This window comes from Choloepus didactylus, chromosome 6 (genome assembly GCF_015220235.1).
Source record: "Choloepus didactylus isolate mChoDid1 chromosome 6, mChoDid1.pri, whole genome shotgun sequence".
Classification (NCBI taxonomy): domain Eukaryota; kingdom Metazoa; phylum Chordata; class Mammalia; order Pilosa; family Megalonychidae; genus Choloepus; species Choloepus didactylus.
The window spans coordinates 123,456,278-123,584,442 of NC_051312.1; the positions used below are offsets into that span (position 1 = coordinate 123,456,278).

The 128,165-nt window shown below is 37.8% G+C and overlaps 2 protein-coding genes across 3 annotated transcripts; both read left to right on the forward strand.

Annotated features, from left to right (window-relative positions):
- Positions 1 to 258: 258 nt before the first annotated feature.
- ELMOD1 (ELMO domain containing 1) lies at positions 259 to 83,454 on the forward strand. 2 transcript variants are annotated; one of them, XM_037841322.1, is made up of 11 exons: positions 259 to 613; positions 27,754 to 27,856; positions 44,131 to 44,276; positions 44,414 to 44,442; positions 45,281 to 45,378; positions 58,013 to 58,142; positions 62,530 to 62,663; positions 66,327 to 66,395; positions 71,522 to 71,572; positions 72,725 to 72,858; positions 82,054 to 83,454. In XM_037841322.1, exons 2-11 carry the CDS (start codon positions 27,840 to 27,842, stop codon positions 82,224 to 82,226), a joined length of 981 nt encoding a protein of 326 aa, XP_037697250.1. In that variant the 5' UTR covers positions 259 to 613; positions 27,754 to 27,839; the 3' UTR covers positions 82,227 to 83,454. The 2 variants fall into 2 exon arrangements, with proteins under 2 accessions (XP_037697250.1, XP_037697251.1); XM_037841323.1 differs by lacking the exon at positions 259 to 613 and having other exon boundaries at positions 44,093 to 44,276.
- A 25,604-nt stretch (positions 83,455 to 109,058) lies between these two features.
- LOC119537814 (40S ribosomal protein S24-like) lies at positions 109,059 to 109,522 on the forward strand. The gene has a single exon (XM_037840388.1). The coding sequence runs from the start codon at positions 109,062 to 109,064 to the stop codon at positions 109,455 to 109,457; it is 396 nt and encodes a 131-aa protein (XP_037696316.1). The 5' UTR covers positions 109,059 to 109,061; the 3' UTR covers positions 109,458 to 109,522.
- Positions 109,523 to 128,165: the final 18,643 nt, after the last annotated feature.

A 128,165-nucleotide genomic window follows, 5' to 3' on the forward strand; every position in this document is an offset into this window, starting at 1 on the left:
CGGACAATTCTCTGAGGAGAGGGCAGGGGGAAAACGGCGTCCCCTCATTCCAAGAGTCTATAGAAATCCCTTTGACAGGTCTTCCCAAATTCATCATCCTGGAGTGCGGGACGCCACTAGGGGTCCTTCAGGGGCACAATTACACTGGGCCCCAGCAGCCAACTCCCGCCCTCTCCCCACCTCAGGCGGGTCCGCAGATTTAACCCTTTCGCCTAAACTCCAGCGCTGGGGGAGGAGTTCTCTCCTCCAGCACCGCGCCCGCAACCCCGGATCTGGGACTGGGCATGCTCAGTCGCCGCCCGCGTCGCGCTCCGCGGGAAACCACTGCACGCCCTTCTTGGGGTGCTCTCGGTAGCCTCTTCGCAGCTGGCCGGCCGCATTGCATCCTCTCTTGCTTCGCTCCCTGCGACCCAGATTCCTGCCCCGCCCCCGCTCCTCCTGCGCCCACAGCCAGTGCGGCAGCAGTGGCCTCCCTTGTTCAGCCTCGGTGCGGGAGACGGTCGGCGTCGTTCGCCGCCGCGGAGCGCGCAGCCGGGGCGGCCTGGGGAAGGCGGGGATGGAGAGCCGGCTGCCGCGCGCCGGAACCTGCTGAGCCGCCGCCGCTGGGGTCCAGGTGAGTAGCCGCGCCTGGGGCCGACCCCAGGGGAGCCGAGGGGCGAAGGGCAGATGCCCTTGGAGGGGAAAGAGGTGGTGGCACCGTGCGAGCTGCACTGAGTCTGGGGCGCAGCAGAAATGCTAAGGGTTGGGGGCAGAAAAGGGGTATGGAGGAGTGCACATTACTGCGGCGTAGGGGCTGTAAGGTCCCCTGGGACCGTAATCCTCTTCCCACTCCCCCCACTCCTGCCTTCAAAATTAAAGCCTTCGGGGCTGCAGGTGGGCGCGAGAGGCTGTTTGCATCTCGGCCCGGGCGCGGGTCGCCTAGCGACTGAACGCCGAGAGCTCTGGGGGAGGAAACCCTGGTTAAAGCCAAAATGGGAGGCGAAGAAAGGCGGTCTTGTTGGGACGAGTGGCTGATCCGGGTCCCCGGGGACCCCTTACCCCACCGGCTTCGGCTCTTAGGAGGATGCAGGGCAGCGGGTTGGCTGGGCCCCTGGAGGTTATCCGCGACGCGAGCCCAGAGGAACTATCTTGGGGGTTAGTGTGCGGCGCTGCCTCCAAGTGCTGGAAAACTCCTCACTTATTAGAGCGTCACACTTTCCTGGACAAGTAGAATTATAGAGGCTGGTGGGGTGCGACAGACGACAGAAAAAAGAAGAATGGTGGAATGTGGTGGCGGGGTGTGCTGTTGTGGGTATCTTTTTACTTAGTGTGGGTGCGGGCTGCGCCTACGTAAGGTGTTCCTGCTCAACCTCTTAAGCGGCGAGTCCGGTAACACACTTTATGAATATTTCAGGAACGACCTCTCAGGCTCGCTTGCTTCAGATCAAGTTTAATGAATGTGTTTGTCAGCCTTTCTGCTCTGCACAGGCAGGTGGAAGCCACTACCAGTGTCTTGAGCTTTTCAAATTTCAGCCCTTCCTGGTACCAGCTAAGAAAAAGACGCTGCTAACCCCAGCGAGCTTTAGATGGGTACCATAAATTGAGTCTGTTACTTGGAGAGCCCAGTTTTGGGCAGACATCCAGGCATTTTCTGCACCTCTGCAGTGTGCGAGTGTTCTGGTAGCTTGACAACCGTCCTTAACTGGAGCTGCCAATATGGTGGAAAGCAGGTAGTGTGGTTGTGTTGGGATAAACATCTTAATTCATTATCATCTTATGACCCCATATGGTTACTTCAGACTTAGTCATTCTCTGTCTAGAAGTTTTCTCTGAGGTTAGTCTATTTGAAATTTTGGTGTAGGTTCACCCCTCTATCCCTCTGCACTGCACTCCTTTATCTCTTTCATTAGAATAAGCAACAGACATCTTCTCTGGAATCACTGTCATGAATACAAAGATGAACCCATTAATGTAGGGAACTTTCAGGATTGGTACAGGCTGGAAGGTATCCTTCTTTATACTTTGTGTTAAAACTTCCATCACCATTAACCAGTGAACTGGCAAACACAACAGTTAGTGCTCTAAAATGGTACTCTTTTGCAGAGAAAGCCTGCTTTCCCTTCCTTTAGTGAGACAATATGTACTCTTCTAAATGACCTGTGAGGAATTCCTCTGTTGAGCAAAATTTTAAGCCTCCAGTACACAAAGCTAAAAGAGCCAACTTTTTTTCTCTTGTCAGCCCCTACACAGTTAAGCTGAGTGTTTTAATTTACAGATGTTTCACATTTAAGGAAGATTCTTCCAACAAAGACCCACTGCAGTTACATCACAAGCTCCTCCTCCGCCTGCTAAGCTGCTTCTCCCCAGCCTGTTAGGGAGGACAGTATGTACCATTGTGCTTGATTAATGAAATAAAAAAAATGAAAGATTTATTTTCCTTACTGTGTTTTGCTGGTTTAATTGAAAATATGAAAATTTGACAAATGTTTATTTAGCCAAGACTTAGCTTAAGCATATTAATAACTTTATGAATATCAATTTTCAAAACATTTTGAGCAACATGACAGTATTCCTTGTGCTAAAATTCTTGATAGATCAACATTAGAAGGGAATTCTATGAAATTAGCAAATAAGTGAAAATATTTATACAATAAACAGAATTTCCCAAAGCATGTTAACTGATCTCAGAGATTCTCAGAAGGAAACCCAGCTGCATTAACAGATATAAAATCTGGCTAATTGGGAAATATGCAGAGTTCGCATACAAACTGCCAGGTGACCTAAAGAAGCATTTATTGGGTACTCTTAGAATCTTTCAAGACTCACTGATAGGGTTGCCAGATTTAGCGGATAAAATATAGGGCATGTGATTAAATATGGATTTTTAAAATTTGAAAGATTTAAAAATGATTTTTTAGTATACTTATATCCCATGCAATATTTGGAACACACTTATACCAGAAAATTATTTTTTGTTTCTCTAATATTCAGTTTTAACTGGGCGGCCTGTATTTTATCTGACAACCCTAGTCACTGCAAATGTCTCATTCCTTTTTTTTTTTTTTTTTTAAGATTGCTATGGGTTGAAAAAAAATAAAGTAGAGCAGAAATCATGTGCTTTTCTGCAGACAATCTGGGACAAGCTCAGTTCTGGTTTTAGCTATTAAAAATAACTCATGCTTAAAAGTAAGTTGTTTCTGTTCAACATTCATTGAATAACTTCTGCTTGCTAGTCTTAGTTGTAGGTGCCAAGGATGGAAGGATGAGTTGAGGCATTAGAGGGCCTGGGGAACTACATCAGAAGATACAGGACTTGTTTGGTCAGAAGTGTGTGGGTCCATTGTAGGAGCCTGGGAAAGACACCAAACTCTGCTGGGTGGTTACAGTCAGGGAGTGAGATCACCAACAGTTATAATGGGACTGGCGTTGATAAGAGGTCAGGAGAAAGAAACCCATGGGTTTCTAGGTAGTTGAGTGGAGCTGGAAGTTGAAGGATTTGTAACAATTGAACTCAGCTAGAGGGCAGAGTTACCTGCTGAGGGAAATGAGAAGGGGGTTCTAGAAGAAAGATTTTAAATATTGCTGATGGGAATGGAAGAAGGATCTGAAAAGGGACAAGTGCAGGGATTAACAAATGATACTTGGGTGAATGCATCTTGTTGCATTTAAAAAAGCAGTTGGTCTGCCCTTTGACTAATACCCTAAATGTTCCTTCGCCATTCCACTACCATCCCATTCTCCTGAGGTAAAAAGTCATCGTCAGTAATACTGGAGTATATTGTTTAAAAGTTGTATTTCTTTTACATAAAAGTATTTATTTAAATACAATATTTGAGGTGCTGATGAGTATTTGGAACTTCTGGCACACATTCCTGAAATAAGTAGATATTTGGTTTTCACAGAATATATTGCTTCAAGTAGGAAAAAGATACCTTCCAAGCTGTACCAATTCTGGGTTCTTTTTTCTACTCATGACAGCAATTCCAGAGAAGATGTCTATTTCTTATTCTAATGAATGAGGTAAAGGAGTGCAGTGCAGAGGTATGGAGGGGTGAACCTTCACCAAAATTGCAATCATTTTCTGGCTTTACTCCACTATCTTTAAGGAAGCAAATTCTGATGATGGAAAGAATGTTGATTTTACAGAATTCACACTATGTGAAAATGACTATATGCTTTTGTTAACAGAGAGTGCTTGGAATGTTATAAGTGCAATTAATTCCAAAAGCTATCATACCATGTACATTTGTGTCTTTGAAAACCTAGTGTGTACTTTCACTCTTGATCAGCATGGGAAGTTTCCAGTGAAGTTAAAGATTAAACCAATGCAGTCCACAAAGAAAAGAGTTACTCATTTCTTAGAGATTCCAATTTGCAAAAAAATCAAGCAAATAGCAATACAATGACATTTTAGATTATACTTCTATCAGCAAATCTAGTAATCAGTCTTAGGGACTGTAGCGGTCTGAAGCTGTATGTACCCCAGAAAAACATATTCTTAAACCTAATCCATTCCTGTGGGTGTAAACCCATTTTAAGTAGGATCTTTTGACGAGGTTACTTCAGTTAAGATGTGACCCACCTCATTCAGGATGGGACTTAATCTTATTACTGGAGTCCTTTATAATCAGAATGAATATAGAAAGAGAGAGAAAGCCACAGAAGCAAGAAGCTGAAAGTGCAAACCAGGAATAGAAGGAAGAGACCAACAGACACCGCCATGTGCCTTGCCATGTGGCAGAGGGGCCAAGGATCACTAGCAGCCATTCTTCAGGAGGAAAGCATCACCTTGATGTGGCCTTGATTTGGACATTTTCCTTGCCTCAAACTACAAACTAATAAATTCCCATTGTTTAAGCCAGCCCATTTCATGGTATCTGCTTTGAGCCACCTAGGAAACTAGCACAGAGACCATACTTCAGAAGAGCCTAATATGTTTGAATGTGTATATTTGTGGTTAAATTTCCACTCCATAGTTTAAATCTTAGTTTGCTAGGGCTGCCTTAACAAAGTACCACAAACTGCATGGCTTAAAAATTAGAAATTTATTGTCTCACAGTTCTGGAGGCTGGAAGTCCAATAGCACAATATCAATCAGTAGGGCCATGCTTCCTTTGAAGTTTGTGGGGAAGAATCTGTACCATATCTCTCTCCTGGCTTCTGCTGGTGGTTTGCTGGCAGTCCATGAGGCATTTTCTGCCTCCGTTGTCATATGGCATTCTCCCCTGTCTGTCTGTCTGTGTCCAAATGCCTTCTTCCTATAAGGACATCAGTCACATTGGATTAATGTGGCCCTCTTTATTCCAGTATGACCTCATTTTAAGTTGCCTAATTCTGTCTGTAATGCCCCTAATTCCAAATAAGGTCACATTCTGAGGTACTGGAGATTAGAATCCCAACATCTCTTTTTGGGAGATACAATTCAATCCATTATGGTTTACAATAAGGTCTTAAAATTATATAAAATTACCCTATACTGAAAGGTATAATGAGGTAGGTAGTTAGGATCTTTCTTATCAAATGATTGTCCTTTAAAATAGAGCTGAAAATACTCCTATTTCAGGTACTTGTCCTTCCCCTCTGCAGTGCTTGCCAAATATGTCCTGCTCTAGAATTCTGAAAGTTAAAAAAAAAAAAATTAAGGACATATTGAAGTAGCTAAAATTTTAAGGCAATTAGACCATAGATTTTATTTTCAGTGAGGTTTACATGGACACGGCTTGTTAAAGAAAGGCTTACTGCAGTGATCTCTAATGACAGCTTATGTGGACTATCACCAGAGAGAGTGTTAACTGAAATATTGTGTACTCAATTCACATGCTAAGTCCTCAGTAAATACTCTGAATTTAAAGATTCTGAAGACAGTCTGTTCTTGCATCCCAAGAGGTCTTAACCTTACAGTTCACTTATGCTGACCATGGGAAAATTGTTTATTTTACACCAGTTTCTGTACTGTGAAATGGAAGATAACAGGCATTTTTTTTTTTAAAGAATGTAGAACCCTCCCCATTCCCCTACCTCTGTAAAGTAATCATTGACTGTTGCTATAGTTCAAAAAGATGAATATCTTAATTCTCAATATAATTAGAAAATTTATACAATGTCTGAACCTATATGATTCTACAAATGCCCTCAAAATAAGTCACAATTTATGTTTGCTTTTTTTTTTTTCTTGGTGCAAAGCAAGATGATTTTGCTAAATGCCTGAGGGCTTATTAAGACCTTTAAAAAAATCAGTTTCAAACAAGTTAATGGCTGTGTAGATTCAGAGGTCTGTATATAGCCTTTAAATGTAGTTTCCATTTTAATTATTGGGATTAGGACTTGGTTAATTAGAAGTGCTTGGTATAAGCCCTTGTTTCAGCTGCTGTAACTCCCTTCCTGTTTCCCTTATGCAAGTGGTTGGTGAGGAGCAGCTATGTTTTGAAGGTTTCATTCATTTTGAAACTGATTATTTATCCCGCATCTGTTATTTGGTTTAACAAGTATCATTAATGACATCATGAATCCTGTTCCCTAAATCTTTCTTGAATCACCATTTGGCATTATAAATATTTAAAGTCCTTGCCTTCCTTTTTTCTTCAGAGAAAGAATAAGAGTATTCTCCTCTTCAAAATTTGGAAGGCAGATTTTCTCAAGATTCCATATTGCAGTAGAACATGACATTTTGATTTTGGATTTTCTTTGGTCTTAGAATCCATGTAAATTAGCAGAAAACTTGAAACATTTTTTTAGTTGAAAAGTTTAATTGTACAATCTCTTAACATGGTAAACAGTTACCAAAGCTGTTTTAATTCAAATGCATATTATGCATGTCATTAGTCATAATTCTAAAAGCCTTTATTAAATACCTAACATAGAATTTTGACTTGTATTCTGCCTCATGTGTAATGTGTATTTAGCCCAATAAGTGAACCCAATATATGAAAATCAAGACTTACAAAACAGGTGACTTGGGTTATAGTTTTTGTTTCACTAAAGAATTCTGTGCTGTTCCAAAAATTTCCTCTACTACTCGTTTATTGTATGTAACCTGGGGTATTTAAAATAGAGCTAGATTCATCAAAGTTTTATATACACACAGTCCTTCTGGAACGTATCTATCAACTAGGCTCTTGAGTAATCTTTGTGGGTGAGATGCAGAAATGAGGTCTAGGATGTGGTCTCATAGATGGGTTGATCAGCTGTACCCACAGAATGTTCTTAAGTGTGGAAGCCAACAAAAAAGGTGGTTTCTGTTGATCTGCTTTAGAGCTTGTCACTTGATCCTAATGTTCCTATAATTTTCCAGTGACTCAGATATATGTAGATCATAAATATAGCAGATTTGTTGATGATGCACAAAGCGGTAGTTAATTTGGTTGACAATCAGGATTAATCTTGATATCCCTTAGCCTAGAGCAAGAAATCTACAAAACTAAGTAGATTATACTTTAGAAGGATGGATGTGAAGTTCTTTCAGGTTCCACGATCAGATGCCCAAGTACAGGCTGTGGAAGTCCTAGTTTAACAACAGTTTGGGCTATAAAAAATAATTTTAGTTCATTTGAGTATTAGTCAACAGGGAACAAGAAATGAATGCTAATTTTGGCTGAATAGAATCCAGATCAAAGAAGGTTAGAAACAAACAGGGTGTACTTTTTGGGCCATCTGTCAGGAATGTAATAGGACAGAATGCCTTTATTGGATACGGTGTTAAATCAGATGACTTAAAGTACCTCCTAAATCTGATCATGCAGTTTAAATTGAGCTCCCTTGCACACATAAGCAAATCTGCCAATATTAAATTCAACTTAGTAATGTTTGTGTAACATATAATGTTTTTACATCCTTTCCTTTATTTTTTAATGAATGTTTAGCTTTATTCTTTTCTACTCAACAATAATTATTCCCTAGGTAATTAATCATTCAGCGCTTAAATGCGTCCACTCCATGACCACCACTAGGTTAAAGAGGCTATTCCCAGGTATTTCTTAATTATCTAAGATCGTATTGAAATTATTAGTTCAAAATGAGTATAACATTTTGAGTAGCCATAACATAGGCCTGTGCCCAGGTTCTAAAACAAAATTTCATAGTACACCTAATCAAATAAGATGAAGACGGAATGTGAGCATGTTTTTACTCTGAGTGTACTCTATGCATATTCTGTTATTACTCTGAATTGGGTTTTGCTTTTCCAGATTATTTGTTTATAGCATAGAGTGGACACTTGTCATTCTTTTGAACACTGGCCTCTGAACGCCTTTCCCATGTTGGGAATTTTCCCACACTGTGAGGCAGAGCCCCCTCCCCACTGGAGGAGCTGAAAGTGCTTGCTTTCCCAGACATCTTGCAGCATAAGCTGCGCCCATGACCCAGACTGTTTCTTCATGGCAGATGGTCCATTCGGCAATGCCCCTTGACCAGTGCTGGAGGGTCAGTGATGCCAGCTTCAGAGTCTGTTCCTGGTGGCAGAAGTAGAGTTATCTTTACTGGACAGGTTCTCTGCCATCATTTTAAGCATTCTTTTTGGCAACATAGCCGCCACACCCAGTTCTTGGGCCTTCCTGGAGATTCTGCAAGTTACCTTCAGAACAAATTCCTTTTCTGCTTAAATGGGCAGAAGTAGTTTCTGTTGCTTGTAATAATAACTCTGATGGTACAGGGGCAAGTCCATGTTAATGCTGGTGTATTAGTCACTAGAACCCATTGAGCACAGAGCACTCTGAAAGGCACAAAAGGAAATGTTTATTCATTCTATGAGTGTTTATGGAACAGGGTGACTTGCTTGGCATTGGACAAAGGAGAGGCATAGAAAGCTGGTATTTTCAAACTATGAGGAGGAAGAGGTACCCCTGGCAAACTAAAGTAGAGACAGATGCAATTCTTATGGATCTGCTGATTTTAAAGATTGATTTGGTGTGGGGATGATGAGTTCATTCAAGAAGGGATGCTTATTTGGGAAAATAAGTGCTGGGTTTTGTCAAATCCAAGAGGCATTTTTCCCCTCATTTTAACATTTCTGAAAATAGGATGTGTTGTGAGAGTGTGTCATGTTTTAATTGCTACTTTTCCCTCCTCAAACCATCTACCATATTTCACCAAGTCTAAGATGTCATTGATATACACCATTAATTTTTGTACCACTAAAAGAAAAAGTTCTTTTACTAAAACATGGCCCTGTGCCTGATACCATACTGGGGGCTCTAGACTGCAGGATTCAAAAAGACCTTAAGAACAACAAGTCAGTCAAGAAAATGACATGGTTAAATACCAAATTCCTTTTTATTGTTGTCTCCCAAAGCTATTAAAGAGAAATAGATTTACCTCTAATTTCTATTATAAACAGAATTTAGGTGCTAATCATCATAGGCTTGCTTGGCAACAAAAAAATGGCCTAGTAGGCTTGTGCATGTGTGTTCTCCCCCCACCCTTTCTTTTTTAAAATAACGTTTTATGTGGAAAATTTCACATATATATGAAAGTTGACAGAAGACATAATGAACCCCAGTATTAAACTATCATAAATTCGTGGCCAATCCTGTTTGATCTGTAACCCTACTCTCTATACACTCCTTTTTATTTTGAAGATACTTCATTTGTAAATATTTCAGTATGTATAACTAAAAGATAAGGACTTTAAAAAATACCTAACCACAATAACGTTATTACATCTCTGAAAAAAATTATAAGTTGTGGTACCTTTTATAATTAATTTTTGTTTCTTTCAAAGTAATACTTGCATATTATTTAAAATCAAGCATACAAGATTCATTTAAGAACAGCTATCCTTGTACCCTAATCCCTCCCCATTCCAGATTTCTGATTCTTGGAAACACCCACTTTAATTATTTTAGCTGTTCGTTCTGCTGTGTTCCACCTTACTTCTAAATAATCTGCTATACTGATTTTTTTTAAGTATCAGAACCACTGATTTTCTACCATAGAAATAAAGATTTAACTTTTGTACTTAACTTCTCTCCCTATAGACATACATTTCTTTTACTTCTCCCAGTATCACCATTTTTGGTTAAATCAATATTCAGTGTTTATTTTGACAAAGTAAAATTTATTTACAGTGGGTTAGATTTTCTTTTTATCAATGTTTTTGCTTTCCCAAGGACTAGGCACTGATATCTCTCTTTCTCTCTCTCTTTTTGCTTATTTTTCTCTGTTACGTATCACAAATTTGTCCCCAAACCAACAAAACTATAATGTATTTTTTTTTTATTTTCCATACATTCATACCTATGAAATAATTTGTCAGTTCTAGTTTCTTTCATGGAGATGTCCTTTTTTGATCTGTCTTGGACTCTGGTCTGGCTACAGCTGTTGTTAGGGGACTTTGCTCCCCATCATTCTGGGAATTTCTTTCATCTTTCTCATATTAGGATCTCCTAATTCCTGGGTCCTATGTCTTTCCAATTCTCCACCTTCATTTGGTGGATTGCATCCTCCAGAAGCTTCCTATGAAGATATGCTGGGAGGGAGGTAAGTGGAAGGTCTTGTATGTCTAAAATTATCTTCGTTCTCTCCTCACACAATATTTTGCCTGGGTATAGAACTCTATATTGAAATAATTTTTTTCTCAGAGTTTTTCTTCTTGCTTCCATGCTCCTATTAACAAATCCGATGCTTCTGATTCTGTCTTTTGTATGTGAGTTGTTTATTTTTATTCCCTCTCTGGACGCTTTTATGTTATGGCATTTCATAATGGTATCCTTTGGTTATTAAAGGGGCTGGGAACACTGTGGGCCTCTTTGAACTAGAGACTCATATTCTTCAGTTCTTGAGAGAGTTTCTTATATTATTTTTTTGATAATTCCTTCACCTACATTTTCACTTTTCTTAGTGGAATATCTGTTATTTGGATGTTGAACCTTTTTTCTTACCATTTACTCCCATTTTCCATCTTTTTGTGAATTTCTTAGGCAGATTTTCTCAATTTTGGGAGATTTCCTCAATTTTATCTTCCAAGTCTGTCATCTTTTTAAAAAATTTCCAAGAACATTTTCTTCTTCTCTAAAGGTTCCTTTTTGTTGTTTTCTGTTCCTGTTTCATGGATATAATATTTTTCCTCATATCTCAGAAATTAATTATTATTTTGGGGGTAGGTTTCTTCTCTTTGTATTGCCTGTGTTTCTTTAAAATCCCCCCCCCCCCCTTTGTTTTGGGTCTCTCTAATTCATATTAGAAGCTTTCCTTAATTATCTGATCATCCCTAGCTGTATGTTCATATTTATGTTTGGATGCTTTCTATGCACAGATGAGGCTTGCTGACCATTTGGCTTCATAGAAGTCTAATTCATAGAAGTACACCACTGGGAGAGAGCCACATGTGTCTTGTCTTAAGTTGGTTAGTTTTCTGAAGGATAAATCCTCTAATTTCCTGCCTGGGAAGTAGCATTCTGGCTGACTATGTTCTGGGAACTGAGTGGGAGGATAAGCCTGAAGGGTATCTCACATTTACCATGCAAATTTTCACTTAACCTCCCTGTATTCAGTATGGCATTTCAGTCTCATTTTCCTGTGTCCCCAAGTTCAGAGCCTCTCAGGCTCCATGTCTTCAAAAGTAAATCTCACCTCTTCTGATAGAATGGAGAGCCCTGCTTTCAAAGGATGGGGAAGGAGATCTAGACCAACTATAACTATATAGTTACTGTAACTGCTCCTTACAAAACCTTTCAACCACCCTCCTGTTTTGCTTCATCCTGCAACCCCACTTTTAGAGGAATTGTTTGCCCCCAACTCCTGAACGTGTCTGAGATTCTGTTCTTTGCACTGACTTTTCTCTGGGTTACTTCCTCTACTCAAAATTTTGCTGTCTTGTGTACTCTCCTGTTTCCTTTAGCCTTGTGGATTTACTGTCATTTTAATGGAATTTCATGTGTTTTATTTGTCATGTTTAAATGGAAGTCCATGCCATACATTTTATAGGCACAGTTAAAAGGAGTTAAACATATAATATAGTGTTAAATACATCAACAATAATTGTACTGAGAGAATTACTACTTAGTAGGTGTCTTGCATTGTCTATGTAAACTTTGACAATTATCATACTTGTTTTGCTTATGCCTCTTATCTCCTAACCAACAGTAATTGTAACACTTTTAACTTTTGCAAAGTGTTCCACTTAACATATGTTACTGTAGTATGTATTCCTGGTTGTAAAAAAAATGTATTTTACACAATCAAAAATCAGAATTTTGAAACATTTCTGTGAAAAGTCCATAGAACTGTGGTAAGGTGGTTAGGAATCCTTGCCTTAGAGTATAGTCCAGTTGAGTCTGACTTGCCTGAAAAGGGTGTATTTTCATTTGAGGCAATGCAGAGCTTCTATATTAGTTTCTGGAAAGAACATTGGATTCTATGTGTGATATCTGTTAGATTTCCCAGTCCTTGAGGGCAAACTATATCTTACTTATTTTGTGTCTCTGATGCCTGAAAGAATTGATGCATAATACTCAATAAATGTTAACTAGAATTAAGAGCTGGGGTCTTTTCCTGCAACTGGCTGGCTGACCTTGAGAAGTCCTTTGCTGAATTTTGATGGAGACCTTGAGGGAGAAAGTCACTTAGGAGAGGTGCTGGGGAAAGAAAGGACCAAGAATGGGACATTGGGGAACATGGATGCTTATATAGGGAGGCAGAGGAAGAGTTTATGAGCTAGATGGGAAACCAGGAAACATGGGGTCATGGAAGTCAAAGAAGGGCCTTTCATAGATCAGCATCCCTTTTTAGAGGTCGAATAAGATAAGGATAGGAAAACGGAGCTTGGGCTGAACCATGCTCTGCCTTCAACCAAGGATTTATTCACACACCCATCCTTGTAGTAGATAAGGGTTCTCCTCACTCCTCAGATGTTTATGGTCAGAGATGCCTTTATGGTATAAAGAAGTTGGATTGCGGCCTGTGTAAGTGTTTGTGTGTGTGTGTGTAAATGTTCATGCATGTGTGAATACTGGGGGAATGAGGAGAGGGGAAAGGACCCCAGCCCAGAGGCTATGGAATAAGGGGTTGGGAAGCTCTCCAGTGAGGCTAAGACCTGAGTTGCTTGTATGTAACCAACTGTAACATATTACAGAATTACTTAACTTGGTTTAACCTAAATAAAAATCCTTGAGTCAGAGAATAAGAAACCTGTAGTGTGATTTGCTGCATGCAGTTAGCACTCTGTCACCAACCAGCAGATTCACCTGCAGAACCATCATAGCCTGGAATTGGAAAATAGGTAGGTTTCTGATTCAAAGATAGGTGTTCCCCCACACCTTGAAATCGGGATGCAACATACTTTAGTTCGCAGTTTTTTTTCTTTCTTAATAGCACATGAAATAATGGTGCATTTTAATGGCACTAATGAATTACCATTGAAAAGAATAAAATAATATTCACTCAGCAAACATTTGTCAGGCCATGCATAGTTATAGCTCTAAAGTGAGTTAACATTTTGTTTGTTTGTTTTACATTATGAGTTGTTGCAGAAATCCCAACCTAAATGATCTGAAATGGTTCACTTCTCGGGAGTGGATGTTTTTACCTCATCTTTGAGGTCAGGGTCAACGGTTGCCCGAAGAGCAGGTTACCCTGTTTGTCTCTAGGCCTCTGGAAATGCCCCTGTTTGTTTGGACTTTACCTTCCTGTATAATTGTTTCTAGATAGATGCCTTCACTATGTTCTGATTATATGAAAACAGACATTTTGCAAAATTGCATTAGTTTAGATTAACAAAGCAAAATCCATTTAATTTTTATGCAAAAAATAAGTTTACCATTCTTTTACTGTGGTTTTATGTAGAGATTTAATTTTTAAAATTAAAATGTATAATTGAGACTGTACAAAAGCTGGACTGAATATTTTTGTGGGAAAAAAGGGATTACTATTTGAATTTTGAATTTTCCTCATTCTTTTGTAGATTATTTTACAGATAAATTTCATCAGTCCTGCTCTTCCTCTCTGTCTCCCTTCATGAAAACAGTATATAAGATGTAGGCGACTGCAGTGAAAGCCAGGAAAATCACTGTACCTTTGAAGCAGATCATAAATCTATTTGCAGGCAGCCCTGAATTCTACGGCTGGCATGGACCTCCATTGCTATAAATCACAAAAATAGGCTCTGGATGAATGTTTTATTCCTGAAGAAGGCAAAAAACCTCCTTAGTTGTCATTTTAGTGAGTGTCAGCAGAGTATTTTTCAAGCTAATCACCAGAGGAGGAAAGGAAAGTGCTGGAATGTGACCTCAGGAAGATCCTATGTATGATTATTTTACTTCTCATATAAGATGCTGGGTAGTACATGTGAAACGTAAATGCATAATTTGAAGTTTTTTTTCATTTTTCTGTGATAGTAATTTTTCATATTGCTTGCTTTCCTCATGTATACACCTACATAAAATAAAAAATTGTGTTTTATACATGATTTAAGTGTTCATAGATAGCATTAGAAATTTTTCTTTTTCTTTTCTTTCTTTCCCTTCTCTTTTCTTCCCTTCCTTTCCATTCTCTTTCTTTCCTTTCCCTTCTTTTCCCTTTCCTTCTCCTCCTCCTTTTTTCAAGTCGTAAGTCTTATTGCATTATATTCTTTGAAGACTGGGTCCCTCATCTGTCTAGGTCTCCCTTGCACAGAAACAGTGCCTCTTATGACTTGACAAAATACGAAGCATGATACGAACTTAGCCGTTACCTGAATTTGGTAATTCAGGCCTATTCATTTGCATAACTGAATTGGCCCATCTGATTTCAGAAGACTGATCTCCTTGTGTTGGTTTGTGGGCCAGCTCTGCCAGAGCAGAATCCCTCACAGGCTGGTGGCTTACCAGCCACCCCTTATCCACAGACCATCTGTCCCTCACCCGGTGTTCCCACAGAGTCGTGCTTCCTGATGGGTGGTCAGACTTATTTGGGGGAACTTTCTTTAATTTTTCGAAAACCATTCACAAGCATACATACATAAATACAGAGCATAATAGAGAACTAATGGGGTCTGAGAGCTGAATTAATCACATTTTAAAACCACCTTGATTTCAGTTATCTGCAAGTTTTGGTCTTTATCAAATAGTTGCCCTTCTCCCCTGTTTGATGTTCTCCACATAGACATAGCCGTTGCTGAAGAAAGATCGGAAAAGAGAGAGGCCTATGTCTGTATCTACTGAATTGCCAAATCTCTACCTGACTGATTGTGAGATGTCACATTATGATTTCATTAGACCCCAGGAAGGTGCAAGTACATATTGTTAGACCATTCAAGAGGGAAGCTGAAGTTTTCAAATGGGTAAGAGAATTTAATTGGGGCCTATTTTTGCCATCAGGAAATGTTTTCCAATTATATGGTAATAAAGACACAAGATAATGGAATTGAACCAAACTAGCCACAGGCTTTCTTCTGATACGCAAAGCAGATTTTGACTCATCTTGTCTTTAGGAGAGAAAACTATAAAAGCTATTATTTATGGATCTTATGATTCAACATGTTGTTGTTTTATTTCTTCTTTCATTTGAAATGGGAAGAACAGCCCAAAGTGAGAAAATTAAATCAATGGCAAATAATTTAGATGTTGCTGATTTTTAATTTATCATCTGCAGAGTAAGCTTGTGTGTGTGTCTTCCCCCATTGCTAAATAGAATAGTTTTTTCGTTTGTTTGTTTGTTTTGTTTGTTTTTAACTACTGCTAAAATGTTTGCCCCAAATTTCTTTCTTTAATCTAGATTCAGGGGAAGGGGAGCAAAAACATATTTTCATCTCCCAGTTATTGACAATTATAGTAAATTGTATCTTGAGGGTGTCCTTTCATACCCATTTGAATGATATTTTTTTCTCCTAGCAGTGTTTGTAGCATGAAAAGAAAATAAGAAGCAGTTAGGGAAATCTAGAGGAGAATGGAACTTGTTTTGCTTTCCAATAAAGTAAAAATAACTAATTTAAGTTATTATATATTTGCTAGGTAGTTTGGAATATTTTACCAGCAGTAAGATATATTTTATGTTTATTTGTTTATTACCAGCTGTTAGATATATTTTATGTTTACTTTTAAAAGTAAACAAATATTTTCATCTGAAAAGAAAAGATGTGTTATAAAGACAAAACATGGAGGTAGACTGAAAGGCAAATAAGAGAAAATACTGATTTGAAGACCCTGTCACACTGACCAGTGCCTCTCGAAGGAGTAGTTTAGGAGAATGAAATCACTCAAATAGCAGTGTGAACCAGAAGCTTGAATTTTGTTGCATTTTCTAAACCTAAGGTAGCATTAGATTTACATTTTGGAGGGATATTTTTATTTTTAGTTATTTCAGAATTACACTGAAAAAGATTCTTATCTCCTTGGAAATGTGACCTCAGTAAAGGATAATATAAAATCTTATTTTAGACTCTTTTATAATTTTTCCCGTAGCATTCTTTTTTAGAAACTTCTAGATCTATAGCACATTTACTTTGGGAAAGGGAAGAAGTTAATTATCGGTGGCATAGGAACTTGTTATTCAAGAGTCCCTGGGTAGGTCCCAGATGATCACTGCTGAGTTTTGAGGTACAGGTTTCTATCCAGGCCTTGCTTATTCCCTTCTCTGCAGTTTAGTTTGAATTGAATATATTATGCATTCTCTTCACTCTTATGTCAGTCCAAAATTTCACCTCAGTAGTTTCTAGAGGCAGCACAGGAGGATGATAGAGGCACTGCCTCAGGACCCAGGCTTGAGGGTTTGAATCCCAGTTCTGGTCTGTATTAGCTGTGTGATCTTGAAAGGTTCCTTAACCACTCTGTGCCTCAATTTCTTCAGCTGTAAATTGGAGATAGTAATTATTACTCACATCATAGGATGACTAAGGTTGAGTGAGTTCATAAAAATAGAGCCATAGAAAATTGCCTGGCGCATAATGAGCATTTTTAAAATATTAGCTGTTATTATTACTAGTTTCATAAGACCTTACACTGAGGCTTTTAATTTTTAAAATTAAATTTTATTTTTAAATGTGCTCTTTACAAAATTTAAAAAATAAGCCTTGATAACCCTCAAATTAGGTAATGAATTGTCTTAATTATTTATGTATAAATTGAACCCACAGCATTTTGGTCATTACAGGATATAGAGTCAGTTAAAATTTGAAGGGCTTTACATAGAAAGCAGCTTTTTTCATCTCACATAGGGATTAAGATTTTAAAGAAAGGAGTTCTGTTCCCTCTAGTTCAGTTTCTAATTCATTCCCTAGGATGCTCAATAGACAGATTTCTAAGAGCAGGGTTACCTCATGTACTTTACAAAGACCCTCAGGGGGCTGCTCCCTCAAAGCAGGCGTGCAAGTTCCTTGATACCAGTCGAAAGGATGAGTTTTCAGAAGTGGCAGACCACTCACTGTGCCCCTTTTCTTCCTGGCTGAAAAGAAAAGGTACAAGGGGCAGATAATCCCATAGTGTAGACTGTAGTGTCAGTTGATCTCTGGGGGTGTTTGATCCAGCAAGCACAATCATTTGATCCTTCCCTTTGGATGTGTTCAGGTTATTGTACCTGGAGAAACACATGGAGAAAATTTGGCACAGGTAAGCTGAAAAGGTTAGAAAATCCAGGATTATAATCATATTCTTTATGTTGGTTAAGAAAAAAAAATCTACATTTTTTTCTTCCAGTTGGGAGAGTTTTAGTTTGTTTTATAGTGCTGTAATTTAATAACCCTGTTAAAGAAGTGCATTTTTCTAAAAGAGTGCAAAGTTCATTTTTAAAAATGTGTGTTGAGTGCACGGTATACCAGGCAATGTGTCAGGCTTGGGGGCTTCCCTGATGCCCTGGAGGAGCATATAGTTCAGAGGGTGAAGAAACGTGAAAACAGATCATTTCAGAGTAAATATGAGAAATTTAAAATAGAGCCAGTAATTCTGATGTCCACCCTGGGTTAAAAATCCCTGTAGAGAGGAAGTCATAGAGAAGGGACTAGAGACAAAGCAGTTTTCATAATCTCCTCGCCGCCTGTGAAACAGGTGGCATTAAAGTTAGTGTCTGCTTTTAAAAAGAAGCTCCATACCCTTTATTAGGACGATAGGACCGGTTTTACATACTCTGCACAGAAACCCAGCCCAGTTTTGGCTGAGAAATATGGACAACCCAACTGCCAAAGCAGGGCTCTAAAACAAACCCAGGTCTTGCTGACCCGCAGAAAACAGAGCACCACTAGAAGCCAGCAGATCTATATTACCACACACAGTGACCTTATTGGGGTTCCCAGTGCCTTCCTCCGATCCCTGTGGAAGGCCACATTGGGTGCCTAATTTGGAGGGAAGACTGGGCGACAGAGCCAGTCTGACAACTGGCCAGCAAGACACACAAAGAAATATAGAGAGCAAAGAAAACCAACAAGAAACCAAAGGCAAAAGAGAGAAAACAACCTCCAGAATAAACTAATCAAGAAAATCAGATGCCTAGATAGCAAAAAATCATGAGCCATACCAGGAAACATGAAGATATGGCTCAGTCAAAGGAAAAAATTAACACCTCAACTGAGATTCAAGGGTTAAAACAACTAATTAAACGTGTTCAAACAAATCTTCCAAATCAAATCAATGAATTAAAACAAAATGTGACAAAAGAGGTGAAAGATATAAAGAAGACACTGGGTAACCATAAGGAAGAATCTGTAAGCTTTAAAAAACAAATAGCAGAACTTATGGGAATGAAAGGCACAACAGAATAGATGAAAAACACAATGGGGACATACAACAGCAGACTTGGAGAGGCAGAAGAAAGGATTACTGAACTAGAGTACAAGACATCTGAAATCCTACACACAAAAGAACAGATAGGGAAAAGAATGGAAAAATATGAGCAGGGGCTCAGGGACCTGAATTACAGCATGAAGCGCACAAATATATTTGTTACAGGTGTCCCAGAAGGAGAAGGGAAAAGGGGCAGAAAGAATAATAGAAGAAATAATCAATGAAAATTTCCCAACTCTTATGCAAGATATAAAATTACAGGTCCAAGAAGCACAGTTTACCCCAAACAAAACTGATCCAAATAGACCTACTTCAAGACACTTTCCACTCAGATTTTCAAATGTCAAAGACAAAGAATTCTGAAAGCAGGAAGAAAAAAGCAATCCATCACATACAAAGGAAGCTCAATAAGACTAAGTGCAGATTTCTCAGTAAAAACCATTGAGTAGAGAAGGCAGTGGTATGATATATTCAAGATACTGAAAGAGAAAAACTGTCAACCAAGAATGCTATATTTGGCAAAACTGTCCTTCAAAAATGAGGGAGAGTTTAAAATATTTACAGATAGACACTGAGAGAGTTTGTGAACAAGAAACGTCCTCTACAAGAAATACTAAAGGCAGTGCTACAGACAGAGAGGAAAAGACAGGAGAGAGAGGTTTGAAGAAGAGTGTAGAAATGAAGATACCAAGAGACAGAAAGAGGGTAGAGAGCAGACATTTGATGCTGAAGGAGTACAGAATGTTCAACAGGATTGACTGTATAGTTCCAGAAATGGGTAGCACAATACTGGGTGATGGTAGCACAATAATGTAAGTACACTGAACAAAGATGACTGTGAGTAAGGTTGAAAGAAGAAGGTTGGGGCATGTAGGACACTAGAAGGAAAGATAGAAGATAAAGACTTGGATGGTATAACTTAGTGAAACCTAGAGTGGTCAATGATTGAGATTAAGTGTACAAATATATAAGAATGTTTTTACATGAGGGAGAACAAATGAATGTCAACTTTGCAAAGTGTTGAAAAAGGGATAGTATTGGGGAAAAATACAATCAATGCAAACTAAGGTATATAGTTAACAGTGATAGTGTAATATGCTTCCATTAATTGTAACAAAGGCAAAATGCCAAAGCTAAATGTCTGTAAGCGGGAGATATAAGGGAGGGGTATGGGATTCTTCGTGTTGGTGGTGTTGTCTGACCTTTTTATTGTATTTTATTTTAATTTTATTTTTTTTCTTTTGTTGCTTTTAGTTGTCATTTTTTCTTTCTTTTTCTTTTTTCTTTTTTCCCCATGTATTGCATGATTCCATTTATATGAGATATCAAGATAAGTCAAATCCATAGAGACACACAGGAGATTAATTGTTGCCAGGGGCTGACATAGAGGGAAATGGGGAATGGCTGATTAAAGGATATGGGGTTTCATTTTGGAGTAATGAAAATGTTTGGATCTAGATAGTGGTGATGGTTATACAACATTTGAATATACTAAATCTTTTTTTTTTCACCTCTTCCTCTTTCTTTATGGAAGAAATGGAAATGTCCTCATATAGATATTGGTAGTGAATGTAGAACTATGTGGTTATACAGGGAACCATTGATTTTTACTTAGGAGGGAATGTATGGTGTGTGAATAAAACTGTCTAAAAAATAAACAGAGGGATACAAGTGATGGAGAAAATGTGGAAGAGGGATGTACCTAATCACTGTTGGTGGGGAAGAAGAATGGTGTAGGCCATCTGGAGAGCAGTGTGGTGGTTCCACAGGAAGCTAAGCATGAGGTTGCCGTATGGTCCTGCAACCCTTTTATTGGGTATATACTTGGAAGAACTGAAAAGAGGGACACAAATGGACATTTGCACAGTGGGGTTTATGGTGGCAGTATTCACAGTTCGCAGTTGATGGAGGTGGCCTAAGGGTACATTGACTGATGAATGGAATGGTGAACTGTGGTGTATACATACAACGGAATATTGAGCTGCTACAAGAAGGAATGAAGTTGTGAGGTATGCAACTAGATGAGTGGATACTGAGGATAATGAGTGAAATAAACCATAAATGAAAAGACAAACATTATAATGCCTCACTAATATGGACTAACTATAACATGCAAACTCTGAGAATTGAATCCAAGAGCTTGGGTTATCAGGGGAAGGCTTGTTGTCAGTGTTCCTAGATTGTAAGCTCTTAGAGCAGTTACATCTATTCCTGAGTTATAATGGCTATCTCTAAATTCTGAGGTGCTGAGCTGTTTGTGTATAACCTGGTCCGTCCCTGGAACTTTGGGTATCTGTGTGACACCTGAGACTCAAGAGCTAGAGTCCGGAAGCTATGAATGTCAGCATTACCCCATACAGCAAATGTTAAAGAGTCTGAAAGAGAGATCAGACTTCAATTAAAGATATGAACAAAATGGACTTGGTTAGAACTAATGTAAATCAGACTAAAGGGTAAAGGATGATATTGACGGTGTTTTAAAATTTCAACTTCTGTGTGAGACCAAAGGAAGAGATGTTTATTTGGTGCAAAATCTATGTTTTTTGTAGCATACTATATAATTTAACTTATATGGTCAGTTTATTCAAACATCATAATTACATGGAATTTTGAATAGGGAGTGAAATCTGGTTGATTTGTACAGGTTAGTGTGAGGCTACGATACATCCTAGGGTAATTTGGGCAGAGAATAAAAATGTATTTGCAAAGACCCCTTGAGGGACTGGGGGGAAATGGGGAAATATTAAACTTCCTACCTGGGGAATTACTGATACTCTCACAAGCATTGGGGACTACCAATTTGACTACCAATTTAGAAGGCCAAGCCCTTGATCTTGGGGCTTGCCTTTATGAAGTTTGTTACTGCAAAGGAGAGGCTAAGCCTACTTAAAATTGTGCCTGAGTCACCCTCCGAGAACCTCTTTTGTTGCTCAGATGTGGCCTGCCTCTCTAAGCCAACTCTGCAGGTAAACTCTCTGCCCTCCCCTCTATATGAGATGTGATTCCCAGGGGTGTAAATCTCCCTGGCAGTGTGGGATATGACTCATGGGGATGAACTTGGCCCTGGCATCATGGGATTCAGAGAGCCTTCTTGGACCAAAAGGGGGAAGAGAAATGAAAAAAAAATAAAGTTTTAGTGGCTAAGAGATTTCAAATAGAGTCAAGAGGTCATTCTGAAGGTTATTCTTATGCATTATATAGATATCCCTTTTTAGTTTTTAGTGTATTGGAATAGCTAGAAGGAAATAGCTGAAACTGTTGAACTGCAACCCAGTAGCCTTGATTCTTGAAGATGATTGTATAACTATATAGCTTACATTGTGTGGACATTTGATTGTGAAAACCATGTGGGCTCACACTCCCTTTATCCAGTATATGTACAGATGAGTAGAAAAATGAGGACAAAAAGTAAATGAATAATAGGGATGGATCGGGGGGTATAGGACGTTTTGGGTGTTCTTTTTTACTTTAATTTTTATTCTTACTCTTTTTGTGTGTGTGTGGTAATGAAAATGTTCAAAAATTTATTGTGATGAATGCACAACTATATAATGGTACTATGAACAATTGATTGTACACTGTGAATGAGTGTATGGTTTGTGAATACATCTCAATAAAATGGAATTAAAAAAGTGACTGTAAGAGAATGAATTTTACTGTATATAAGTATATCAATAACCTGAACTAGACAAAAAATTAATATCTGTATTTTTCAATTACTAAAACATATAAATGAGGCAAGCAACTTAGTCAAGTTTAAGTCAACAGGCTGGTGAATAAAAATACTCACAGAAGTCTGTCATGGTTATCATTTTGGCAAAGCGCTGTGCATATAAGCAGCAAACTTAAATTCTCCAGTCCTTAGGCTGTTATATCCCAGGCCCTGCTCAGCCACTTCAGAAATGCTCCATTGGCTAAGAGGAGGTCTCATGAGAAACAGATTAACTCAGCACCGCCTAGTTAGAAGTAGATTAACTCAGCACCACCCATGGCAAACAACTCAAAGGACCTTTCTTACTAATAGTGGCTCAGAAGTACCATGTGTTGCACACTATGATTTGTTACATGTTCCTGCTTTTTGCACCGATTGTCTAGTTAACATACATAGGGCAGGAGTGTGCCTCCTTTAAAACAAAGCTATGTTTAAATAACAAAGTAAGCAGCTGTTCTATTTGTTTTTCTAAATAAAATATTTAGAGACATTTTTAAATGAATGCTCAGCATTAGCACAGGCTTTCTTCTACTATCCAATGCCATTTTTAGTGTTTCCTGTTTGGGAGACAGATGATTAGAACTAATTGTTATCTTTGCTTCCCGTGTGAGGTTCAGATAATTAGAACAAATTGTTATTTTCCTTCCTTCCCTTTCCCAGTCCAATCAGTAAGTCCAAATGATTCTACCTTCTAAGTATTTTTTTTTTGTCTCTATTCACGTTTCTCCACCACCACTGTCATTGTCCTAACTCAGATCATGTCAACGTGCCAGAATTTAACAGCCTTCTAGGTCATTCTTCACTTGACAAAATGATCTTTTAATTTGGAGGAGGATGCGATAACAACAAAAACAAAAATAATACTAATAATGACTTCCACTCATTGAATGCATATTACATACAAGGAACCATGCTAAGCCCCTTATGAGCTTTAGTTCATTTAATCCTTAGAACAACCCTAGAAGGTTGGTATAATTGCTCTCCCGTTTTACAGGGAGGAAACTGAACCCTAGAGAGCTGAAGCAGCTGACCACTTGCTTGGCTGGTCGTAGAACCCAGGCATGAACTCTGTCTCTAAAACTTGTGTTCCTAATCACTTGTACACAATCCCTGCTGAGTTCTCCCTTAAATAGAAAGTATAAAAGTAGTAAAATATGTTGCATTACCCAGCACAATGTACATAAGTGTTCGGCAAGTTATTTTTAATGGGTGGATTCAGGAACGTGTGTATAGGGCAGGAAGTTAAAGTATTATATTCCTTCACTTATCCCACATCAAATGAAATGAAATTTTCTAGGTAAACCAGTTTTCTAGCTAGCTAGAATTAAACCTTTTAAGGGTAAAGTTTTTTTAAAAAACTTTTGATAACATCCTTCTAAAACATCCCATTCTTTACTCCTCAGTGTTATGAGAATTCTAATTTATTCTTAATCCAAAAGACAAGAACTATTCTTATGAACAAATATGGTATTTGCTACTTCTTTAGTTAATTTTTTGGGGGCTGTGGATTTAATTACTGAGAAAGCCCAAATCTTTGTCTCCAAACTGATTGCCCTCCAGAACTTCAGATCTGTGTATTTCCACATCGTCACTTTGTCCTTCAAATTCAAAATGTCCCAAACATCTCGTACACCCTGAGTCTCCCAATTCTGCCTCTCCAGAATTCCGTATCTTAATGAACGATTCCACTGTCTCCCCACTTGCCAGTCGGAAACCTGGGCATAATTTTGACCCCTCCTTTTTCCTCACCAAACCCCCAGTCAACTAATCAAGAAAAGTTCTATTGATTCTACTTTCTAGATATTTCTTAAATCCATCACACTTCTGACTCTGCCTGTTGCCTTATCCTGTCATTATTATCTTTGCCTGAATTATTGTTACAGCATTGTCGGTGTTGTCCCTACCAATAGTTTCACCACAGTCCAAGTCCAATTTGTTCTCCATAGTACATTCACAACATACTTTTAAAACTAGAAATCTGATCTTGTCACATGTCAGTTTGAAAACTTTCCTCATAGCTCATGAGATAAGTTTCAAACTTCTTTAACATTGCTTATAAAAGCTTCCATGATTTGACCTGTGCTTGCTTTTCCAGATTTGTGTCTTGCCATCCTGTTTTTACCTGCCCCTCTCAATGAGAACTACTTTAAGTCATTTTGAACATTTCCCCCTATGCACATTGTACTTTCTCTCACATCTAGGACTTTGCATGTGCTCTTCTGGAGACTCCCTGACCCCTAAGTCTAGGACAGGTATCTCTGATACTCTTCCAGCACCCATCTTCCATGTATAATAGTGTGGTCAAGTGCTCATTTGTTTCTCTGCATCATTGTTTCTCCTCTCCTGTCTCAAGACTGTTAGGCCTGGGAGGGTGGGATGTGCCCTTCTTGTTCACCCTGTATCCTAGTGTCTAACTCTGGGTCTAGAGCATGGTACGTACTCATGTATTTTAATAGCCATTTCTATTTTGGAATAATTTTAGAGTTAAAGAAAAGTTAAAAAGATAGTACAGAGAGTCCCCATATACTGGCACCCAGTTTCCCCTATTGTGATCATATTACACAAATATGCATTTTTCACAACTAGTCAACCAATATTGATACATTGTTGTTAACGGAAGTCCATACTTTACTCAGATTTCCTTAGTTTTTGCCTGATGTCCTATTTCTGTTCCAGGATTCCATTCATTACATTTAGTAGTCATGTCTCCCTGGGTACCTCTAGGCTGTGATGGTTTTCAGACTTCCCTTGTTTTTTCTTGTTTTACTTAACCTTGACGGTCTTGGGGAGTGCTGGTCAGGTATCTTGTAGAGTGTCCCTCAATGTGGGTTTGTCAGATGTTTTTCTCATGATTAAACTAGGGCTATGGGTTTATTAGGAGTGCCATTTTCATCACCTTGCATCAAGGTTACATGCTATCACCATGACTTATCAGTGATGATATCAACGTTGGTCACCTTGCTGAGGTAGTGTGTCAGGTTTCCCTGCTGTAAAATTACTCTCCCTCCCCCTTTCCAAACTGTACTCTCTAGAAACAGGTCACGATGCACAGCCTTGCGGAGAGTTAAGCTTCACCTCCTTGAAGGCAGAGTATCCACATAAAATATTTGGAATTCTTCTGCAAGGGAGAGTTATATATTCAACCCCATTTATGTGTTTATTCAGTCATTTATATCAGTATGGACTCATGGATATTTGTTTTATACTTTGGGTTATAATCTAATACTGTTGTTTATTTTCTGCTAAAATTGTTCCAGCTTTAGCCATTGGGAGCTCTTTTAGTTTGCTCCTGTGACCTTTAGACCATTTGTGTTTTGAGCACCTCCTTACTTTCTGTCACTTAATGCTCTAGGCTTATCCTGTATCTTCCTTGCCCCAACTCTGGAATCAGCCATTTTTCTGGGGAACTCTGGTTCTTTCTACTGGAGAATGGGATTAGAAACCAAGATCTGGGTGCTGAGTGGGCACTAACGCTTTCAAATTAAAATGTGGATTCATTTTTGAAAGCCACAAAAGGACAAAGAATAATATATCTCTGTACCACCCCAAAATGAATAAATGTTGACATTTCTTCCTTTATTTTTGCTTCAGATATATTTAAGAATGAAATGGGGAAAGCCATTTTCCCCTTCTCTGAAGCAACCACAATCTTAAGTTTGGTGTGTGGACGTTTATTTCAAGCATTAATGAAACATGGAAGACCACAGACATAGGGGACTGGTGGTTTGATGGGTTGAGCCCTCTACCACAGGTTTTGCCCTTGGGAAGACAGTTGCTGCAAAGGAGAGGCTAGGCCTCCCTATGGTTGTGCCTAAGAGCCTCCTCCCGAATGCCTCTTTGTTGCTCAGATGTGGCCCTGTCTCTCTAGCTAAGCCAACTTGAAAGGTGAAATCACTGCCCTCCCCCCTATGTGGGATCAGACACCCAGGGGAGTGAATCTCCCTGGCAACGTGGAATATGACTCCCGGGGAGGAATGTAGACCTGGCATCGTGGGACGGAGAACATCTTCTTGACCAAAAGGGGGATGTGAAAGGAAATGAAATAAGCTTCAGTGGCAGAGAGATTCCAAAAGGAGCCGAGAGGTCACTCTGGTGGGCACTCTTATGCACACTTTAGACAACCCTTTTTAGGTTCTAAAGAATTGGGGTAGCTGGTGGTGGATACCTGAAACTATCAAACTACAACCCAGAACCCATGAATCTCGAAGACAGTTGTATAAAAATGTAGCTTATGAGGGGTGACAATGGGATTGGGAAAGCCGTAAGGACCACACTCCACTTTGTCTAGTTTATGGATGGATGAGTAGAAAAATAGGGGAAGGAAACAAACAGACAAAGGTACCCAGTGTTCTTTTTTACTTCAATTGCTCTTTTTCACTCTAATTATTATTCTTGTTATTTTTGTGTGTGTGCTAATGAAGGTGTCAGGGATTGATTTGGGTGATGAATGTACCACTATGTAATGGTACTGTAAACAATCGAAAGGACGATTTGTTTTGTATGACTGCGTGGTATGTGAATATATCTCAATAAAATGAAGATTAAAAAAAAAAAATGAAACATGGAAGCTTTACGAAAACATTTATGTATGAAATAAGTGACCAGCTTCTATTTGGGCCAAGTTCCCCACACTCCTGAGCTGTTCCATTGGTATTTGTGTCTCCTTCCTGCACTGCTGTTGTAGCTGGTGTTACATTTATCTCTTCTGTTGTGAGGTAACTAACTTCTTCTGCTGTTGCTTCCAGCTACTCTTTCTTCTCTAGTCCGTTTCATCCCATCTCGTCCCAACTTGTTGTTGTAGACAGCCCCTGGTGTCCTCCTTATTGTAAGGAGGAAAACCAGTAACCAGATATTGTAGGCTTTGTGAAAGCAAATTGTAAACTGAAAAGTGCTGATAAAATTTAAAGTCTTGCTGTTCTGTTCACAGTGCCAGCCAAAACGAAAATGAGGTTGAGGCCCATTGTGCATTTGTTTGGGATGCTTGGCTTGTGAACAGTTATTGTTGAGCTTGAAGACATTATTAGTTGCTTCTAATTAATTTTGAGCCTGGACAACTCCTGGAAGTTTGAGACTGTTAGATTTCAGACCACCATATATCTGGAAATGAGGATAACTAGATTAAAAAATAGAGCATTCTTTAAAGGGAATATTCATGAAACTAATAATTTCTCCAGCAACTGACTTAAAATGAAAGGCTAATCACATAATTAGAAAGTGAAAAGCTATGGCTGTAATCTCTCGCCATGGAATTGCGTTGCTATGTGGGCAGTTCAGTTGATAATGTTCTGGGTGCATAGAATGTTGTCCCCTCAGTAAGCAGAAACATTTAGTTTGAGTTTTCCAGCCCTCTTATTAGTAAATATATCTAATTTCTTCCCTCAGCTTACACTTACTTGGACAAAAACAAATTTGGAAGCAATTACTTGAGGATTGTTCTGCATAGCATCTGGATAGTCAAAGCAGGCACAATGAAGCACTTCCTGAGGTAAGTGTGTCCATTTCACTAAATGAGCCCTCTACAATGGAGAAACTTCCTTGCCAATTAGGATACTATCTCTGTTCACAGATTGTGATCCTGCAACCAGGTGTTTTAGGATTGCATAAATTCACATTGTGTTTGGCTAAGAATATTTTGATCACGAGAGTTCTCTGCTACCTCTATGTACATGTTGGTGCTGAGAGAGAGCACTTGCAGGTGACAAGAGAGCTTGGGCACGAAAGCAGGAGGCAGGGAGTACCTCATGTTACCTTGATGCCATGTGTCTTTAAGTAATCATATGCTGCTGACCTGAAGGTTGAGGGTTAAAGAATTAGCAGTCAAGGAATCAATCCATTTTGTGTAGAATCATAATCCTGAAATAAGTCATTTAAAATTGTCCCTTAATTTTAGATTTTAATTTTTTGGCTAATCCATACAAGCACTTTTTTAAAATATTCCTTTTTGGTCAAAGTATATGTCCTAAGCTTCTGCTCTTCCTGCCTCAGTGTTGTCCCTGAAATCTGCATTCATTGTTGGTTCTCTGAGACTAAGCTGCACAGAGTATATAGAACATGTCAGTGTTTTTTGGGTGATTCTATTTTGGGGTGAAGGCCATTTGACTGGAGCTGTGGTTCCAATTATTTTCAAGAGTACTGACTGCCATTCACTCTTCTATTAGTGAAAGTCTCAGAGAAATTTTATATCCTATTAAAATATAAAATAAAGTTAGTCTGGTCCTGAAATGTTAGAAAATAAAGCAGACTTTCCAGAAGATTGGGCTTCTTTTCCTCAAGATGGTGGCCTATCTTTATTATGCATTCTTGCACCTTGCTCTGGCTTCTTTTCTCTAAGCAAATAATTAACGGACTTGCTTCTTTCAGGAAACGATTTGATTCTTTCAATGGCTGCAATTTTACGATTTCTTTTCCCTACTAGTTTCAGTTCCATCCTTGTTTCTGGAACACCTTGGTCAGTTTGGGTGGATTTCATTCTGTTTGGGGGCCATTACTGGTGTTTATCTTAGGTTTTTGAAAACCTCTCAGGAGGTCACTATTAAACAGTTTATAAGAATTGGCATTTGCATTATTGTACAGAATGTTCTTCAGTCTGTTTATCACATCTGTGTAAAAAGATAGTATTTGAAAAATTACTAGCACATTTGCCAGCAAAGCATTTGACCTGATATATTTTTGGTTGCTATGGTAATTAACCCATCTGTTTACACATTCATGAAAAATGGTTATTTATGAATCTCTCCTGAATGTAAAAGTGAAAGAATCATGTTAACAGAAAGCTTAAATGTTAGATGGAGCCCAGAAGTTGGGAGGTCCCTTTGTAAAATGGGGAATGGTGGTGGGCAGATGTCTGTCAAACCTTGCACTACTTAATTCCTCCTTCAGTGTTTTGTTTTAGAAAAACTTGAGCAGCCTCAAAACCAGCCATTTTAGGAGAAAGTAGCATTTGTTTCTGTTATTTTATTGTTTAATTGAATCAGTGCAGCACTGTGTTTGGTGGCGATTATAATATTTTTAAAATCAATTCATATATGATGATTTAGAACTGTTGCAGTGAATATCAACCACTCTAATTTCGCATAGACTCGCACCAAGGATGATGGAACCAGCACATTGCTCTAAGTTAGGTGTTCTGGTATAAATTTTTTACTTGGCATATATATTTTATAACTATTACTTGACATGGGTATTTATGGGAGACAGGCTAGGATAATAGATTATACATCAATAAATAAAATTGAGGATTTCATTGGTAATTGATTTTGAAATAATAAAAAGGAAACTCAATCATTGCCTCTTCTTAGTTTATCATTGCTTTTGGCTTAAGTTTTACTTTTAATGTTTTTAAATTAAGTTATAATATATGTGTATATACTATATATTAATGTTCATGGGATTTGGAAGGATGAGAAGAGCAAGAAGAAATAACCCTGCATTATCAGCTCTCTGTCAAAAAATTTAGATTACTTTTTTTTTTTTTTTTTTTTTTTACAAAACAAATTGTACTTTCGATTGTTTACAGTACCATTACATAGTTGTACATTCATCACCTAAATCAATCCCTGACACCTTCATTAGCACACACACAAAAATAACAAGAATAATAATTAGAGTGAAAAAGAGCAATTGAAGTAAAAAAGAACACTGGGTACCTTTGTCTGTTTGTTTCCTTCCCCTACTTTTCTACACATCCATCCATAAACTAGACAAAGTGGAGTTTGGTCCTTATGGCATTCCCAATCCCATTGTCACCCCTCATAAGCTACATTTTTATACAACTGTCTTCGAGATTCATGGGTTCTGGGTTGTAGTTTAATAGTTTCAGGTATCCACCACCAGCTACCCCAATTCTTTAGAACCTAAAAAAGGTTGTCTAAAGTGTGCGTAAGAGTGCCCGCCAGAGTGATCTCTCGGCTCGTTTTGGAATCTCTCTGCCACTGAAGCTTATTTCATTTCCTTTCACATCCCCCTTTTGGTCAAGAAGATGTTCTCCATCCCACGATGCCGGGTCTACATTCCTCCCCGGGAGTCATATTCCACGTTGCCAGGGAGATTCACTTCCCTGGGTGTCTGATCCCACGTAGGGGGGAGGGCAGTGATTTCACCTTTCAAGTTGGCTTAGCCAGAGAGAGAGGGCCACATCTGAGCAACAAAGAGGCATTCAGGAGGAGACTCTTAGGCACAAATACAGGGAGGCCTAGCCTCTCCTTTGCAGCAACCGTCTTCCCAAGGGTAAAACTTATGGTAGAGGGCTCAACCCATCAAACCACCAGTCCCCTATGTCTGTGGTCATGTTAGCAACCATGGAGGTGGGGTAGGCGAATACCCCTGCATTCTCCACAGGCTCCTCAAGGGGGCACTACATCTTTTTTTTTCCTTGTTTTTTTTTTTTTTTTAACTTTCCCTTCTTTTTTAAATCAACTGTATGAAAAAAAAGTTAAAAAGAAAACAAACATACAATAAAAGAACATTTCAAAGAGACCATAACAAGGGAGTAAGAAAAAGACAACTAACCTAAGATAACTGCTTAACTTCCACCATGTTCCTACTTTACCCCAAGAAAGTTACATAATATAGCAACATTTCAGTGAACTTGTTCCTACTACATCCATCAGAAATTAACAGACCATAGTCATTTCTGGGCATCCCCAGAACGTTAAATAGCTTATCTGTTCTTCTTGGATTATTGTTCCCCCTTCCTTAATTGCTCTCTACTGCTAGTTCCCCTACATTCTACATTATAAACCATTTGTTTTACATTTTTCAAAGTTTACATTAGTGGTAGCATATAATATTTCTCTTTTTGTGCCTGGCTTATTTCACTCAGCATTATGTCTTCAAGGTTCATCCATGTTGTCATATGTTTCACCAGATCGTTCCTTCTTACTGCCGCGTAGTATTCCATCGTGTGTATATACCACATTTTATTTATCCACTCATCTGTTGAAGGACATTTGGGTTGTTTCCATCTCTTGGCAATTGTGAATAATGCTGCTATGAACATTGGCGTGCAGAGATCTGTTCGTGTCACTGCTTTCCGATCTTCCGGGTATATACCGAGAAGTGCAATCGCTGGATCGAATGGTAGCTCTATATCTAGTTTTCTAAGGAACCGCCAGGCTGACTTCCAGAGTGGCTGAACCATTATACAGTCCCACCAACAATGAATAAGAGTTCCAATTTCTCCACATCCCCTCCAGCATTTGTAGTTTCCTGTTTGTTTAATGGCAGCCATTCTAACCGGTGTTAGATGGTATCTCATTGTGGTCTTAATTTGCATCTCTCTAATAGCTAGTGAAGCTGAACATTTTTTCATGTGTTTCTTGGCCATTTGTATTTCCTCTTCAGAGAACTGTCTTTTCATATCTTTTGCCCATTTTATAATTGGGCTGTCTGTACTATTGTCATTGAGTTGTAGGATTTCTTTGTATATGCAAGATATCAGTCTTTTGTCAGATACATGGTTTCCAAAAATTTTTTCCCATTGAGTTGGCTGCCTCTTTACCTTTTTGAGAAATTCCTTTGAGGTGCAGAAACTTCTAAGCTTGAGGAGTTCCCATTTATCTATTTTCTCTTTTGTTGCTTGTGCTTTGGGTGTAAAGTCTAGGAAGTGGCCGCCTAATACAAGGTCTTGAAGATGTTTTCCTACATTATCTTCTAGAAGTTTTATGGTACTTTCTTTTATATTGAGATCTTTGGTCCATTTTGAGTTAATTTTTGTGTAGGGGGTGAGGTAGGGGTCCTCTTTCATTCTTTTGGATATGGATATCCAACTCTCCCAGCCCCATTTGTTGAAAAGACCATTATGGCTCAGTTCGGTGACTTTGGGGGCCTTATCAAAGATCAGTCGGCCATAGATCTGAGGGTCTATCTCTGAATTCTCAATTCGATTCCATTGATCTATATGTCTATCTTTGTGCCAGTACCATGCTGTTTTGGCAACTGTGGCTTTATAATAAGCTTCAAAGTCAGGGAGTGTAAGTCCTCCCACTTCGTTTTTCTTTTTTAGAGTGTCTTTAGCAATTCGAGGCATCTTCCCTTTCCAAATAAATTTGATAACTAGCTTTTCCAAGTCTGCAAAGTAGGTTGTTGGAATTTTGATTGGGATTGCATTGAATCTGTAGATGAGTTTGGGTAGAATTGACATCTTAATGACATTTAGCCTTCCTATCCATGAACATGGAATATTTTTCCATCTTTTAAGGTCCCCTTCTATTTCTTTTAGTAGAGTTATGTAGTTTTCTTTGTATAGGTCTTTTACATCTTTGGTTAAGTTGATTCCTAGGTACTTGATTTTTTTAGTTGCTATTGAAAATGGTATCTTTTTCTTGAGTGTCTCTTCAGTTTGTTCATTTCTAGCATATAGAAACATTACTGACTTATGTGCATTAATCTTGTATCCCGCTACTTTGCTAAATTTGTTTATTAGCTCTAGTAGGTGTATCGTTGATTTCTCAGGGTTTTCTAGATATAAGATCATATCATCTGCAAACAATGACAGTTTTACTTCTTCTTTTCCAATTTGGATGCCTTTTATTTCTTTGTCTTGCCGGATTGCCCTGGCTAGCACTTCCAGCACAATGTTGAATAACAGTGGTGACAGCGGGCATCCTTGTCTTGTTCCTGATCTTAGAGGGAAGGCTTTCAGTCTCTCACCATTGAGTACTATGCTGGCTGTGGGTTTTTCATATATGCTCTTTATCATGTTGAGGAAGTTTCCTTCAATTCCTACCTTTTGAAGTGTTTTTATCAAAAAGGGATGTTGGATTTTGTCAAATGCTTTTTCAGCATCTATTGAGATGATCAATTGATTTTTCCCTTTCGAGTTTTTAATGTGTTGTAATACATTGATTGTTTTTCTTATATTGAACCATCCTTGCATGCCTGGAATGAACCCCACTTGGTCATGGTGTATGATTTTTTTAATGTGTCTTTGGATTCGATTTGCAAGTATTTTGTTGAGGATTTTTGCATCTATATTCATTAGGGAGATTGGCCGGTAGTTTTCCTTTTTTGTAGCATCTTTGCCTGGTTTTGGTATTAGATTGATGTTAGCTTCATAAAATGAGTTAGGTAGTGTTCCATTTTTTTCAATGTTTTGAAAGAGTTTGAGTAAGATTGGTGTCAGTTCTTTCTGGAAAGTTTGGTAGAATTCACCTGTGAAGCCATCTGGCCCTGGGCATTTATTTGTGGGAAGATTTTTGATGACTGATTGGATCTCTTTGCTTGTGATGGGTTGGTTGAGGTCTTCTGTTTCTTCTCTGGTCAGTCTAGGTTGTTCATATGTTTCCAGGAAATTGTCCATTTCTTCTACATTATCCAGTTTGTTGCCATACAGTTGTTCATAATATCCTCTTATAATTTTTTTAATTTCTTCAGGATCTGCAGTTATGTCACCTTTTTCATTCATTATTTTGTTTATATGGGTCTTCTCTCTTTTTGATTTTGTCAGTCTAGCTAGGGGCTTGTCAATCTTGTTGATCTTCTGAAAGAACCAACTTTTGGTGATATTTATCCTCTCTATTGTTTTTTTGTTCTCTATGTCATTTATTTCTGCTTTAATCCTTGTTATTTCTTTTCTTCTACTTGGTTTAGGATTGGTTTGCTGTTCATTTTCTAGCTTCTTCAGTTGATCCATTAGTTCTTTGATTTTGGCTCTTTCTTCCTTTTTAATATATGCGTTTAGTGCTATAAATTTCCCCCTTAGCACTGCTTTTGCTGCATCCCATAGGTTTTGGTATGTTGTGTTCTCATTTTCATTCGTCTCTATATATTTAGCAATTTCTCTTGCTATTTCTTCTTTAACCCACTGATTGTTTAGGAGTGTGTTGTTTAACCTCCAGGTATTTGTGAATTTTCTAAGTCTCTGATGGTTATTGACTTCTAATTGTATTCCATTGTGGTCAGAGAATGTGCTTTGAATAATTTCAATCTTTTTAAATTTATTGAGGCTTGTTTTATGTCCCAGCATATGATCTATTCTGGAGAAAGTTCCGTGAGCACTAGAAAAGTATGTGTATCCTGGTGATTTGGGATGTAATGTCCTGTATATGTCTGTTAAATCTAATTCATTTATCAGATTGTTTAGGTTTTCAATTTCCTTACTGGTCTTCTGTCTGGTTGATCTATTAGATTACTTTTTATACCCTGTAGACCTTCCCACAGATGGTGGACAATGTAGGCAGTTTTTGAATTGAACCAAGGAGAAGGTCATGTAAGCATAGCTTAAGTAAATCAGGTGGTAATTCCTGAGTTCAGCAAATATATTATGAAGAATTAGGCATTGACTTTCACCAAGAACAATTCCAGCATTATTCAGAAGCCCACGGAGTGATTAATCCATCAACTTCTGAGATGCTCTACAATGAAATTCCCAGAAGAAATTAGATTAATCTTAAATGAGCCAGGTTGCAGGAAAAAATGGATTTTTAATCCACATTTAAGGTGCTGATGCCCATACTCTGCTCCCTCCAGCTCATTCTTTGCTACAACCAGGTATATTAATGGCACAACTATTCAAAGCATAAAGGGAGTGGAGAAAATATTTTGCTTGTTTAAAAAAAATCACATGAGGTATTAGAAATAAATGCCATAGGATTGGATACCCAGCCACATGATGTGTTTTAGATTGCTAGTAGGTATGGGTTATTAGATAAGTACCCCATAGTGTCTGGCTTTAGCTGTGGTCTGCATTAAAATTACACAAGGGTTGTGGATAAGAAAGTGTGTCTATGTGTGATAAGAAAAGGAGGGGCCCCTTTTTGAGTCCCAAACAGAACCGAGGCTTTGAAGCAGTTAAGGGATTTTTAAAATTTTTTTTTAATATTAACGATTAGGTAAATATAGGCTTTCAGTGGTCAAGAGCATGTTGAGTGCCAAGTGTTTTATGTTGTTTTTATTTTCTTTTCGTAACAATCATAATTATGTTGGAATTAATGTCCCCATTTTACAGAAGAGGACAGTGAGGCTTAGTGAAATTAAATGGCTTATCCAAGGTCACATATGTAAGTGAAGGCAGGCTTGTCTGACTCCAGAGCTGTTTCTCAGGATTTCTGTGTCATATATACTTTTGCTGTGTGCCTACCATTGAGGCGTGTGAGTGAGACAAAAATGAATTCGATATGGTCTCTGCCCCAAGGTAGCATAAAAAGAAATATGATCAGTGGGCAACAGGGATTTTGTGAAAGGAATATTCAGGGAAGGCTCCACTGAGGTGATGACAAGGGAAAGGGAGGAGTAGGATTTTAATATTTTCAAATAAGAATAGAGGGTATGGGATGTGGAGAAGACACTGTGAAAAGAGGCTGAGAAATACAACCAGTTACCACCAACAGCAGGGGGTCCAAGTTTGTTGGATGTCAACCCCATTTAGAGAGAGTAGAAGACAAAGTTGGAGACAGTTCTTGGATACCTTGCAAGCCCAATACAGAACAGTCCGGAGCATGGTTACATTTTCACCCAGATTTAAAGTGGACCTCAAAGAGAAGAGTCGGTCAGAAGATTCTTTTTTCCCTTTTAACACATCTAGTCTTCTCTTACAGCTAGAAATCTAGTCATTCTCTTCACCTTATAAAAGAGATCCAGCAAAGCAAAGTGACTTGCCCAAAGTCACACAGCTCAGTGTGGCAAATTGAGACTAGACTTAAGTCAGACATCCACACACCTCCTTTTCAAAAAGATTTTTCCATTCAGCACTGAGAAATTTCCACTACGTTTGAAGGGCAGAAGATACAGGGACACTGAGTTGTTCCAGAAACTGATTAGCACTGTTTGAGGCATTTATTAAGCTTATGAGATAAAGAACCAAGTCCTGAAAAGGGGAAGGTTTATGGCCTGCACATCCAAATACCTCTCTTGCTGTAGACCTGTAGTCTGGTACTTTTAGTCATAGTCTTCTCTTTTTTTAGCATACAAACAAATACACAGACACCTCGCACATATATGTATATGCATATACACACACACATACACACAGACTCAAATACACATATATCTATACACATATATTTTAAATTATTTTGTTTCCTACATTCAAACATACAAAAATTCTTTCTACACTTTTGCTGAAGTAGTGTCACCTAAATACTTTTCTAGGCAATTTCCCACAGGTGACTCACTAGAGCCTGCCCATTGCCTTCAGGCTGGAGTCAGGGATCCGTTTAGAGCTCAGCCATCTACGTTCCAGCTCTCCTGTCACTTTGCCTTGCTATCAGCTTTTCAGGCTACTCTCTGGCTACTTCTGTTTAGTAAACCCCTGCAACACGGCGTGAACAAGGTTTATGAAAGCCATGGCAACTCAGTAAATGTTGGTTTGAATTTTATTTGCTTAACGAATTTATTTTTCCCTTTTTTTTTCCTGAATTGAGTAAGTCATGCTAATTTTCCATAAACAAGAGTTGGTATTACTGCCCGATCTCAGATGAAGGTGTTTTCTATCTTCTGCTTCTGGGCATTTTTCTTTTACTGAATTATCACACAGCTGTGTTTTTTGTTGTTGCTGTTTTGTTTTGTTTTTAAATTTCTGTTGTGTGATTGCTATATAAAACACAAAATTTGCCATTTTAACCATTTTTATGTGTACAATTCTGTGGCATTAATTACATCCACAACATTGTGCACCATCATCACCAACCATTACCAAAACTTTTTCATCACCCCACACAGAAACTCTTTACCCTTTAAGCAAAACCTCCCCAATCACCCTCCCCTAGTACCTGGTAACCTCTTACCTACTTTCTGTCTCTATGAATTTGCTTATTCTAGGAATCTTATGTAAGCGGAATCATACAGCATTTGTCCTTTTGTGTCTGGCTTATTTCACCTAGCCTAAGGTTCATCCGTGTTGTACCATATATCAGAACCTCATTCCTTTTTAGAGCTGAATAATATTCCATTATATGTATATAACACATTTTGTTTATTCATCTGTTGATGGACTCACACCTATTTTTTAACTTTTTTTTGTTTTTATTGTTTCCTTTACTAAACTGTAAGTTCCTCCTGGGTAGGATGTTGTATGGTTTGCAGTGAAATTAAGTTCTTGACTTGGTTCACTTTTTTCTCTGCCACAATGCTCACTTTTTTTTTCTTCTGTCCTACATAGCCAGTCTTTTGCATTTTAGACTTGTTCAGTTCAATGAAGGAATAAGTAAACTACTTTATTAGTTTCCCAGCTGCTAAAACAAATGCCTGAACAACGGGAATTTTTTGGCTTAACAGTTTCAGAGGCTAGAAGGCTTGCTTCCTCCTGGGGCCGGTATCTTCCGTCTGGCTGGCAGTCTTTGGGTTCCTTGGCCTTTCCATCACATGGCACTGCACATGGCAGCATCTTCTCTTTTCTCTTCAGGGTTCCATTGACTTCTAGCTTCTGGCTGCTCCCATAGCTTCCCTTCTGTGTCCAATTTGCTTTGCTTATAAGGACTTACATTGGTGTAGGGCGCACCCTCTTTCAGTTTGGGTGCAGCTTAACTAATAACATTTTCAAAGGTCCTATTCACCAATGGGTTCACACCCACAGGACCAGGGGTTGGGACCTGAACATGCCTTTAACGGGGAGCATGAGTCAATCCCCAATGACTACCTTTTTTTTAAATCATATTTTTTATTGCAGAATATAACACACAAACATAGAAATGATAACTTTTCAAATGCAATTTAAGAAGTAGTTAGCAAATTTCAAAGAATATTATAGGTTACAGTTCCACAATTTCAGTTATTTCCTTATTGTGAAATATGTATATACAAAAAAGTAATATCTTTCAAAGTATGATTTAACAAGTAGTTATATAGGAAATTTCCAGAGTTCTTAATGGGTTACAGTACCGTAGTTTCAGTTATTTCCTTATTGTGAACTATAACGTATATACAAAAAGGTGATAGCTTTCAACTTACAATTTAACAAGTAGCTATAGAACAAATTTCAAAGGTGCTACGGGTTATAGTTCCACCATTTCAGTTCTTTCCTTCTAGCTATTCTAATACCCTAGAAACTAAGAAAAAGAAAATTATATAGAGATTCATTATTCATAATCCTTTGTTAAATTCCATCTTATCAGCCCAACGACTACCTTTTAATTATCATTTTAAAATTGTTTTCTGATACATTTCAGATCTCTTTCCTTCGGATACTCTAAATCTTGAACTCAAAAGAAATTAATTTATTCATAATACTGAGAATATCCTCTAACCTAGTGGTTTTTAAATTTTTAAAAAATTATATCATCTAGAAATGTTTCTTTAATAGTAATAGGCCCACTTCTCATCCCCTACAGAAAATTTTGAAGCCTAAAATGGATGATACAGCATTAATAATATCCCTTGATGACTTTCTTTTATTTATTTGTTTAATTTTGGTCCTTTTAAAAATGTTTTATTTACCAAAGAAAGTTTTAATTGAGATAATTTTTAAATGCTGTTCTGTCAGAGTATAATGTGTCAGCTGCTTCCTCCTTATTAATAAGTCAAAAAAGTGTCATCCAAATAGTGCAAAAAAAAAAAAAAATCAGACCTTTAAAACTAAATTTTGTGAAATCAGATTTTCAACTGAATAATGACGTCAATTATAAATTAAGACAAAACTGCCCCTTTTTCCTTTAAAGGAAAGGAAAAAACTATTTGTGATTTTAATTATTTTACAATCAGTTCTTGCTCTCTAAGCCCTCAGATAAAATTTCCCTATAATATAAAAACAGTGTCCGTTGCTATAGCAACAGCAATATAGAACTTGGAATAATATAGAGCCACGATAGATTTATCCCCACTAGCCCCTTTATTTTTACTTTTCAGAAGGCAGCATGGCCTCTGGGCTCCACCTGAGCACAGGGTCTTGGGGCCTCTCTCCTGCTGTGTCAGGGGGAAGATACGCTTATTTTTCTTGAGGCCCACAGATGGTTTCTTTGTGCAATGTCCCATTTCCAGTTCAAGTTATCACGTTCTCTCCACCCTCACTTCCTCGGAGGAAGAACTCATTATAAAGAGGGTCCTATTTACTAGGCTAATCGCCTGCTGACAAGTTAATTTCTAACTGACTGCCAATGCCCCCTAATTGGAACTTCACTGCAGCAACTAAAATAAAAAAATGTCATTTCAGAAAATGTGTGAAATACTGGAAACATTGAACAGCTTGCTCTTCTCTATGGCTATCTAAGATGAAAATTATTTCATTTGGGGATTTGTGGTTTGAACAAGTACCGTGATCATTTCTATACATCTCCTTCCTCACCAACAGTATACTTCTTATTTATTACAGGATTTCTTCAAGCAAGAATTAATTTTCTTTAGCACATTCATTGAAACCATTCAAAATAAGCTACTTTTCTCTTACTGTTCCAAAGGAAGACGTCAGAGTCACAAATTTAAGATGATGGAGTAGTGTTGCATGACAGGTACCCATACCCCTTGCTCTGCAGCTCAGAAGCTACCTGGTCCTGGGTGCATCTCCTGCTTCACATGCCCCACCTTGCTGATTGGATTCCTCTAACCACACGTAGTGAAGATGGGATCCATCTTGAATAATTTACATTGGGTGGCTATTCCGGTTCAAGCTGGAGAATGAGTGTTAAATTATAAAAGTGATTATAATGCTTTAGGGAAGAACACTGCTGTGAACGCCATTCACACAGCCATATGCTTTGTTCTGCAGCATATTAATAAATGGCAGCAACAGAAATATTGGAAATAGAACACTCATAGTAGCTCTTATTGTTGAATCCAGTTCTCCCTATGTTAAGCAAGTCATTCATTTTAGGAAGCTACAGCAACTCCTTTTGGAACACTGTCAAAAAGCTGTGAATAAAAAGCAGAAACAAATACAAAAAACCTGCTGCTTGTGCATGTAATTATTGAGCATAGGAGATGGTAATCAGGTTTTTCTTCTGGCAGTCTTGAGAATTTAATTTTTGTTCCTACAAAATGTAACAGATCTTTTCAGGAGTGAGTTGAGACTCTTCCAACAGAACTAAGAAAATGAAGCCTAGTGTTAGGAAGAAAAAAATCAAAATATTCCCCCAATTAAAACTAAGCTTATTGATTTGCTGATTCAGGCCAGGAGGCAAAAAGGAGCAGAGCTATGAACCTCCTGAGCGCAGGGTTCAGTTGGTAGAGGAAGTCTGGCTGAGATTCTTATTCTAAGAGCAAGAACAAAAGGATGGGATTAGTACCTGTGCAGAAGAAAGCAAGTAGGATCTGTCCACAGGTACACTTGAGATGCTCCTCTCTGGGCATGCAGTCAGAAACATAAGGAGGTGAGACAGAGGAAAATAAAAGATGGAAAGGATATCACTGAATTTAGGTAAGAAATAGGGAAAACTCGTCTGTCTGTGTCTTTGTCTCTCCCACTCCCCCTTTCTTTTTCTTTCTTTTTAAACCAACCATTGATTAGCTTAAGAGCATTTAAAGATCTATTTCTTAATTTCTTCCTTTTCAGAGTAAACCTGCCAAACCAATTTGACATTTTCCCCAAATTTCTAATCATTTTTATTGTTTTGTTTGGGCCTTCAGAGGTTTTTCCATAAACTTTACAATTGAAGGATTTAAATAGGTAAAATAATTTAAGAAGTAAGTCCCTGGCGGCATCTGATGGGGGAGAAAGCCATCCTTAGATTCTCAGATGGAAGTTTTGCCAATCTGGTCCTTTCATGATTTGGTCCTTTCATGAGGAAGCATAGGCATTGTTTCTGTCATCAAAATAAGGCTTCCGAAGTGAGGGGTAGCTAGTGTTTCCATCTCTCACCATGACTTACCTGGACTGGGTTTATGGACTAAATGCAGATTAAATTATATCTGCCAAAACATTGTTTGATCTGGTGATCTGACTTGAAAAAAATATGGTATCTAGCATAACAAGTTGGCCTTTTAGTGAAATATTGGTGGGCAATATTGACCCACTAGAAGAGCAAGAAAAAAATTAAAATACATCCTGGATAATAAATAGCATCATTGGGACTATTGGCCTAGAAATTACAAAAGAGTTAGCAGTGTATAAATGTCACTTCATAATTCAAATGGGAATTTCTCTTTCATGATTTGTGATATTGTTTGTGCGATTATGTGAGAGGAATGGGACACACCTCACAGGTGGTGAGCCCTAAGAAATGGTACTTCATCCCTAACCCCTTGCTGTGTAAACATCCTCAGGGGAGAAAAAAATAGGATAAAAGCAAACAGAGCATGATATCTTTTCTCTCCTTTTAAGTAAGGCCATCTCAATGCAAAGCAGTTCCAAGAATATGTTCTCCTCACAAGCAAGGAGGCCAGTTACTGGGAGAAATTACAGTAGAGCTGCAAGCCACTCTACATCTGGACACTTGCTCACACTTAGGATGACAGCTCCAGGTCTCAGGCTACATCTTTGTATAGACCTGTTGAAGAGGTTGCATGGGAAAAACTTTCTGTAACTTAATATAAGCTGTAGTATGGCCTGTTGACTTGTACCCTAAATAGGGTGAGTACCAAGAGACTTCATAAACAATGATCAGAATCCTTTTCTCTAGGAAGGTTTAGAACCACAGGGACCTGAGTATCACGTGGTTTCACTTCTGCTGAAGTCCTCCTGCAGATTTGGAAGAGGCTTTGTTTGAGGAGCCACATGTGAGGCAGACTTTTTTGAAAACTGCACGGGTATCATTAGGACAGATACCATGGAAGCTTTTATCCTTGACTTAATAATAGGAATAATGCCTACCAGTAATTAATCTCATTGCCTTTATAAATGTTGACCAGTTAACAACGATACTGCACAATCCTTTTTTCTGGCAGAGCTATCCATTAGTTGGAAAAATGGAAAAATGGAAAACTAAGTAGAGGTTTTATAAAATTTCTCATTTGTCTAATATTCCACTAAATTTATTTTTAGGGTTACATTTTTTAGGGTGGTACAAAGCTGCTAACCTAAATGCTGACAGTTCTTAGAACATATTTGACTGTAAGAACAATTGAATATTCTTTCAAGAAGAAGACTTCATATTAACTGATTTTACATAGAAATCTTATATGTACCTTTGAATTGGTTTTTGGTGATAATTTTATACATTTTCATTTTTTTATATAAAATAATACGTATTCAAAGTGGAAAAATGAAAATATACTTAATCAAAAAAGAAAACGAATATTACTTATTCCATTTATCAGAGATACCGCTGTTGATGTTTTTGGTGTGTATCTTGACAGTCTTTTTTTTTTTTCCTGTTTATGCATCACCATTAAAATTTTTACTTTATTTTTGAAAGGAAAGATATATCATTCTATACATATTCCTTTGTAACTTTTTCCTACTTGATAAAAGATCATGATTTTCTTATTGATATTCTAAGACATAATTTTATTGCTTGCAACATATTCTGTTTTTTAATTTACTGTATTGGCTAGGTTGCTTGTACTGTTCCCTTCCATTCCCTTTGCATTTATAAGAAATACACCCACTGCCTTTGTACGAGTCAGACTGTTAGAATTTTTATTTTTAACTCAAGGCTGTTGAAGCCATTGGAACCAGAGGATTCTGAGCAAACGAACACGACTGAGGTTTTGATTCCTTTTCAGGGATGGGTCATATCATTGAGGCTATTTGTTAACTCCTCATCTAAAAGGCCCTAGACCACCTTATTTTAGAGCTGGAAGGAATTAGTGAACTTTTGAGTAACAGTGTTTTCTAGAGATCTTTTAGAAAGGAGGTAATGCAAATTACTTTTCCTAATTACTTTTAGGAAATAAAATAAATAATTCTGCCTCCTAGGAATACATAATATGAAGAGAAAATGGTTGAACACAACTAAAATGTTAGCTCCTAGATGATAGACAGACCCTTTTTCCCTCAATAGCTTGACTTTTTGAGACTGAACAGTGCCATGAGATGGGAGGTACTCACATATTTTTATTTAAAAATCAGCATAAAACACAAATTTGCATCTGCCAGAGAAAATCAGCATAAAACACAAATTTGCATTTGCCAGAGACATATGAATAAGTGCAAAATTGGTGATTCTATATGTTGAGATATGATTAGAGAAAGGTAGGGTGTGCAATAAAGAAACCCTTCTTTAGGAGGAGCCAAGACTTCTCAAAAGAGGCAGAGGTTTTGAAAAGTTTAAATCAAAGAATGTCTGACAAAAAGTCAACAGTGCTTGTTCAGGGAAGTGATGAGGAGGCCTTCCAGCAAGTTTAAGGGGTGCTAGATAGGTCAGCAGAAAATACAGGTGGCTACAGAAATTTGTCCTCAAGAAGGAGGAAATGCCTACAGGGAAAGCAGAGGGAGGGAGGGAAGGATGGGAACAAGGGAGGAAATAAAATAGTGCAAAAAACAAAAGGCCATGGAGAGGGGATAGAAATGAGCCAGGGCAAGCTGAAAGGTGCCCATGCATCAGAAAGGAAAGTAGCCATAGCACTCCTTCCCCATGTTTTAAGCAGTCACAGGCAGTGTTTAAGGATTCTGTTTCAAGGTACTGCTTTATTTCCAAAACATTTTTAGGCAAAGGTAAGAAAATAAAGGATTCTAGTGCTTCAGCCTCAGTTTGTTGGAATATCAAATTTATTAGCATTCTGGAGCTGTTTGCAGTCATAGTAAGTGTGTCCAAACAGACCTCGGGCTTCCCAATGATAAGTTTTGTAGCCACCTCAAGTAAAGTAACATGGTGTTAGAAAAATAAAATATGCTTGCAAACCGAGAAGTCTAATGGCTGATTTTCTTCTGGGCTTCTTTTCTTGCTGGTGGTGGTTGCTTTCTTTTCTCTTCCAGAGTTCTGTTGGAAGGGTGCTGTCTTTTGTTTTTGACAGAATGTTGATCCAGGTGTGCCTGTACTTTTACTGTAAGTTTCTGTGGCGCTGTCTGAAATTTGTGATGAGGAAGCTGACAGGACGATGTGAACTGCAGCGGATCTGTTACAATACCAAGCCTGGAGCTTCTAGAACCATGAAAATTGGTAAGCCTAAAATAAAGAAATAAGCAAAATGTAGTGTTGGTGGCATTGAGGGTACCATGTTATACTGCAGAATAGTAATTTTAAACCATTTGTGAAGGATAACTTTTGAATAACTATTTTTGTTATCGCTTTAACAGAAACATCCCTGAGGGATTCAAAAAGTAAGGTAAGAAAATTGTTTCTATATTTTTCAACAACTTTACACGTAAAAAAAAAATTTAGGAACCAAAAGACATACCATTGGCTAAGAATATTAATGCAAACAGAGAAGAAAGAGTTGTTTGCCTGTTACAAACTACTGTACTTTTCAAGTGAGAGAAACCACTGTATGCAAATTTTAGGCAGATTTGTGAAGTACTTATTATTTCATTATTGAATTAATCATTCTTTATACCTCTCTTCAAGTCATAAAATAAATATCCTTTGAAAATAGGAAAAGTATTAACTCTCTGCTATTTATTCAATATCCAAAACATTTAACTTTATTCTCAGTATTTTCTAATAGAATCAAACAAGTCACTATGCTAGCATTTATAGCACATAGTTGAGCATTCACAGACAGGGCTAAAGTCTATTTTCTTTTTCACGATTCTTGATAATTTCATCTTGTTATTTCATTTAGGCATCCTTATGACAATTTCCCTCATGTACCTCACTCTTTATCATAGACATAATGCCCATTAACAATAGCACCATGTTGAGTGAGAAAAGTAAAATATAATATTTCAGCATAAGTAGCTTGAAATAGATGAAAATGGTAAACACACACACACACAACCTTATTTATTTCTGTCTTATGTTAATTACCCTCATCAGGAAATGGCATTACTCCTGTTGTGAAAATGTCAAATTTATTAGAACTCAAGTACACAAGATCAATTTTTGCTTTTAGTTTTCATCCTCATATAGAAGCTTAAGACAAATACTTGAAGCCCCTATCCAGATAGACTCTGCTTTAGTCACTGCTGTCATGACAAGGGAACTGATTCAAATATGTTTTCCAGCTGTTGCAGACTTCTGTGAGCGTTCACCCTGATGCTATTGAAAAGACTATAGACGACATCATGGAATTGAAAAAAATTAATCCTGACATAAATCCACAGTAAGAATATGTTTATTATGTTTAAAATATAGGATACAAGTCACATGGACAACTTCAGTGTTTCTGTAGCAATCTTGCTTCACTTGCTCTTTTGGCCTAAAATAATCATCAAAGTGTTTTGACTTTCAGATGAAGAATAAAGGAAAAAAGAGTGCTTTTCCATGTATGTAAATGGCAGCAACTTTATACTTTTGTTTTGATTTATGTTTATACTTTGAGATGTAATGCGTGTAAGAAATTTTATGGATACCCCTGATATCAGGAGATGTGATAAAAGGAGCCCATTCATCAACAGTGGCTCAACGTGATGCCTCTGTTTTACATTAACAGTAAATGTTCAAATTGTAAATGAACCTAGGCTGATTCTGCTCCATCAGAAATATTCCTTCCTTTCATGACAGGCCAGTCATCTTGGAGACAGTTCCTACCTGTTTGTCAAGAAGACAGATGTGTGGGAGGGAGAGATGGTTTTATATGAAGACTTTAGAACTTAATAATTTAGTCTTCTCAGCTTGGAAGTATTAAAATGCATTTGACAGTGTACATATCATTTAAAATTAGGTCGATGTTTTCTGTTGGGTATAGGAATATTTCACTAAAAGCTTGGGCCAAGCACATTGGGTGGAATAAATTCTGAATTCAGATATATTTAGAGATGGTTTAGGTGGGTAGCAATCAAACTGTCTTTTAGATGTGCATGCACATCTTTTACACATCTTCACATTACTGCTGAGGGAGATTTTTAATTGCCAAAGACAAAGAGTGTAGTTCAGGGGAATTTCAAGTGCACTTTTAAAAGTCTGTTTCAAGGAGGGATTCTACATGCTAGTTATCCAGGGACTCATCACAAAACGCCGCTTACCCCAGTTTCCACAGTGTTTTTCTGCAGCCACTTCAGCTGATTAGCTGCATGTTCCTTTTTCAGCCTTTAAAGGTTGATTTAATTGTGTAGTGAATGTCTTTTTGAAACCTTCTGACATATTTTATTCCCGTGGGAAGGTGATAAGAAGGCAATTCATTTTAAATTAGGTTAAACCAAAAAATTTAAGATTATGACTGGGAATGAAGGGATATAGTCTAATAATCATATTTAGAAATTAGACTAAATTTAATAGCAAATCTCTTCTTTTCTGGTCTGTGAAAGTTATATAAGTTTCTTTCAGAAGCACTTCCTTGCCATCTATTCTTTGTTTTCCTTTACAAAAAAAGTCTTTATAGGTAGTAATTTTATTTTTACACCTCAGTATGGATTCTATTACCATTTTTCCTAATTGATATTGACAAAATCTGAATTTAAAAAATTAGTTTTCTGAGAAAACGAAGAAATAGAAAGGAATGATGTGGGAAACATTTTATAATTTATTAACGTATTCCTACTACTAACCACTTTGTTTTCTGTTTTGGGTTTTTTGTTTTGTTTTGTTTGATAGACATAAATAGTTTATCAACTATATTTCTTCATGCTCTGGATGTTTATACCATAAAGACTTCCTCTTTCCTTTGATTAATTTCTTTAACATTTTATTGTGGTAACATATATAACATAAAATTTGCCATTTTAGTCATTTGAAGCATACAATTCAATGGCATTAATTGCATTTACAATGTTGTGCTACCATCACCACCAACCATTACTAAAACTTTTCCTCACCCCAAACAGAAACTGTGAACCTATTAAGCGATGCTCCTTATTCTCCCTCCCCTAGGACCCTGGTAACTTCTAATCTACTTTCTGTCTCTGAAATTGCTTCTTCTACAAACATCATATAAGTGGAATCATATAACATTTGTCATCTCTGGCCTCTTTCATTTAGCATAATGTTTTCATGGTTCATCCATGTTGCAGCATAATCAGAATTTCATTCCTTTTTACAGCTGAATAATAATCCATTGTGTATGTGTATATGTATATATGCACCACATTTTGTTTATCCATTCATCTGTTGATGGATATTTGGGTTGTTCCCACCTTTGGACCACGGAGAATAATGCTGCTATGATCATTGGTGTACAAGTATCTGGGTCTCTGTTTTCAATTCTTTCAATTCTTTGGGTTATATATCTAACAGTAAAATTTCCCAGTCATATGATAATTCTAAATATAACATTTTGAGGAATTGCCAAACTGTTTTCCACATCAGCTGCACCATTTTACATTCCCATTACAATATGTGAGAGTTGCAATTTCTCTACATCCTTCCCAACATGTATTATTTTCCATTTTAAAAATAATGGCCATCCAAGTGGGTGTGAAGTGGTATCTCATTATGATTTTGATTTGTAGTTCCCTAATGGCTAATGATGTTGAGCATCTTTATTATATGCTTTTTGGCTATTTGCATATCTTCTTTGGAGAAATATCTATTCAAGTCTTTTGCACATTTTTTAAATTAGATTGTTTTTTGTTGTTGTTGAGTTGTAGGAGTTCTTTATTCTGAGTGTTAACTAGTATCAGATAGATTTGCAACTATTTTCTCCCATTCTGTAGGTTGTCTTTTCACTTTTTTGATAATGTCCTTTGATGCACAAAAGTTTTTGATTTTGATGAAATCTACTTTATCTATTTTTTCTTTTGTTACTTTTGGTTTTGGTATAAAGTCTGAAAAACCATTGTCAAATCAAAGGTCATGATGGTTTTCCCCTCTGTTTTCTTCTAAGAGTTTTATGGTTTTAGCTTTTATATGTAGGTGGCTGATCCATTTTGAGGTATTTTTGAATACGGTGTGAGGTAGGCGTTTACCTTCATTCTTTTGTATATCTTACCCAGTTTTCCCAACAGCATTTGCTGAAGAGATTATTCTTCCCCATCTTTCTCAAAAATCAATTGGCCAAAGATGTTTATTTCTGAAATCTCAATTCAAATCTGTTGGTTTATATGTCTGTTCTATGCCAGTCCCATGCTGTTTTTATTCCTTTAGCTTTGTAGTGTTTTTAAATCAGTTAAGTGTGAGTCCTTCGACTTTGTTCTTCTTTTCAAGATTAGTTTGGCTATTCAGGGCCCCTTATCCTTCCATATAAATTTGATGATTGATTTTTCCATTTCTGCAAAGATGGCTGTTGGATTTTGATTGGGATTGCATTGAATATGTAAATTGCTTTGGGTAGACTTGACATCTTAACAATATTTAGTCTTCCAGTCCATAAACACAGAATGTCCTTCCATTTATTTAGGTCTTCTGTGATTTCTTTTAGCAATGTTTTGTAGTTTTCTGTGTCTAAATCCTTTATATCCTTGGTTAAATTTTTTTCCTAGATATTTGATTTTCTTAGTTGCTATTGTAAATGGAATTTTTTTCTTGATTTCCTCCTCATATTGCTCATTACTACTGTATAGAAACATTATGATTTTTGTGTGTTAATCTTGTACCCCACCACTTTACTGAATTTGTATAGTAGCTCTAGTAGCTTTGTTGTAGATTTTTATAAGACTTTCTGTATAGGATCATGTCATTTGCAAATAATGAAAGTTTTAATTCTTCCTTTCCAATTTGGATGCCTTGTATTTCTCTTTGTTGCCTAACTGCTCTGGCTACAACTTCCAGTACATTGTTGAATAATAGTGATGACAGTGGGCATCCTTGTCTTGTTCCAGATCTTAGAGGGAAAGCTTTCAGTCTTTCACCATTTTATATGTTAGCTATGGGTTTTTCATATATGCCCTTATTATGTGAGGAAGTTTCCTTCTATTGCTATCTTTAGAAGTGTTTTTATCAAGAAAGAATGCTGTATTTTGTCAAATTCCTTTTCTGTGTCAAGTGAAATGATAATGTAGAGTTTTTTCCCTTAGTTTTGTTAACATGATGTACTGCACTAATTGATTTTCTCACGGTGAACCACCCTTACATACTTGGGAAAGAACTCACTTGTTCATGGTGTATAATTCTTTTAATGTGTTATTGGATTTGATTTGAAAGTACTTTTTGAGGATTTTTGCATTTTTATTTATTAGAGAGATTGGTCTGTAGTTTTCTTTCCTTGATGTATTTTTATCTGGCTTTGATTTTAGGATGATGTTGGCTTCATAGAATGAGTTAGGTAGTGTTCCCTTCTCTTCAGTCTTTTGGAAGAGTTTGAGCAGGATTGGTATTCATTCTTGGAATGGTTGGTAGAATTTACCTATGAAGCTGTCTGGTCCTGGGCTTTACTTTGTTGTTATGTTTTTTATGACTGATTCAATTTCTTTACTTGTAATTGGCCTGTTGAGATCTTCTATTTATTCTAGAGTCGGTGTAGGTTGTTTCTATAAATTTGTCCATCTCATCTAGGTCGTCTAATATGTTGGCATACAGTTGTTCATAGTATCCTCTTATGATCCTTTCTATTTCTAAGGCATCAATAGTAATGTCCCCCCTCTCATTTCTGATTTTATTTGAGTAAATCTTTTTTCTCTCTTTTTTCTTTGTCAGTCTAGCTAAGGGGTTGTCAAATTTATTGTTCTTTTCAAAGAAACAACTTTTGGTTTTGTTAATGCTGTCTATTGTTTTTTAATCTCTGTTTCATTTATTTCTGCTCTAATCTTTGTTTTCTTCTGCTTGCTTTGGGTTTAGTTTGCTGTTCTTTTTCTAGTTCTGGATGTGCAGTTAGGGCTTGATTTTAGCTCCTTCTTCTTCTTTTTTTTTTTTAATGTAAGCATTTGTGGGTATAAATATCCCTCCCAGCACTGCCCTTGCTGCATCTCATAGGTTTTGATATGTTGTGTTCTTGTTTTCATCGTCTCAAGATATTTACTGATTTGCTTTGCAATGTCTTCTTTGACCCACTGGTTGTTTAAGAGTGTAATTTAACTTCCATATATTTGTGGATTTTCTAGTTCTCTGCCTGTTATTGATTTCCAGCTTCATTCCATTATGGTCAAAGAAGTTGCTTTATATAAATTCAGTCTTTTTACATTTACTAAGACTTGTTTTGTGACCCAAGATATGGTCTGTCCTGAAGAATGATCCATGTGTACTTGAGAAGAATGTATATCCTGCTGATGGGGGTTAAATATTCTGTATGTGTCTGTTAGGTCTACTTCATTTATCATATTACTCAAGTTTTCTGTTTCCTTATTGCTCTTCTGTCTAGATGTTCTATCTATTGATGAAAGTGATGTATAGAAGTCTCCAACTATTGTTGTAGGGATGTCTATTTCTCCCCTCAGTTTTGCCAGGGTTTGCCTCATGTATTTTGGTGCACCGTGTTTACATACATAAATATTTAAGATTGTTATTTTTTTCTTTGGGGATTGCCCTTTTTATTAATATATAATTCCTTCTTTGTCTCTTACAACAGCTTTTAACTTAAAGTCTGTTTTGTCTGATATTAGTATAGCTATCCAAGCTCTTTTTTGGTTACTATTTGCATAGAATATCTTTTTCCATCCTTTCAGTTTGAACCAATTTGTCTTTGAGTCTAAGGTAAGTCTCTTGTATATAAAATGTGATTGGATCATGCTTTGTTTATCCATTCTTCCAACCTGTATATTTTCATTGAGGAGTTTAATCCATTAATATTCAGTATGATTACTGTAAAGGCAGTACTTACTTCAGCCATTTTGTCTTTTGAGTTTTTATATGTCATCTATTTTTGCCCCTCTTTTCCTTTATTGCAACCTCCTTTTCTGTATGGTCGATCCTTTGTGATATATCTGATTGATCCCCTTCTCATTTCTGTTTCTGTATATTTTTTAAGTACTTTCTTTGTGGTTACCCTAGTGTTTTATGTTACACAACTACATCTATAACTTACTGATTTGATAAGATACCAACTTAGCTTCAATATCATATACATTGTCTGCTCCCATATATCTGTTTCCCCTCTTCATGTTGTTTTTTTCCACTTTACCTCTTTATATTTTGCATGTCCATTATCAGCAAGTATGCCTTTTTCTTGTTATTTGTATTCTGACTCTTATAGGAATTAAAGAGTCAACTTGTATATTGGGTTTTACATTTACTCTTTAAGTTAACCTTACTGAAGATCTTCATTTTTCACACTACTCCAAATCACTCTCTCCTGTCTTTTCCATTCAACCTGCAGAACTCCCTTTAGTTATTCAAGTGAGGCTGGTCTTTTGTTGATGAACTCTCTCAGTTTCTGTTTATCTGTGAATCTTTTAAACTCTCCCTCATTTTTTAAAAATTCAGTTTTATTGAGATATATTCACATACCATACAGTCATCTATGGTATGCAATCAGCTGTTCACAGTACCTTCATACAGTTGTGCATTCATCACGCCAATCTATTTTTGAACATTTTCCTTATACCAGAAAGAATGAGAATAAGAATAAAAAAAAAAAATAATATAGAACACCCAAATCATCCCCCCCCCCATCCCACCCTACTTTTCATTTAGTTAGGTCCCTGTTTTTCTACTCATCCATCCATACACTGGATAAAGGGAGTGCAATCCACAAGGTTTTCACAGTCACACTGTCAACCCTTGTAATCTCCGTTGTTATACAATCATCTTCAAGAGTCAAGGCTACTGGGTTGGGTTTGGTAGTTTCAGTTATTTACTTCTAGCTATTCTAACGCATTAAAACCTAAAAAGTGTTATCTATATAGTGCATAAGAATGTCCACCATAGTGACCTCTCGACTCCATTTGAAATCTCTCAGCCACTGCAGCTTTATTTCATTTCATTTCACATCCCCCTTTTGGTCAAGAAGATATTCTCAATCCCGTGATTCTGGGTCCAGATTCATCCCTGGGAGTCATATCCTGCGTTGCCAGGGAGATTTACATACCTGGGAGTCAGATCCCACATAGGGGGGAAGGCACTGAGTTCACCTGCTGAGGTGGCTCAGTTAGAGAGAGAGGGCCACATCTGAGCAACAAAGAGGCACTCAGGGGGAGACTCTTAGGCACAATTATAAGCAGGTTTAGCCTCTCCTTTGCAGTAACAAGCTTCATAAGAGCAAGCCCCAAGCCAGAGGGCTCAGCATATCAAGCCGTCAGTCCCCAATGTTTGTGAGAATATCAGCTACAATCCAGGTGAGGAAGCCCAACACCTCTGCATCCTCCCCCAGCTCTTCAGGGGGGCCCCAAGTAAATATTTTTATTCTCCACCCAAATTACTTTTCTCCCTCATTTTTGAAGGACAGTTTTGCCAGATAAAGAATTTGGGGCTGGCAGTTTTTCTCTTTCCAGACCTTAAATATATCACACCACTTCCTTCTTGCCTCCGTGGTTTCTGCTGAGAGATCCGCACATAGTCTTGTTAAGCTTCTTTTGTATGTGATGGATCGCTTTTCTCTTGCTGCTTTCCAGATTCTCTCTGTCTTTGACATTTGATAATCTGATTATTAAGTGTCTTGGCGTAGGCCTATTCAGATCTATTCTGTTTGGAGTATGCTGAGCTTCTTGGATCTGTAATTTTATGTCTTGCTTAAGAGATGGGAAATTTTCATTAATTATTTCCTCTATTATTGCTTCTGCCCCTTTTCCCTTCTCTTCTTCTGCGACACCAATGATACATACATTCTTGTACTTTGTTTCATCTTTAAGTTCCCAGAGACGTTGCTCATATTTTTTCATTCTTTTCTCCATCTGCTCCTTTGCGTGTAGGCTTTCAGGTGTTTTGTTCTCCAGTTCCTGAGTGTTTTCTTCTGCCTCTTGAGATCCGCTGTTGTATGTTTCCATTGTGTCTTTCGTCTCTTGTGTTGTGCCTTTCATTTCCATAGATTCTACTAGTTGTTTTTTTGAACTCTTGATTTCTGGCTTATGTATGCCCAGTGTTTTCTTTACAGCCTCTATCTTTTTTGCGATATCTTCTCTAAACTTTTTCAATTGATTTAGCATTAGTTGTTGAAATTCCTATATCTCAGTTGAAGTGTACGTTTGTTCCTTTGGGCCATAGCTTCGTTTTTCTTAGTGTAGACTGTAATTTTCTGTTGTCTAGGCATGGTTTCCTTGGTTACCCCAATCAGGTTTTCCCAGACCAGAACAGGCTCAGGTCCCAGAGGGAAGAAATATTCAGTATCTGGTATCCCTGAGGATGTCTCTTAGAAAATTGGTTCCTGTGATGCCTCAGGTCACTGTGCTTTTCTGCCTAGCAGGTGGTGCCTGTTAGCCTATAATTCTTGACTAGTGTGAGGAGGTATGGCCGTGTTCCCCCAGGCTCTGGGGTCTGGTTCTGAATGGAAAGGGCCCCACCCCTTTCCTCTTAGAGAAGATAGACCCCCTAGGGGGAAGTCATTAGCATTTCAATGGTCTCGCTCTCTCTGCTTGTGCTGTCTCCACCCTTCTCTGAGTCACAGCACTGGGAACTGTGATGGCTGGGGCTTTCTCCACTGAGCCAAAAAAGAAACAGATAGTCCCCTTCAGACCTAGTCCAAGGTGACCCTCCGACTCTCCAAAGTCAGTCGTCACCCAAAGCCTCCTGTTTTTGGGGGATTCGTACCTGTAGTGAGCAGTTCACACTCACTACTTAAAACCCCAGTTGAAGCTCATCTGAACTATATTTGCTTGCTGGGAGAGAGCTTCTCTCTGGCACCGCAAGACTTTGCAGCTTGGGCTATGGGGGAGGGGGTCTCAGGACTTGGATCAGCAGGTTTTACTTACAGATTTTATGCTGTGTTCTCGGGCATTCCTCCCAATTCAGGTTGGTGTATGATGAGTGGATGGTCTCATTTGTCCCCCCGCAGTTATTCTGGATTATTTACTAGTTGTTTTTGGTTTTTTTTAGTTGTTCAAGGGGGACTACTTAGCTTCCACTCCTCTCTATGCTGCCATCTTCCCCGTCCTCTAATGTATTTTTAAACTCCATTATTGTGCTGTTCTTCCCCATAATTTGTTTTTTTTTTATGCTTTATAATTCTTCCTTATGCTAACACATTGTCTTCTTTATATCCTGTAGCTTATCTCCTTATTTTCCTTCATATCCTTGAATTGATTTAGGAGATGTATTTGAACTTCTTTGATTAAGTTGTTCTGAATTCTGTGTCTCCTATGAAGTTTTAATTTGTTCCCTTGATTGGACCTTATCTTTCTTAGTATGGTTGTAATTTTTTACTGATGTCTGGGCATCTGATTATCTTGATGAGTTAACTCTGAAGGTCAGTTTCTCCCTCTTGTCTAGGATTTTATTGTTGATTGGCTTTGTGTGAAGACTCTTCTTTGATGTGTAACTTATTCTGGACCTTTAGAGTAGCCTGTGTTTAGCTGTTCAGATTATCTCAGCTCTTCTTCCTCTGAATCTTGCTCTGGATATGGGGTACAGTTTATAAGATTGCACTTTTTGTGTAATTGATTCACCTACAGGAATAAGTTTCCTTTCCTCTGTTCCATCTCCAGAAATCTTGATCTGTTCTATTTTGTGTGTGTGCAGAATTTTCTCTCCAGCTCCTATGATTTGCTTATTCTCCCCCTTATTTTGTGTCCCCTTTTCCTTACACTGCTCAGTCTGGGACCCATCCTGTTTTACATAGTTCAGTGTCCATTCCCCCCCCCCTTTTTTTTTGGTCTATGAGGCTTTTCTGCCTCCACTTTCTTCCCCCTTAGGGTATCCTGCTCTGGAGAGCCAGATGTGGTCAATCCAGAAAGGTGGGTCAATCCAGAAAAATGTGTTGTGCATTTAGGTAGTCCAGCCAGAAGAAACAGGATTGAGTGTGTGCACCTTGCCGACAGTTTTGCTGCAGTCTCTCTCTTCCTCCTCCTACTTGAGGCCTTTTAGTATGCAGCATGACACAACAGCTTGTGTATCACCCTGGGTCTTTGCAGATTTGGGTCCTGATACCTGGATGTACATGGGATTCTAAGTTGCTGCTGTGAGTGGCTCTATCATCTGCATCAGTGGCAGGAGGGACCTGGTCCTTGCTGTCTCTGCATAACTCACAAGTTGCATGGGACCGAGTGAGGGTAAGGGGTCCAGACTGGTGGGTCTGGGATGGAAAAATTTCCTAACTGATCTTGGATATTATTTTTCTTTTTCTTAAATTAAGCATTGAGTCCTTCTCCAGTCTCTGTCATCCTCCAGAGTTCTGAGCAAGTGGGATTTGACCTTTTATTAACTGATTCTGAGGGGAGACTTTTCCAGGGGATTTCTTACATCACCACATTCATGACACTGCTCTCCCCCTACTTACGTTTCTTAATTTAATGTGAATATCTTGTAAACAACATATAGTTAGGTTGTGATTTTTAATCCATTCAGCCAATCTCTTCATTTTAGCTGGAGAGTTTAATCTATTTACATCTATAGTAACTATTGACAATGAAGCACTTTCTTCTACCATTTTGCTATTTGGTCTCCATAGATCTTATATCATTTTTGTCCCTCAGTTCTTCCAATTGTGCCTACTTTCAAGTTTATTTGATTTTTTTGTAGTGTGCCACCTTCAGTCCCTGCATATTTCCTTCTGTATATATTTTCTGTTTTTATTTTCTTTGTGGCTACCATGGGACTTAAATTTGACATCCTAAATGTATAACAATCATGTTTGATTTGATACCATCTTAACTTCAATAACATACACAAACACTATCCCTGTACCCCTCTGTTCCCCTGCTTTTTTGTTGTACTTGTTACAAATTACATATTTATACATTGTGTGTCCATAACCATAGATTTATCATAACTTTTTATGCATTTGCATTTTAGAACCTTTACCAGAGATCTTTATTTCTTTGTGCTGCTTCAGTTTTCTGTCTTGTGTCCTTTTCTTTCAGCTCAAAGAACTCCTTTTAGCATTGCATTAGAGCAGGTCTGATGGTGACATACCCTCTCAGTTTTTGTTTATTTGGGAATGTCTAATCTTTCCCTCATTTTTGAAAGACACTGTTACCAAATATAAAATTCTTATTTGGTACTTGTTTTCTTTCTGCATATGAATATTTCATCCCCTTCTTGCTTCCGTAGTTTCTGATGAGAAATTGAAACTTAATCTTTTTGGTACTTTTGTATATAGCATGTATGTAACATGTTGTTTTTCTCTTGTAACATCCAGAACTCTCTCTTTGTCTTTGGCACTGGACAGTTTGACTACTGTTTGTCTGGGTGTAATTCTCTTTGAGTTTATCCTGTTTGCAGATTGTTCAGCTTCTTGAAGTGTATTATCATGTCTTTCATTAAATTTGGGAAGTTTTTTGCTAATATTTCTTCAAATATGCCTTCTGCCCCTTTATCTCTTTCTTGTCCTTCTGGGACTCCCATAATATGATATTGGCAGGCTTGATGGTGTTCAACAGGTCTCTTAGGCTCTGCTCACTTTTTTTCCATCTTTTTTCTTTTTCTTCCTCAGCCTGAATTGTTTCAATTGTCTTGTCTTTGAGTTCACTGATTCTTTCTTCTGCCAGCTCCAATCTGCTGTTGAAATCCTCTAGGGACTTTTCATTTATGTTATTGTGTTCTTCAACTCTAGTCTTTCTGTTTGGTCCCTTTTCAAAATGTATACCTCTTTATTGAGAGTCTCATGTTATTCATTCATCATTTTTCTGATATTCTTTAATTTTTTCTTCATGTTTTCCTTTATCTCCTTGAGCTTATTAAAGATCAATTTTTTAAAATTTGTCCGGTATATCTATAGTCTTGTCTCCTTGATTGATTGTTTCTGAATTTTTATCTTGTTCCTTTGGATTGGCCATGATTTTCTGTTTCTTTCTTTGTCTTGTAATCATTTTTTTGTACATGGTACATTGAAATATTTTAAAGTGTTAACTCTGGGATTTTATCTGTAAGCTTAGGTTTCGACCCAGTTAGTGACATGCAAACCTTTCACAGTCTTTGCAAATTGTTTTTTTTTTTTTTTTTTTTGGTTGGTGTTTTCCTTCAAAAGCCTTCTTATCAAGATCAGCCCAAGGGGAAAGTGAGGTACTGGGTCCTCTCAGTCTTTTCTGAGCCTGTATTTTTCAGGGCTTGGGCACCCTATGGCCATAGGAATTCAGTTTTACAGGAATCTGAATGTCCCCTCTACTCGCTATAAATGGACTTTCCCCTCCTCCAGGTGCTCTATTATATGTCTTAGAGCAGGTAATCTATTGCCCCAGGCCTCTTGGACTTAACTGTTATACTGTTTAGCTGTCTGCAAGCTACTTCTGCCTGCAGAGAAAGTTATGGGAGGGTGAGCCAGAGACAGATGACCACCTAATAGATTGGCACCAATCTAAAGGCACCCCAGTATGTGCCTAGGGGTTCCTCTGCTCCTTCAGGAACAGGACCAAGGACCCACAATGGTAGCACAGGCTGGCTCTACACCGCGCCAGGGAGTAGTTGGTGATGGGGCCAGCCAGGGCGCTTTGAATTTTTCCTACCATTTTTAAAGCTGTGCTTTCTTGATTTCACCCAGTTACTGAAACCCTTTAATTGTTTTCTGGAGTTTTGATGAAGATGACTCTGTCATCTAGTTGTTCAAAGATTCTTTGGAGGAATGGCACCCTGGAGCATCTTACACTGCCATCTCGGTTCCTTCCCTTATTTTCTTAAGCCATAGCCTTGCAGTTTTGCTTAAGTGAAGCACAAGGTAAATGCAGCCAATTTCGACAGCTCTCCTGGTGGAGCTTCAGGAAGAACTGTGCTTCTATTACAAAGATGCTATTTAACTAATTTACCCTACATTATATAAATACGAACAGTTCTGTTGAACATATATCAAGTGAATAAATGCCAAACAAGTTTCTCATGTGTGTTTCTTCTGTTTTTGAACATCTTAGGTTGGGCATCTCTCTTCAGGCTTGCCTTCTGCAAATTGTTGGGTACAGAAATCTTATTGCAGATGTTGAAAAACTGCGTAGAGAACCCTATGATTCCGATAATCCCCAACATGAAGAAATGCTTTTGAAGGTTAGTCCTTGCCTACACCAAAGTGATTTGGTTAGATCACTTGATTTAGGTCAGCTAACGTTTGCTGAACATCTGCTATGTGCTCTGTTCTGGGTTGGACTTTGGGGTACAAAGATAAACAAGATACAGGCATGGTAACTGGGTATTAAGACCTAGTTTTCTTGCTTGTTCAAATGATGGAGGTAAATATTTCATTAGAAAATTCATGCAGGGAATTAAGTTTAAGGGCAGTTTTCTTCTGTAGTCTGAGAAAGCATCAGAAGTGATTTCTGTGCGCTCTCACATTTGGCTCAAGTTTAGATTGTTTAACATGTAAAAAACCAATAAGAGAAATAGCATTTGTCGAATAGTGACCTGGGATTTTCATTTTTGACTTTTAATACACATCAAAGAAGATGAAGTTGGTATCTGCTTCAGTAATATCTCTCTTGGGAAATTACCCAAGATCTTAATGGTGATTATTTATTCATGTAACTTGGAGAGTATCAGAAGAGGAGGTAAAGGTTTATATCTAGAGAAATAGAAATGTTCAAAAAATAATAGGAAATTACAGGTACTCCTCCTGGCTGTCAAAGCAAAATGTTAAAAGTCTTATATGATCTGATGGTGTATTATGCAACATCAATAAAACTTTGCCTCAAGATATTGAATTTTGAATTAAAAAAAAGACCAACCTTTAGAACTACTCATCTGAAATGTTTTAAAATTTCACTTCTGAAAATAGATGCTTTTTAGTATGAAAAAGCTTTTTCCTAAAAGTCCAAATGACAGTAACAAAACAGAAAGAAAACATTTGTTTAGCTGCCTGACAATTATTTTATGGAAAAAATGTCTACAGAAGCTATAATTTAAAAAAAAAATCTTGTGTTTTTCTGTGGTGTGTGTGTTTTTGTGTATGTTAAGTACTTAAGCAGATGACTCATTTGTCTCTGCTAATTAGTGCTGGATCTGATGTTTATCATTAAAAATTAAAAAAACCTCATCTTGGCAATTTTATTTCTTTTTCCCTTTCTTCCCTGCTTAATTTTTAGCTTACATACTGGCTGAGTTTCTTCTTCTTTTATTGTCTTTTTTTCCCTCACCATTTTGTGACAGAGGTAGTCAAGTTCAACGAAGTGTCCTAAAGGTGAGAAATAAGAGGATGTACAATTAGCAGACTGGCTGCCAGCCCCTGAGCAATTCATTAGAATAGCTGAGATGCCCTCAGAATCAATCATTGACATTTGGGTGTCTGCTAAGCATCATCGTTAGCTGACCTATTATGTGTGTCTGGCACATAGTAGGTTTTCAGCAAATGTGGGCATGAATTAATGAAGTTCAGTGGATCCATGTTGAGAACTTTTATCATGCAACTTTTATCTGTGGTCATTAAATATGTATGTGTTACCACTTTTGATTGTTGCAGCTCTGAGCTAAAAAGGGTGATGATTGTTATCTGCATTTTAAAAGTAGAGCAAACTTACAAGCACTTTAGTTCAGATTCTGACTCATGCAACTAATAATCCTAGAGCAAGGACTATCCACTAATATGTTAGGCACTTTTGGGGAAAGCCATGGTTTCTGCAATCTAATTGAAGAGATTCTCAGCATCTACAAAAATCCCTATATTTTATCCATTACTACTTAGACTCCTAAAGTATTAAAAAAATTGAAGTTTTTGATCATTTGAAATGGGCTGGGATGAAATTAATAATATCACTTTATATGCATGTAGCACTGTTCCTGATTTATTCAAATTGACATTTCCCGTAAAAGTTTTCTAACCAAATGTAAAATAAAGACAAAATTTTAGATGAATTCCTACAGTTAATAATATAAGCTTTTTTTCCCATCTATACCGAAAAATTAGCATTTTCCCATTAAAAAATAATAACCCCAAATTAAAAGCTTGGCCCTGGGGAGACACCGTCCCCTGGTGGCCGAGGTGACCTTACCCTTTCTTCTCGGGAGCAGACCCGAGTCAAGGTTGGAGTGCTCAAATAAGCCTGCAGTAGAGGCTCAGTGCAAAGACAAAAGAGTTGAACAAAAGAGAACCAGGCTCGACTATGGTGAGAGTCTGACTCAAAACGCAGCTTCCACTTCTGTAGCTTGTCATCTGTCATGAGAATCACTCTTCCCAGCTGCATCTCCTCTTGGCAGCTGGCTTTGTAATAGCTCCTCCCAGGAGCACAGTTTTAGATGTTGGACTCCTCAGAGCCTCCCACCTCCTTTGTTCAGGTTTCCAGGTGGCTTCTAGGGTGCAAGTAATGACCTCACCCTTGAGGCAGACTCTGCCTCCTGCCTCACCTTTTCAGGGAAAAGCCTGTCCATCAGAAGGGAATCCTGCAACTGAAACATCTTGCAAGGAATATGTACATGGTTGTACTTCATTGTAAGTACTTTAGCATAATTGACTTTCATTTTCCAAGAAAGTGACCCTTATTAAAGCAGACAGGATTAAGAACATTTTTTAGCCGTTAGTCTAGTCTGTCAGGATACATGAAATCATTAAAATGGAGTTCCTTTTAAAGCGTTTATTATTCCAAGTTCTTACTTTCTCCAACCTTTGTATTGGCCTGGTGAATGAGGTTTATAACTACCCACAGAAATGAAATGCTTGCTTTTGCCATTTTACTACAGTTATTCTTTGGAAGCCAGTATTTTTAAAACTGTGTAAGGCCCTAAGGTTACTTCAAATCATTATTCAAATGAATGTGATAATGTTTACCTTTTGTTTCCTTTTGTTGTTGTTTTTCAGTGTAGCAGTAACCAAATCAGTTCCTAAAGGAATTTTAAAAAGAGACCTTTCTCCAGTGATGATGAACTGGTCTCTTATTATTTAGTATTCTTCTGATGAACTCAGAAATATTTTGTTTTGATGAATGTTGAGCACTGGCAAAATCTTATATGGATAATATAAAAGATATCTTTTATGCCTATGTTTGATATTTTGCTTCCAAGCATGATAGATTTACTTTCTTTCCTCTGAAGGTTTTCTCTCATCTTCTAGATAAATTGAATTTACCATTCATTCCACTAAGATAAAATATTGTATCATAAGAATAATAAGTAATTTTGGATTAGTCCAAGAATAACAGGGATGAATTTCACCATTTTTGAGTTTGTATTTTCTGTCATTGAATATTACGTCTAAGTGTTAGACATGTGACAATTCACTATAAAGCATGGTGTTTATGTGCTGCTGTTCTGTTTTAGCTTTAAAATCCATATAACAGAATGCACAACTATCTAATGGTACTGTGAACAATTGAATGTATGCTATGTTTTGTATGACTGCATGGTATGTGAATATATCTCAATAAAATGAATGAAAAAAATCCATATAACAGAGAATAGGAAATTTAGAAGTTGAATTGTTTCTGAAATAGTAAAAAGAAAATTTTACATTTGTATTTGTGCCCTGTCTCTATGAAGTTACAATAGAAAATACTATTAATAGTCTAAAAGGTTAATCTGCTCATTAGAAAGAATGAATATTTAGAGCATCACATATTTATATCACTGAGATATCAATCTCTTTCTCACCAAAGTGATGATATGTGCTAAATCTGAAGTTAATCTTTCTATAGAAGACTTAGAAGAATAAAACCTGTTCATTAGGCAGAGAAGAGCACACTGTTCCGAATTTATATTTGTTCATTATTATATAGATTGTAATTGGGATTCTTTACCTCTTAAAGATATGTTTTGAGATTCATTCACAAACATTGGTGGTCTTCCTTTATCCAGTTACATGTTAATGTTTGCTCTCCTATTATAGATGAGACCTAAGTAATGAAATTGAAGACAGCCCACTTTTATTTTTAACACCTCTGCTAAAAGTTCGATGTGACGTTAGATAAGCATTTTCCAAGGATTTGAATGATGAATGGCCTCAAAACTTTTCTGGCTCTCCCTTTCCCTTTAAACAAGTAAATATTTTTGAGGGCTCCCAAGAGCTTTTGTGAGGAATACACACACACACACACACACACACACACTATAGAAATTAAAACAAAAATTTTTAACTCTAAAATACACAAGTAGATGTTCCATTGCTTTCAGAGCATTGATGTCATCATGTTTCATACAGCCTCTGGAAAATTCCTCTGTACATTCACTCATGAGAGAATGAGAGTGAAAAAGGCAAATATTGTCTTAGTTTTATTATGAAATAGTTTTTATCTTCCAGACCCCCTGAAAAGGTCTTAGGAATCTCCAAGGGGTTCTTGAGAAATGCAGTCAAAGATAAATTGAAAGATGACCAACCCTTTATTTCTAATTTATTTGCATATATTCAGCTTTGCAGAGCTCCTCCTAATAATGTAGTTTACAAAATCTGGACCAAAAAAATAAAAGGGTATCTGTGTGTATGTATCAACAGGGTAATTCTCTCTTTTGTCTCTAGTTATGGAAATTCTTGAAGCCCAGTACTCCACTAGAATCTCGGATCTCTAAGCAATGGTGTGAAATTGGTTTCCAAGGCGATGATCCTAAAACAGATTTTCGAGGAATGGGACTTCTGGGATTGTACAATTTACAGTAAGTATAATGAAGAGTAGTTGAATATAAACATGATATTCTGATCTCATATTGACAGCAAAGTTGAGTTATTAGTTCCAGGAGTCACTTCCCAGAAGATTCCATGCAAACATTCAGGTTCTCTTAAGAGTTAACTCGGGTTCATAAAAATTTAAAAACGACTACTATCTTACTATTATTTCTGAAGACTTCATGGATTTTTTTAAGCAAATCTCATGTGTACTTATTTTTAATTTTTTATTATGAAAAAGTTCAAGCATATTAGAAAGCAGAGCGACCTTCCTTATACTGATCACCCAGATTCAATAATTATTAAGGTTTGGCCATACTACAACACTTTTTTTTTAGTAGAATTATGTTACTGGAAATCCTAAACAGTTTGTCCCATTTCACCCTCATATTTCAATATGCATTTCTAAAACATAAGAACATTTCCTTATATTAGCCACAATGCCATTATCACACTTAACAAAATTAACAATAATTTCTTGGTATCATCTATATCCAGTCCATATTCAAATTTCCCAATTCTCTCAAAAATGTCTTTTTTACAGCTGATTTGTCAGATCCAAAAGATTGCATTTGGTTTTTATGTCTCGGGTATCTTTTAATTAGAGTCGTCTCTTCTCCCCCTCTGCACTTCTGCCCTGCTGTCCACCTCCATGCCATTAATTTGTGGGAAATTTCAGGTCAGTTGTCTGGTAAAATGTCCTACAGTCTGGATTTGTCTGTTTGTACTTGTAACCGGCCTCCATATTTCCTGAAAATTGGAGGTATTTGCACAGGCTTGAATAAATTCAGGTTCATATCACATCACATTTATTTTCCCCTTCAAATAACTTTATTCACACTAGCATCCCTTAATTTCCAAAGCCTCAGTCATTCATACACAATAAGGGGACCCAGAGTGTTCAAGGAACTTAAATATAATGTATCATACCAACCCAAGTAAACCAGCTACAAAAAATATTAATATAAAGTTGTTCACACATAGGTCCTAGATTAGCCAAAAAAGAAAATTAAGAAAAAAAATAGATTTAACTAGTATTTGAAACTAACTTTGTGCCTGCATTAAAACTTCACTCATACCTAACTCTGTCCTCTGTAAATGGTAAATCATTGAAATACACTCTGCTGCTCTAACAGAAAGAGGACACTAGGCACAAAAGACTTCTTTAATGTCCCTAAATCAATCAAACTCCCTTCCTCTTGTGGCCTGTCATGGAAAAAGATGTGGCAGCTGCCCTTCTGTTACCCCTGCACTCTTAGGGGGCCTTGGGTGACTGGTAGCCACGTCAGTGCTCAGGGGTTGCTTCTGCCAGGTGCTAGGTGGGGCAATGGCAGTGGAGTCATCTCTTGATAACGGCTGTGGGTACTTGAAGTTGGCCAACTCTTATGTCACACCTCCTGGTTACTCTTTGGAGGAGGCATCTCTGCAGACATGAGCCCCTTGCCCTGTCCCCACTCTCAGCTCTCAAGGCCTTGGTGGGGCAGGATCAGAGATAGACATGTGTAGTCCTGAAGGCTGTGCTACAGCTCAGTGTGGGAGTCTGGCAGAGGAACATCTCTAGGTCTTGTTTTCCGCAAACCCACTGGCCTGAGGAGTTGAACAATGCAAGCTTGCCTGCTCTGAGGTTGCCAGATCCTAGGAGACTCCCAGTAGCTATGTCTGTCTGGGGGCTGCCAGATAGGCCTAGGACAGGGAAACAAGTCAAGGGGAGCCCCCTGTGCCCCCAGATGGGGGAGGAGGAGGGATGTATGAGCAGGAATCAGTACAGTGCTGAGATGCATCAGAGGACTCCCCTGTAATGTCCTCATCAATCTTTAGTATAACAGTTACCTCCTTCAGTGAGCTTCATTGAATCAATTAACTAATTGTGCAGAGTGCTTTTGTAATTTGGTTATTGTTCCACAATTAGTTATAATTCTGTAAAGACTAAGTTTCCTTTATAAATTAAGGTTGCTTGGTTTAGGATAGATGCTTGGTTTTTCCCTTTAGTTACCAGTTTTCACAGTAAGAATTCAGTGTGCTAGTTCCTTTCATTGGTGATCACTAAATAATTTGGTTTTTGTTTTATCTCTCTATTTCTTAATATTATTTTGAGCTCTTGCATTTTTATATATTTAATGTAATTTAAACAATTGCAATCATTATTTTTTGAATGATGCTTAAATTCAGTCATTTGCAGTCATTATTTTTCAAGCCAAAGAGAGCCCTTTCAGGTTGCTTCTTGTGTCCTTTTGACACTACCCTGTTAGTGAGGATAATGATACATTTTTAAAAGAAATTTAGCCTTTTGTTTGATGGCACTTCATTTTTCCCCTAGATTTTTCCCTTTATTTTAAATTTAGGATGTTTAAAACCACCCTTTATGAATTGTTTTAAATGCTGCAATTAGAATATAATATGAATGAATAGAAAGTAAGTTTTATTGACAGATGGCATTACAAATAAGTGGGTAAAAGATGAGCTTTTGAGCAAGTGGAGCTGGGACAGTTAGCCTTCCAATTAGAAAAAATTACATCTCTGTTTCCCCTCAATTCATAAATTGAATATGAAAAACAAGTCTTTATAATTTCTTGTGAGAAAATCTTTAAAATATTTGAGGAAAGAGGGATCTCTTAAAGATAAGAAAAAAGGGGGCATAAATCATAAAGGAAAGAAATCGGTAAATTTCACACATTAAAATTGAAACTTTCAGTTTGAAAAGTCTCCATAAATAAAGTAAAAAGACAAGCTAAGACTGATACTGTTGACACTTAATGATAAAGACTCTGTATCCGGTGGGTTCTCTGTAGGGTTATTTGTCTTATTTATTCAAGGACATTTTTAGATATTCTAGACCAAGAAATATGAATAGACAAGACATAGAAGAGGAAACCGAGATGCCCAACAAAAGTGCAAAAAGAGACTCAGTTTCATTAATACTCTTGGACAAAATTGCTGAATTGGTTTGAAACTTTCTGAGAGAAAATTCAAGAGTTTTAGTCTTTAGATTTATGCAGAAAAAAATATATACATCCAATTCAATAATATATGCTATAGTTTTATAATTGTCTTTATGAAGCACTTTTTATGAAATATTTTAAGGATATACAAAGTTTATATTAGGAAACTTCATTGCCCCTGCTCCCCAGAACAAAATTTTGTGTTTAACATCTCTAAGCTTCATAAGATATTTTCCATTTGTTCAGAATTCAAGTACCCAGTGAATAATCTTCCAGAAAAAAAAAGAAAAATGCATTTGAAATGTGTCTTCTCCTACCTCCTCATTCTCCCTCTCTCTGCCCTTTGGTTGTCACAGCCCAGTGCTGTGGCCCTTCACTCGGGCCTCTGCTACCTGAGGGGCCACAAATGCCAAGTTGTCCCATCCCCCACTATGACCCGCCTTAATAAGAATCCCCTTGGTTCTCTGGGGAATGGCAGTGTTCATAATTAAAATTTCAAACCTACTAGACACCTTTCTAAATCTATGTGGATTTCACAGCTGTGCCATTATATTTGGAAAATCCTATACTGGAAAGCGTCTCATTCTCTGAGAGAGCTTGAGACAAGTGGTAATCTTATGCCAGCGTCCATCTCTGACTTCAAAAGGGGCTCTAATGCAGTTAAATTGAATGTATTCAAGGGCATGGAGTTATGGTCTTTTCCTCCAACTATAGGTATTTTGCGGAAAGGGATGCTACAGCAGCTCAGCAGGTCCTTTCTGACTCTCTTCATCCAAAATGCAGGTAATTATTCAATAAAAGAGGGATAAGGCTTTGTCCCTCTTCTGTCATTTTTTTTTCATAGAACAATGTTATTTGTAAAGGTGTTCATGTTTACCTAAAATATTCGGTGGACATTTGACAAGATGAAAATGCACATTTTGCTGGAGAGCAAGGGAAAACCATGTGGACATCTCAGCTACTTGGTTCATCTCCCTGCAGAGCTAGTGTGGTGAGGAGTGATTGGAAAGTGCTTTCAGATCCGCTGAAGTTTTACATGGTTCTCTCATTGATCAGACCCCTAATGGGAAGAGAAGGAAGAAAGTTGTTTTTCTCTTTATACCCTGTTTCTCTAAGAGAGACCAGCATGTGACTTAGTTCTGGATTCCACAAAATAGAAAGACATTCCTACTCCAGGGATCTGTTTTTCTCTAGGCCCCAAAGGTGTGGATATGAAATGCAGAGAACTTCAGAAGTCTGCCCCAGTCTTAGTGCCTCAAAGGAGGTGTACTTGGAGGCTTTGGAGTTTCTGAGTCAGTCTACAATTTGTGCTTTAAGTTTGAAGGGCATGGATTCAATCAAACCTCCTTCTCTCAGCCTTGGCATTCAACAGGCCTGCTAAGGATCCTTCTAACAAGGTTCCAGTCATATTCTAACCTTTTTCCTTTGACTCAGTCCCAGGGTCAATGGGATGTATCAGTCTTCAGGGATGGGGACAGGCGCCTTGAAGCCCAAATGCTTAAGTGGCCTGGGAATGGGTTTCCAGATTACTTTCCTTGTCTTCTCCTCGTTAATTCTCATTGTACCCAAATGCTGCCTAAAGTTCTTTTACTGTTTTATGCTTTCTTTCTTAAAAATTATGTAAATTCTCTGCTTTCAAATTGCTGTCTCAGTAAACAAGGAAATAGGGATAATGTGTTGGGCGTGGGTAAAGTTGACAGAATTAATTTCATCTCCTGTGTGGATCAGTTGATGAGATCCTCAGGGTAGTGAGCCTACCAGAAGTGAGACTTTAAACTGTTTCAGACAAGCTCCTAGACAAGTGCAGAATAGGAGGGTTAACATTTAAGACTTTATGGTGGGATTTAGGATGTAGAGGGGCACAGTTCAAGCAAGATAGGTATTTTAAAAAGGGACTGATACATGACACAACGTGATGAAACTTGAAGACATCATGGTGAGTGAAATAAGCCAGGCACAAAAAGACAACTGGTATGTGATCTTGCTTATACGAAAGACCAAGAATAAGCAAATTCATAGAGAGGTAGTAGATTACTGGTTACCTGGGGCTGGAGTTGGATGTGTGTGTGAGGGATATGGGGAGTTATTGCCTAATGGGCACAGTTTCTATTTGAGGTGATGGAAAAGTTGAGTAATGTATGTTAGTGATATTTGCACAATATTGTGAATGTAGTTAATATCACTAAATTGTGTACTTGAAAGTGGTTAAAATGGAAAATTTTGAGTTGCATATATGTTATTACAATAAAACATATTTTAAAAAAGAAGAAGAAGAAGAAACCTAAGAAAAGTGCGTGTATGTGTGGTGGGGGTGGGGGGTGGGACTGATAATGTCACTGGTGTCCAGGAAGACTGAGGAGGTAGGAGTGGAAGAGAAGAGAGAGAGTTGGAGAAAGTGTTCAGATGCAAGGCAGCATGATGGGGAAATGTAAGGGTTAAAGGAAGTCATGAAATCAAGGACCAACTGAGACAGTGGAATTGCTGAGGCTTTTTTTGGTTGTGATTCTGTAAAATTCTAGATTCTAAATTATTTGCATTTTCATTTATCTTTCTAAATTTTTTTTCTCTAACTGATTACATGAAGAGATATCACTAAAGAGGAGATAAGGTATTTTTTCTTTGCTTTTGTGTTCGGTTGCTTTAGTTTATTTTAGAATAAGTTTGGGTAAGATTTTTTAAAGAAATCTAAATTCATGAAAAATTTTCAAAAGGCAGACATTTCCCAACTTTTGATTGAATATAGTTAATTATATTTGGGCTTTGTTTCAGCAAACTAAAAACCAAACTATACGAACCTGATAGAAAATGTCCAAGTGCCTTTCTACAGCCATGACTGTACCTGAGGAGAAAGAAACATTTAAAACACCTCATCTACAGGCTGAATGCTTCACCACATGTGCTCTGACCCCACCAACTTCCTAGAAAGGGACACTTTATTTGGGAGTTTTGTTACATGGAGAAAAATTTGCTTAGTGTATTTGTAATTTGATTAGTTATAAATAGCATATAATATACTCTATATATACATGTTTTAATACTATAAACTTGTTAGGTTCATGTTTGCTAAATAAATCCAAATTTTATTATAACGTTCTCAAAATTCAGGAATAGGTTGATTTGTTCCTTACGCACATCCCACCCTCACCTTACTATTATACTGATTCCAGCTTCATTTGGCTAAGATTCATTAAATTGTGTTAAACTTCCAAAATATAAAAGATTAAAAATTCATGGTCTTTTATGTGCTTTAGGAAAAACTCTAAAATCATTTAACTCTTTCTTCATATATTACATGGTTAAAATCAAGCTATTTTAATTTTTAACTGTTTTCTAAATAGCATCTTTCTGTAAAGTCAAGACCCTGAACTCACTTAATTAAGTGAGGAATCGTGTGTGCTGCCAGGTTGGCTATTCTGGAAGAATATCAGCCAGAATGCATCCTCCATGGTCCTTGGGAAGTGACCATAAGCCCCAAATTTCTTTGATCAACCATTAGAGATTTGTGTATGAACCATTTTCAAGAAAGGCTTTATGTTTTATCACTTGTGTCCAAGCCATCAGATAGGGATTATTAACTAAAATTGAGGGTTGTGTGACTACTCTTCTTTAAGAAGAGGACTAGCCATGTTTGTGTGCATTGCGAGTATAGACGTGTGTATAGGCATGTAGAGAAAACTACATTTCATCCCCCCAAGGTACAATAAAATGAGTGATGAAGTCCACAGATAATTACTTCAAATGGTGGTACATGTCACTGCATACAAAATCCAAGTGTTTGGGAGTGCTATTGTCCTTCACCCATGTCTAAAGGATATATATATTGATCAGTTACAGTATCAGCATAGATTCCATCAGGCCCTGAACATTTCGGGTGTTGAAGAGGGAGAAGAAAATTTACACTGAGGAGAGCTCTTTGCTGCCTGTCCTTCAGTCAGCAAGCATTATACATCCCTGGGCCAGTGGACTTCCATCTGTTGATTCCAGAAGTAACTTGAGGGATGAAAGTTGATTCAAGTTTAAAAAAGAATTTTGACTGTTAGGTTTTTTTTTTTTTGCTTTGTTTCTTTCTGAAGAGAGGGATCCATTCTGTTTGAGACAGGATATCCTAAAAGTGATCAAGTGAGTGGAGGGTGTTTGACCTTTTCTTGTATTTCCAATGCAGGAAAATGGATAGAGATTTAGTTTAACAAGTATAGAGACATTGGGTATTTACAAAGTTTTCTTGAAGAGAAATAGATGCTTCTAATTTGTATATATAAAACTGCTTACCTTTCATATACATTTTAGTTTTGGATAGGTGTCTTTTAAGGTCAAAATACTTTGCTTCTTTTTGGATAATTGGTTGATTTATTGGTTGTCCATTACACTTTTAAAAGAGGTGACATGTTGTAACATGAGTTAAAGGCAGTTTACTTTGGATTATAGCCAGTCATTTATAGAGTAGAAATCACACGTATAAAATCAATTCGCATAATGTTGTTGTGGCTATGTTTGTGTGTATTGTGTGTGTGTGTCTTTTAATGAAGTATTTGCAGTGCGTTCTAGAAAACTCTCCTTTCTCCTACTTAGATGGAAGCTACATGTTCATAATAACTCTAGTTTTAAATTTTTATTTAGTTGAAATGCTACTCTTTTTAGTGTAAGACACTGAATAAAGATTACATCAGTCACAAAGAAGACAGGAGCATGTCTCTGTCCACAGGACATTGGCAGTATGAAGAGCAATGGAATGGGGAGTGTCGGTCTGGGCTCTCAAGAAAAACAGAACCAACATGCATGTAAATATATTTAAATATTAAGGAACTTATTATAGGAATTGGCTCATACAGCTGTGGAGAGTGCCCAAATCCTGTAGGGCAGGCCGCAAATTGAAACTCTGATGAAGGTTTCAGTGAGTTCCCTAGGAGAAACTGGTTGACTGAAGTAGAGATGGAAATTCTTCTTTTTGACTGCTGAAATCCCCTGTCCTCCCTTTAATGCCTTCAGCTGATTGGATGAAACTTCTCTCTTTGTTGATGGCACTCTCCTTTGTTGACTGTAGATGTAATCAGCCATAGGTACAATTAACTAATTATTTAAATCCTCGAAATATTCTCACAGTAACAATCAGGTCAGTGTTTGCTTGACCAAACAACTGGACACCATAGCCTAGCCAAGGTGACAATGAACTTAACCAAGTACACAAAATATTGTAATGTAAGGTAGTATTTTCAAATTGCTTCAGCATTAGAACTCTTTCTTCAAACACTCTTATTCAGAAGCTCAAATTGTTAAGCAAATTAAAATAGAACTGCTGTGGCTTAGTTGACTTAACTTAGCCTGAGGAAATGCCCCAGAACTTGCTGGAACAGAATTTTTAAACTCTTTCTTTCTTTGTCTCTCTCTCTCTTTCTCTCCCCACCCCCCTCTTTCTTTCTTTCTTTCTCTCTTTCTTTCAGTAACTCAATCATTTGTTCAATAAGCTTTTATTTGACATCTACTGTTTATCAGGCATCACAAATAAGGCTGAGCAAAGAAAATCCTATGAGATAAAACCAATCAAAATATGGTGGGGGAGATATGAGAGGATGAGGTAACATCTAGTTGGAGAAAAGAAAGATACTGGTCAAGGTTTCATGAAGATACTGTTTGGTAATTAATGATATTGTAAAAGAATATCTTAATGTTTGGCCTTTAGTGCTGTCTCTCTATGCTGTACTAAAGTGAATAGTGGGTTAGTAGCATGGCTCTAAATAATTGTTTCTGAACTTTATATAAATTTTATTGTGACTTTTCAATTGCTAAGATTTAAATTGATCACTGTGTGAAAACTGAATTACAGATATCTCTATCTAGTTAACAGTTCCAACATTAAAAGGGAGCAAGTATCAATTAGGAATTCAATATTATTTATTTATTCATTCATTTAGCAAATTCAGCAAAGCAGAATGGGAAAAGAAAAGAATGGATAAAGCAATTGGGTGAGTGTATGATTTCATATATAAAGATTGTCAGTCTGAACATGAATCAGAAATTAGTAAACAAAAATGTCCTCAGAGCATGTGAAAGAAGACAAGGATGAAAATCCAATTGTCCTTTTGGAAATATGTAATCCAGTTGAATTTTACAAAGGATTCATTTGTATATTTTTGGATTTTATTTGTAGGAGTATATGACATTACTTTCCCCGTGACCAACTGACAAGATATAGAAAGTTATAATTATGTGGAAATAATTTTCAAGAATCATCATATAAAATTGTATTTGGTAGTTTTCTTTTAAGGTTTTCTATTATGTCTCAAGCTATCAGATAAAAATTTAGTTTAGAAATTTTTTTTATAACACCCTGTTTCATCTAAAAATATTTCTAAACAGAGAACTCCTTTTTGCTGAGCCGAACTTATATTAGCAAAGAGGATTTAAGGACCGAGTTCCTTTTGATTTTTGCTAGATAAGTAGAAAAGGGACTAGAAATATACACTGTGTGTTAAGATAGCTATTTAAAATTTTCTCATTTTAAAAGTAATATACAATTCATTATGGCAAATTTAGAAAATATTGGAAAATAAACAAAAATTCACCTCAGTCGTATTACTCTAGCACATCCATCTTTAATGCTTTGTGGTATTTTATTCTAGCCTCTTCTATGCACATATGTGTGTATAAAATACAACTTGGATTTTTCTGTATATAATGTTTTATATATCCTGCCTAAATAGTCTTTAAAAATATAGTTTTTATTAGCTGTAATATGCCTTCATATGGAATTACCATAATTTATTTCACCAGTTATTGTTTTTAGAATGAATTGTTTCCGCTTTTTTACTATTATAAATTATGCTGTAATGAATATCCTTGTTATGAAACTGTCTGCATATTTCTATTTATTATAATATTTTTTGAAATGGAATCACCAAGTCAAAGCATATGATCTCTCAGTTCTTCTCTTGGTAAATATTATTAAGATTTTCTGTTAAGTTACAAAATTCAGAGTTTTAATAGGTAGAGAGGGAAGGGAAACCTAGTGCCCAGACAAATAATTTAATAGTAATTTAAACAATCATATTATCATTTTAAAAAATGCTTATTTCTCATATGTGACATGCAGTTTTTTTGTGATTTATACTTTATAGGTACTCATTTGCAATTGTGGGCATCAACATAACAGATCTGGCATATAATCTACTGATCAGTGGAGCTCTAAAAACCCACTTCTACAACATCGCCCCAGAAGCTCCAACATTGTCCCACTTCCAGCAGACGTTCTGTAAGTGTCCCATTGCTTAATTATCAATATAGTTTCTACAGAACATTCCAGACATGGGTGAAAGCTGCTATATCTTTGTGATCTGGCTGCTTTAGGGCCTTTGAACTTCCTTTGGTTTTGATTTTTTTCCTCATTCAAAACCTACACTTATATGTTGAATCACTGTGGATTTTTCTCTTTCCAAGCTCTTGCATAATATCCAATGTATCAGTTGCTGGTCTAACTTAAAGACGTCATGGGTCTTTCTCTCTGTCTCTCTGATCCAGCACAGCCTAGTGCTTAAGAGAACAGGCTCTGAAGACAAAGAACCTAAGTTGTCTCCCAGATCTACATTTACTAATCTATCTAAGCTTGTGTTATTTCATCTATAAAATGAGTCCTTCCTTCATAGAGTTGTTATGAAGATAAAATGAGGTAATGGATAAAATGTTCTTATTAGTTAGTTCTCAGTAATTATTAGAAAGAGGAGGTGTTGGTTTCATGGGTAATGTTGACAGTGGTGATGTTACCATTGGAATTGTTTTTGCTGCTACCACTACTACTGCTACAGAGGGTGGCATTTTAAATATTCCCCTGTAAAAATAGGTAGTAGTAGAGGGAAGTATTGGTGACCCTGAATCAGAGCCCTGTATTGTCCTTGACGGAGAAGTATCCTTCCATGTTGCAGTTGTGCTGAGGTTTCTGAAAGTAAAGACTGAATCATATGGTAGAGTTCTAGGATATTATTCTCCCTTCTTGGAGGCAGAATTGTAAAATCCAGCTGTTTGTCATTATGAACCTTGGAGACCAGAAACAAACTGTTTTGGAGAAACCTGGAAAGACAGATCATCAAGTGATCAAGCCACCTAGGGAATTTAAAGGAGAAACACCATTTAAACCATGCTCACTGCACTGACACCTCCTGGCAGAAAATTGCAGTTTTTCTTCCTTATATTCCTTTCATCTTTCTCCTGCTGGTAATTTGCTAAATAGGTGTGCCACTCTTTCTAAGTATAGGTAAGACACAGTCGTTTGAGTCCAGATTCAACACAGGAGGGTGGTATTCCTCAGTACATTTGTAAAATGTGACGAAGTCCCACGTTAACAGCAATTTATTTTGTCTAAACTCCTAGATGAATAATGATTATAATATCTAGAATTTTGTCTTTTATATCTGCTTAATCGAGACCTCAGGTTAAAGATGGCATACATTATGCTGTCTTCCCTTCTCAAATGCCACTAAAGTAAATACAAAGCTGTTTCAAAAAAAAAGAAAGCACAAACCCAAGGAAAACTTGGAGACAAGGCAAGAACAATCTCATTTTGGACGCTGGAAAATATATCAAATAATAAACTGATTTAGTAATCCTGAGAAGGCAAAATCCCAAGCAGGTACTGTGGAAAGTTGAGAAGCAACCTAATTTATTCCAGAGAATCCCTGAAAGGTTCAGGAATTGACAGCATCAGGTGTCTCTGGAAATGAGGGTGAAGGTAGAACCAGGAAAAAAAAAAAAAGATTGGTTAAAAGACTGTTAAAAAGCTCTTTGGGACCCAAATCCCCTTTTCCCAGTGGCTGTCCCTGCCCTAACCCCCACCCAACACAAGGCTGGTGGATTATTCTACAGAGAGGGCAAAATAAAGGGTCTTGGACTAATGGGAACCAGGCACACTGATAGCACAGTTGATGGCGAACCATACTAGAAATGTCCATGATGAAAATTGAGACACCCAAGCTCTTCCCCTACTCTGTTCCTAGAACTTTGACATTCAGTGAAGAGACTGAAAGGGTCTTCTCTGGGGAATCTGAACAGCCCAAGAGAAAAGACCTAAAGATGCTGACCTTTGGAGCTCCCTAGTGAAACATCCTGCCCATATCACTCCACAGTGATGCTCAAGCACTACCTATGTGCTGAGAGCTTCCAATCAGCTTTTAGTCCAGTCGGCTTTTTTATTTAGTCAGAAACATTCACACACAACCAAGGGTTATCAGATATCTGAGTGTGTGGTTTACAAATATGTCAGTAAATTCTTTGACACTCCTCCCTTTAGGAGTTGGGGTTTATGTGTACCATTCCCCCCACCTCACCCCTTGAACCTGGGCTGAATAGAGTAGGGCAGAATTGGCACTCTGACTTCCAAAGAGAGGTTAGAAAAGCTTTGCCTGGTTCTCTTGTGACCTGAGCTGCCCTTGGCACCCTGAGCTGCCATGCAGGGGATCTGATTCCTCTGGGTTGTGAGGAAGTCCAGGCCACATGGAGAGGCCAGATGCAGGTGATGGGACTACAGCTCCTGATGAGGCCCCAGTGGAAGCCAGCATCTACCACCAGACACATGGGCAAAAAATATGCCTCCAAATGACTCCTGCCACCAGGTGTCAACTCGCCCCCAACCTTTAGGTCTTCACAGTTGAGACCCAGACATTGTGGAATCATCCATGCAATGCCCTTTCTGGATTTCTAACCCACTGATTTCATGAGTACATGAAAGTTGTTTTTTAAAGCCCCATACTATGGGGATGATTTGGTAAGCAGCAATAGATAACCAGAACATAGAGGAAAGCCTCAAGCTTGAGAGCAAGTCTAAACAAACAGAAGGAAAAAAAAAAAGCTGCTTAGAGGAAACAGAAACTACACGGAAGAAAACTTCAAAATGTATGTCAATATATCCAAGGAGGTAAGAGAATAAATTAAATCTATGAAACAGGAACAAAAAGGTATAGGTAAAAAGTAGAAATTAAGGAAGCATTCCAGAAAGTCTAATATCTGAATAATACAGGAGTGTCAGAAATTGAACAGTGAAAACTAAGGGGAGGGAATAAAAAAATAAGTCAAGAAAAATTTTCAACACTGAAAGATGAGTTTTCATATTGAAATCAGTAAGTGCTAGCATAATAGATTAAATTAGACCCACACCAAGGTCCATATCATTGTGAAATTTTATGATGCTGGAAACAAAAGATCCTAAAAATTTCCAAAGTCATCACATAAAGAATTGGAAATCAATTGACATTGCACTACTCAGCGGCAGCATTATAGTCTAAAGACAATAGAATAATGTCTACGAAAATTGGAAAGTATAAAAAAGTAAGGGAATATGATTTCCAATTTGGAATTCTATATCCAATCTATCTTAACAATTAAGTATGGTAGTGGAATAAAGACATTTCTTTTAAAGTAAGGCCTCAAACATTTTACCTCCCCTGCACCTTTCTCAGGAAGCTCCTGCAGGATATGTTCCCCTCAAATACTAGAGTAATCCAAAAAGAAATAAATGGGAGCCAGAAAGCAGGAAATGTATCACAGGAGAGAAGTGAAGAGAATCTTCAGGATGAAAGTAAAGAGAAAGCCCAAGGTAACATCTATGCAATTGGCTGAGAATAAAAAAATCCAGATTTTAGCAGTTCAGAAGGTTCTGGGAGAGCCTCTTTGAAGAAGATGAAATTGGTAGAACATCTGTTGTATTTGAACACGTTTGTTGTTAACAACAAATGCCGTAGTTTGCTAGGGCTGTTATGGCAAATACCACACAGTGATTGACTTATCAACAAGAATTTATCAGCTTGCATTTTTTGGCCAGCTCAACAAGCCTTGCTTTGTCCCTTAAGTCTGCAGCATTCTGGTGCTGGCTTGCCGTAATCCTCGGGGTTCCTTGGCTAGCGTCTCTGCCTCTGTCACATGGCCATCTCTCTCCTTGGCTGCTCCTGTGGCTTTCTGTGACTTCTGGCTTCTAGGACTTACTGCATCCAAATTTCCTCTGCTTATAAGAGCTCCAGTAATAGGACTTATGGCCCACTCTTATTCACTTTGACCTCATCTAACACAAGTGAATCCACACATTATCTGATAATAACTTCTTCAAGGGTCCTATTTACAAATGGGTTCATCCCCAGAGGAACGCAGATTAAGACTTGAACATGTCTTTTGTGGGACACATGATTCATTCCCCAACAACATTTAAAGGGGATAGTCTGGGGTTAAATTAAGTAAGTGGAAAACTAAGCAAATGAACAAAGAAGGCAGTTTTTAAAACCAGGGAAAGAAAATTGTGAGAAAGTAAGTGATCATATGGTTCAGATGGGTGACAGGGAATTAAATCATCTTCTGTTGAGGGACATCAAAAAAACTAACCAATGGAAGCATGCTGTTTAGAACTGTGGAGGTCAGTAATCAAAAGAATCAGCTAGAAGAGTTGAAATGTTACTTTAGGAAAGTAGGAATTAGGACAGGGGGTGCTGCTGGTTTTTCATAATAAGACTTGCTAAACTGTGTATGTATAACTTAAATAAAAATAAAACACATACTCTATGATACTCTATGACTTTTAATGGACAATGTAAGTTCCTTATATATGTTTTTATAGCACCTACTATGACAGTTGGTTAATTGCATTCACTTTTGCTTAAAATACAGAAAGTAAAGAGAAAAGCAAAGATCTGACCATCTCCAACAAATATTAATGAGGTCCTACTAAAATCAGGTTTTGTGCTGAGAAAGACAGGCGTCTAAAACAAATAATTAAAAATAATGTGAAGAATTTTATGATAGGGTAAGTAAAGATACTATTTTTAAAAATTGCAAAGGCCTTGCAGAGATTATTCACTCTGGAAGTCTGGGAAAGCCTCCCAGAGCAAGTGCCCACTTCAGATGAGATGTGAAGGATGAGTGTCAGGAAATAAAGCAATGGTAGCTGAGTGGTCCAGCCAGAGGAAGCAGCACAGACAAAGGATATGAGACGAGAGAGTGTGGTGGCTTCAATTAATAGCATAGAGTTTGCAATACAGGGTGGCTCAAGATGAGACCAGAAAGGTGAGAGCAGGGATGTGAGGGCAGACCTTATAGAGCTTTGCAAGCTGTGTTAAAAAGCATAAATATGTAGATAAATAAGATCCCTGACCATGTTTCCCAAGCTTCTTGTGCTTATCCTATTCTATATTTAACATACTCCTTAGGAAACCAGGGAAGCAGTTTCAGTGGAAAATAGAATGAGTTTAGTTTTAGGCATACCGAGGGCAAGTTCCTCTTGGAGCTGCTTAGTGGGCAGTCTAATGGGAGTCTGTGGCTTTCTAGAGAGTTTGAAGGGCTCATGCTCTAGATTTGGGATTCATCAACATGAAGGTGAAAATCAAAGCAACAGAGTGGAGGAGCTCTCCCAGGGAATGAAAAATAGGAAAGTATCATAAGGAATTGACATTTAAGGGCAGGAATGTTTGTTTTTCCCTGCTGTATCCTCAGCATAGAGCCTGGTCCAGGGTAGGAACTCAGTAACTCTTTGTTGGATGGATGGATGGATGGATGGATGGATGGATGGATATGAGGCTAAAGATGGATGGTGTCCTTTATTGGAGAAAGGGGTTTGGAAGAAAGAAAGTCTAGTTTCTCTGGAAATATTTAGCTTTGGCCGGGGTCTGTATGCTTCCAAGAGAATCCTAGCCCAGGTAAACAAGCAGGCAACAGGATTACTGATCTCCCAAGACACTCACAAGGTTTTGGGAAAAGCAGCAATTCCCTATGGCTTAGGGTATAGGCAGAGAGACAGCCCTCTCCAGAGGAGAGTACGGGAAGCCAACTGTTCCTGGATTCATCGGTCATGATCGGGTTTGTGCACCTCTTCTGTACGCTCTAGCAGTTACCCGTGTCCTTGCGTATACCTCTGCTCTGCACTAATTGAATGCAGTGAAGCAAAGCCAGTGCATTCAAGCAGTAGCAGATAAGCTATAGGCTTGAGTTGGAAAGTCAAATTAGTATTCAAAACAAACATTTTATCTAGGTGAAAGACTGTAAGAATATAATAGCTCTATCATTCTGACTTTACAGAATTATTCAGTGAACACTGTAATGCCAAGGCAGTATGTTACAAAATTACATTCAATCTGGAGCTCCAGTGAACATTCAGCCCCATTTAAATGGTGAGGTTGGGTGTAGTGAACAGAAGGAAATACAATGACCAGAAGAGGAAAAGAAGTTTCCTTTTCTTTGACTTTCAAAAGAAGGAACTATTCAGTAGGAATACAGACAAGAGTATTGTCTAAGTCCAATGTCTTTCCCTATAAAATGGAGATATAGTATCTGCATTATCTACCTCACAAAGCTGTTGAAAGAATTAAATGAGAAACAGTGAGCCTGGCCTTGGTTTCCTCCCTGTACTTTACACGCCACTTCGTTAGCTTTCTTAGCACTTAATTATTTTGTTCTGAAAGCATCTACCTGTATCCCTCTCTCCAAGAGACTGAGAATTGGGGACCTACAAAATCTCCCTCTTCTTGCCTCCTCAATACCTAATACTACACTTATTACATATTTGCTTATTGGCAATTCAATTGACTAACTGAACTTTTTTTTTTTTTTTTGAGAGGTTGTGTGTTTACAGAATAATCATACATAAAATACAGTATTCCCATACATCACCCCACCACCAACACCTTGCATTGGTGTGGAACATTTGTTACAATTGATGATAGCATATTTTTATAATTGTATTATTAAAGTCAATTGACCGAATGAATTCTAGACACTCCATAATGTTATATAGAAGGGTGAAATTTCATGTTTATAATATGTGTCTTGGAAGTCATGCCACCATTTCTGTATTTTGATTAAAATCATGTTATATAGTTTCTCATTATTTTCCTGATGGGATGAAGAAAGTCAGAATCAGGCTGCAAGCGTCACAGCTTCACTTTTGCAGGCTTAAGAGGAGTGGTCCTGAGAATGGCATCATGTTATGAACCATCCCCTTCTCTACTCTTAAACTGGCTCGTTTTTTAAGCCTTTCAAATTCCTTTCCTGTAGTTATGTTTAAGGTAGAGAAATGAAGAAACCAAATGAATCTACATCCTTCTGGGACTCTTTACCACACTACTTTGTATTTAGAGTGAGTTACCAATAGCCTACATGTTGTAGAAAGGTGAAAATTTTTATGCATGTTACATAAAAGTATTCTTCATCAAAATACGCTTATTCTTAGTGCCTATTTATCAATGTCACTGAGTGAAGACCTTTTTGCTCTTGAGTTACTATAGAGAAGCAGCATGGATGATTTTAATTCATTGTATCAGAAACCTGATTATACATTAAAAATAGCTCAGGTTTGTTTATTGGAGCACAGAAGCCAAGTCAGGAAATTTATGTGTGTATTTTATATAATGAGGGAAGAAGAAATTAAAAATTATCAGATTTCTTTTTAGAACCATAAAAATTGTGATATTTGAAAGGAAGCCAAAAGAGAAGTCTCCTAGACCTTACTCAATTGCACTGTCTGGTTGAATCTAGGAGGATCTGCTTTTCTAAAACAGGCACCCCAGGCCACTCTTTTACAGGTGGATTTGCGGAGCAAACATTAGGAAACATATGACCTGGGGATACTTTAGGACTTGGCCCAGTCTCTGCGAAGGGCAGATTGATTATTGAACTCTCTTAGTTGAATAAGATACTGAAACCAGAGGAAACAGTGTGCTCTAAAGCTGCCAGGGTGATCAACAGACTCCAAATCATGTCACATGAGAAATGATGAGGAGAAATAGGGATGTTCTACTGGAAAAGAGATAAGTTGGGGGCATAAATAGCACTTCTTGGCTTTGGAGAAGGATTGAATTTGTTCTGTGTGATACATGTTCTTCACTTGTGGAACCGTCACTGTTGCCAGAGAACTTCGAGCCAGGATGCGGAATCTGACCGTCCATGGGGCAGAGAAAGATGAGATGGCAGCTGGGGGAGCTGACGCCTCTGATTTAGGGCTCCTCTGGTGTGTTCAGGTTCTCGTGGTGGTAGTGGACTGTGGCTTGCATAGCTCCCAGGCCAGTTGGGTAAGAGTTAGAGTGAATCCCCATCAAGGGTGTTAGAAGCAGTCATGTCAGTTAATGGTGTAGAGGACCCGAAGACAAGTCTAGTCTCCAAATAAATGAAACAGTCAACCCCAAAAAATGTGTAATAAATTATGTTCCATACTACCCTTCTTTTTTTGGTAGAGAGCATGTGTTTAATGATGTACAGGCATCTGTGAAATAAGATGAGTAATCGGAGGTGAGCCTGTAGAAGGAACCAGTATCAGCAGTGGGTGGGGAGACATCACTTCTAATTTTGCATTACAGTGAAATGTGAGAAAGATTTTTAAACATCTGTTTGTGAAACTATGTTGAAGGTTTTCCACACAAGTAGTAGATTACCAGATAAACAAAAGCTGTTGATTTTTTTTTTTGCCACTACTAGTGTTGAATATGTTTGTTAAAAATTCTCTTCCCACACCCCCATTATCACCACCGTTCCCTGCTTCCCCATCACTGTTTACACTTGAAGATAGCAGAGCTAGAACTCAAACCAGCTTTCCAGCTCTAGAGTCTGTGCTTTTACTATTTTCTGCTGCCTTCTAATGTGAAGGCAGAGAAAGGCTTGTATAATCTTTGTGTTGTTTTTTAAGCTAAGATTATTTCCTTAAAGAATTCTTTTCTAATATGTAGAAATACCTGAGCTTGCAATAGACTTACTACATACCTGTAATTTTAAAAAAATTATTCACTTTTCAATTCTTAATATAGTAGGAGGGTTATGGTGGGGAACAGAACAAAAGGAAGAGGATCTTATATCATATACTTAACATTTAGTAAAAAAATTTCCCAGTCCAGCTAATTCATAGATAACGTATTTGAGATACAAAAGTATTTGAATATAGAAGTATTTTGAAAGCAATGAAGTCTTATTAACAATACCATGTAGTTTAATGACCCAGTCTGTGTTGTTCAGAGTTGATTTAAAGTTTTTATTGTCTCTTAGTAGATTGTCAGAATGCATTTGTTGGATTTGTCAGGGTAATTTAACATTTTGGTGGAATCAAACATCAAGAGAAAAAAAGGCTGAGCGGAACAATTTTGAAAAAACATGCCATTATATTAATTTTATCAGGAAGGGAAGGGTGAAGTAGTCACTGTTGGCTTTTCTGAAAACGTCCCCAGTGTGATTCAGATCCAAGAGATGGCAGAACTGCTTTGTCTTCCCACTTGAGAAGAATGAAGATAATTTCAGGACGACTTGCAAAATCATGCAGATTTGTAGCTTCTATACTGGTTTTAAAGAAGAATCTTATTCAGTAGTGTTCTGTGCTATATTTTTATCTCCATGGTCGCTATTGTTTGGTCTAGCTTCTTTTTCACCATTCAGGATGGTTTTGATTGTGATTGAGGACTTTTTTTCTCCTACATTCTTATCACGGTATTATCTCTACCAGGCTATTTGATGCACGAGTTTCATAAATTTTGGATTGAAGAGGACCCCATGGACATAATGGAATTTAATCGCGTGCGGGAGAAATTCCGCAAGAGGATCATAAAACAGCTGCAGAACCCAGACATGGCATTGTGCCCACATTTTGCTGCCTCGGAAGGTTTAATCAACATGTAGTCGCGCACGCTGCTTTTGATGGATACCCTGGAACACTGCCTCATTGTCATGTTAGATCTCTGTTTAGGTCACAGCTCACACTCTGAATGCACACAGTGATTGTATGCATGCCTTTTGATACAGTATTTTCATCTCGTGTTCATAATTACCAGATCTCCAGATACCACTATTCTAGAGTATCTGTCATCCAGTGACTGCTCATTTTGTGGCATTATGCAGTGTTACATCTTGCCTTGACATCCAGGTATGGAGAGAGTTTTCTATTTTTTTAGATTTTTTCCCTCCCCCTCATAATTCAGCATTAAAGAATTGTATTTCTCTAGCTGTATTTTGTATGTAAGAGATTTAGCTGAATCTTGTTCTGTGAAAGCCTTTTAATTTATTGGTATGTTTCATTACTACTGCTGCTAGCTTTTCAAGCCAGGTTCGTGCTTGGACCTCATTCTGATAAAATATAAGACTTTAAAGTAATACAGACAGACACATGATACGCCAAACTGTTCCTGCAAGCATAGCCGCACTTCGTGTAAATGTAACGAGGCTTACAAACAATAGAAGCTGTTTTGTTTGAAGTGCCGCATAATTACATTGTATCTTACCCCCAGTTGCAATTGTGTCCTAGTCATCTGGATATCAAATTATTTCATTCCCATAATTTCGCTGGCTTGGATGCCTAAATATGTTTATGATGCTTGGCTCCTCAGAAAAGAAGTATGCATATTTCAAAAGCCGCAAAAGGTTTTCACTGTCTGTCTCTTGTTGAACTCAGAGTTATACCTTTGCCCTGTTCTGATCCAAGCACCTTTGCTTGAGGAGTGCTGACTGGTTTGTTTCCTGTATCTAGAGACAATATTTAAAAAGACATTTTGCAAGAAAGTATGCTGCAAGAGAGGAACCTAAGCTATGTCATTCTGTATTATTTCTTGGAAATAATGATCTCGTCTTGTACCAGTGGAAGAAGTAATTGCTCAAAGGTGGGGGAAATCAAATCATTCCAAAATGGCTAAAACTCATTTAAAAACCCATGATTTAGTTTGGAATTATGATTGTAGTCTGTTGAATAGTATTTACCATGGCATTTCATACCCATGGTATTTTATACCTTCTGACTATCAATTTTAGTATTATTAGATGTTTGTGTAATCACTCGCTTATTTAAATGAATTTTGAGTACTGCCTGTTGATTATATGAATAAATTACATGTCATTCTACTGTAACATAGAGTGGGTTTCATTTTTAATATTTTTGTGTTTGTATAGTTTCTGAATATGCAAATATGTGAGTGGGTAGAATGTCAAAGACAGACAACCTGGAGCTGACTATAAATCTCGCCATCTTTCAGAGTAACCAGGTGTAAATTAGAACATGTCATGTTTGAGAGATTTCTTCTTGATTAATCTTGAAACTTGGTGGCGTGTTAATGAAAGAATAGGATCCAGCATTAGCTTCATAACTTCCCACAAATCCTGCTTTCTCTACTGCTACAGATCTGATAAAGAAGAAACCTTAAGCTGCCTGCTTGTTTCCTTGCCCCTTCTAGCTCCACTGGGATGTTGCCGTCCTCTCCTTTTCAGCTGTGTACCAGGTGGCAGCATGTTGCGTTGTACCTTTTACAGCCCTTTGCCCTTTCTGAGAGTACGAAAGGGAAGGAATTGGTTAATGCCTGATGTGCACCATAAGTAATGACAAGAATATATTTTCTTCTCCAGAGTAAGTAAGGACCTGTGAACCTGGTTAATGGTCTGTCTTGGGAACCCTGGAATCCCATAGCACCTGAGCTTCTTTAACGGTGCCCTGTGTAGATGAAGGCATTATTCTGTGTACGGTGTGGCCTTTGTCAGCGACATGTGCATGTTGTGTCTTTCCACTGTGGTCCTGCGTCACTGACGTGGCTTGATAATAAGTGGCATTTACACCAGCTCATGTCTTTTCTGTTCAGGTCAGGGTAGTTGATGCTAACAAAGCTGGGAGTTTCCCCTCCCAGCTCCTTGGATGAGTTCTCTTGTATCTTAACACAGCTGCACAATTTTAGTATGAACAAACTGCCAGCTCCTTCTAGTTTTAAGTATTATTAGATTTCTAATTCACACCTCTCTGTGGAAGCTGAATTCTACCCAGTAACGCGAAGTGAAGTGAGAAAAGGAAAAGGAGAAGGTTTCTGAAGCATAAAAAATGTGTGATGTGTTTGTTCCCCCTTGAACATTCTTAGCTTGCTTGATACTTATTTAGTTGAACAAGGATTGATCACCTAAAATGTAAATTATGTACCAGGCTTCTTCCAAGTTTTCCAAAATACTACTCTCTCTGATAAAAACACATTCCAGTTCGCACTACAGAAATAAAACCCTTTGAAGCACCATTTCTGAAAATTGTGACTTCAGTTTGACTTTCCTTCTCAATTCTTGTCATTGTAATAAAAAAAAAAAAGCATTTTTGCCTGGCAACCCACCATCTTTTCTATATTTGAAAAGAGGCTTAAATATATTCCAATCCCAATAGATAGGGTGACCTTATAATACATCTTCCAAACTAGGACACTTTTAAAAGAGAAAGGGGATGTTATTAATCATACCTTTAGAACAACAGGGTAAAACGGGATAGTTTGAGGAAGCTGGGATGTTAGATGATCCCTGACAGGAGACAGTCAACGGAAGGGGTTGTTCACTGACAACTCAATTAGGCAAATATAACTCAGTTCTCTCACTGCCTAATCTCTGACAGAAGTCCATCATAGAGCACAGATATTTTGATATTCAGGATATTACCCCAAATCTTAAAGACTATTCAAAGTTGTGGGTTTGGTCTGAGTGTAGAAGGTTCAGCTGTAGATTTGGGACCTATAGGAAGTTGGCCATGGGAAAATAAAATCTGTCAAGCAAATTCCTTCCACAGATTATCTTGAGCCATGAATATGTGGTCCCAGATTCAAACTGAGCGGGAGAGAGGAGGGGACTAGATTGGTGGGGTGTGGGCTTCGGGATGGGGAGATGATAGAGGGAAGAAGAGGAAAGACAAAAGGAAAGTGTCACCTCGATCCATAGAGACGCATACAAGGCCCCTAACCCTTTACAGAGCTGCATAGAAGTAACTGCTCTAATCTCTAGACAAAATGGCAGAAAAGCAGAACTGAGTATAAGATCAAGACTTAGCAGGTAGAAAAAGATTCTGATATGGATTCCATTACAATAACTGACATTTAGTGAGCTCTTATTCCATATACCAGGAGTGTGCTAGCTCTTTCCTTGCAGTATTTCATTTTATCTTCTCAACAACATACAGCATCATATGGGTTTTTGTCTGCTTGCTTGCTTCCTTGCTTGTTTTTGTAGACAGTCAGGCTTAGAGAATTTAAAATATTGCCAAGGCCCTTGGAGAGAAGGGAAATGGCAGAGCTAGACCTTGAACCCAGGTCCCTAAACCCAGGCTTTTAATCATGCTGTCTGCCTAATTGGAAGTACTCTCCATTATCCCAGGGGCCTGGTGAATTATAAACAAACACACACGCACGCGCATGCACACACACACACACCCCTCCCCCTCAATGTGATAATAAACATGTAAGTCAATATTTCTTGCTCAGCTGTCTGTAGAATGAATTCAGACCTGCAGATCACAAATGCTGCCACACTATCTCTCAGGACCCGTACATTGTTGATCAGTTGTTCTTCCGTTTGATAGAAGAAGGACAATTCCAACAGCACAGCTCCCTGCCACCACCACTCCCACACCCCCAGGGGCACTGGAAGCCTGCGTACCTCCTTCCCATGTCTTTGTGGGAAACCTCAGCAAGGTGGGCTTGGAGAGCTTGGGGTGCAGTGTGCTCAGATTGGAAGCTACCGGGCATTTTGGTTTAAAAAGGGAAGTGTGGGGCTTGGAGCATGAGGACTCTTCATTAAAAAACTATTCCTTTGGCAGCTGAGGTTCTTGTGTCCTGTTGACCTGAGTTGGCTTCCAGAATGTCGCTCCTTGTGAACACACTATCAGGAATGATGCCATCTGTTAACATCCCTAGGAGGCTTCATGGCAAATCAGCATAAATGGTTGGGAGAGGGGTCAGGCAGAGTTACAGAGGTGAAAAGGTTGACTCATCCTATTTATCATCAGTGTACCTAGCACTGTGCAGTGCTTTGAGAAGGAGACCATAGAAGAAAAGTTTATGGCAACTAGGACAGTGTGGCATAGAGAAGAGAAAACAGATTACATTTGTAAAACTACATTAAACCCCTTCTGTTGTGCAAGATGATTCAAGGTGGGTCTCTTCCTTATTGATACGTACAGTACATGGACTCAGATGAAGTCCACAGCATCACAAGGCATGTTGTTGTTGTTGTTAATTAGAGAAATTGTGGGTTTACAGAACAATCATGCATAAAATACAGGATTCTCATGCACCACCCACCACCAACACTTGCATTGGTGTGGAAAATTTGCTACAATTGATGATAGCATTTTTTGTAATTTTACTATTTTTTAACAGTGGTTACATTTGTTATAACTGATGAAAAAGATTATTAAAGTAGTCCTATTAACTATTGTTCATAGTTTACCTAGGGGTATTTTTTCCCTGTATTCCCAACCTATTGTTTATTTATTTTTCATACATGTCTTTATTACTCATCTACCCATTCACCGGACAAAGGGGGTTTCAGTCATGAGGTTTTTACGATCACACGGTCACAAGATAAAAGCCATATCAGTCATACAGTCACTATGGATCAAGGCTGCTGGATTACAGTTCGACAATTTCAGGTATTTCTTTCTGACTTCTCTAATACACTAGAAACTAAAAAAGAAATATCTGTATAATGAGTCAGTAGTCATACTCATTTGTTAAATCCTAATTTCTCCATTACAACTTCTCCCTCTCATTTGATCATTCTTTCAATCTTCAGGGATATTTGGGCAATGACTGTTCTAACTTCTTTATCCTGAAAAGAGGTGTTGACTTTATGGGATAGAGGAATGCAACTGGTTGACGTTCTTGGAGAGACTGGTACCTCTGGGTTTCAGGGCCTATCTGGCGTAGGAACAATCTGGAGATTTTAAGTTTCTGAAAAAATAAATGTAATAACTAAAACTTTTATACAATCTTAGATAGAGACCAGAGTATTCTTTAGGGTTTCAGGAATACTGTTGGTTGGGGCTCGGCATATTGTGGCATTTGGCTATATTTGGCTGAAGCTTGCATAAGACTAACTTCCAACATGACCTCCCAACTCTATTTGAAATCCCTTAGCCACTGAGACTTTATTTTGTTTCATTCATTTTCCCCCTTTTAGTCAAGAAGACTTTCTCAATCCCACAATGCCAGGGCCAGACTCATCCCTGGGAGTCATGTCCCACATAGTGGGGAGGGTAGTGAGTTTATTTGCAGAGTTTGGCTTAGAGAGAGAGGCCACATCTGAGCCACAAAAGAGGTTCTCTGGGGTGACTCTTAGGCATAAGGCATGGGTTTTGGAATAGATTGTTTTGTTTTGCTAAAGCTGCCAGAATGCAATAGATCAGAAATGGACTGGCTTTTATAATGGGGGTTTATTAGTTCAAAAATTTACAGTTCTAAGGCCATGAAAATGTCTCAATTAAGGCATCAACAGGATAATACCTTCTCTGAAGAAAGGCAGATGGCAGCTAGGCTTTCTCTGTCACATGGGAAGGCACGTGGCTGTCTCCACTGATCCTTCTGTCCTAGGTTTAGCTTCTGGTTTCAGTGGCTTTCTCCAAAATGTCTCTGACTTCTCTCACCTTCTCTAGGCTATCTGCTTTTTTCCTCCTGGGGCATTTCTATCTTAGCTTCTCTGAGCTCTCTTCAAAATGTCTCTTCATAGCAAGGGGATTAAGACCCACCTTAAATGGGTGGGGTCACATCTCCATGGAAACAGCCTAATCAAAAGGTCCCACCCGCAATAGGTCTGCCCCCACAAGATTGGTCTTTTCTGGGGTACATAACAGATCCAAACCAGCACATAGGCTTTATTAGGGAAATACCTAAAGCAAGGATCAGCAAGAGCAAAGAAGGTCTGAGTGCTTCCTATAGTACCGCTGTGTAGGTCTGAATTCAGAGAGGGACCCTGCCCTGTTTGTTCTCCCTGTTTTTTAGGGCAAGCACGAAAGCATCCTTAGAAGAGGGGTGATGATCTGATCAGAACACTTTGTGGCCATGCAGTCTGGATCTGGCTGCTAGCTGGGTGGGAGCGTCTGGGGGAACGGTCTGCCCTAAACCTGGAGACCCTGGGGTAGGTGGATGTTGTCCTGGGTGAGGAATCTCTGGTCCTAACAGAGTGTGAGCTTGGATGCAGTCCCTCCTGCTGGGAGAAGAAAAGCCTTTGGTCACAGTTGGTTTGTCCAAGCAACCCAGAGTGAACTCCCTGGGTTGTTTCTTTTTAAACAAATCCTCTCCTATCACACCCCCATATACTTAACACTTTGGACATGTTATCCCCTCTCTGCCAACTGTATAACAGTTATAGAGCAATAGGGACATCAACAGCCTCAAGCTGTATAGTAACAGTTACATAATCCACTTTTGACCAAGTTTTCCCTCTTCCTGCAGAGCACAGTAGGAAAAAAACTAGCAGTCAGGAGACCCATCCCAGTGTCTGCGTTGCTGGCCTGCCCGAGGTCAATGACTTCACTCCTCTGACTTTGCTTTTACCATCTTTAAAATGAAAATAATGACAGCCCCCTCTTTAGAGGATTATTGTAAGAATAAAAATCAAGTAAACTATCATTAATTGAAGCGCTTGGGAAAATCCAAAGTACTAGCTAAACACATACTTAATTATGATTTGGTTTTCATCCATTTAGTTTTTGGCTATGAACTTACTGTATTATAAAATTAAGCTACAAAATTTGTCCTTGTAGCCAGTGTCCCACATTAATTCAATTCAGCAAATATTTATTGAGAACTTATTTTTATGCCAGGCATCATGCCAGGTCTGGGGATAAAGTGGGAAAGAAGGTAGCGTCCTTGCACCCATGGACCTCCTTGTCTGGATCTAGGGCCTTGCCTCTCAGAGTGTGGTCTTCGGACCACCAGCATGTGCGCTGTCAGAAATGAATCCTATCGGCCCCTCCCCAGACCTTCTGAATCAGAATCTTCATTTGAACACTCTCCCCGGGTGATGTGTACGTACGTTAAAGTTTGAGATACTCTGAGCCAGTGGGTGTTGACCTGATCACTCCCCGCTGAAACCAGGATAAGGTTTAACCTCAACTGTGAATGGTTTGGAAATAAATTAGGCATTCCCTTTGTTTTCCCTCAGCTTACTCTATCAGTGCAATTTGACCCATGCCCACCTCTAACAAGAAAGACCAACGTGTTTGGTTGTCACTGCTCAGGAGTTCGTGTTTGGTTGTCACTGCTCAGGAGTTCGTGGAGAAAGAGGGGAGCTGTCTGAACTCAAGTCTCTGATGGATGGCCTGCCCTCCCACCCCAAATTCCTCTTGAGACGCGTCCTGCAGTACCAAAAGCTGGTGCTGCCCCAGATGCACATTCCCACTGATGATCTTTCTCAAAAAGTTTCCTCCTCTCAAGGTGGCTTTCAGTGTTGCCAGCCTCCTGGAAGCTGGAGAAAATAAATAAATCGGCTCTTCTTTTATTAGCCAAAATTTTCCACTTGTGAACTGAAACCTACTGACTGCAACTTGCGGACTAATCACAGCAGTTATTTCAAGCCTGGACCTTGTGCTTCCTAGAGCTTTTAAACCCAGGAGCTTAAAGGCAGCAAGATGATGACAATCAAAATAATGAGATTCTGCTGCCCAACTGTTCTGGGCATATTTTAAGAGAGTTAAAAAAAAAAAAAAAAAAAAAAAAATGGTGAACAAGGTAGAGCCAATTCTTAAATAAACCAAAGAATTGCACATAAACTGACAACCATGTAAATCTTTTTAAATGATCTATAATAAAGATGAATTCAGATCAATTTATAATACTGACCAATTACAAGAAAGGTTATTGAAATGTCCTTGCAAAACTGCTAGGTTTGGGGGTTACATATACCTGTACTGTAAGCCCATAGCTAATTTCCTGACTTTAGGTCTTTTTCTTGCTTATAGTTGTGCTCCTGACTCTATTTAAATATGTAAGGAATTAATGTTTGTGAACATACTACACACAAGTCAGGATCTCTCTTTTTTAATTACTACTATTTCTAGGGGGATACATGCATTTGGAGAACAGGGTTCATCTAAAATGCCACTGAATTACTATGGCTATTTTCTTATGGATTAATACTTTTTAATTACATTAATTTTTTTCCCCAGCTTCCCAAAGCATTTTTATTCAACTTTCTTTTTTAGATAATTGTAGATTCATGTGCAATTGTAAGAAATAATATAGAGATATCTCACACACCATTAACCCAGTTTCCCCAGTGTTAACATATTGTATAACTATAGTACAATTTCACAACCAGAAACGATATGGATGCAATCCACCTATCTTATTCAGATTTAATCAGTTGTACACATACTCATTTGTATGTGTGAGTATGTGTGTTTACTTCCATGCAATTTTATAACATGTATAGATAGATATAGTCATCACCGTAATCAACACTTAGAACAATTCTGTCAGGATCTTTGTGCTGTGCTGATAGCCACACCCACCCTCCTGCCCTGCTGCTGTTGCTAACTCTTGCAACCACTAATCTGTCCTCGATCTCTATAATTTGGCCCTTTCAATAATGTTATATAAATGGAACCATACATTAATGTAACCATTTTCCACTAGCTTTTTCATTCCACTTAATTACCTTAGCTTCTGTTCAAGTTTTTACATTTATCAGTAAGACATTGCTTTTTATGCTGAATAGAATTCCGTGGCATGAACATACCACAGTTTGTTTAACCATTCATCAATTGAAGGACATTTGGGTCATTTCCAGTTTTTGGCTGTTATGACTAAAGTTCATAATAAACATTTATGCACATGTTTTTTTGTGAACATTAGTTTTCTTCTCTCTAGGATACATGCCCAGGAGTACAATTGTTTAATTTTATGCATGCTTAATTTTATAAGAAACTGCCAACTTATTTTCCAGAATGGTGTACCATTTTGCATTACAATGAGCACTATCTGAATGATCTAGTTTTTCTGCAGTCTCACTGACATTTGTGTTGTCCCTATTTTTCATTTTAGCCATTCTAGTAAGTGGGTAGCGATACATCATTGTGGTTTTCATTTGCATTTCCCTAATGACTAATGATGCGTGCATCTTTTCGTGTACTTATTTTCCATCTTCAGTGAAATGTCTGTGCATGTCTTTTGCCCATTTTCTAATCGTTTTTTTATTGTTGAGTTTTAAGAGTTTTTTATACATTCTAGGTATACTAGTCCTTTATTAGATATATGGTTTACAAATATTTTCTCCCAGTCTGTAACTTGTTTTTTCATTCTCTTACCAGGACCTTTTGCAAAACAAAAGTTTTTAATTTTGATGACATCCAATTTTTCCTTTTATGGATCATGCTTTTGATGTCAAATCTAAGAACTCTTCACCTGGTCCTGAGTCCTAAAGAGTTTCTCTGATGTTTTTTACTAAAAGCTTTATAGTTTTACATTTTACATTTAAGATCATGATCAATTTGAGTTAATTTTTGCATAAAATATGAGATTTAGTTTCAGGTTCTTTTTTTTCCCCTAAAAATGCCCAGTTGCTCCAGCACCATTTGTTGAAAAAGCTATCCTTTCTCCATTGAATTCGTTTTGGACCTTTGTCAAAAATCAGTTGGGCATATTTTGTGGGTGCTGTGAATATCTTTTAAAATTACTTTACTGCTCTGGTCCTCAGTTTCCTGATCTAGAGAACAACAGTTCATTCAGAAAATAATGATTGAGCTTCTGCTGTGGGGCAAACAGTGTGCTAGGGGCACTATCCCTGCTCTTGGAGGTGAATAAGCATCTAAACACATACAGCATGACAGGAAAAGGTGTGCACAGAGAGCTTTGAGAGCACCAACTGTGGCAAGGGCTTGAGAGGGGAGGGGAAAGCATCCTGGGAAGAGGGTGTCTTAATCCAAGTCTTGAGAGGAATTTCCAGGTAAAGCAGAGATGGCTTGTTATTCCCCAATATCTGACTGACCCTATTACTCTTATAGTAATAGAACCCCTTGGGTTTGAGCTAAGCATATGGCTACTCGGTTAAACCTTGCATTTCCTGTCCTCCCTTGCAGCTAGATATGGTCATTTAACTAATTCTGGCCAATGGAATATAAGTGGGAGTGATGCGAACAGCTTCTAAGAATGTTCCACTATAGATATCTAAAATGCACCCCATGTCCCTTCACTTGGTTCTGTGTTCCTCCTGTTGTTATAAACCAGATGTGATGTTTGTCATTTGGACCACAAATATGAGGGCCACCTCTTAGGAATGTCAGGGTGGTGAGCTAGAAGTAGCCTAGGTCCCTGGGGAACTCAGCTGTCCTATCAGCCCTCAACTGCCTTCCTCCAGGATTCTATGTCAATGGATCTATCTTGTTTTAGCTTTTGTTCTTTTGGGTCTCTGTTAGCCCTGATTGTAACTAATACACCAGATGCAAAAGCATGGGGACGTACATGATGCATTCAAGGAACACGATTAGCTTAGAATGTCTGGAGCACAGACTGCTCATTGGGACTTGCCTGGAAGTGAGGCAGGAGACATAGACAAAGGGAGGGGCAGGTTGTGAAGAGTGTGGTGTACCACGTCTGCTCATATAGAGGAACATGGATCTCTCATTGAAAACCTTCCCTGGCTACGGTGAGGCACCACACCACACCCACTAGGATGCCTAAAATGAAAAAAAAAAAAAAATGGAAAATAGCAAGTGTAAACAAGGGTGTGGAGCAATTGTAACCCTTGTACATTGTTGATGGGAATGTAAAATGGTTCAGCCACTATGGAAAACAGTTTGGCGGTTCCTCAAAAAAGTAATAGTAGAATTACCATATGATCCAGTAATAATTCTCCTTGGTATATACCCCCAAATTTAAAAACTGATACTCAAACAAATACGTGCAGATGCATATTCATAGCAGTACTGTTTACAATAGCCAAAAGGTGAAAACACCCCAAATGTCCATCAACAGATGAAAAGATAAACGAATTGTGATATATCCATATACTGGAATATTATTCAGCCATAAAAAAGAATGGAGTACTGATACATGCTACAATGTGGGTGAACCTTGAAAACACGCCACGTGAAAGAAGCCAGACACCAAAGGTTACATATTATACAATTCCATTTATATGAAAAATCTAGAATAGGTAAATGTACAGAGACAGAAAGGAAATTGGTGGTTGCTAGGGGCCAAGGGGAGGAGGAAATGGGAATAAACTGCTTAATGGGTGTGTGGTCTCCTTTGGGGATGAGGAAGATATTTTGGAACTAGGTAGATGTAGTGGTAAACGCACTAAATCCCTCTGAATTGTTCACTCTAAAATGGTTAATTTTATGTTATATGAATTTTACCTCAATAAAAAGAAAGAAAGGAGAAAAAAATCTTCCCTGATGGGTGTCAGGAAGCAATACCCACACATCCAGAAAATCTTGCTCTCTCTACTTTTGACCCCCGCAACTACACGCTCTCATCCTGGCTCTTTCACAAGGCCTTCAAGGTCACCACCAGGATCTAGTCACCATTCGCATCCCAAACTCCCTGATCTCTGACACACAGAACTGCTTGTAATTCCCTGTCCACACCGTGTTCTTTCTCACTTAGCGCCTTTGTTCAGGTCGTCAGTGCGAGTGGGTGCTCTGCAGCACAGTCTCTCTCCCACTAACCATTTGAGAGAGGGCTTTGGCCTTGGCAGTCTGCCGAGCACTCGTGAAGCTGCTGCCCACTGTGGCGCTGCTGGTAGGTCAGCCCGCCCGGCCTCATGGCTGCTTCAGCAGCTCTTGCTGCAACTGTGGGTCATGCGGAGGTTAGGATGGAAAACTCAGAGGCCCCTTGATTCCTGGGGCTCTCCAGCAGCACCTGTTGTGCCCATAGCCTCACAAAGACACTGAAGAACGCAGTGCCTTCAGACCATGGCTCCAGCTCCCCTCCTTCTTCAGGGAGATCACAAGCCTAGATGGGATTTCAGACACCATTCCACGCTCTCCCTTTTCCTCCTGAGGCCAGAACTCCCAGCTCCTTGCCTCACCCTCAGAATCCAAATGCGCGCACACACAGGCACAGAATCTAACTGTCCCACATACAAACACATGACCTGCCACATACATACACACACACACACACACACATGCACGCATTTGCATGTACACATATGCACTTGCAGCATTGTGAATAACATGGGCTTGATGTGGTCAGACTTACATGTGAATCTTCATGGAGCACGGTTTGGAGGACAGCAGGAGAGGAGACAGAGAATTTTGATGCTCAAACAAGAATTCCTGAGGAACTGAGCATAAGCAGAGGGAGGGGATGCAGAGGAACAGGATTGGGGCTGGTTGGATGTGAGGGTGAAGTATAGAGAGGAGTGTAGGATGACCTGAGACAAGGTGACTTTATTGTATTAATAACACATAATAGCAATAGCCACTAATTGCTGATCGCCTACTCTGTTCTCCTCTTTAAGTCAAGTGCTTTATATTCATTGCCTCTTTTAACCATCAAGCTAACCCTGTGGGGTACTGTGTTTATCTACACTTTAAAAATAAAGAAACTGATGCAGAGAAAAGTTGAGTGCCTTGCTCAGAGCTTTCCAGCTAAAAACAGGCAAGTATATGATGCAAACCCAGTTTTTCTGGCTCAGTTCAGGTCTCTGTAACAGAACCATAAGCTATATCCCACCAGTTCTTAGTAAAATTCCATATTTTGTACAAAAAACTGAAAGAAAGTATACCAAAATGGTTACCTTTGGGTGGTAGGATTGAAAGTTATTTTATTTTATACATATATACATTTTCTAGATTTTCTTCAATAAGCATGTATGGCTTCTATGAACTAAAGAAAATAATAAATTTTTTATTTAAATAACAAAATAGCACTACAAGAAACAAAGAACAGCCTCAGGAATCTAAATTTATGCATGTTCTTTGGCAGGAAAGAGGAGACTGTCTTAAATAATCAGGCCTAGTTTGCCACAAGGAATGACAGCCACCCCTAACAGTATTCCCATTACAAGCCTTGTCAGATGGGAGCCCCTGAGCTGGTGCCAGCCAAGACTCACCCATCGCTTAATTGTTGAGAGGGTCTCATCATCTTGCTGGGTCACAGAGAACTGTGGATTTTTTTTTTTAATTTTATCAGTAATAATTTCAGGCACTGAAGCAAAACTTCCAGACAGCACATCCTCTGCCAACGCTTCATAATTCTCTGAATAATGGCATCATGAATATTTATGTCTTGTTATTATCACTGCTGCAGAGAATGACAGTTTCAGCACAAGCGATCGTATTCGTTTGACTGATCAACCCTGAATATTCTGTCTTGGTTTCCTCCCACTCATCAGCTCCACACACCCTGCTGTAGACTTGCATATCTTCCTGTTTCATAAGTGGAATATCCCCTGTAAGAACTATTCATTTTTCCTGTTCCTGTACAATCAGAAGTCTAGAGAACCATGCATTCATTCATCCATTCATCAGCAGGTATTCAAGTGCCTGCTATAGTCCAGGCATTGTGCTAGGTGCCGGGATACCCAGATGAATAAGACATATTCTTTGCAGGCAAGTCTAGTAGGGAGATGGACACATAAGCAGACCCTTACACTACACTGAGATGATTGTAATGGGGACACAGCCTATGGTGCTGTGGAGAACCCATTCATGGGAACAACCTGAACAAAGACGTTAAGTGAGAAAGAGCACGGTGTGGACAGGCGATTACAAGCAGTTCTGTGTGTCAGAGATCAGGGAGCTTGGGATGTGAATGGTGACTAGATCCTGGTGGTGACATGAATGCCCTGTGAAAAAGCTGGGACAAGAGCATGAATTTTGCAGGGGTCAAAAGTAAAGAGAGCAAGATTGTTGGGAGACTGGCAGAGCCTCCACATGATAAATTATGGGGGCCCAAACGGTAATTGTGGGGGTGGGTATGTAGAAAAAGAAATAGCTTCAGTAAATAGTTAGAAGAGTAAATCAAAAGGATTTATGAAATGGCTACATGAGGAAGAGAGTGTGTACTCGGAGGGGCTGGGGTGGGCGTGTCAAGATGCAGGTGAGGGAGAAGGAGGAATCAAGAAAGGGAGAACTTGTATACTATTTTATGGAAATTTGATCTATTTAAAATATGGAATTTTCCCTTCCAGTTTCTTGTTATGTCTTTTCAAATATTCAGACCTTCTGAGACCTCGAAAAAATGTTGTCATGTCTTTAATCAGTCCTACTTATTTCTTACTAGGTTAATATCTATGGTTTTGGTTTTTTTTCCTCTTGCTGTCATATATGAGCTCTTTTTACATTATATTATCTAATTGCATCAGTTAGGATTCTTTTGGTTGCAAATGACAGAAAATCCAACTCAACTTGGTATAAACAAATAATAGCACATATTGAGTGCTTATTATTGCTAGACATTACTCTAAGAACATTATATGTATTAACCTTTTAACTCATTGAAATAAAAATAGAAGATTTATTGACTCATGTAACTGAAGACATGAGTCATGTGTCTGGCTTCAGATACAGATGGATCCAGGAGGTCAAAAAATGTCACCAGGATTGAGTTTGTCTCCAACTCCTGGCTCACAGTGACAAATGACTGAAGCAGTTCCTTGCAGGTTTAGGTCCTGGGGAGGAGTTTGATGGAGGAACTTGCTTCAAATAAAGACCTGGAATTGTGTCTCTTACCAGCTGAATTTGAGGCATGTGCCTCAAGGATGCTTGAACAATCACCGTTGCTAGGGGTAAGTGGTACTTTGACTAAATTTGAGTTATGTGCCACCCTCCTTTCCCAAACTATGTATGTAAGGGCTAATGTTCTGGTTTGAAGCTGTTATGTACCCCAGAAACGGCCATGTTCTTTTAGTCCATGCCTGTGGGTGCAGACCTATCATGGGTGGAACCTTTTGATTAGGTTATTTCAATTTGAGATGTGACCCACCCCATTCAAGGTGGGTCTTAATCCTTTTACTAGAGACCTTTATGAGAGGATAAAGGACAGAAGGAGAGAGCTTAGAGAAAAAAACCCCAGGGAAGCTAAGAGATGACCCACAGAGGAAGCCACTGGAACCAGAAACTGAAAAAGTGAAACCCGGAAGTGAAGGACCAGCAGATACCAGCCACGTGTCTTGCCATGTGACAGAGGTGCCCTGGATGTCAGCAGCCTATCTTCAGAGTCCAGGAATCATCCTGTGGATGCCTTAATTGGAATTGGGGCATTTTCATGGACTAAGAACTGTAAATTAATAAATCCCATTGTAAAAGCCAATCCATTTCTGGTATATTGTATTCTGACAACTTTAGCAAACCAAAACATCTAGGGAGGAGCAATTCATCCCTAAAGAAATCAGGTACTTTTGCAAGAAGTGGGGTAAATGGATACTACAGTAGGGGAGAAAAAATTTTTTTTCTACTCCATTGATTATTATTACTTTGGAGAAAAACTATTGGTTTATGTGTGTATGTATATGTGTGTCTAAAACATAATCAGCATGGATCATTTTAAACTTACTTTAAATTGAATGTTGTAGTAGATTGATTACTTTAAGGTTCCCAGTTTTTTACCCCCCTCCCTGAATCCAAACTCTTTGTCCTCCCTGCTGATTTTGGACTTGGTCTTGTGTCTTGCTTTGGCTAACGGGATAGCATCAAACTTGACACAGGAGAGGCTTGAAAATGAATTTTTGGTTTCCTCCTCCTCATTGAATGTGACCCACACCCCGAGAACAAGCTTGGGCTAGCCTGCTGGGGCTCAAAAGATCATGTGGAGGAGGGTCAAGTTCTCCTGCCAAAGCTAGCCTAGACCAGCCAGCCCCCCAGTTGATCTACCAGCTGACAGCAGATGTGTGAGCAAGCCCAGCCCAGATCAGTAGAGCCACCCAGGTCTAGACTTATACTACAGCAATACCTATCTGAAACAGACATTTCCCATTTATGCCTACTCATAGATTCCATTTATCAAAGCTAACAACTGTAGCTAAGCCTAAGATACCATTGGGCTAATTACAATGGTGGGGAAGACAGCCGGAAAGAGACGGATATTTGGCTGCAGCCTGAGTGGATTCCTACAGTGGACACTCTGGCAGCCTGTGGCCTTAGAGAGCAAGACCAAGAAGTGCTGAGACACAGAAGATTCATAAAAAAAGGTGGTTAGTGAATCAATCCAATAAGCTTTCAAGTTTTTCATTCACACGTTTATTGAAATACTTTTAGATGTTGTAGTGTTCTAGGCCCTGGGGCAGGGATAAAGGAGCTGAAGAGAGGAGAACTATGCTTAAGAAATAAACAGAGCAAATGATCCTTGTGGTATGACCAAGTACCCACTAGCGAGATGCAGTGCTGACCACAGGAGAAACTGAAGAAGTGGGTGCTGGGGTGCAGGAAAATTGAAGAAGAAAACAGCCAAATTTTTCCCATGAAATGCAAAGAATATAATAACCCCCAAATTTGGAAGCTCATGAAGTTTGCTGATGAATCTGAGTCCAGTTGTCAATCATTAAAAAAAAAATCGGGGGGGAAAAAAAAAAAAAAAAAAATCACGTTTATTTCACTGGCAATGTGCCAGGATGGAAAAAAGCAAAGAGTGGGGATCAGGAGACTTAGGTTTTATTTCTCCATGATTTTGGGCAAGCCACAAAATGTCTTTGGATCTTAGGTTCCTGATTTATAGAATTACAAAATTAGGTAATCTCTATCATTTCCTCCACTTCTAAAATTCTCCAAATCTCTTTATGAAAGAAGAACCCAGCTGTAAAACAGAAAATGTAGTTTCTAGGACATTTCATCTACCTTATTTTTGGTCTAAGAATCAACTCTTCACCAGGGAGCCTTAAGAGAATATAAAAAGCCAACTGATTGTCATTTCAGTGCCAAGGATGGAAGAGTATACATGTTAGGCTTTAAACGTATGATGAAAAGAATAAATTTTGGCTGTTTTTCCAGAAACAGTTCAAATCTCTCAAGAGTAATGACACCTATGTCCATTTCTCTTTTTTTCTTTCTTCTTTTTTTTTTTTTTGACAGTGTGAAAATGACCAAATGTCTTTCTCTCCTTGGAACACAGGCCTCGGTGCTCAAGAAAATACTTGCTTAATGACATAGGGAATGGCACCTTAATATCAACTGTCATTGCTCTCTTAACACATGTAGTAGACTAGGCCATTATTTAGCTTCCAGCTAATAGCACCCCTATTGTCCTATGGGGAAATAACCATCCCCAACTGTAGTAGTCTTAGAGAAAGGATAATTCTTAGAACCCATTTCTCATAATAGATGATGACAGGCATATATCCTCCTTCCTTTGGCCCTAGGGAGTGGGGATTAGGGGGTCCACATGTTATTAAGCCTGGCCAAAAGGACACTTTCTGAGGACTTTGAATCTTGAACCAGCTGAGCTGGGGTTCAGTATTTTTCCTGTTGTTGTTCTCCAAGCTCTTCATTCCTGTTGAGGTTTCTGTGGTATCCATGGATTCTGCATGTTTCCAAGTCTGGTCCTTTAGCCTCATGTCTATTATGTGAGCCCCTGACAACCTACAGCAAATTCCCTTTCACTTAAGCTGTTCTGAATTGTTTTCTATAGTTGATAACTGAGAATCCTGACTGATTCAATAATATTCCACCGGAAACAGTCTTAAGCATAAGTCAAACTGTTATGCTGTCTCTTGCTGCCGTCCTTTAAACATACTGTTTCCTCTGCATTGTGTGCAGTTCTTCTTTTAATTATTCACTATTTATTGCACTATTAATGGAGGCTTTATAGGGTAGCAGTTAAAAGCACTGATTAAAATCCCAGCTTATCCACTTATGAACTATGTAACCACAAGCTAGTTGCTTAATCACCTTTGGCTTCAGTTTCTTCATTTGTAAAATGGGTATAACAGAAGCATCTACATCACAGGGTTGTTGTGAGGATTGGATGAGTTTATAATGGAAAGAATTTAAAATAATGCCTGGCACTTGGTAAGTGCTATACGGTTGTTTGCTATTGTCATTATGTGCCAAACAGTCCTCTTTTTTTTTTTTTTCAGAACAGTTTAGGAAGCAGAGACTCATCACAGTTTATATATAAGGAAACCAAGGCTCAGAAAAATTAAATGCTTGCCTTGGTTCCCACATCTAAGAAGTAACAATGGCACAGTTGATTTCACATATTTGCTTGACTAACTTCTACTGGCTGCCTCAACTCATGTTTCAGCTCCCCTAGAGAGCCTTGAAATATGAAATCTGGGTAGAGGGAGCTCTCTGGTACTGCCACAGCTCGGTGCATGTCCTGTCCTGCCATCACAGCTCCTCTAAATTGTAACTGTGTCTCTGGAAACTCCTTCAGGTCAAGGTTCTCTTTGTCTAGTATTCAGTACAGTGCCTTCCACGGAGTAAGTTCTCTGGAAGTAGTTGAAGAATGAGTGAAGAGAAGGGTAAGAAAAGAGCCTGGATACAGAAGATAGAGGAACCTAAATAACTTCCACCTTCACCACAGCTTTGTCCGGAGCGAGCCCTGAATCACCTTGATCACACAGAGTAACTCAGAGATTCGCGACAAGTCAGCTCCATCTGTGTGGGCAGCAAATTTAGAAAAGTCGAATTACAAAGCCACTGAATCCAGAAGAATGTACCTTTTAACCATGTAATTCATCTTCTGGGTATCAGTTGCTAGAGTATAATCTAAGATAGAGAAAAAAGGATTTATATAAAGGAAAGGTCATTTAATGTTACTTTAAAAGTGCCAAAAATAGCAATATGGTGGTAAATAATGATGTTTTAGAATGTTGATGATAACAATATAATAATATTCATAGATAAACTTATTGAGGGCTTACACTGTAACATACACTGTTCTAGGCACTTTCCATGTATTAACTCAGCCCTTACAATAATCCTATGAGGAAAATACTGTCATTGTCCCCTTTTTATAGATGAAGAAACTGAGGCACAGAGGTTTGCCACGTTCATGTAGCCAGTAAGAGACAGTAATGAAGAATTTATACCAACACTAAGGAAAGGTCTAATTCAAGTGAGAAAAGCAGTATATTTATTCAGTGCAATCAGTATGTTTCTAAACAAACAACACAGAGAGAGATAGAGAGAGATTGGAAGGAGATACTCCAAATTGTTATGTTGGCAGGAGGGAGGATCTAAGTGGTTTTCCTCTCTTTTTCCCTTCCTCTTCTCCATGTAAGCTCTGTGAGGGCAGGGATCTTTGTTTTCTTTTGTTTACTGCTTCATTTCTAGGCACTAGGGCCTATCACTAAATAGTTGTTGAAAAATTAATAAAAGAACAAATATATTTTCCATGAAGACCAGGTATTACTTTTATAAGCAATAAAATTTTATTTTTAAAAACTGGCCTTGAAGATAGAATAAATAGGACTGAAGTTTGGCATTAATTAATGAACTTACCTTCAACTCTTCTCCCTTAACCTGCCCCCACATCCAGTCAGGCACCAAATTCTCTCCACTCTTAACAGAACCACCCTGAACAGCCATTCTTTCCTTCCCATTCTCAAGGCCACCCCTCTAATTTAGGCCCTTATAAATTTATATATGAACTATTTCTATGGTTTCCAAATGGGCCCCCCACTACTACTTTCCCCATCAATCTACTCTCCACTGTGAAATTTAACTTCCCAAAAGTAGTTCTGATCACATTTTTCTCTCGTTCAAAAATTTTTATTGACTCTCCTAACCCATATTTCTTTTGCGTGAAAAAGTAGCAAATAACTTTTGGACAGCATCTTATCCTCAAGGCATTTGGGACAACTTTAGACAAAGCTCTTAGAATACCTAACATTAAGACTTAACATAAAAAAATGAATTTAAAGGGCATCTAAACTAATTTATAAGTCCACATATTTAAGCTCACATCTTTAACTTTCTAGGCAAAATGAATTGGTGAGGGCAGAGAATGGAAGAGGTGGTCTTGAGCTGACTTGTAGACTAGATGGGGGGAGTGTACTACTGTCTTAAGTTCCATTCAAACCAACATCATCTTGGACTGCCGCATCACCTCAAAGGAACCTTACTTTCCATCTCTCTCCCTCCAAACTTTCTATCATACCACTCCAGATACAGCGTTCTAAAAGCCAAATCTATGTCATGCTTTTGAAAGTTTCCCATTCTTACACATACCTACAAATACTTACAAATTGTTATCCATATGGTGACAACTCTTTAGTATCTGAGTCCAATTGTAACAGATTGATTGAAAAAATGTCCCCCATTCTTCACCCAACCTGTATCCCAACCCTCTGTGATTTAACTGTGCAGCTTCTGCCATCCATTTACCCTTTGAATTTAGACTAGCCTTGTGACTCTCTTTGGCCGATAGAATGTGGCAAAAGTGAAAGAGTGCCAGTTCCAAGCCTCAAGAGGCCTTGCACACTTATACTCACATTCTTGGAACCCCACCACTGCCATGCGAACAAGCCCAGGCTAGCCTGCTGGAGAATTAGAAACTCATGACCCAGTCACCTCTATCCATCCAGTCAACAGTCAGCCAGTCACCACACATGTGGGTGATGCCATCCAGACAAGCCAGTCTCCAGCCTCCCCCGCCCCCTAGCTCACTGCACACAGCCAAGTTTGGCTTAGATCAGCAGAACCCCTAAGCTGAACTGTATACTCATAAGCAATAATAAATGCTTGTTGTTTAAGGTACTCCATTTGGAGTGGTTTGTTGCACAGCAATAGCTGACTGAGACACCAACCTACTTTTCAGCTTCTCCTCCCATTTCCCACCTTGTACTCTGATCTCCAATTATCCCAAATTATTTTATATTCCCTAAGTATTTCACAGTCATCTCTCAATGCCTTTGTTATGCTGTACCCTCCATCTAAGATGCTCTTTACTCTTTACTATCTTGTGAGAATCTGTACATCATTGAAGATCCAGCTCATTCATCATTCATTCTTTCATTCATCTGTTATTTATTGAGGCTAGGCACTGATGTTTCAACAGTGAGCAAGACATGGTCTGTGCACTCAGTCAGCTCACAGCTGGGGAAAAAGTATGCAGGTAAAAAAATAACATGGCTTTCTTCTTTCTTTCCCTAACTCCCTTGGGTAGATTTAATTCTTTCTTACTTCTCCCATGCACTTTCATTCCTATTTTACCATTTCTCACAGTTTGATTCCAGCTATAATAATAGTATTTAACTTGAAGAATTCTTGTGAAGAATAGATGAGATGATGACTGCAAAACCCTTAGCATGGTGCCTGAAACATGGTAAGTGGAGAATAAATGTTAGCTGTTATATCTTTAGTTAGTCTCATCTCCCCTACTTGACTTCACATAAACTTCTTGAGAGCAGGAATTGAGCCATATTCATCTTTGTCTCTGAAGTGCCTAAAGCTTGCAGTACCTGGCACATAATAAATACTTGTCAGATGTTTGTGAAGTAAACATTGCCAGATGTGTAGAAATTGAGTAAAAGCCCCAAAATTGCAGAACTGTCCAGTGACCCTGGGGCTCTAGTGTTATACCGGGGCACCCTCTGCTGTTTATGTTCACACATCTGGGTATGAAGAAAAACCCTGAGGGGGCACAAATTAAGCTAGAAAGTTTCCAGGAGGGTTTATTGCAGGCAAAGGGTCCATATCCCTTAACTGAGGGATGCTGACCTCATCCCCACTGCTACACCTGGGGTCAGTTCGTTTTATAGCTGCAGTCACCCATATTATTTGTTTTTTGAAGAAACAAAATGTTTTGGTCCAGGTTTTTAATCTTGTTTAGATAATAAATAAATAAGCCTTTCATAAATAATAAAGGAATAATGAAATGAAGAGAGACAGTGGAATAGAGGAAAGGTTAGATCACAAGACTCCAATCCCTGCCATTTTGAAATCCCTTTGAGAAGAAAGGAGAAGGCAGTAATGGGACATGTCTATCCCTGGAGGTTTTAGTTAAAGATGCCAGAATGTAGATGTACCTCAATTCATGGAGTAAATAAATTCTGAGGAAAGCCCAGCTAAATCACATTTTTATAAATCAGATAATATGCCATGATTATACAATCAAAATACTATAAAGAAAATGTTTAAACAGAAGAGAGAAAAAATTACAACTAATCTTGCAGCAAATTATTTAAAGTAATGCATTTGCGTGGAAAGAATATTTAATCTTTAGAGAAGCAGATACTGTTGGACACTGTGGTAAGAAGTGAAATATGAGTAGGAAGATGCCGCTTTCATTTTGCAAAGGATTTTTTTTTCTTAGAAGAAAAGATCTTCAAAGAAAGTTGCTTTGAATAACTAAATTTACTATGTTCCAACCTCTTTCTGGTAATCTCTATTACAAACAGTAAACCTTTAGTAAAAGGGAAATGCTATGTTCTTATACTATTACCTCATGCCCATAAGACTGAAAGCTGAGTGCCAAGATGAGTCAGAATATTGAACTTTGGACAATATGAATCTTCTTTATTCCCCTCTTTCCACTAATACTGGAAGATCGAATCTTTTGAATTAATTTTGGCTGAAATTGACAGTTGACACTCATCAGGGCATAGTGGTATATTTGCAACTGTATTAACAGATTGGGATGGGTTACAAACCAATCCTCTCCTTTTTTTTTTTTTGGTATTAACTGAGGCAAGTAACAAGAGCCTCCCTCCAGAGGATCATAAGCCTTCTTAACAGGACAAGAGAAGAAAGGCAAAAAGTTAAGGTGAAGCAAGTTAGATGAGAAGATAAAGAAAAAATAAAACACCAAAAAAGTAAGATGCCCAAAAGAAAACTCACTATCAGAAAAGAGAGCACTTAAATAACTGGAGCCTGTAGACTGAATGGGCAGATTGAGTGAGATACACTGCTGAAATAGATTTGTACATATTAAATGTGGTACAAAAAAAATTGACCTTAACCACTTATTTATTTAAACTGTATATAGACAACAGAACTGTTTTTTTCTGGGAAGGTGTCTGACTTTATAACATTCTTTTCTTGTAAAGTGATATCCTACACAGCAATCGAACAAACTCAAGTTCTTTCCTATGCAACTCATTTCATGAGAGTAAGAAGTTGGCAAGTCTTCTGAAAGAAGAGTAAATTATAGATACAGAGGATATTAAAAGTTATAAGAGAATAAAAGGCACACATTTTTAAGAATATATTTTTTATTTATTTGAGTATTTCACATATGGTTATTTCAAAGTCCATGCCTGATGAATCCATTAATTCTCTGTCAGTCTTTATTGTCTAGTGTTTCTCTTGTTTTAGATTATCTAGTCTTGTCTCTTCATATGTCTGGTAATTTTTCATTGAGTTCTGGTTATTATATATGAAAAATTATAAAATAAATTGAGGCCTAGGATTATGTAATAGTTTCCCTTCGAGAATTTTCATTTACTCTGGCAGGTGTTGTGAACTATCAATCTTGTATCATCTTAATCCAATCAGGTATTTACATTATTCATATCCAGAATTCAGAGACTTTTGTTTTGGTGAAAATGAGCAAGCTGAATCTACCTATCGCTTCCACAAAACTCATAGAATGATCAATATAATGGTGAGTTTCCTGTTTTTTTATCTTTCTATTCATATCTCCCAGCTTAGACCCTATAGCAGCTCAAGTTCTGGAACTGCATAGCAGATGTGAACAGAAAAAGCTCCAAGATAAATCTTTTTATAGTCAGAAAACCAGGTAAGGGGAGCCCTTGCAGGATTGTGAGTGTTGAGAGAATCCCTTTTATTTTGTTTTTTTAGTCTCCTGGCCCTACCTAGAGACAAATCAAGAAGCTGCCCTCTTGTAACAACAGCAGTGGTAGCCTTGCAGGCTTCTAAAACTCTGAGAGAAAAAAAAACTTCTTTATGACCAGAGGAATTTGGAAAGGGGTCCCTGTGGTCTGAAGAATGTTTGGGGAAGATACTTTTTGTTTTCATTCTTTTTTCTCTCTAACCTTTGCTCCTGAGGCAGGCCTAGTTATGGGAAGGACAGGACAGCACAAAGAAGCTTAAACCCTAGGTGTCTAGTCAGAGGACTAAGAAAAGGGAATTTTAGGAGTAAATTTGGAGAAATGGATCCACTAAATCTATGTATGAAGTCACTTCTGAGCTCCTAGTAGGTGGAACTGATATGAAGCAGCATATCAAAGACTTTGAGATATGAACTATGATGTACACCACCACTGATGGCTCAGACTAGCCCCCAGTGGGGCATGCATGGGGCAAACCCAGAGAGCATGGCAACATCTTTTTAAAAGTCAGCTCACATTGGAACCATAGCCAGAGAAATTAGATCTGGATTTGTACTCTTATATTAGCCAGACTTTTTACCTGCTAAAAAAAAAAAAAAAGTCACATTTGCCAGATCATTTTAACAAAACCTAGAGCTTCATAACGTAATTCAAAACTTCTAGGAAACAACTCATAATTACTTAACATACAAAAGATGAGGAAATTCCCAACAGCTCTCAAAAAGATAATCAACAGATACCAACCCAGAAATGACCCAGATGTTAAAATGAACAGACAAAAACTTTAAAGCAACTATTCTAACTATGCTCCACGAAGTAAGGGCAAGCACTCTTGAAATGAATGAAAAGATTGGAGTTCTCAGCAAAAAAATAGAGACTATAAAAAAGAATCAAATGTGAGGTTTAGAACCAAAAACAAACAAAATTAAAAATTCACTGGATGAGCTCAATAGCTGAATGGAAATGACAGAGGAAAGATTAGTGAACTTAAAGATAGATCAATAGAAAGACAGAACAAAGAAAAAAACTGTTTTTTTAATTGAACAGGCCTCAGGTGCCTGTCAGACAATATAAAAATGTTGCACATTTGTGTCACTGAGATCCAAGAATAAGAGGAGAAAAAAAAATGGTGCAGAAAAAGCATCTGAAAAAAAAATGGATGAAGATGTTCCAAATTTGTTGAAGGAAATGGATTTACATATTCAAAAAGCTCAGTGAACCCTAAACAGGATAAACTCAAAGAAAACCACAACAAAGTACATAGTAACCAAAAATTTGAAAACCAAAGATAAAGAAAATATTCTGAAAGCAGTCAGAGACACATAAAACATTGTATGTAGGGGCACTATGATTTGAATTACTGCAGATTTCTCATAAGAAACCATGGAGGTCAGAAAACAATGGAATACTATTTTTAAAGTGCTGAAAGAAATTTGTCAGCCGAGAATTCTATATTTAATGAAAATATCCTTCAAGAATGAAGGCAAATAAAGACATTCTGAGATAAAGGAAACCCAAGAGAATTTCTAGCCAGCATACCTGCTCTAAAAGAAATGCTAAAGAAAGTTCCACTGGTGGAAAGAAAATGATCCCAGAGAAAAACTTGGAATGGGAAAGAGCAACAAAAATGTTAAATATCTGGGTTAAAAAATAGACTATTTTTTCCTCTTAAGTTCTTTAAAACACATATGACTGCTGCAAACAAAATTATAAAACTGTCTGATGGGATTCTCAGTATATGTAGATGTAATACAAATATATGACTACATTGTAAAAGAGGGGAGGGTAACGGGACCTATATGGTTATAAGGTTTATACATTTCACATGAAGTGGTAAAATATTAATTCTAAGTGGACTATGAAAAGCATATATTGCAAACCCCAGAGCAACCACTAAAAAAATAAAAAAACTATTCCAAGATTTATAATAAAAAAGACAGATAAATTAAAATGGAAAACTAAAAATTATTCAAAAGACCCAAAAGAAGGAAAGTAGAAACATAAAAAACAAAGGAGGAAATAGAAAATGAATAATAAAATGATAGTATAAATCCAACCATGTCAATAATTACATTAAATATAAATGGTTTAAGCACACCAATTAAAAGATAGAGATTGTCAGATTGGATAAAACTTTGGACTTCAGTCTCTGTGCAGTTTGATCTATTTTTGGTTCATCCTTATTCCAAGGTTCTACCCAAAGCCTAGGGAGCTTGCCATGGCCCCCTTCCTTAGAGGACCCTGAATCTCAATGTTTATTCTCCTGGCTCCAAAATGCTGTCTAACATAGTTCACCCTCTGAGTCACTTTTTCAAATCTAGTAATACCACTGGGGGAAAACAGTCCCAAAAGCTGAGCTCTCTTCTTAGATTTACCTTTTCTCCATGGTCTTGACCCTATAATTATTCACTTCCTTCTTAGCTCCCCAATACCTTTATGGTGGCTTGGAGATATGTACTCCAGAAAAACATGTTCTTAAACTTAATCCATTCCTTTGGGTATGAACCCATAGTAAATAGGAACTTTTGATGTAGTTACTTCATTTAAGGTTGTGGTCCAACTGAATCAGGATGGGTATTAATCCTGTTACTAAAGTCCTTTACAAGCAGAATGAAATTCAGACACACAGAGAGAAAGCTATGAGGGAGCAACCAAAATCTGGAAGTCAATGGAACCCAGAAGGGAAAGGAGAATCCAGGAGAGGCTGCCATGTCATTGCCATGTGACAGAAAAGGAAGGACCAACAGTCACCAGAAGCCAGCCCAGAAAGTCAGACTTCTGGTAGAAAGCATCACCTTGATGATACCTTGATTTTGAACTTCTCCTAGCCTCAAAACCATGAGCCAATGAAGTCCCATTGTTTAATCTGACCCATTGCAAAGTATTTATTTTTGGCAGCCAAACAACTTTCAAAATGATTTTTAAAAGAATATTTTATCCAGCTTTTCTACTATTTCTCAGAAAAAGGGTTGTCCCAAATTGCCTATCAACTATATATTTAAAAACCTATAAGAGCTCTTTTCCTCTCTGGCTGCTTGAGGATCACCCGCCATCATGAATGACACGGTAACCATCCGGACCAGGAAATTCATGACCATCCGACTACTTCAGCGGAAACAAATGGTACTCGATGTTCTTCACCCTGGAAAGGCAACAGTACCTAAGACAGAAATTCGGGAAAAACTAGCCAAAATGTACAAGACTACACCAGATGTCATCTTTGTGTTTGGATTCAGAACCCATTTTGGTGGTGGCAAGACAACTGGCTTTGGCATGATTTATGACTCCTTGGATTATGCAAAGAAAAATGAACCCAAACACAGACTTGCAAGACATGGTCTGTATGAGAAGAAAAAGACCTCCAGAAAACAGCGAAAGGAACGCAAGAACAGAATGAAGAAAGTCAGGAGGACTGCAAAGGCCAATGTTGGTGCTGGCAAAAAGAAATGAAGTGTCTAGCAGTGAGCTGGAGATTGGATAACAGGAGGAGTAAAGATTCTTCAATGACTTGATCCGTGATTGTGCAGATTTTACCAGAGGATTAATAAAACTAAAAACTTTGATATGTTTGGTTGTTTGAAATATATTTGAAGTTTACTGGAAGTGTTATAAAATCAGTTCTGCTGTTATGACAGATTTAGATTGATGCTCAGGGTTCACATTGTCCCATTAAACATTCCATCATGAAAACTCAAAAAAGAAAAAACCTATAAGAAATGAAAAAAATTTTAAAAGAAAGTATAAATTATCAAATTTGGCTCATTAAGAAGTAGAAAATCTAGATAATAGTAAACAGAGATTAAATTGTAAAGTCTAAGATCTACTCCCTTGGTATCCCACCAAGACAGTTTTACTGATGAATTATACCAAATACTCAAGAAAAGATACTTCCAATGTAACATAAAATATTACAACTTATAAGGGGAAATGGAAATCTATCCAACTCATTTTATAAGACCAGCATGATTCTGTTAGCATACCTGAACTTGAAAAGGATAGCACAAGAAAATGAAATTAAAATGCAATTCCACTTATGACCATAGACACAAAAATCCTAAATAATACAGTAAGTTGACTCTTGTAGTATAGTGAAAGAGTAAAACATGGTGATCAGATAGGATATATTCCAGAAATGTAAGTAGCTTAATTAATAACCAGGTCAAATGAAAAATGATATGATGATCTCAAAAGATACTACCGTAAAAGCATTTAATAAAGCTAAAAACATAATCCTGATTTTTCAAATTAACAAATTCAGAATTGAAGAGGAACTGCCTTTACTTGATAAAAGTTATCTACCAAAAACATACATCAAATATCATACCTAATGGGGAAACTTGGAAATATTCTCATTAAAGTAAGGAGCAGTTAGTCCTCTATTAGCCCTGTTAGTCAACATTTTTTGAAGAACCTAGCTGATGCAATATGAATTTAAAAAGATGTGGCATATTCAAATTGGAATAGAAAGGATAAAAATATCACTATTTGCCTAACACATGATTGTCCACGTGGCTTTCTTTCTCTCTTCCCTATAAGATCTCCAGCAATAGGATTAAGACCCACCCTGACTCAGTTGGGTCACATCTTAACAGAAGCAACCTCATTAAAATGTCCTATTTACAAGGATTCACACCCACAGGAATGAATAAGTTTAAGAACATGTTTTTCTGAGGTACATAGCCCCAAGCCACCACAACTCTTAACAATAAACCTCTAACTTTTATTGAATGACATGTTAAGAAATTGGAAAATTTGAAGAATTACACCAAGTTCACAGTTGGAAATATTTAATCTTTTAAAGATGTTAATTCTCTTGAAATCAATATATAATTGAAAGTAATTCAACTAAAAATCTCACTAATATTTTTACAAAATTTGAAAATCTGATTCTAAACTTTAAGTGGAAAAATTAATATGCAAAAATAGTTAAGACAATTTACACTTCTAACATAAGAGCCAGTCTTGTGTGTTTACTTGCTAGCATTTCATCTCTACAGCAGTAGCCGTTTCGACTCCCCTCTGGTCAGAGGAAAGGAATGGCAAAGATGGATCTGTTTACATTTTTAACAAGAATATATTGATGTATTACTTTTAGTTTTAAAAGTAAATTTTTTAAAATAAGAAAGGTAGATGGGAAAGGAAGGAATGAGAAAGGAAAACATGAACAGCTTACTAAAATTCTAGTAATGAAAAATGAAAATCATCATCTTATTTCTTATCCTTCCTGTCTTCTATTTTCCAACCCCCAACACACCCAACACATTCACTGATGAATGTGTGGGACTTGATGGGCATTAGTATGCTAACAAAAGGCCATCACATGGGGGGGTCCAATCTAGTAACCAGACCCAACCTAAAAATAATAATTATAAGTTAAAATTTATCTACAGTCTACCATGTCTAGTTACTTTGTATGTAATTATTACATGTACTATTTCTACTTTCTCTACTACCTTTTGAAATAGATAATATCATCTCTATTTTTGGATTAAAAAACAGTGGCTCAAGAGTTTAATTAACTTGTCCTAGATCAGACAGCTAATAAGGGGCTGAGTCAGAATTAAAATCCAGATCTAATTGTTGGCAAAGCCAGTCCTTTTTCCATACCACCCATTCCCTTTCCTCTGAGGAATAAGCTGTGGAAAGAATTCCTTTGGCACTTCTCAGGGAATTGGATACTGTGTCACTAGGAAGATTTTCTAGCCAAGATTTTGGTGCCTGTGATGATTCATATTTAGATCATGTTCCTTGAGAGTAAAAAGATACCTGCAAGCAGCTGGTTTCAGCATCTGAGAGTTGTAAAGAAAGTGCTCAGGGAATCTATCCAATGATATTGTAGGAGACCTCAGAGGTCATGAGGGCTGTTTATTCCTCTTCATAGATAAAATTTCAGTTCTTTTCTTTCCATTTCCAGCCCTAATTATGCTTAAAGTATTTATCATTAAATAGCCATAAGATTCTGAAAACTCTGCAGGCTTCTTATTCCAGCACCTCTGAGCACACCCTTTGCAAGTAACTGCACTATTTGCAGGTTGAACCTTCAGTAGAATTGCCTGGACTCTATCCAGATGAAGAGCCCGTGCATACTCTAGCCCTTAGCACTGGGAGCCTGGACATGGGCGAGCCACACATTTACACAGTTAGTAGTATTTGTGTGGAATGGGATATACTATTTGGGTACAGCAAGATTTTGTCTCTTTTTTTCCCTTCTGAGAGTTGTGAAAACAAATCCTAGTAGAGGAATCCAATTAGTCAGAGTTGCCAGTGGGAAAAATGTTGACGTAAACATCAGATCAGGGGATCTGGCTCCTCACCCCAGCATTGCTAGTAACAAATCATGGGAAGTTGCTTAACTTCTCCAAACCCTCAGTTTCCCCTTTATAAAATTTCACTGTTGAACTAAGTATCTTTGAAATCCCTTCTAACTGGAACATGCCACAAACCTTATGGGAGGCCTGGCAATATGGAGATGATTTCTCTCTGTGCTTGAAATTTATCCCAAATTATTGTGGAGCATTCTCTCCTGCCTCTCTATTAAAACTTGTATATAAATCAAATGGCCTAGTTTAAATACCATCACTGAACACTATCCAAGGTAAAGCCCTCATTTAAAAAGATTCTATATTTTCTATAAATCAAAGAGTTTCAGTGCATCAAAATAGAAAACTTCAGAGTAGGCCTTTTCTCCTCACTTCCCCTCTTTATCTTCGTGAACTTTAATCACAGATATATGGCCACAGAGGACTTAATCTCAAACATTTTGTAGTCATAGATCATTAAAACTAAACGTTATGAAATTAGATCAAGAAAGTTTTGTTGATAAAAGAGATAAGACTAAAGGTAATATAGCAAAGTTTATACAAGCTTATAGGTAGTAATTCATATAAGTAGGTCCTAAAATAAAGAAAAATTAGTAAATAGACTAGTCAGAATTAGATTAAAAGTTGTGGGAATTATAATCAAATTCCTTTTGGTTGTGGGTTCTGGTTGACCAAGACATTAGTGTAAGATACTCCAGGATGCCATTCTCCCACAGAATCTTTGAACAACTAGCAAAAACTGGGAAAGACATCTTCCTCAAAACTCCAGAAAACAGTTAAAGGCTTTCAGTAATTATGTGCATGTGAATCAAGAAAACGCAGCTTTAAAAGTAATAGGAGAGGCTCATGACACCTGTGGTGAGCCCTTCCCCATCCCCTCACAGCACAATGCAGAGTGGGTTTGCACTCTCATTGTGGGTTCCTGGCAAACAATCATGTGGCAGCCTGAAAGACTGAACCAGGTCACTTGTCTCTGGTTTGCGCATACAGAACATGCCCTCAGGCAAAAGCAGCTTACAGACAGCTAAAGCAGTGTAAGAAACAATTAAATCAAAGTAACCTGGAGCAAAGGATTACTAGCTTCAAGAAAAATAATAGAGCAAATAGAGCACCCAAGAAGGGGGGGGTGTTGTCTGTGTAGGAGAGAGTAGAGGGGATATTTGGACCTACAAATAGGAGAATTCCTAAGTCCATGAGCAAGTTCAAGCCCAGGAAAAGAAAGTCTCAGAAAAGATGAAGAGAACCCTGCACTTTTGCCACAGGCTGATCTTCTTGATAGGAGGGCTAAACTTTGAAGGAGATCACCGGCTAACACAGAGCCAATTTTTACCAAGATTATGAAAGGTGATTTTTGCACTGGTTTCTTTGTTTTTGTTAATTCTGGCACTCAAGGAAATCCTGTCACATCACTAGCTGGATAAAAACTTAAAGAACAGATAGCACAGGGACTAAATCCCAGAGTTAACCCTTTAAAATATTAAAAGGTACAGTGTAAAACAAAAGATTACAGGATTAAAAAAAAGAAACAGGAAATGATGATCCATTCAAAGAAACCAGATAAAAATCCAGAAACCATCAATGAAGAAGACCAGACTTTGGACACACGAGAAAAAGACTTTTAAAAAATGTCAGTAAACTCAAAGACATAAAGGAAAACAGGGAGACTGAACTAAAAAATATCCAGAAAATGAAGAATGAGCAATATGAGAATTTCAATAAAGTGATAGAAATTTTAAAGAGGAACCAAAAAGAAATACTGGGGTTGAAGACCACAACATCTTTTTCTTGGGTTCAACAGCAGATTGTAGGTGACAGAAGAAAGACTCAGTAAAACCAAAGACAAGACAATTGACATTATTTTGGCTGAGGAGCAGAAAGAGAAAAGAAAAGTGAGCAGAGCCTAAGAGACCTTGGCAGGGGGAGGGGGGGTGGAGAACCAAGGGAACCAATATATGCATTATAGGAGTCCCAGACAGAAAAGAAAGAGAGAAAGGGGCAGAAGGAATATTCAAAGAAATAATGGCAGAAAACTTCCCAAACTTACTGAAAGACGTGAATATGCACATTCAAGAATCTCAATAAACCCCAAACAGGGTAAACTCAAAGAAAGCCTCACTCAGACACATAGTAATCAAACTGTAAAATGCTAAGGACAAGGAGAGAGTTCTAAAAACTGCAAGAGATAATCAAATGAGTTATATATAGGGGAATCCCAATACAATTAAGTGCTGATTTCTCATCAGAAACCATGGAGTCAAGAGGCAGTGCTACAAAATATTAATGTGCTGAAAGAAAATAACTGCCAACCAAGAATTTTATATCTGGTGAGATTGTCTTTCAAAAGCATGGGAGAGGTTAGGACATTTCCAGATAAACAAAAGCTGGCAGAGTTCACTACCACTAGAACTGCCCTATAAGCAATGCTAAAGAGAATTCTTCAGACTGAAAGGGGAATACGCTAGATAGAGGATCGAAGCAGCGTAAAGAAATAAAGATCTCCTGTAAAGGTCACCATATAGGCAATTTTAAATGCCAGTATTGATTTTTTTTTTTCTTGGTCTGTAATTCCACTTTTTATTTATTACAGGTTCTAAAATGCAAATACATAAAAAGTAATGACAAATCAACATCTGGGAAATACAATGTATAAAGATGTAAATTGTAACAAGTACAACAAAAAAGTGAACTGACAGAGGGGTATAAGAACAGTGTTTGTTTATGCTGTTGAAGCTAAGTTGGCATCAAATCAAACATGATTGCTAATACTTTTAGAGTGTGAAATTTAAGCCCCATGGTAACCACAAAGAAAAACATCTGAAAAATATACACAGAAAGAAATTAGATGGGATTCAAAATGATACACCACAAAAAAATCCAATAAATATGAAAATAGAAAAACAGGGGGGAGAGGAGTATAATGCAAAGACCATGTAGCAAAATGGCATAAATCAGTCCTACATTATCAGTAGTTATTTAAAAGTAGATGGGTTAAAGGAAAATAAAATAAAATGATATATTGGTTAACTTAACATCAAGAACTTCTGTTCATAAAAATACATCAAGATACGGGGATGCTCAGGAATGATTATGGTTTACAAATTTTCTTGGAAATGGTAGGAACATGTTGGAAGCAATGTAGTTATTTTAGGTTATTTGTTTTTCCTATTCCTTTGTTTTGTTTTGCTTGAATTGTTTTTTTGTTTTATTTTTAATTTTTTGATAAAGTAAAAAAAGGCATTGCATTTAAAAAATTTAGCTTCAGTGTAGTTATTTTAGGTTATTTGGTTTTTGTTATGCATTTGTTTGATTATGGTTTGTTAATTTTCTTGGGATATGGTAGGAACATGTTGGAAGCAATGTAGTTATTTTACCTTATTTGTTTTTCTTACTCCTTTGCTTTGTTTTGTTTGAAATGATGTGGGGGGTTTTTTGTTTGTTTAATTATTCGATAAATAAAGTTTAAAAAAAGTAGATGGATTAAAATGTACAGTCAAAAGAGAGGGATTGGCAGAATGGTTATAAAAGCATGATGCAACTTGTTGCTATTTACATGGAACTCACTTTAAATTCAAAGACACAAGTAGGTTGAAGGTGTAAGGATAGGGAAAAAATGTTCCATGCAAATAGTAACCAAAAGAGAACTGGGGTAACTATATAAATATCAGATAAAATAGATTTCATATCATAAACTGTTATGAGGGACAAAGAAGATCTGTATATACTGATAAAAGTGGTCATTTCAAAAAGAAAATATAATAATTATAAATATATATGTACCTAATGGCAAAGCCCCAAAATATATGAAGCAAATGTTGACAGATACAAAGGGAGAAATAGATAGTTCTAAATTAACATTAGGAAACTTCATACACCACTTCCAATGATGTATAGAACAATGAGACAGAAGATCAATAAGGATATAGAAGACTCAAACAGTACTGTAAAACAATTAGACCTAACAGACATATATTGAACACTTCATCTAGCAGCAGCAGAATAAACATTCTTCACATGTGTCATTCTCCAGGATAGACAATATGTCAGGCCATAAAACAGGTCTCAAGAAATTTTAAAATATTGCAATTATACAATATATGTTCTCTGAACACAATGGAATGAACTAGAAATCAATAACAGAAAGAGAACTGGAAAATTCACAAATTTGTGGAAATTAAACAATGCACTCAAACATCTAATGGGCCAAAGAAGAAATTACAAAGGAAATTAGGAAATATCTTGAGGTGAATGAAAATGAAAACACAACATACCAAAACTTATAGGATGCAGTAAAGGCAGTACTGAGAGGAATTTTATAGCTCTAAAAGCCTACTTTAAAAAAGAAGAAAGATCACAAAACAAACCTCACTTCAGAGTGGGAGGATCTAGAAAACAAAGAGCAAACTGAACACAAAATGGACAGAAGGGAGGAAATAACAGAGAGTGGAGCAAAAATGAAATGGAGAATAAAAAGAGAGAATCAATGAAACTAAAAATTGGTTCTTGTAAAATATCAATAAAAATCAATGAACTTTAGCTGGACTGACAAAAAAAAAGAGAGAAGACACAAATAACTAAAATCAGAAATGAAGGGGTGATGTTACAACCTACCCACAGAAATAAAAAGGTTTCTAAGAGGATACTATGGACAATTGTATGCCAAAAATTTAGATAATCTAGATGAAATTGATAAATCCCTAGTAATAAACAAAATACCTTCTGTAACTTAAGATGAAATAGAAGCTCTCAAAAGACCAGTAACAAGTAAAGAGATTGAATCAATAATAAAAAGTTTCCCAACAAAGTGAAGCCATGAAGTTGGCTTCACTGATAACTTGACACACATTCCAAGAAAAATTAGCAACAATCTTGCTCAAACTCTTCCAAAATATTGAAGAGGAAGGAGCACTCCCTAACTCATTCCACCACCCCCTAATTCATTCTGTGAGGCCAACATCACCCTAATACTAGAGCTAGATAAAGATAACACAAGAAAAGAAAATTACAGTCCAATATCCCTTATGAATATAGATGCAAAAATCCTCAACAAAATACTAACAAACAGATTCCAAAAGCACATTAAATGAATTATATACCATGATCAAGAGGGATTTAGCTCAGATATGCAAGGGTGATTCAACATAAGAAAATCAATTAACGTAGTACATCACATTAACAAAACAAGGGAAAAAACCCACATAATCATCTCAGTTAGTGCAGAAAAGGTATTTGACAAAATCCACTTCTTGGTAAAAACACTTAGAAAACTAGAAATAGGGGAAACTTCCTCAACATGGTAAAGGGCATTTTGAAAAAAAAAAAAAAAAAACACACAGCTAACATTATACTCGATGGTGAAAGACTGAAAGCTTTCCCTCTAAGATCAGAAACAAGGCAAGGATGCCCACTGTCATTCTTGTTATTCAACATTGTATTGGAAGTTCTAGCCAAAGCTATTAGGCAAGAAAAAGAAATAAAAGCGATCCAAATATGAAAGGAAGAAGTAAAACTTTCCCTATTTGCAGATGACATGACCCTATATAGAGAAAATCCTGAAAAAATCTACAACAAAGCTACTAGACCTAAAAAATGAATTCAGCAAAGTGGCAGAGTACAAGACCAACACCCTAAAATCAGTAACATTTCTATACACTAGTAATTAATTATCCAAAGAGGAAATTAAGAAAAAAATTCCATTTATGATAGCAACTGAAAGAATCAAATATTAGGAATAAACCTAACCAAGTATGCAAAGAAACTTGTACATGGAAAACTACAAAACATTGTTAAAAGGAATCAAAGAAAACCTAAATAAATGGAGGGATATCCCATGTTCATGGATTGAACACTAAATATTATTAATGTGTTAATTCTACCCAAAGTGATTACAGATTCAATATTATCCCAATCAAAACTCTAGTAGACGTCTCTGTAGAAGTGGTAAAGCCAATCATTATGTTTATATGGAAGGGAAAGGGCCCCAAAAAAGCCAAAAATATTCTGAAAAAGAAGAAGTGGGAAGATTCACACTTCCTGATTTTAAAATTTATTAAAAAGCTACAGTAATCAAAACACCGTGTGAGGCAGGGCAAGATGGCAGCATAGGGAGGTGTTGAATTTAGTTGGTCCTCTGGAACAACTAGCATATAGCCCGGGACAACTAGTAAATAGTCTGAAACAACTGTTAGGGGACATCTGTGACCAGGCAAACATCATACACTAGTCTGGAATGGGTGGAATGGCTGAGACTGCAGCACAGAACTGTAAGTAAAACTCCCCCAAGTGTGGAGCTGGTGCCCCTCCCCCACTAGCATGGCAGGCTGAGTTGGAAGATTTCCCTTTGGGAAAAAGAAGCAGTCTACTAGGAGGAAGGGAAGGTAGCTCAACCAAGCTCTAATGGCAGTTTTAATTAACGAATTTGGACTACTTAATTTGAGCTATGAGTACAGAGAAACCCGGAGCAAGCAAGCAAGAAAGGAACCTAGAGGTTTATCTCAGCATAGAGGAGGGGCCAACAGGAAAAACAGATACATAAATAAATAAAAACAGAGTCTTTTGGAATCGGCTGAGCTCAGAATACTGGAGTGTGTGAAGTTTTTGGTGTTCTTTTTAACTTTTATTTTTATTCTTGGAGTAATGAAAATGTTCAAAAAATTGTGGTGATGAATGCACAACTATATGGTGATACTGTGAACAACTGATTGTACATTTTGGGTGATTTGATGGTATTTGAATATACTTCAATAAAATTGCATTAAAAATAAAAAACTGAAAAAAAACACCATAGTACTGGCACAAGGGCAGACATATAGACAAAAGGAATCAAATTGAGAGTTCAGAAGTAAACCCTTACATCTACTACCCCACGTCCATTCAATGGGGAAACAATAGTCTCAACAAATGGTGCTGGAAAACTGGATATCCTTGTGCAAAATAATGAAGGTTCTAGTATCCTGGCTACTAAAACAAATACCATACATAAATTCCTTAAGAGCAGGAATTTATTGACTCATGGTTTCAGAGACTAGAAGGCTTGCTTCCTTCAGAGTCAGTATCTTCCGATTGGCCAGCAATCTTTGGGGTTCCTTGGCTTTTCCATTATATGGCAATGCATATTGAAATGTTCTCTTTTCTCCTCTGGGTACCACTGACTTCCAGCCTCTTGCTACTCCCCATGGCTTCTCCTGTTTCTGATTTGCTCTGCTTATAAGGATTTCAGTCATATTGGTTTAAGGCCCATCCTCTGTCACTTTGGGCACAGTTTAACTAATAGCATCTTCAAAGATCCTATGTACAAATCAGTTTACACCCACAGAACCAGGGATTGGGACCTGTACGTGCCTTTTGTAGTGGACATGATTCAGTCCTCAACAAAGTTGGACCCATACCTCACACCATATACAAAAATTAACTCAAATTGGTTCAAAGACTTAAATATAAGAAACAAAATTATAAAATGCCTAAAAGAAAACATAAAAAGCATTGTCAAGACCTTGTGTTAGGCCATGGTTTCTTAGACTTTACACCAAAAGCAACAAAGAAAAAATAGATAAATGGGACATCATAAAAATTTAAAACTTGTGCATCAAAGAATTTCATTATGAAAGCAAAAAGACAACCAACAGAATGGGAGAAAATATTCGGAAACCACATATCCAATAAGAGTATAATAACCAGAATATACAAAGAAATCCTCTAACTCAACAACAAAAAAGACAACCCTATTTAAAAATGGGCAAAAGACATGAATATACATTTCTCCCACAAAAAAAGATTTATAAATGGCTGATAAGCGCACGAAAAGATGCTCAACATCATTGGCCATAAGGAAATGCAAATCAAAACCTCAATGAGATACTATTTCACACCCACTTGAATGGCTGCTATTAAGAAAAAACAGAAAATAATGAATTGGAGAGGATGTGGAGAAATAGGAACACTCGTTCTTGTTGATGGGACTGTACAATGGTGCAACTGCCGTGGAAGACAAGTGGCATCGTTCACAATTGCTGAAACATGGAAGCAACCAAAGTATCCATCAACGCATGAGTGGCTAAATAAAGCATGGTATATACATGCAATGGAATTTCTTTAGCCTTAAAAAGGAATAATGGCCTGATACATGCGACAACATGGATGAATCTTGAAGATGATCTTTTGAGTGACATAAGTCACATATAAAAGGACAAATATTGTATAATCTCACTGATATGAAATTATTAGAGCATGCAAATTCAGAGACCCAGAACCAGAACACAGATTACCAAGGGCCAGGGTGGGGTAGGGAATGGGGAGTTAATGCTTAATTGGTACAGAGTTTCAGTTTGGGTTGAAGGAAATTTTTGGTAATGGGTAATGATGATAGCACAACACTGTGAATGTAATTAACACCATTGGATTATATATTTGAATGTGGGTAAAAGGGGAAATTTTAGGTTGTATATATGTTACCAAACTAAAAATTTTTTAGAAATCATAGAACTGTAAAACCCAAACTTTGAACCCTAATGTAAACTATGGACTATAGTTAATAGTATAATTATAATAATATTGTTTCATTAATTGTAACAAAGGTACCACACTAATGCAAAGTGTTAATAATAAGGAAAACTGCATGCATGAAGGGGAGTATATGGGAACTCTGTATTTTCTGCATGATATTTCTGTAAACCAACCACTTCACTAATTAAAAAAAAATGTTTTTTCTGTCCTTTTTCTGCAGTACTTCATGTAGGTAGCAGTGAAACAAATGTATTATGTGTTGTGCCTAAAGATGGCAACATTTGTACTGTTCAAGATTTTATTATACCATTACAAGGAAAGATGAGATGCAATTTCATGAATAAAGAACAGAACATATATTTTAAAATAATTTCTCATAAATCTAAAGTACAGGGAGACAATGATTTCATAAACATGTCTATGACCTAATTTTACTTAACTAAAAAGCCCACAGAACTCTTAACAGCCCAAGGGAAACGTATTCACAAAACAAAATTGAAGGAAGGAAAGGGAAATTGTCTCTTCCCTGAAAATATAATGTAAGACATTATAATGAAAGGCTATAATCAATTGTAATTTAAATAGTATGGTAGTGTAGGGTGACTCATAATTTACGGCTGAGTTCTTTTTTGATTAGCACCCAGATGGTAAAACTTCTGGTATCCTTTTTCAAATCTGGGTACCTAATATTAAGAGAACATTTGCCAGTTTTGAATTGTAAATAAAAAGCAGTGCTTACCAAAGTATATATCCTGCTGTCAGGAACTAATGCATCGTCCTCTCCTACAATAGAATATTCCTTCATCTTCATCTCCATAGATGAGTGGCCATTTGTTTGTACAGCTATGTCTGAAGCATTGGACTCGAATTACCTTTTCATTATAAATAGGAAGAATGCCCTTTTTGTTTGCAGAATAATTTGAAGATTAGGTAAAACCTCAGCTGACCATAATAATCATTATGGTATCAGAATAAGCATATTTGGGATACTGAAAATTCCAGGAAAAAGTGGAAAAGAGAAGATGACACCAAGAACAGAGGTTTCCAAGGGAAATATATTTCACTATACACATCTCACTCAGGAACAGAATGCTTTATGGCTCAGAGACTAATCATTGATAATATTAAATGTCAGAGATATGATTTTCGTAAGTGACATTCAAAATGAACTTTTCCAGAACCATCTTAAAGTCAGTGACATGTGGCATCATGCATAATGCATCTTAGCTCGTCTGGCTTCCAAATTGAATATGGCTGTCTCTTATTTCCAGAATCAAGATTTAGTTGTGTTCTCACATGTGACAAAATCAAATCTTACAAGTTCAGTTTCCCACGTATCTGTTGGTCTGTATGTAAATGTGGTCTGTCATTCTGACAGATCTCGAGTGGGTGTGGAGATGGGAGACTTGCAAAAAGGGTGTCACCTGATTCCAAGTGTAGCCCTTTCACTCACCAGAGAAATCTCCAATTCAATTTTAGGAAACTATGAATGCCTTGCAATTCTGGATGAAGATGGAAAGCTCAGCGGCGTTGCTGCAAAGGACAGGAGCAGCTTTCATGCAGAATTATTGGATAATCACCACAAAATTTCTAAGTATCTGAGAATTTTGTTATTGTGAAGACAAATTAGTTTAGGACTTGGTGGGGCCAGGTGAGCGTGTGGGTGGTAGGTATCAAGTATGTCATCATTGGTAAACACAGAATGTGTTGAAAATAGATTTTTATTTCCTCCATGCCTTTTCGAGGCTGGTGTCAGGTAAATATAAAGTGGGTAAGTGTCTGGAAGGGAAGCAAATCTCAGTCAGATCCTGGTCAGACTGTATTGGCTAGAGCCTGTGAACGCCACCACCAGACAGATATCACATCGTGCATACCCTGGGGGAATTATTGCAGTTGAGAAAACTCATTTTCACTTTACCCAGCGGGAAAGTAACAGAATTCTGTGTGTTTTTTTAACCTGCAGTCTAAAGTGAAGACTTTTATGTTGATTTTCCATGCTTAGGTGTCGTCTGACTGCCTGGGAGGAAGTGAAGGTCAAAGGGGGACATAATTTGGAAAGATCTATTAATGTTTAATGTTTCTACAGCTATTAAAATTTGAAAGATAGTTTCAACATGATCTTTGGAAATATGTCAAAATAGAACTCTTGTATACAATCTAACACACGATATAACCTAAGTTTAAAAAGAAAAAAAAAAAACTTGTTTGGAAGAAATCTACAGATCTGGTGTGAGAACTAAGAATGAGGAGTAAAAAACGAAAGGAATGCTGTCCCTGGAGAGGTGGGGAAGAAGAATGCAAGTTTGTAGTTCAAGGCGATGGGGGTAAGACTCCTGCTATCTCTCAGAGAAAGTGGAAATGTGTGAACTTCTAGAATCCAACCAGGGTGCAAATCGTTGATAATACTCGAAATGCAAATCCAGAGGGCTGGTGTGCTGATTGAAGATTAGTCGTTCTCACACATTAGTGAGTAATAAGAATCATCCAGGGAACTGGTTTGAAAGGTAACAAGCCAGATCCACTCTTAAGAGTTCCGTTTTCAGTAGGTCTGGGGTGGGCTTAAGAATCGGCCATTTACAAGTATTTTAGGTATTGTAATGCACATAGTCCTTGCGTCATGAGAAATACACTGTACTCTTCAGGGATAAAGGAATCTGCAATCTCCCTAACCCTCTTCCCTGCTTAAAAAGTTAAAAATCCTCAATTTCACGAAATGCTTTATCATCACTCTAAAAAAGACAGTACTGAAATAGCAGCAGCATTCCCATCTCTCCATCATCAATCCTAATACATTTTTAGGGCCTACCATGTGCCAAGCATTGTAAACACTTTACTTATGTTGTAAAAATATTAACTACCATATATTGAGCAATTACTAATTGCCAGGACTGTGCTGAGCAGTTTGCAAATATTATCTAATGCAACAGAGTGATCCTATGAGAGAATATAAACATAGTCTCTCTATTTTATAGCTAAGGAAATCAGGCTCACAAAAGTGCAGTAACTTGTCTGAGGTACAGCAAATATAGTCTGGGGAATCCAAAGACCCTCCTTTTCCCAGTGCTTTATTTTAAGATGATCTAATGAAGGGAGACAAAATTACCATGTGACAAATTCCTGCAAGTATATATAACTAGCTAATGCTGTAGATGCAGCTGTCATTTCCACTTAATCTCCATAGATAACACTGACACATTGGAAAACAGTTCATCATCATCAGTATCTCTTTTCTTATCTACTGCTCAGTTGACTGGCAAAGAAAAGATGATTCCAGGGCTTGTTTCAAACTCTAGAAAACAGAGTTGTGCAAGTTGCACCTCCTGTATGATTGGAGCTGTTGAGTAAGGGAAATTACTTGGAGGCCTCTGGCAAAGCTCATCTCTTTCACACTTTCAGTCAGGATCAGGGAACATGACTTTGTGTCCTAGAGTCCCCTACATGGGAAGGGGCAGCCGTGGGGATTGGCAAGTGCTCTGCCTGCTCTCAGAGTTAAAAGACAACTGGATTTGACTCTCAGCATATCCTCTCATTAGCTCTGTGGTTTGAGGCTGGTCACCTGTCCTTTCTGAGTCTCAGTCTTCTCAGTTTTAAGGTACTAATAAAATAAATCCTTCACATGATCTAAGAAAACTAAATATAAAAGTCCCTTATGTATAGGAGGTGTACAATAAGGCTTGTTTAAATATGCTGTCTATAAATGAAATTTGACCTGACTTTATGCAACTTGAAAAATGGAAATTTCTGCAAGATTGCCCTGTCTGTGCAAATGTGCTCACAACACATTGGGCTTTGATGAGTCATTCACAAACATTATCAAATTGTTCAGAGCGATGACAGAGACAGATCAAAAGAAGCAAGCACCATGCATATTTCATGAAGGAGGAAACTGCCTTGGGAAAAACTGTTTCAACTGCCTTAAGTTTGAAAAGAAGTTTGGTTTGCTCATTACTGTAATAGCACTTCTAGAACTATGGATCTCATACCTCCTTTTTATTACACTGTGGTAAGCACAGATCATGCACTTAGTCATAAAAATAGGTACACATCTATTCCAGAGGTTTTTATAGCCAGCCAAACATTCATTGATGTGTTCAACAAATACTTATCAAATGATGATGACAGACCAACTAGAGGCTAAAATTAAGCATTGGAAAGGGTCCTCTTCCTTCAAAAACACAAACCAGAGAGACACAACAACAAATCAATGCTATGTAATAATTGCTGTGATAAAGGCATACACAGGATGGATTGGGAACATGTTGAGTATGAGACCCAGGATAGGGAGTTATCTGGGGATAACTTCCAAGGGGTAGCAGCATTTAATGGCAATCTTAACAAGTGACTAGTGGTTAGCCAGGGAAAAGAATGAGAGGGAGGGAGGCCCAGGAAGAGAGAAAGGATGTGCAAGCCCACAGCCATATAAGAGCGATGGCACATTTGAGACCTACAAATAGTAGGAAATGGTTAGAAATCAGGGGTGGGAGTGGGGTGCATGGGACAGGTAAATGCAAGAGAAGCTACAGGTAGACATGGATCAGCTAAGAAAGGTCTTCTGTGCTCAAATTTTTTTTATTCTGAAACAGAAAAATGATAAAAATGCATCTAGGATAATGACAGCGTATTCAGAGAAAAAGGGAATAGAATAAGCTAGGTTTGTTTTGTCACTAACTATTTTCTGGGATACTCCAGGCATTCAGGATAGGATTCTGGGTAGTGGGATTTCAAAGTGATAGACACACCCTGTGTGCCAAGGAAGGCCCTGGGGATCCCATATAGAAATGGCACAGATGGTATGCCAGCTGGCTGTGAGGGCAGGCAGGAATGGCTTGGCAGAATAAACTGTGTAGCAGGGAAATGAAAGAGACAGTTTAAAGATAAGGAAATATTAGAAGTGGTAAAGAGGCTGCCCACTTGAGATGCTTTCTAGATTGATTGATAGCCCCAAATTAAAATAGAGGACAATAGAAGCATTACCATTTTATGAAAAATTTCACACAGCGCTGTCTAGGTCCATGGAAGAAAGTAAAGATGGAAAAGGGGTGAGGGAAGCTGATCAGGTTGGAGTACCTTGGGGTTCTTCCCTTAGAGCCATGGCTTGGGACATGAATTATCTAGATAATTTCTTATGCTTTATGGGGTCAACTATATGACAGCCCTGGAAAGAGGAGTGGGATAACAGATTCAGTGCTGGGGCTGCCAGAAGTGGATAAAAGCTTGTGTATTTATTTCAGTGGAAGAAAATAGATAAAAATAGGATGCTATTTAAGATGTCCAATTTAGTAGTGAGTTTAGAGAAGACTGGAAGAAAAACCTAAGCCAGCACTGCAAGATATCTTTTTTTTTAAAAATTCAAATGGTTGGTGGGCATTTTAATGTGGGCATCTTAGCTCTAAGACATGCTGGGATCTTGGCAGCTTAGGGCTTGTGGCAAGAAAAGGAGAACATCACCCAAAAGACAACCGCTCAATGGGGCGAGATAATAAGTGGGGAGAACTTATAGACAGAGGTGACCAGGTGGTCCAAGATCCAGTGTCTTAGCACTGTGTAAGCACAGACATGGTTAGACAAGTGTTGGTGGCAGGAGGTTCCTTCCTGTGCATGAGGCTTGCCAGTGAGGGATCCCTGAAGTGTTCAACCTGGAAGTCAGGGAGATGTGGTCGGAACCAGGAGAGCTGTCCTTATATGGCATAACTACTGCCAGTGGTTGGAGAGGCACTCTGTGCTCTGGCCATGTTGAAACTTTCAGTTTCTTGAGTTTGTCATCCACTCTGACCTCTGGATCTTTACCCATGCTATTCCTTCTGCTAGAATCTCCTCCAAAAACACTCTGTCCTTCTCTTGCTGAAGAACTTATCACACATTCGTAACTGCCTGTTTATCTGTCTGTCTCCCTCACTAAATCATATACTCCATGAGGACAGGGGCTTGTTGGTCTCACTTGTCATTTTGTCCCCAGTGTCTAGTACAATGCCTGATACATAGAGTTTAACAATAAGTACTTGTTGAATGAAAAAATGAATAACTAACTAAAAAGAAAGAAGCTAGGGCCAAGTCAAGCCCATGAGCTGGCCCTTCATTCAACATCTAGAATTCAGAGCTCTGGTTCTAGAGGAGGACCAACAACCTCTTTGAGGGAACCAGGCAGCATTTGAATGGGTGGGGCTGACATTGAGGGGAGTAGAGAATACTGTGATGATTCAGGGTATCCAAGATCCCAGGGTAGGTTATGCATAAAAGGAGACATATGGGTCAGGCTGGAATTTAGCCATAATGACCAACAGTCCTGAATGTGGAAACAGTAATACATAATTCCTGGCCTCATGACTGAAGTTTCTAATGGATGTCTTAACCCTGCAAAGGCCGCCCATAATGTGAAAGGCCTGATCTGCATATGGGCCCATCAGTAGATCCATCCTCAGGAAGTTAGGAAGAGAAAGTCTGGAGGACTGACAAGCACAGAGCAATTACATAGAGAATTATAACCATAACCTTTACCTAATCAGGCTGATATTTTAGAATGCTAAGGAAGGTGCAGGTAAAAACTTACTAAGTAAGCAAATGGTTTGGAGATCTTCAATGAAACATGATTTGTATGCAGTTCCCTATTAAGAGTAGGATGATACATTTGTCATCCTGGCTTTACACTTACAACTGGTAAGTGACGTCTGTCATCCCCAGTTCCCGCATTTACTAAATGGCATAATGTATGGAAAATGCCTAGGAAAGAATTTAACATATAGTAGATTCAGTAAATGGTCCCTGTTGTAAATGTTGGCAGTAGGACTTGGACCTCAGTGGAAGATCAGATGGTCCAAAGTCTGAAAGGAGTGTTGTGTCATCCCTTCTGCCCATTTTCCCACTCCCTCCACCTACCGCACACACCTTCTCAAACACCAGTGAGTGGGGCTGCTGCATGCTGTCATTAAGAGGCACAACCACAAGTGTGGTCTAACTCTGAAATTAGGGATATTAGGGCCTAACCACTGCTATTTCCCAATTTTATCTGAAACCTCTCAAAGTGCAACACTTTTTTCTTTAACTATATCAGCACATTAGAATCACCTGGTGTCCTTCCAAATAAAACATTAATGCCCAGGTCCACCCCCACCCCCAGACCAATTAAATCAGAAACTCCAAAGAATGTGGCACAAGCATAGGTGGGTTTGCAAAGGTCCCCAGGCTAATCCAAGTGTGGTCTCTTAGGAGCTAGTTTAAAATGCAGGAGCTCAGGCCCTGCTCCAGACTGAATAAGAAACAGAACTAGATCAGAATCTGCATTTAAATGAATCCTCCAGGTGACTGGTCATCACATCAGCGTTGAAGAAGCACTGCTCAGCAT

Bases quoted from the DNA above. Each gene is read 5' to 3' on its own strand.
- ELMOD1 (XM_037841322.1), top strand. The intron at 45,379-58,012 runs GTAAGAATATGT...TGAACATCTTAG, and splicing joins AATCCTGACATAAATCCACA to GTTGGGCATCTCTCTTCAGG. The intron at 62,664-66,326 runs GTAAGTATAATG...CTCCAACTATAG, and splicing joins CTGGGATTGTACAATTTACA to GTATTTTGCGGAAAGGGATG.
- LOC119537814 (XM_037840388.1), top strand. From the start codon at position 109,062: ATGAATGACACGGTAACCATCCGGACCAGGAAATTCATGACCATCCGA.